At 44.9% G+C, this 114,725-nt stretch overlaps 1 protein-coding gene across 1 annotated transcript; it reads left to right on the forward strand.

Annotated features, from left to right (window-relative positions):
- The first annotated feature begins 42,183 nt into the window (after window positions 1-42,183).
- On the forward strand, window positions 42,184-111,894 carry LUZP1 (leucine zipper protein 1). The gene is made up of 4 exons (XM_080800927.1): window positions 42,184-42,402; window positions 87,171-87,276; window positions 105,567-108,751; window positions 110,279-111,894. The coding sequence occupies exons 3-4, from the start codon at window positions 105,686-105,688 to the stop codon at window positions 110,432-110,434; spliced, it is 3,222 nt and encodes a 1,073-aa protein (XP_080657053.1). The 5' UTR covers window positions 42,184-42,402; window positions 87,171-87,276; window positions 105,567-105,685; the 3' UTR covers window positions 110,435-111,894.
- The last annotated feature ends 2,831 nt before the right edge of the window (window positions 111,895-114,725 follow it).

Genomic DNA, 114,725 nt, shown 5'->3' on the forward strand with positions numbered 1-114,725 from the left:
GCCATTCTTGACCATCTAGAAAAAAAGTCAATAAACCTTCTAAAAGATGGCTTTATAGGGATGCCTGAGTGGCTCAGTCAGTTCAACCTCTGCCTTCACCTCAAGTCATGATCCCAGGGTCCTGGAATTGAGTCCTGCATCAGGCTCCTTGCTCAGCGGGGAGCCTGCTTCTCCCTCTACCTGCTGCTCCCCCTGTTTGTGTGTGTGTGTGTCTCTCTCTCTGACAAATAAAATCTTTTTTTTTAAGATTTTATTTATTCATTTATTTGACAGACAGAGATCACAAGTAGGCAGAGAGGCAGGCAGAGAGAGAGGAGGAAGCAGGCTCCCTGCCGAGCAGAGAGCCCGACGTGGGGCTCGATCCCAGGACCCCGGGATCACGACCTGCGCCGAAGGCAGAGGCTTTAACCCACTGAGCCACACAGGCGCCCCGACAAATAAAATCTTTAAGAAGAAAACATAGCTTTATTGGGACATAAGTCATACACCGAATAATTCACCCACTGAAAGTATACAGTTCAGTGCATTTTAGAATATTCACAGAGTTGTATAACCATCACCACAATGAATTCATCACCCCAAAAGAAACTTTACACCCTTAGCCAACACTCACCAGCCTCGATGACCCTAGGCATCACAGATCTATTGTCTGTCTCTATAGACTGCCTATTCCGGACATGTCACACAAATGGAATCAAACAATCTACTCTCTTGTGGCTGGCTTCTTTCATTTAGCATAATGTTTTCACAGCTCATCCATATGATTTATTTTAGATTGTATTTATTTATTTGAGAGAGAGAGGGAGCACAAGCCGGCGGGGGCGGGGGGGAGTCAAGCAGAGAGAGAAGCAGAATTCCCACTTATCAGGGAGCCTGATGCAGGGTTCAATCCCAGGACCCTGGGATCATGACCTGAGCTGCAGGCAGACACTTAGCTGACTGAGCCACCCAGGTGCCCCCACAGCTCAACTGTATTAGAATATACACACTATTACATTTCTTTCTATTGCCTGCTAATATTCAGTTGTATGTCTAGACCCCATTTTACTTAATCATTCATCCATCGATGGACATAGTCCACTTTTTCCTATTTTAATAATGCTGCTGTGAACATTCTTGTACAAATTTCTGTGTGGACACATGTTTTTATTTCTGTTGGGCATACACCCAGGGATGGGGTGGCTGGGTCATACAGTAATTCTATGTTTACCCTCTGAGGAACTGCCAGACTGTTCTCTAAAACAGCTGCTCCATTTTACGTTCCAGTTAGCAGTGCATGAGGGCTCCAATGGGTCTACATCCTCATTGGTTTTTGATGATGTTCCTCATTTGTCTTTGATGATAGCCATTCTAGTGGGTGTGAAGTGGTATCTCATTGGGAAGGCAGACTGTTTTTTAAGGGCTGGATAGTATTTTCATTTTTGTAGATTCTATCATCTCTGTTATGATGACTCATCTCTGCCATTGTGGCACAAAAGCAACCATAGACAATATGTAAATAAATGAGCTTGGCTCTATTCCAATAAAATTTTATTTACTAAAATAGGTGCCAGTTTGAGTGGCTCAGTCGATTGGGCATCTGCCTTCTGCTCAGGTCATTATCCCAGGGTTCTGGGATCAAGCCCCCGTGTGGGGCTCTCTGCTTGGTGGACAGCCCGCTTCTTCCTCTCCCTCTGCTGCTCCCCCTGCTTGTGCTCTCTCTCTGCTGTTTCTCCTCTGTCAAATAAATAAAAAATAAAAATCTTAAAAAAAAAAAAAAGCAAATACCTCTCCCTGTATCTACCTAGTCATTCTCTATCCCCTTTTCTGGCTTTATTTTTTTACTGTCCTTATTACTGATGATGATGTGTATGTGTTAGTTTTGCTTCTTGTCTCTCTGCCACCTCTAGAGTGTCAACTTGTTCAGGGAAGAGATCTTACTTGTCCTGTTCACTGTTCAATACCCAGTACACCCATATTATGTATTATAGCACATAATACATAGTAAATATTTGTTGGAATGAATGAATGTATGAATGAATGGAACATCATTTCCAGGTTTACAAATGATTTCTCAATAACTTCACCTTTAAAATTTTAAGACAAGGTGACAGGGCCTGGAGCTGGAACCTCTCAGATCATGAGATCTGTTGTCAGACTAGATCTAGGTCAGAGTGTAGCTGATGCAAAGGTGAGTGAAGAGGCTGGGTGACCTCCGTGTCTCCAAGGAGCCAGGGCTGGGGCTGACCTCTTAGCCTGCACTCAGCCCGACCCTTCGGTCCTTTTGTTCAGATGACCCCCTCCTCCCTAGTCTCCACACACTAACAGTCAAAGACAGCTTAGGAGAGAGATCAGCTGTTTTCTGATCTTTGTTATTACCTGAAAGCGGCCCTCTGGGATATCATTACTGCACAGTAATTAGGCCACATGAAGGTCAAATTAAAAATAAACTTGTTTCCCATGACCACAGAGGAATCCTGTATTTGAGGCCTTTCTCCTCCACGCCCCACTCCCCCAACATCCTTGTCATGCTCCTAATTCTTTCCCACTTAGTCACAAACACACGGTGTGATACTGGTGATGGTGGGGGAGAGTAGAGCCTTGGCTAGGAGGGGACTCTGCTCATTTCTGATTGGAGCAACCTGGGCACCCTGGCGGACAGGGCAGGGTGCCCACCTAACAGCCAGTCCCGCTTCCTTGCCCACGGAACCCCCAGATCAGCTCCAATGGCAACGTGGCCAACCCTCCAGGAGGTGAATTCTCATTGGTTTAAACCAGGTTTCCACACCCTTTGCCAGGGATTGGTCAAGGGATAGACACGTGAGCCAGCTCTGGCCAATGGGATGCAAGTAGGGAGACCGACCCGCCAGATTTGCCCAGGACTAAGGGGGTTCCCAGGACCTGCAAATTCCAGTACAAGCCAGGAAAGTACCAGGCAAACCAGAACAGGTTGGTCATGCAGCATATAAGGGGGAGCCGCCAGGGGGCTTTGGGAAAGATATTTCTTGCAGGAAAAGAGCGACAGGAAAGGGGGAAAAAGTTCTTCCTGTTTAAGAGAAGTCCCGTGAGGAGGGGGAGCTTTTGCAGCCGTGCTGTGATTCTGTAGGAAAACATCACGGATGCCCTGAGAATGGCGGAGGGCAAAGAACAGGCCCCAGGTCCTTGATCACATCCCCGAGGCACTGATGCCTCTTGGGAGCTACCTGTCTCAGAGTTCTTGCTCACTGAGCAGTAACAACTCTCATGGTTGAAACCCTGTTAGCTGGATTTTTCTGTTACTTGTTCCCGAACATATCCCAACAGACAGGGGAGGGCCCTCCTCTCTCTTGCTACCTCGTCCTTCCGTAGGGGGGAGGGAGGGCAGCGAGGCTGGGCGCCACGAGGCACTCTCGGGTTGGCACAGGCTTGACGCCTTGGGCAGGGAGGTAGAGACAGCCAGAGGATGTTCGGGGTGTGCCCGCAAGTGCGGTTAAGCAGCTTATGTGCAAGGGCTGCTTTGAGAGGTGACCCAGGGAGCCTGGGATTTCCAGTGTGGTGCAAGCACTCCGTGGGGTCCCCGGGACCATGTGGCAGCAGAGGAAATGAAGACTCAGGGAGGGTGACTCATCTGAGGCGGCACCAGTCAGTTTGAACCTCCCTCTGTCCCATCCAAAATGCATGCTCTTTCTCCTCACAGCACTGTCTTGGTTACACACCAAGAAGGGATACTTACTGGAACACTCCTGGTGATGGAGAGATCATTTTCCATGAAACACCCAGCCCATCACGGTCAGCACTGACGGTTCTTCCCAATGGGCCCAAATCTGGTTTTTTTAAAGATTTATTTATTTTGGAGAGGGGGTGGGCAGAGGGAAAGGGAGAGAGAATCTCAAGCAGACTCCTCGCTGAGTGCAGAGCTCAACACGGGACCTTGGATCATGACCTGAGCCAAAATCATGAGTCCCACACTTAACTGACTGAGTTACCCAGGTGCCCCCCCAAATCTGATTTTTTTTTCTTTTTTTAAAGATTTTATTTATTTATTTGACAGAGAGGCGGCGAGCGAGAGAGAAAACAAGCTGGGGGAGTAGGAGAGGGAGAAGCAGACTCCCCGCTGAGTAGGGAGCCCGATGTGGGACTCTATCCCAGGACCCTGGGATCATGACCTAAGCCGAAGGCAGACGCTTAACGACTGAGCCACTCAGGCGCCCCCCCAATCTGATTTCTAGTGACTTCTACATATATGGCTTAATCCTGCTCTTCCGAAACCTGGAGGCCAGGACTGTGCCTCCCCAGGCTGATCAGCCTCATCTCAGCCTTTCTTCTCTTAACATAACTGAGGAAGGAATTGCATATTGCACTTGCAGTCAAACTAAAAGCACTAAATTTTTTTTTTTTTAAGTAGGCTCCATGCCTAGTTTGGGGGTTGAACTCATGACCCTGAGATCAGGAATCTCATTCTCTACTGACTGAGTCAGCCAGACACCCCTAAAAGCATAAATCTTGTACCCACTTAGTGCTTTTAAGATTGCACCACTCTGGGAACCTGGGTGGCTCAGTGTGTTAAAGCCTCTGCTTTTGGCTCGGGTTGTGATCCCAGGGTCCTGGGATCGAGTCCCGCATCGGGCTCTCTGCTCGACAGGGAGCCTGCTTCCTCCTCTCTCTCTCTGCCTGCCTCTCTGCCTACGTGTGATCTCTGTCTGTCAAATAAATAAATAAATAATCTTTAAAAAAAAAAAAAAAAAAGCTTGCACCACTCTTCCGTCCCTGGCCCCTAGTTCTACACCTGTGTAATTGAAACCAAGGGCAGGATTTTTTGGTGATCCACATTGCATTTCTCCTTGCAGGTTCCTACATATTATTTTACAGACTAAGCAGTTTTTTAAAAAGATTTTATTTATTTATTCGACAGACAGAGAGAAGGAGAGAGAAGCAAGCAAGTGAAAGGAGCGGCAGAGGGAGAAGCAGACTCCCTGCTGGGCAGGGGTGCCCCCCCCACCGCTGCCATGCAGGGCTGGATCTCAGGAGTCCAAGATCATGACCTGAGCCGAAGGCAGAAGCTTAACTGGCTGAGCCACCCAGTTGCCCCAGATTAAGCAGTTTTTGAATCCTGATTCTATCAGCCTCTATACGTGTTATCTCCCAACTTTGTAGGATCCTCGTAGAAAATGCATCCCAGTCACTGAAGAACTGTTACATCCACTGAGGACAGGGCAGAGCCCTTGGACCACTTCCTCCAAGCCAGCATCGCCAAACATGATAAGGAGGCCTGCTCTACCAGAGGTACTGATACTACCCCCCACCCTGTGTTAAAGTTCTTTGGAGCGACAAAATATGATGTGCATACATACAGGAAGAGATTTATTTCAAGGAATTGGCTCACATAATTGCAGAGGCTTGATGAAGCTGATGGGCGGGAGGTTCAGAAAACAAGTTACCCTCTGAGTCGAAGGCAAACTGCTATAAAACCAGAAAAAGCCAGGGTTGCAGATAAAGTCTCAAGGCCATCTTCTGGAGAATACCCTCTTGTTCAGGGGAGGTTAGCCTTTTGTTCTATTCATGCTTTCACCTGATTGGATGAGGCCCACCTACATTGTGGAGGGCAATCTGGTCTATTCAAAGTCCATCGAATTAAATGTACATTCATCCAAAAACACCCTCGAAGAAACATCCAGAATCATGTTTGACCAAATATCTGGGCATTGTGGCCCAGACAAGTTGACACATACAATTAATCATCACCCCCCTTCCTGTTCTCACAGCCAGACTTCTTTTTTTTTTTTTTTTTTTTTAAGATTCTATTCATTTGACAGACGGAGATCACAAGTAGGCAGAGAGGCAGGCAGAGAGAGGGGAGGAAGCAGGCTGCCTGCTGAGCAGAGACCCCGATGTGGGACTCGATCCCAGGACCCCGGGATCATGACCTGAGCCAAAGGCAGAGACTTTAACCCACTGAGCCACCCAGGCGCCCCAACACAGCCAGACTTCTTAGAGCACATGTCACTCTGACCTGTGATCTCTCATTAGACCGTGAGCTCCACAGGGACTCTCCTTGATCTCTGTATTCTTAGTACCTGGCACACAGCCAGTACTCAATTAATAATAATAGCATTTATCAAGTTCCTACTGTGTACCCAGGTACTGCCCTAAGCCTTTTATGAACATTAACTCATTTAACCCGCATAAAATTGGTCCTTTTATTATCCTCCAGATAAAGAACTGGAAGTCCCGAGAAATTAAATAATGTGCCCAATATCATGCTTCTGGTAAGCAGCAGAGCCAAAATTCAAGCCATATAGTTATAGCCTAGAATCCACCATGTTAACCCTAGGGGATGAGGCCAGGGTCAAAACAGCATGGGCTGAGAGGGGCAGCATAAAGCAATGAAAAAAACACAGATTTATGAATCAGATAGATGGGGCTACCTATCTCAGCTCTTCCATTAACTTGCTTTCTGTCTCTGTGCTTCACTGTGCTCTTCTCTACCATGTGGTAACAGTAACGTCAGCCTCCTAGGGTGGTTGCACCTGGCACTGTGCCCAGCACTGTAGCACGCAAAACCAGAGGATGTTCTTTTTTTTTTTTAAGGTTTTTTTTTTTAATTTATTTGACAGACAGAGATTATAAGTAGGCAGAGAGGCAGGCAGAGAGAGAGGGGGAAGCAGGCTCCCTGCTGAGCAGAGAGCCTGATACGGGGCTCAATCCCAGGACCCTGGGATCATGACCTGAGCTCAATCCCAGGACCCTGGGATCATGACCTGAGCTGAAGGCAGAGGCTTAACCCACTGGGCCACCCAGGCGCCCCCAGGGGATATTCTTGAAAAGACCGGGCCACAGCTCACACAGGAGGAATTTTGCTGAGCATCGATGATGTTCTAATACTTTATAGACATTTTCTTTTTTTTTTTTTAAAGATTTTTTATTTATTTATTTGACAGAGATTACAAGTAGGCAGAGAGGCAGGCAGAGAGGGAGGGGAAAACAGGCTCCCTGCTGAGCAAAGAGCCCGACGCGGGGCTTGATCCCAGGACCCTGAGATCACGACCCGAGCTGAAGGCAGAGGCTTAACCCACTGAGCCACCCAGGCGCCCCTATAGACATTTTCTTTAATTTAATCTTCAGATCAGCCCTGGGAGGAGTCTGAGTCCTGATCCCCTTTTCACAGATGGGCAAAGGAAGTTTGGAGCACTTATGAGTCATTTAACTAGGCTGGCACAGCCCACTGTCCCGACACATTGCAAAGCTGGTGCTCTCGCCTCTATCCCTGGAATCATCAGCTCAGGGGGTGTGGGGGCCATTCATAAGCAGACCGGCTGTGACGCAAGGGAGAGATATGAGGACTCTGGTGACCTGGAGCTCACATGCCTTATCTTAAGGTGGCGGTCACTACTCATCTCCCATGGACTCATGTTGTTCAGACATGTGCTAGTGCTGTGGATTTTTTAACAGAGTGAGGAATTTGGATTTTTCTACCCAGTCCCCTTACTTTGAATGTTGACAACTAATTAAAGAACAGACAAACCACCGCGCTACTATGCCAACCACAAAACAAACCTGTGAGCCAGATTTGGCCCCTGGGCCACCAGTTGGCAACCTCTGATCCTCCCCACACTGCTGGCTCATTTTTGTGCCCTGTATGGCGGTTGGTTTCCTTGAAGAGCTCACCGTTTATCGGGAGACCAAAGTGCACGATCAGATTAGAAAGCCAGACAGTTCATCCTCCAATGCACCTATCCTGCACTCTGTCCTGTGCCCCGCCCCCACAGCTACCATTCCAGGCACTTCCCTGTCACGGGGTTGACTGGCGTGGGGGGAAGGGGAGGGACAATGCCCCCAGGTCACACTGCAACGCACAGGGAGCAGAGGCTCGCAGTCCTTTGCATCTGGGAGTGTTAGAACAGTGGAGTTACCTGTTTTACAAGGGCCCCCCAGGGATTCTAGACCGGGAGGCTATCAGAGGGAAGAGGACATTCAAGGTCATCCAGGACAACGCCAATCAGATCACTAGTGTCAGAGCAGTAGCTCACACATTTTGATTGCTTTACTTCTTTGATTTCCCCCAACAAGCAGGTTAAATAGGAACCACTATTATCCCCATTTTTCAGATGGGGAGACTGAGGTTGGGAGGGTTAAGTAATTGTCCCGAGGTATCACAGCAAATAAAGAGCAAAGCCAAGACTCACATCTAGTCAGTGTGACCCACCCAAGAGCCAGTACCACTAGCTATCAGCCCACACTGCCATCCTGAGCCACACTCCACTGCTTGCTTGATTCCTCGCCACTCCTACCGAGTTTCCTCAAGTCTCAGCTCACACATCCAGTGACGGGGCTCACTACATTTCTATTTTATTAATCATTGCTACACTCACCCAGCACTAACCAGGTGCTAGGCCTTGCACTAGGCATTTTTTAATGATTTTTGTTTGTTTGTTTGTTTATTTATTTGTGAGAGAGACAGAGTGAGTGAGTGGGGGAGGGGCAGAGGGAGAGGAAGAGAATCTGAAGCAGACCCCCTGCTGAGTGCAGAGCCTGCGACTCAAAGACTTGGGGCTCGGTCTCAGGACCTTGAGATCAGGACCTGGGCCGAAACCAAAAATTTCAACCAACTGAGCCACCCAGGTTTCTCTGCACTAGGCATTTAAAAAATATTTTATATCATTCCATCCTCATCGGTCCTGCATGCTCCATAGTATACCCATTTTACATATGAGAAAACCAAGTTTTAATGTGATGAAGGAACTTGTCCAAGGTTACAAAATTAGGGACGGACTGAGATTCAAATGCAGCTCTGTTCTTCATCTCAGACTGAAAGGCTCTCTTGATTTGGGGGGGGGAGAAAATTCTGTCCCTTGAAGTAGTAGCCCATAATTCCTAGTTCTCCCAGCCTTCTTCCCCAGATGTTCTCTTCAGACTTTTGAGCGTAGACATTTGTACCCTTTGAGTCTTATTGTATAACGGAGTCAGTGTTCTGGATCCTTCCACTGCTCCCCATAAAATGTGGTTTTGTGGTCCTCCCTCAGCCATTATTTTGTTCATTCTTCTATGGATAAATGACAATTTCCCCATGTCCCATTCAGAGTTCTAATCCCAAATGGAACACAGGACTCCCAACATGGGCAGAAGGACTATCACCTCCCTCACGAAACATACAGTGCTTCCATGAATGCAGCCCCAAACCCCATGAAATATCTTCCATGTATAAAGCACTTGGTATAGAGAGTGAATAAGTCGGTGACTTCCCAGCCCTCTGGGAATTTACATCTACCCACTGAGCAGTGGAAGGAGGCAGAGTCGCGGGTCACTTGATGAACTTTATAAAGATTTTATTTATAAATTTTAGAGGGCGGGGAGGGGCAGAAGGGGAGGAAGAGAGACAAGCAGATTCCGTGCTAGGTGTGTAGCCTGATGTGGGGCTCAGTCTCACGACCCTGAGATCAAGACCTGAGACAAAACCAAGAGTCAGACACTGAACCAGCTGGGCCACCCAGGCGCCCCAACTTGGTGAACTTTAGATATAGATCCTAAAATACTGGAGCTGGTAGGGCCCAGTCCCCTCCTGCTCTTATTTTTACTGATGAGGAAACAGCCCAGAGAGGGGCAGCGGACAGACCCAAGATTCCACAGTGAGACAGAATCAGCTTCTGCCTTTCTCAGAACCTCAGGTGCAGGTGAGCCCTAGGGAGAGGCTTGATGTAGACTGGGATGAAAATACCACCCTTTGAAATGTTGCTGTTAAGTGGACCCACACGAGGCTTCCTTCTTCAGAGCTTTGGTCAGAAATCCTGGTCTAGGGGCTCCTGGCTGGCTCAGTCAGTTAAGAGGCTGCCTTCGGCCCAGGTCATGATCCCAGGGTCTTGGAATCGAGCCCCGCATCAGGCTCCCTGCTCAGCGGAGAGCCTGCTTCTGCCTCTCCCTCTGCCTGCTGCTCTGACTACTTGGGCTCTCTCATCTCTCTCATAAATAAATAAAATCTTAAAAAAAAAAAAAAAATCCTGGTCTATTCCAGGTATAACCACCAGGTGGCGGAGGGACACCAGAGAGGGGCGCGGGAATCAAAGGTGGGTGGGTCCCTTTCTCATTCAGAGCAATTTTCCTTTGCTTGTGGGAATGGTGAGGTGAGAAAAGCTCTGGGCGAGCACTCAGGCAACAGTATACATTGAAAACATGCAACGGGGAGCGCCTGGGTGTCTCAGTGGGTTGACCCTCTGCCTTTGGCTCAGGTCATGATCTCAGGGTCTTGGGATCGAGTCCTGCATCGGGCTCTCTGCTCAGCAGGGTGCCTGCTTCCTCCTCTCTCCTCTCTGCCTACTTGTGATCTGTCAAATAAATAAATACAATCTTTAGAAAAGAAAAGAAATAAAAAAAAAAAACGTACGCAGTGGTAAATTCTGCCTCAAGCTTAGGGCAGTTGTTAAAAACTTGGACATCGGTATCCCACAGACTTGTAGGAAACCTAGCTGCTCTTTGCCGCTTGATCATGTCACCTCTGACATCTGGCCTCTGACACATAGAGTAGTCTCTTCCTGATTGCTCCCTTTCCTAGGTGGATGGTGGGCAATTCCCCCCTCCCCAGCAGGGAAGCCTTCGTCAAATGGCAGGAAGTCTTTGCTGCCACCTGGAGAAGAAGGTGAAGGTGAGGCTAATGTCACCTGACAGCCTCACAGCCCAGCTTAGGCCTGGCCGCTCATCCACACATCGGTCCATCTCGTATCACACCGGAAGCTACTGAGAAGGCTCTGAGGCTGGCAACCAGGAATGTTCGGGGCCATGGGGGGCCAAGGATGCCTGAGAGGAAAGAGAGGGTTGGAGGAGCAGGCTGGGCCTTGGGAGCTAAACCAAACTATTGACTTTGAACTTTAAACTGGTAACAACCGGAACTTTTGAAGATGATTCATCAGGGGTATGACTTGGGTGGATAAGCGTAGAGAGCAATCACTCCGGCTGTGTATGAACGGAGGAATGGAAGTGGGGGAGCCTGGAGGCAGAGAGACCAACCATGAAGCTGAGCAAATAAGATCTTTAGGCTCAGGGGCGCCTAGGTGGCTCAGTGGGTTGACCCGCTGCCTTCGGCTCAGGTCATGATCTCAGGGTCCTGGGATCGAGCCCCTCGTCGGGCTCTCTGCTCAGTGGGGAGCCTGCTTCCCCCCCCCCTTCTCTCTCTGCCTGCCTCTCTGCCTACTTGTGATCTCTCTGTGTGTGTCAAATAAATAAATAAAATCTTTTTTTTTTTTTTAAAGAGCTGCAGGCTGAACTCAGGTGACAGTGATGGTGGCCGATATTTCACCCCCTCGGAGCTTCTGATCAGCTCGAAGCACCCCAGGGAAACTTGTCTGTCTTGCCCATGAGCTAGTTCCCCCAGGGTAAGGGGCTGCCCTGATGCCAGGCAGGAGGAAGAGGGAGTCCCAGCAGCAGTATCTCCTAGATCCTTGATGAAAACATCCTGGCAAGAGAGAGGTTGGCTGAAAAGAGAGACAAGATCCTAGGTCTGGGTGGAGGGGACGGGCAGTGTAGACTAATGGTTAGGAACATGTGATAGAGTCAGACACATCTCTTATATCCCAGCTCTGCCAGTTCTTAGCTGTGTGACCAGAGACAGGTCATTTTGCTTCTCTGATCCTCAGTTTCCTTATCTGTAAAGTGTGATTCTGAATAGGGCTCCCTCCGTGAAGCTGTTTGGGGGAGGGGGCTGGACAGAGTAATGTGTTTAGTAAGGCTTGGCACAGTGCTTGCTACCCATCACGTGGAAGCCTAAAGTGGGAGCTTCAGGTCCTCAATCTCACTAGAAAACAGAGTCTGTTGCTGTGACATGAGCGTCATTCTGGCTCTGTGGCACCTTTCCAGGCCAGGATGGCTCCAAAAATGGGCCAGCCTGGGCTGCACACACCATGCTGAATTAAGCCAAGAGCATAGAGCAATGATGATTTGATCAGCCTGGGGCTACATTCTGGGGAAATGTACCATTTCTGTTCTACTTTTTGAAGCATTGAAGTTATTCTCCTTCCTCTAGGGGTCTCAGGCAACATTGCTTGTTTTGTTTTCTCAGGTTCTTCCTTATTTTGTGGGTGCTCATGCCCTACAGTCTTCTTTTTGTACCAGGTATTACGGCAAGTGCTTTGTAGAATTATTTCATGTAATCTGTATGGCAACTTTCTTAGGTAGGTCCTGTTGGCTATTGTGTCCACTGTGCAAATGAAGGAATTGGCTTAAAGAGTTAATCAATGTACCTGGGTCTGTTTAACACCAACTCCTTTGCTCCTTGTGTCTGACTCCATCACTTACCTATCCTGTAGACAGGTCAGCAGAAAGAAACCAGGTTACCTTCAAGCAACCTGCCCCCAGATATCTCCCATGAGTAGGATGCCAAAGCTTGTCTGGTCCAAAAGCTAGTAAGACAGATAACCATGTGACTCATGGCCCAGCAGATGTCATAAAACAGCTCACCTTATTAGTTGAGTTAAGGGTGTCTCTTGTACAATACATTCCTCTGAGAGTTTAGTGTAGAGAAAAAGTTCTCTCTCAAATCAATTCCCATCAGACTATAGTAATAGCTAATTTGTACACAGAATTTACTACACGACAGGTCTATTATAAGAACTGAATATGCTTTGACTCATTTAATCCTCCCAATGACCCAAAGAGAGGGGTTATTCTATTATCCCCATTTTTCAGATGAAGAAACAGAAGCACAGAGAATTTAAACAACTGCCTAAGGTCACATGGCTAGTATGTGGTAGATTTGTACTTCAAAACAACAGTCAGTCTGGCCCCAGGTTTTGTGTGCTTGACTGCGTGTCTGCTACTTCCCATGTAATCTGTAACTCATCTTGTTTCCCTTTTTGCCTTGACTGCCAGGAAACTCAGCCACGATTCCCCCCCCCCCCCCAGGAAACTCAGCCATGGTTTTTTGTTTGTTTGTTTGTTTTTAAGATTTTATTTATTTACTTGTGTGTGTGTGAGAGAGAGAGAGCACAAGCTGGGGGAGCAGCAGGCAGAGGGAGAAGCAGGCTCCCCACTGAGCAAGAAGCCCAATATGGGACTGGATCCCAGGACTCTGGGATCATGACCTGAGCCAAAGACAAACACTTAACTGACTGAGCCACCCAGGCATCCCTGTTTTGGTTTTTGTTTTGGTGTATCACGATGCTATCCTTAGAAAAGTCAATTTTTCATCTTTCTTCCCTCCTTCCCCACTGGCCTTTGGTCCAGGCCTTCATTACTCATTGATTCTTGCTTTTTAATTGCCCATCAGTTAGGCTTGAGGCTGCAGTGGAAACTACCTCAAAACGCTTTGGGGAATAGGCAGGACAGAATAAATCAATTACATGAACAGAGACAATTTCTGATCAGCTGAGCCTACCAGACACAGTCGGTTACTAGGAGGTTGTCTTTTGAACATCTTCTGTGTGACCAACGCCATGCCCCATGATGTGGCATATATAACAATGAACCCAAGTTAGTCCCAGTGTTAAATTATGCTAACTGCTCTCATAGAGAAATCCTGAAATTTCAATGCCTTAATACAGCGGAAGTTGTTTCACTGTGTGCCCCATTCAGTCAAGTGATTGAGGGAGACCCAGGCTGACCAAGGCTCTGGCACATTCTGTATGTGTCTTCTGAGGCCACCCTAGCGTAGGCATCCAGTTGGCAGGTGATAGAGAAAAGGTAGAGCTCTGAGAAAGCATACATACTTCTTAACTTGGATTTGGCCTGGATATGGCCCACATTGTCTCTGCCCACATCCCATGGGGAAAACTAGTCACATACTTAATGACAAGCGGTGTTAGAAAATGTAGTCTGGGCTGCTTTTCTCTGAAACAACTCTACCCATGGGAGGTGCCCATCTTTGGTGAACAGCTGACGTTGTTCCAGTTCACAAGGAACTGAACATTTTTGAACCATCAGTCCTTATAAAATGGCCAAGAATACCACGCAATGTATATTGCGGGCACGAGGAGGGAAATGATCTTCCATTACTTAGAGGGAGCCAGGAGCAAAATACAGTATTTACATTTTGGACCAAACATATTTGTCCAACAGGAGAAAGGACTACTATGGGAGAGAGAGAATTCATCATGATGAAAGTATGCAAACGGAAGCAGAATTTTCTCTTGGCTGAAGTTTCTTCTCAGAAGGAGTCAAGCTAGATGCCTCCTACCAGACCTTCCAACTTCAAGCTTCCATGCTGGGCTCCATAGTCATCTCTGAGCACCTATTTTATGCCAAGCTCTAGGTGGGGTTTTGGGGAGCCAAAAACAAATGAGACAAGGTTCTGGCCCCCAGGTTACTCGGCTGTAATGTGTTGAAGCAGGATAGCTGGGAAAAAGGATAGAGGAAAGGTCTGAGCTTTGGAAAACGGAGACTGGAGTTTAATTTCTTTCTTTCTTTTTTCTCCCTAAGATTTTATTTATTCACTTGCTTGCGAGAGAGATAGTGAGAGAGGGCAGGAGCAGAGAGGAGAGGGAGAAGCAGGCTCCCCGCTGAGCAGGGAGCCCAACATGGGACTCCATCTCAGGACCCTGGGATCATGACCTGAGCTGAAAGCAGCCGCTTAAGGGACTGAAGCCCCTGGGGTGCCCCTGGAGTTTAATTTCTAACTCTGTTGATTTTAGCTGTGTGACTTGGAGAAGCCACTTGGCCTCTCTGGTTCTCAGTTTTCTCGTTTCTAAAATAGGGATAATGTTTTCTTCATAGCTTCTGAGGACTTAAATGGCACATTTTATTTATTTATTTATTTATTTATTTATTTATTTATTTATTTATTTATAAAGATTTTATTAACAGAGAGAAACACAGCGAGAGAGGGAACACAGCAAAGGGAGTAGGAGAGGGAGAAGCAGGCTCCCCACGGAGCAGGGAGCCCCATGCGGTGCTGGATCCCAGGACTCTGGGATCAGGACCTGAGCCAAAGGCAGACGCTTACCACTGAGCCCCCAGGCGCCCCGGCACACTTATATTTAGAGGATTTACAGCCCAGTGAAATGCAGTAAGCACTTCATTTTATTCCAAGCAGTATGTTAATGACGACCTTGCGTAGGTCATTTCAATTTTGTAAGCCCCGGCTTTCCCATCCGTCGGATGGAGTTAATGCACTCCCACCGCAGGGCTGGAATCTTGCTGTGTTGCGGGGTCTGCGGTCTGCCGTTTCATCTCTCGGCTTCCTCCCGGGGTAAGTGGGTCACATCACACCCAGTTCCTAAGGACTGAAAGCTTGTGGATGGCAGTCGGCACCTTCCGGCGGAGAGGAGGAACCTGAGTTAACAAGGACGCGATTTCCTGGCCGCGCTCCCCGGGAAGGAGGTCTGTGCTGGGTCCCATCCCCCGGCGGTCCCGCTCAGGAAACGGGGAGAGAAAGCCAGGAACCAGGCCTGCCAGGCCCCGGGCCCCTCAGCGCCTTCCCTCCTCCCCGGCCCTCGACTGCAGGAAGCCGGCTGGCGGGCACGCCCTGCCCGGTGGGTGGGAAAGGCCGCGAGCGCGCCCCGCACTGCCGGCGTCCCAGGCCCGCCGCGGCGCGGAGCTGTCACTGCGGCAGGCGCGCCGCCTCCCCCGCCGCCCGCACTCCCGGCGCAGCGTGCCCGCAGGTTCCCATTCACCGAGGCTGAGTACCCCAGGCGCCGCCGCCGCGCCGGGCTCGGAGCCCACGCCGGGGCTGGGCTGCGGAGGGAGAGGTCGCTGAGGCCTGAGGGTTTGTCGGTGAGTGGTCCAAGGTCACGGCTGGCAAACAGCGAGGCCGGGATTCGACCCGCGGTCTGCTGGACCCTGAAGTGTGCGCCTTCAGCCGGCGGTCCTGGTCCAGGTTCTTGAGGGGTTCCGGGGGGTTAGGTTCGAATGGAAGCTCAAGAACAGGAGGTCTGAATCCCGGGGCTCCCGGAGGTCTGTGAACTTCTTGATTTTGCGTGTCACATGTTGTGTACTGCATTTTTGCTCAGAGTTTTAAAGGCGTCAGTATCCAAAAAGGGTTAAGCACCGTGGCTTTCCAAGGTCACGGGTTCCTCAGTGGGGACCCCAGCTTCATGAGGACTTGAGATTCCTCAACTGCCTCTAGCACCTTGAAAATCTCACTGCAGGGTTTTGCTGCTACTCTGGTGGGATTGGGGTTCTCTGCAGGATCCCAGGATCTTCCGGCTGGGTCTTGAGAATCTTTCCATAGAGTTTCTGGGGTCTGTTTGGGGATTTGAGGTGCCCATGGAATCCTGGAGTCTCTTTTCAGAGGTTCCAGAATCTCTAAGATCCTATGGTCCTCCATGGTGTGAGTTCTCAACCTGGGCCTCAGGATGCCCTGAAATTGAAGGCAAGATATTGTGGGTGTGTCCTATACATGTAATTCCTGGGAGAGGTTTCACAGATGTCACCAGATTCTCAATGGGGTGTCTGCTCCCCAAAGCTGGGAAAAACCTTGCACCAGTGTTAAACAGACCCGACTCCTCTTTCACTAATAAAAGCCAGGGAAGAGTAAGATGGAGGAGACGGAAGGCAGAATTCTCCAGAAGGTACAACATGGGCTTTGGAGTCCGGAGTTCCTAGGTTAAAATCCCAGCTTTTGTACTTAGCCGCTGTGTGCCCATGAAGAAATTCCTTAGTCTTTCTGAGCCTCAAACCCACCTCCTCCAGGAAGGCTTCCCTGCGTCCTGGATTCAGTTAGGTTCCCACTCCACATCCCCCAAACCTGATGCTCCCTGGTGCTTAATACAATTGTTTTTAAGTAACAAGTTGTGTTTAATGTTATTTTGTCTCTCTACCCCAACAGCCATGCTCCAAGAAGGCAGGGCCCTTTGCTGTCTTCTAGTCTGTGCAGTGCCTGGGGCATCTTAGGCCCTTAGCCATTTATTATGAAATAAATAAAAGAGGGAGGGAGTGGAGGGCTGCATGCCAGATGCTGCATTGGGGGCAGAAAGGGATCAGAAATGACTAAGTGTCCTTTCTGTCCTGGAGGAGGTCCCAGGCTGGTGGGAGTAATGATAGAGTTCGGTAAGGAAACATAAATGTGTTAATGGGGATAAATGTTAATAGGGAAGGCACCAAGAGATCTTAAGATGAGTGAGAGTCCCTCAAGAGCTGGTGGAACCCCTTCCTTTTGTATTATGTGTCATGACTTAAAAAAGAGCATAACTTACATAAAATATCTGGGCAAATCCTTATCTTGCAGGGATGGGGACACTGGTGCTGAGAAGAATTCAGTGACTTGGCCAAGGCCACCCACGCAATAATGGCTGCCCAAGGACATAAGTCAATCGCTTTGGAATTCAGCCCACATCCTTCAGGAAATGGGCTTTGATGTTGTGAAGGTCTTGGTTTAGATCCCACTAGATGTGAGACTTTGGGCAAGTTGCTTTACTTCCCTTGAGCCTTGTTTTCCTAATCTGCAAGGTGGGAATAATGACCTCTATAACCTATATGAGATAGTATCTGTAAAGTGCCTAGTATGATGCTTGGTTTACAGTAAAGGATCCATAAGTGTTTGTTGAATGAATGGATAAAATATAGGTCTTGGTGGGTGGTCCGCTACATGAAGGGACTGGAAATCATGCCACTGGGGGGGGGGGGACAGTGGGAGAAATTGAGGGTGATTTTTATTCCTTCCCACTCTCATTTCTATGATTCCTATGAAACTTAGCACTGGCCTCAACCACATTGTTATAATTTATTGTTTGCAATCAACAAAAGTGGACCAACACAAGCTTGGTCAGCTTTCCTTTTATACCTATTTTTACTGCATTTTTTCTGATGACCACATAATGTAAGCTCCTTGTAAAAAATTTAATTTGCAGGAGAGATATGGGGAAAAACGAAAGTGCAAGTTTAGGCACAGTAGACAAAAGATGCTGACATATTGTTATTCTTTGGGAGCGGCACAGGTCAGACAGCAAAAAAATTCTTCTTACTTTAAAGTCTTTTCCTACTGGCCTTGCCATGGCTTCTGGAAATTTTGTTAGGAGTCTTGCCTTTGGCTGTAGCATTGAAAGTTCAAGTGTAGTGAAGGGCTAGAGAGTGGGGTGAGGGAGAATTGTCTGGGTAGGGGCTTTCCCTGGAATGAAATGGAAACTGTGGAACTTTCTATGGGAGTATGCACAGATGGTTCAGATGCCCACTGCTGATTGCCTTGTAGCTGTTTTCATCCCCTTTCCTCTCTTAGAATTTAGCAGAGTCTTTCTGAAATTTCCTGTTATACACACACACCACAGAGAAAAGCAAATCAGAAAGAAAAAAAGGTCTATTTCATTCTCTATATTCTCCACTTTTATGCATGTACTGAGTGCATACCTTGAAACCATGAGATCCCACTGCACCTCTAATTCCGAACCTTACTCTTACTTTTTCCTTTTTTATAAAGTTTATTTATCTAAGTAATCTCTACCCCCAATGTGGGGCTTAAACTCAAGAGTCATGTGCCTGTCCTACTGAGCCAGCCAGATGCCCCAGACTTTTCCTTTTTTCACTAAAATTTCTTCCTTCCTTAAGAGAGGTATCAGTCTCCAAACACTAGATTGCATATTTGTAACTGAGCTTTCTATTGTATTGTGGAAGCCTTCTACACTGTTGTCTGGTTTGGGCATATTGTCACATGTCCCTTGCTCGCCATTCCAAAGTGTTCTGGAAAGTGTGAATTCAAAGCTCTGTACCACTGTACTGACCATTCTGAGGGCTACAATTTATATAATATAAAAATAGGAGTACTAAGTCAATGGAGAAATGAAACCAACTTATCTACCAGTTTGATGAAACCAAATGATCAAACCAAACTGTCAACCAGTTATTTTGATCTTTTATGGCAAAACTGCCCGAGGGACAATGGGTTATGTGGTGAAAACATTTGCAGCAGAATTGCTTCGCAGCCGCAGTGCCTAGAACCAAAAATCTACCCCATTCCTTTTACTGAGTGAGATTCTAGAGGCCAAGACTCCCTGTTCCCCCTACATCCGGCCTGGAGGCCAGCACAGGACAGGCCTTACTGGGAGGATGTGTTGGAAGAGAACAGCAGCCACCATATTGGGGCATGAACCAGGTGCTAGGCTCCGAACTAAGCTCTTCCACATGTTATTTCATTTAATCCTCTGTAAAGCCACTGTATGAGATAGGTACTATTATTATTCCCATTTTTCAGATGACAGACTGAGGTGCAGAGACTTGAAAGCCCAAGGTCTCGAGATTTGCATCCTGAGCTTTTCTGTGGCAAAACCTTTGCTGTGAATGAATGAACACATGATTGATGGGCTCGTGGGTCTTGGAGAGAAGGTTCTGTCTTCAGAACCTCCCCTGTAGGGTTCTCTCTGCTATTGGTTTGCAATGCCTGGAATCGGCATCCCCACACAGGAGGAACTCAGTAAAGGCCTTTTCTTTGCCTGCAGCAATCCTGTGGCCATGCCTCCTTTTCATGGGAAGTGGCATTTTTGAATCTCTTCTTCTAAAAATAAGCTGCACTTTGTTAAGGGCCCTTGAGAACCAGCCCAGGCATTTCAGGACAGCCATTTGCCTGTCTGCAGCTCAGGAAATTAATCAGAACCCCGAAGCCCTTTCCCTCTTCCCACAGGCCAGCACTCTGGAAACGCCCAGCGCCTTACTGCAGCTCTCCTCGAGGACTGCAGAGATGCCAAGCGCTGTTGAACACAGATCTATCTCTTTGTCAGGGAAGCTAGAGCGGAAAGGCATGAGGGAGAAATGGGTCAGCTCTGCTGCAAATCACTTGCAGAGAGAACTCGAAGCTGTCCCCCACTTAGGCGGGTGCTAAGTGACACAGATGCCCTGGGGTGTCAGATATGACTCCGCAGAATCCCCCTGCGGTCTAGAAACTGGAGCATTGGTTTCTGTTCCGATGGCAGTGTTCTGAGCCTCTTCTCTTGGGACCTCCAAGTCTAACCCTATGAAATGACTGGGAGGAGTATCACTAGGGGTGCTACGTGCTATTAGGAGCTGGAAATAATATTGGTGATAATGATGAAAATAAGAACGACAACCACATCATTTCTGGAACACTGTGCCCGGTGCTTTCCACACAGTGTTTTATGTAATTTCAGAACAAACACTGCAAGGACTATATTCATAGCCCCATTTTACACATGAGAAGAATGAAGCTCAAAGACAGGTAGCATGGGCCAGAACAAAGGTGTATAATTCCAGGGTTTTCTGACACCATGTGTGGTTTATGACCTCAAGGAGGTGAGGAAGTGCTAAGAAACAAACAGGAGGTCAATTTGACACAAGTTACAATGTGTTCATGCCCACATGAGAGTTAAACACTGTTCGTAGGTATTCGGGTATGGAGAGCGGGGAGAGTGGAATCCTGGTTGGGGGAAAGTAGGAGGAGTTGTAAGTTGAGATGAGACAGCAGGGGAAGAGCATGAGCCATGGGGCAGATGTGGGAAAGCAGTGGGTGTGCGAGTGGAAGTTTGGATAAACTTTACAGTGTGTGTATGTCTGTGTGTGTGTATAAAGGTAGGAAGAGAGCAGACCAGGCCAGGGTTTTGGCCCTTATTCCGCAGGCAATAAGGAGCTTACACAAGAGATGTCTCAAGAGACCAGCTATGCTGCTGTAGTCAGAGAAGTAGCAGCCCTCAGTGCATCTGTGTCCTGGCTTGTGAGCGCAGCTCTGTGCCAGCACGTGGGAGGGCATCTATGGGGAGAGTGTATCTGTGGTTGGGTGTAGGATTTGAGCTCCCTTCAAAGGCCCCCTCCCCACTTCTCTGAGCCCTAAGTCCCTTGCACGTAGTAGCTTCACTGGAAATGTGTCATAGGATTATTGGAGGGACTTTTGAGATGATCTGGTCATCACTCCTTCCCATTTTAAAGAAGGTAAAAGTGAGAAACATAGATGGAAAAAGACTGGTCTAGGGCCACACAATGAATTAATAGCAGAGCTGGGGACTGGAACCCATGCCTCCACACTGAGTGCCTTTTCCACTTGTGTTGAGTAATAGAAATAGTATTCTTTGAGTGATTACTCCATACCAGGCCCTGGGCTAAACACCTTTACATGGATTATCTCATTTAATCCTCAAACCCTCCCGAGACTGCCCCTCTTGAAAGCAGGACATCTTCCTCGTCTGCCATTTCGATTTCGCACGGCACCTAGCACAGGCCCGGGGCACCTAGCTCGTCAAGCTATAAAAACTTGGCAAAGTCTAAGTCCAAGAAGAGGGTTGAAGAACGGAGGGGGCGGGACTTCCTACCAGCCCCGCCCCTCGCAAGAGGCCCCGCCTTCCAGAACTCTGACGTCACCCAGGCCCCGCCCCTCATTGTCAGTCCCGCGGAGCCGGAGGAGGCGCCGGCTGCCGGGAGCGGAGCGCCGGACCCCTTGGCGGGCGGGAGCGCGGGCCGGAGTCGCCGAGGTGAGGGGCTCGCGGGGAGGCGGCAAGCGCGCGGCGCGGGAGGCTGGGGCGGGCGGCCGGGGTCGGAGGAGGGCGGCCGGAGGGGGCGGCTTGCCCGGGCAAGGGGTCGGGGCACCCAGGAGCGACAGGGCAGAACCGGTGGGCGCACTCGGGGGAGGGCTGGGGGGTACGGAGTTGGGGCGGAGGGCGGTTGGAGCGGAATTTTGGAGAAAGTGCTCGGAAGGGGAGATTTTTTTGGGGGGCGAGACCTTGAGAAATTTTTTGGAGTTGGAAATTTTTCTGTTGGAGGGGGAGGGAAGGTTCTGAGAGACTTTTGGTGGGAGCGAGAATCTGAGGAGAAATGTTTGGGTCAGAGAGCCGAGGGGACGTTTTCGGGGGCGGAGGAGAGTTTCGAGTCGAGTTTGGGCTCCAGCGGGAGGGAGCGCGGGGCGCGGTGGGGGCGGGGAGCGGCTGGCCAGGCGGGGGGCCGGGACCGCCGGGGAGGGGGCTGCGCGGGGCCCGCGGGCACCCGGGAGGAAGGAAGTGATCTTACAGGAAGAGCCCGGGAGCTCCCGAGGTGGAGGAGGAGGACGAGGAGGAGGAGGAGGAGGAGGGAGGTTTGGGAGCGCTCGGGCTGGGCTGCTGGACCGGGCATTGGGGGCGCGGGCCGGCTGGGGAGGGGTCCCGCCGCCGCTGTCGGCCCGCCGCGCCGGCCCGCGTCCCGGCCGATGCTGGCCTCGCAGCCAGACCGCTGGGCCGGGAAGGAATTCGAGGCATTCGCTTTGTTTAAGTTGCCAGTAGACAGTCCTTAGGACTAATTAATGGTGGAATCTGCAGGGGGACGCGGGCTAGCCCGGCCGGGGCCGCCCCCCGCCCGCCGCCGCGGCGGCGGTGAACTTTCCGCAGCGCGCGTGGCCCGCCTCCCTGCGCACCCCCGCCCCTGCCCGGGCCGGGAAGGAGCCATGGCTTCCCGAAGCGCAGGAATGAAGTGCGGTTTCTGGGGCCCGTGGCCTCTGGCTGCGGAGGCTGCCTGCGGGGAAGCCGGCGTCCCGGCGCGGCCGGGCTAGGGGTTCGCAGCCCGCGTGAGAGCTCTCAGAGGTGCCTGCGGTTTCTCTTAATAACCTTGGAGGAGGCTCTGCGAGCCGAGAAAGACCATCTTGCTTTGGAGCATCTGTTTCTTCGTCGCGTCAGCCCCTTTCCTAACACTGCAGAGCTTGTTGTGGCTTGTTTCGGAAATGCCGAGACCAGTGCTCACACTTAAGGGTGGGAGAAGGAAAGAGACTTAGCGCCCCCCCCCCCCCCCAACCAACAAAAAACCAACCCTGCAGTATAATCTCCAGAAAGCCAGAGATAGCTTGAAGATTCTCCCGTCACACCTTCACGGACTTGAATGACCTTGGGAAGGGGATTGTGCTTCTGAGCTTCTGGTGCCTTATCTTTTGATCGAGGAGAAAATACCCTCTGGACCTCCCTGCCTTTTGGGGATATTTTCAGAGGTGGGGTTAGTTCAGGGCATTTCACGGACTGCTGCAGTTCTGGCCTAAGGAGCTGGACTAGAGTCTGAGTTGGGGGAATTCAGATCCCCTAGTAAGATTTTATTGGCTCAGATTAGGTAGGTAGGGAGGGACAGCTTTGGATTTTAGGAGGATAGTTCCCTTTGGAGAATCTGTACAGTATGTTCCAGATTGGATTCTGTCACTTTGTGTGCAGCTTTGGCGGCATTCGTGTGGTTAAATTAGGTAACTCCCATAGATAGTTCTTCTGTCAGAAATAATTATTTTGCTCAGGATTCCCCTTGGGGCAGATTAAGGTTTTGCTCGATTTACTCAGAAGAATTTTCCAGGTTTCTAAAATTAAATCACTTTTCTAAACATAGTAACCAAAGTTTGAAAAACTGGAAATAGTGGGATGGGGAGGGAGTTGATTAGAATATGAACAAGGTAGCATGTACAGGTTCATTGTTGTTCTGTGATTACTAACAGGGATTGTGAATTAGCCTTGATTAACAGGTATTTTCTTACTCCTAAATAATTTAAGAGCAAGAGAGGGAGCTTATTTTTTGAGTTGCCTAATTTGTGCCGAGGAATTGTGCTAGGTGGTATAGATCTCATACAATTTTCACAACAATGCTGTGAGGTGGTATTTGGCTACCCTGCTTCACAGATGGACAAACTGAAGGTCAGAAGGTAAAATGACTTCCCCAGGTTTACACATACAATTGGTAAGAAGTGGAGCTGGAATTCAAACCCAAGTGTGTTTCTGAGGTCCATGGTTATCTCCATTATGCACAGTGCATTAGTTCCTAGGCCTCAGACTCAGCCACTGGGTCACCTTGGACTGTAGAATAAGTCCATTAAGTTTATTCCCCAGTAGTGTTGCTTTTTCTTCCATCAAAGTTGTCTGTATGCTTTTGAGATATTTTTGGTTTTCAAAGAAGTTGTGCTAGTGGTTTGTTCTATATGCAGTAGGTGCCTAATAAATATATATATATTTTTTATGATGGAAGCATTTGTATTGAAATGCCGATACCTGGGTGATCATAGATTTCATTTATATAAATGGAAGATGATGGATAGCTAGTGGTCCTTCTACTGTAGAGGCCATCATTTGGGTGACATTCATGATCAGAAGCAGAACCATTTTTCATGTAATACAGCTTTTTGGGACAGGGTCAGCTTCTGAAAACTTCATTACTTGCAGGTAAGACCCAGATAGTCAAGCTGAAAGATTTGGTATAAACTTTGAAGCACATAATAGATGCTCAGTAAATATTTGCTGAGGAAATACATGCATTTTTAAAAAAATCAACTTTATCCAGGTGTAATTTACATACAGTACAATTCATCAATTTGAAGTGTGCAGTTTGATGACCTTTCACAAATGTATGCAGTTCTGTAATCCCCAGGACTGCCATCATTTGTTTAAACTGTGTGTTGTTTTTAAGGTATTGGTTTGCTAAGTGATCCCTGGGAATGTTGTCAAGTTTCTGTGTTCCTAGGTTCAAACTGGTGAGATCAGAGTGAGTACTAGAGAGTCAGTTTGCCAACTTTGTAGGAAAGAGGGAAATCGTAGATATTTATTGGTGAGGTGCATGCGAAGAATAAGACAGGTAGAGATAGGGATACTTGGCAGATCAGGGGAGAGAAATTCATGAGGAATCAGGTTTTCATTTTAGGACAAGGATACATGTTGTGGGGGAAAAATACCCAAAGATTTATTCAGGAGTCGAACTTGTATTATTGTTTCCTTTTTGATAGAGTACCTTCTGCAGTATAAAAATTCAACATCTTTGGCTGTTCTTAGGAAGTGTATAGGAAGTATACTTACACCTTATAGTTCAAATAATTCTTACGGGTGGGGATGCTATAAAATAATTGAAGGCCTTGCCCTCCCACCTATAGCAGAATATCCTTAGTGTTTAACTTATTTTAGCTAATATTCTGCAAAGGGAATACATCAGGTAGAAATTGTCTTTCTTGGAAGACTTAAGATTATTTTTTCCTTGTCATAATTTTTTTTAAGGTTATTTGAGGGGGAGAGAGACAGAAAACGGGGGTCGGAGGGGGAGTAAAGGGGAGAGGAAGAGGGAGAGAAGCAGACTCTGTGCTGGACGCGACATGGGGCTTGATCTCACCACCGAGAGAACATGGACCTGAGTGGAAATCTAGAGTCAGATGCTTAACTGACTGAGCTACCTGGGCACTCCTCCTCCTCATAATTTCTTAGGTTACTGAACCTGTCCCAATCTGCTAAAGCCCAAGTCTTTCTTGGAAAACGTTTGAAGCCTCTATTTCCAAGCTTTTAAGAGCAGCCCCATTAAAAATTTGTTTTATTTATTTAGAGAGCAAGCGTGAGCGAGTGAGTGTGAGTGGAGGTGGGAGGAAAAGATGTCTCAGGCAGATCCGGTACTCGTCGAGGGGCTTGACCCTGAGGTCATGACCTGAGCTGAAACCAAGAGTCCCATGCTTAACCTACTGAGCCATCTAGGTGCTCCTAGAAGCAGCCCCATTTTTATCTCTTATTACTTGTTTCTCTTTATCCATTCTGTTTCTACATATTGACTACTTTACAGCCCTTCTCTCCCACCTGTCAGTCTTGAGAATGGAAACTCATCAGCCATAAGCCCTCCGTATAACATTAGGAAATAATAATTAAATTAAAATACCGGTCTACCAACTCAATATTTTGGGTGATGGTAGAGAGAAAATAATAACTCTGTGCGGTAGTTATTATCCTCTTTATACATGAGGAAGCTGAGCTCAGAGCAGTTACTGGCAGAGCTAGTGAGGGGAAGAGACCAATGATTTGAGCTCAGAGTGATTGGTACTCACGTTTGGGATCCGTTTCGTTACACTCTGTGTATTAGGGTTGAGGGAGCAAGGGAAGAACTTGGAAATACCATATTGAAATATAAGGCAAAGCATAGCAAGCATTGCAGATCTTTTGGGCATTGCTGTGGGTTTTTTTGTTTTGTTTTGAAGATTTTATTCATTTATTTGAGAAACAGCACAAGCCAGGAAGAGGGTCAGAGGGAGAGGGAGAAGCACACTCTTTGCAGGGCAGGGAGCCAGACTTGAGGCTTGACCCCGGCATCCTGAGATCACCACCTGAGCTGAGGGCAGAGGCCCAACCCACCAAGCCACCTAGGCATCCCTCCCATTTTTTTTTTAAATAAAGATTTTATTGGGATGCCTGGGTGTCTCAGTCCATTAAGCGTCTGCTGTTGGCTCAGGTCATGATCCCAGGGTCCTGGGATGGAGGCCCACATCAGGCTCCTTGCTCAGCGGGAGCCTGCTTCTCCCTTTGTCTGCGGCTCCTCCTGCTTGTGCGGTCTCTCTCTCTGACAAAATCTTTAAACAACAACAACAAAAAGGTTTTATTTATTTATTTGAGAGAGAGAACACATGTGTGTGCATATATATAGAGAGAGAGAGAGAGAGAGAGAACAATTTGATTTTTTCTTTCTTTCTTTTTTTTTTTTTTTACAAATTGAATCTATCTGTGGAACCAGCACCTAGATCAAGAAACAGTATTACTTGTACACAGAAGCCCCCACCGAGCTCCTTTCCAGTTCCTGTCTCCCGTCCATCTCCCTGCATGACTTCTAACAGCATATATTAATTCTGCCTGTTTTGTACTTTTGTAAAAATGGAATCACATAGTAGATATTCTTTTGGGTCTGATTCCTTTTATTCAACAGTATGTTTGTGAGTATGCAGAAACTTTTAAGGGTTTTCTTTAGGGCTTGGAATAAAATCGAAATTCAAACTCTTTATCTTGGCTAATGAGGTCTTATATAACCTGGTCCCGCCTACCTTTCCAGCTTCACCTTATACCAGTCTTGTTGGCCGTTATGCTTCAGTCACAACAGATTCTTACTTACCCTTAACAAGCTTTTTCCTACCACAGGGCCTTTATACGTATAAGCTGTGGCTCTCTTTTTCTTGAACACCCTTTCCCCTGTTCTTTGCCTGGCTGCGTCCTTCAAGCCTCAGCATATGTATCAGAGATATCCTCCCTCATCATTTTATCTTGCCTAGTCCTGTTCCGTTATTCCCTGTTACTGGAGTCTGTTGCCTCCCTTCATAGCACCTATTACAGTTTATAATGATATATCTGCTTGCATGATTATTATCTGCCTTCCCCACTAGACTTCACAAGAGCAGGGAACTCCTCTGTTTTGTTCATCAGTGTATCCCTAGTACCTGACACAGTGACTGACGTGTAGTCGGTATTTAATAAATATTTAATGACCACTTTCCCAATTCAGCATCTTTGTTCCCATTATCTTTTGTCCTTTTCTTCTCTTGTGCTGTTTAACTGTTTAAACTTTTCCATCCTTCAAGGCTCAGCTCAGTTCCCTTCTATGAAGTCTGTGCTGACTTTGCCATAGTAAATCTTTCTTCTCTCAGATTTTGACATTTATTGCTGATACCCCTCATGTTCTTGGTAAGTCACACTAGCATGTATCTTATCTACCTAATTGGATCCAAGGCTCCCCTCCTCCAAATCTTGTAGCTTGTAATGCCAGTACTCCTTATATTCTTGGTCAATTTCACTAGTTTGTATCTTTACCTAATTTGATCAGAAGCTGCTTCATCAGAAGCTAAGTTGTTTTAGCTGGTAACTCCCCTCATTTCTTTTAACTGGGCTTTGACATGGTAGGCCCTCAGTAGAATTTTTGATGATTGATCATAATGATGCTTATGTATAGGTAGCAATTTTAATTTCTTAGGCTTATTAACATGGACTCTTTTTTGCTTCTCCCTCTTTCTCTGCATGCTTCCCCTGCCTGTGCTCTCTGTCAAATAAATAAAATCTTAAAACAACAGGGGCTCCTGGGTGGCTCAGTGCGTTAAAGCCTCTGCCTTCAGCTCAGGTCATGATCCCAGGGTCCTGGGATTGAGCCCCACATCGGGCTCTCTGCTCAGCAGGGGGCCTGCTTCCTCCTCTCTCTGCCTGCCTCTCTGCCTACTTGTGATCTCTGTCAAATAAATAAATAAAATCTTAAAAAAAAAGAAAATAAAAAAAAATCTTAAAACAACAAAACAACCACGGACTCTTTATTAGAATTCTTAGTGTTTTTTCTAACTGAAGCTGCTTCAGGTTGGTTGGCAGTTATCAGGTAAAAGTACAGAGGTCCAGTCCTGGTACCACAAAGCAGATACTCCTTTGGAATCTGTCACCGGCAAAGAATTAATTATGCACAGTTTTTTCTTAGATGCTTAATCAGTGCTTGTCTAATGCTCTCAGACTGGAGTTATTAACTGAAACGAGAGACAGGGTAATACCTCACTTGAGCTATTTTGTTGAATAACATTTTATTTTGACGTCAAGGGTGAAGACTCCGAGACAATTAACAGTACCTTCTCTGACTTGTCAGTGGGCTCTCAGTAGTAATTCCTCCTCTTTTATTAAAGGCAGAGGAATGTAGGTACTAATATTGTGCATACTTTAAGGCGATTTAAATGCAAATTTAAATTCCTGGTAACTGGGATGATTTAACTTAATATACATGTGGCAAAATGGAGTGATACATGTGAAACCTTTTTAAGAGGAGCCTAATACGTATTTTAAAGCAATGATAATTGTGACTTTTTTTTAATTTTTTTTTTATTTTTTTAAAAGACTTTATTTATCTGACAGACAGAGATCACAAGCAGGCAGAGAGGCAGGCAGAGAGAGAAAGGGAAGCAGGCTCCCTGCTGAGCAGAGAGCCCGATGCGGGCTCTATCCCAGGACTCTGGGATCATGACCTGAGCAGAAGGCAGAGGCTTAACCCACTGAGCCACCCAGGCGCCCAGTGACTTTTTTTTTTTTTTTTTTAAAGATTTTATTTATTTATTTGACAGACAGATCACAAGTAGGCAGAGAGGCAGGCAGAGAGAGAAGGGAGGAAGCAGGCTCCCTGCTGAGCAGAGAGCCCGATGCGGGGCTCGATCCCAGGACGCTGGGATCATGACCTGAGCCGAAGGCAGCGGCTTTAACCACTGAGCCACCCAGGCGCCCCGTGACTTTTTTTTTTTTAAGTTAAAATTTTAAGTAAGCTCTGCACTCAACATGGGGCTCAAACTCATGACCTGGGGATCAAGAGTTGCATACTCTTCTGACTGAGCCAGCCAGGTACCCCATTTTGACTTTTCTGATGGAATTATATCAGAAGATTGTGGGGTGATTTAGTAGTTGTTTTCATGGAAACATTGGAGCAGAGGTACTTAAGGAAGTTTCTGAGAGAAGTTGTTGGAGTAATTTTGTTCACAATCGTTCCTAATCTCTCACTGTTATTTTTTTCCACTGACAACTTAGAAATAATCTTATGAAACCAGCCTCTTCACTTTTTACCCCAACTAGGTCAAAATAAAAAGTATAAGTAAAATGCATTTATATATACCCATACTTCATACTACCACTGGACTGTAATAACTGAACTTTTCTTTTGAAATGTGAGGAGACAAATGATAAACTATGGGGAATTCATTGTAAAAAGTGACTTTAAGCATCTGCCTTTGGCTCAGGTCATGAGATCTAGTCCCACATCAGGCTCCTTGCTCAGAAGGGAGTCTGCTTCTTTCTCTGCACGCTGCTCCCCCTGCTTGTGCGCTCACACGCTTTCTTTCTCTCTCTCTGACAAATAAATAAATAAGATTTTGCAAAAAGTGAGGATTCAGAGTGGATTACAAAGTTGGTATGTACTCAACCCAGTCTCCTGCACTTTTCATATTCACACTTGTTCATAACATTGGTTTCTAGGCATCAGGAGATCTTGGAGTGTGTTCCTGAATCATTTAGTTTTATTCAAGTAGACTTTTATTAAGTGTAATTTATTATATTCTGATTCTTTGGCGTTTGGTTATCTACTTGTGTCTTATTCTCATTCTTTGACCATTTTGGTTAAATAGCACTTTACCTTATAAGGTCATTTAAAACTATACAGTTTAAACTGCCTGCTGATCTTCCTGCTTGTGCTCTCTCTTCCGTAGCCTCAGAAAGCCTCAATTTTTCTGTCTTTCCGATGGGAAGAGTGGTTGTGAGGATTAAATAATTTAATGTACAGGAGCATTTAGTTCATAATACCTGGTACATAGCAAATATTGGCCATTATTTCAGTTCTACATTTTTGTTTACCCAAAGAATAGAAGAAAAGTTGTCTGTTCTTATTAGGTTTAAAATTAATATGATTTAGTCTAAAGTCAGATAACATCTTTGTATATTGGGCAGACTAGAAAAAACTCAAGAATATGTACGTATGTATGTATGTATTTATTACTTTATTTATTTGAGAGAGAGAGCTCAAGTAGGCAGAGCGACAGGGAGAGGTAGAAGCAGGCTCCCCGCTGAGCAGAGAGCCCAGTGTTGCTCAATTCCAGGTCCCCTGGATCATGACCGAGCGAAAGACAGAGGCTGAACCAACTGAGCCACCCTAGTGGCCCAATAATTTTTTAAGGCTTAATTTTAACTTTACTAATTTCTAATGAAGCTAGGGACTTTCTCAGTGACTAGTTTAATTTCATTTACTAATCTGTTTTTCTTTTTTCTTTTTAAAGATTTTATTTATTTATTTAACAGACAGAGATCACAAGCAGGCAGAGGCAGGCAGAGAGAGAGGAGGAAGCAGGCTCCTTGCTGAGCAGAGAGCCCGATGGGGCTTGATCCCAGGACCCTGGGATCATGACCTGAGCCGAAGGCAGAGGCTTTAACCCACTGAGCCACCCAGGCGCCCCGTAATCTGTTTTTCTTGAATCACTCAACCTTAGCCCCAGGTGTTGGCTGTGTGATTGTAATTGGTACAAGTGAGAGAGAATTTCTGGATGTTCTAGCCAGCCCTTCATCACTTAAAAGAGAGACCCTGCAACTGGGAATTGAGACTACTGTTTGTAAGATAATACATGAGACTATTTCAGACCATTGTAATACTTGAACATTATTTGCCTACTTGAAAATCACTGAAAAATATTAAGTCTGGCTATAGAATTTTGGGCTGGGGATATTAATATTGTTAGCCATTTACTTTTGCTTTTTCTAGGTAAAGATCTCAAGTGATTTTACAACATTAGGTATATTTGTTAGGTACTATCTTAAGCATTTTGTGTGCGGTATTTCATTTACTCGTTCGTTTAACAAATATTTATTGAGTACCTGCCATGTGTCAGGCACATAATCTCATTTAATCCTCACCACACCCGTGTAATAGATATATTGTTTATTATTTTAGCCCCATTTCACAGATTAGGAACTGGGACACAGAGAAACTGTGTATCTTACCCATTGTCACAAAGCTGTCAAGGGTCAAATTTGGGATTTTTAGAAAATTTTGATTGACAGTTGCTGAAATACTGGCATAAATTACCTCTATGCCAGATTTTTTTTTTTCTTTAGGAGAAAGATATTAACCAAATTTTGAAGTGTATGCTAAGTAGATTACAGTCCAGGTACTTGGAGCAGGATGTGTCAGGTTTAGGTGAACTAAGCTGGGATGATTTCTTCTCTTACTCCAAATCCAGCTCTCTCTTTTTTTAAAAAAGATTTATTTGTTTGACAGAGTGTTCACAAATAGGCAAAGAGGCAGGCAGAGAGAGAGGGGGAAGCAGGCTCCCTGCTGAGCAAAGGGCCCAATGTGGGACTTGATCCCAGAATCCTGAGATCATGACCCGAGCCAAAGACATTGGCTTAACCAACTGAGCCACCCAGGTGTCTCAAACCCTGTTTCTTCAGAGGCACTCTGGGAGCCAGTGTTACGGAAGCAGCATAGTTTAATTGTTTCAATTAAACAACTTCAGTTGTTACCCACAGTATCATTTTGTTGCTTTTGCGTAGATCTGGTATGATATTTCAGACTTCCATTTTCATTAACTCTGGTTTTATGGTCATCTCTGAGGGGTGCTATAGGGTAATATGACTGCTTTTTTAAAAAAACAAATACCAGGGGCGCCTGGGTGGGTCAGCTGGTTAAGCGGCTGCCTTCGGCTCAGGTCATGGTCCCAGGGTCCTGGGATCGAGCCCCACATCGGGCTTCCTGCTCAGTGGAGAGCCTGCTTCTCCCTTTCCCTCTGCCTGTCTTTCTGCCCACTTGTGATCTCTCTCTCTCTGTCAAATAAATAAATAAAATCTTAAAAAAATAAAAATAGAAACAAATACCAGACTTTCCAAAATGGGAAATAAATATATATTTACTTTAATGAGATTTCCAAGCTGTGCTATACTTCTTTTGAATTTGCCTTTAGAGCATATTGCACATTCTTAATCCTGGTAAGTCTTCATTTCAGGGGAGTTATATTTAACTTTTGGAGATAAGCAAGTCTGGTGAATGAAGTGAGTAATCCGTATGGTTTTTGGTCATAAAGGAGATGTAATTCTAAGAGGTGGAGACTAGGAATTTTGTGTGTGAGGTTCATCTTTGAGAATCTGCAAATAGAATTTCAAAAAGGTTTTGAGCCTTGGTGGCATTCCTGGAAGAGATTCTTGTTTCCCAACATGACTTGAGTTAACAGCACTTATTTTGAACCTGCCAATAAAAATCATTGCTTGAATATAACTTGTTTAACTTGTACTCTCGATTGAGTTGAAAGTCTAATGAGAACATTATCTTGTATTAATAACAGTATCTTATTTGTAAATTTTAATAGTCTCTTTTTTTCTGTCTAAAAGACAGTTTTTTTAAAGGGGAAAGAATATTTTTAGTCTGCTGAGAGGCAAATATATATATAGGAACAGATTTGAACTCATTATAATTAAAAGGTGAAATATATTTTGCTGACCCACTTACCCAGGCATTATGTGTGTGGCCTTTCTGTGGAGGCAGAAGAGTTCAGATAGGAAATTGGTACCATCGCCTGGGTCTGACAACATAGCCTGTTTTATTTTTTTTTAAGATTTTATTTATTTGACAAAGAGAGAGAGATCACAAGTAGGCAGAGAGAGAGAGAGAGAGAGAGAGAGAGAGAAGCAGGATCCTGGAACCATGACCTGAGCCGAAGGCAGAAGCTTTAACTCACTGAGCCACCCAGGCGCCCCCATATCCTGTTTCTAAAAGTAAAGAAATATCTGGTTTTATCCAGTTTCAAGTTAACTGGGTAGGTTAAATGCTGAGCAAGATAAATGTAGTTAATTTTTGGCTCTTTAAAACCGTGGAACAGCTTTATCACAAATGTATGTCCTCCTGATTACCTGGGGGTGTTTATCTCATTTAGGTCATGTTGGTGATTTGTATCTAGTATCAGTGAATAAGTAGAATGAGAGTTGAAAATTTTCTACGGATTCTGTGTCATTGAGGATGAACAATAAATAATAAAATCTAACATTATCAACTATATGCCAGCTGCTATATTCAAGTGCGTTTTATATCTTTATTTAATCTTCCTCTCAATAGTTCCTTGGGGTAGATACTATTATTATCCCCATTTAATAGATAAAAATTCCTTAAGAAAGGAGATCAGGATGCCTACAGTCAACACAGCTGATGAATGCCAAGGTGGAATTTGACGCCTGAGCTTGCAATTGAATGTTACAATGAGCACAAGCTTTTACGAACTATGTGCATTTCAGATCATTCTTCCCTAAGTAAATGAGGTCAGTTGGCTTATGTTTCCTAGGAGAGGAAGAATATAATTTTTAGATCTTGATTAGCCTAAAGATGTATTAAATGTCTTTAAAATGGAAGACTGGGGGTACCTGGGGTACCTGGGTACCTGGGTGGCTCAGTGGGTTAAAGCCTCTGCCTTTGGCCAGGTCATGATCCCAGAGTCCTGGGATGGAGATCCGCATCAGGCTCTCTGCTCAGCAGAGAGCCTGCTTCCTCCTCTCTCTCTCTGCCTGCCTCTCTGCCTATTTGTGATCTCTGCCTGTCAAATAAATACATAAATAAATAAATCTTAAAAAAAAAAAAAAAAACTGTTCCAGAGTATACAAAAGCTGACTGAATAGGTAAGATACTGTGGAGGTAGTTTAGGCTGTTTGTGTAACAAAGTAGTAGTTGTCAGTAGGTTTGTATTGGGAATACCAGTTGTTGTATTTTAAAGGTTTACTTGGGAGACAGAAACAGCAAAGGGGAGGGGGAGAGGGGAGAGAGAGGGAAGCTTAAAGCAGACTCCTTGTGGAGTGTTCGGAACCTCAGGTGGGGCTCTGTCCCAGGACCCCTGAGACCTTGACCTGAGCCAAAACCAAGAGTGGGGGGCACCTGGGTGGCTCAGTGGGTTAAGCCTCTGCCTCTGGTTCAGGTCATGATCTCAGGGTCCTGGGAGTGAGGCCCACATCGAGCTCTCTGTTCAGCAGGCAGCCTGCTTCCCCCTCTCTGCCTGCCTCTCTGCCTACTTGTGATCTCTCTGTGTCAAATAAATTAATAAAATCTTTAAAAAAAAAAAAAACCAAAAAACCAAAAAACCAAAAAACCAAAAACCAGGAGTGGGGCCCTCAACCAACTGAGCCGCTCAGGCCCTCAGGAATACCAGTTCTTATACTTTCTGCCACAGCTGTACTGGAGTACGATGTGAGATATTCTTAATATAATTTGATAAAATTAGATACTTTCCAGCATATGCTGAATTTTTTTTTTTTTGCAGGGAACTTGAAGACTGATGATTATGTTAGACTCGTTTTAAAACTGAATTCCACCATGACTTGAAAGAGACTCTCAGGATCATAAAGCAGTATGATGAAAAAATAGATGGCTTAGTAGTGAGGTGGTTAATGGAGGAGGGAGGAAAATAATAAGGTAAGGGGGGGGATAAAATTTCTGATCATAAAAGGCAAGAGGAGTGGATTAGGGCAGAAATAGGAGAAGCAGATGGCTGTTAAGTGGGTTAGTTGAGAGGAGTGCAGAGAATCTAGGGAAAAGAGGTAGAGAGGAGACAAGGAACACTGGCTTCATTTACGTATTTGGTCAGTTTCACATCAAATTTAAAGGCCAGTAATTGGGGCGCCTGGGTGGCTCAGTGGGTTAAAGCCTCTGCCTTCGGCTCAGGTCGTGATCCCAGGGTCATGGGATCGAGCCCCGCATTGGGCTCTCCGCTCAGCAGGGAGCCTGCTTCCCCCTCTCTCTCTGCCTGCCTCTCTGCCTACTTGTGATCTCTGTCTGTCAAATAAATAAACAGAACCTTAAAAAAAAAAAAAGGCCAGTAATTTAGTCAATTCAATTTAATTTATAGTACCTGTTATGTATTTAACCCAGGGCTAATTAATGTGGACAAAACAATAAGACAAAAGAAGTGCCATATATAGCCCTTGTTCTAAGGAATTTAACGTTCTAACTGGGGAGATAGTACCTGGTTTTTGCAAAGGTTCCATGACAATATTGGATTATATGTTAATGCCAAAAGGGGTGATACTGGCTGGTGATTCTGGAGTTTTTATTTGATAAACCATTCATATTTCAGAAGAACTTCTTGTTTTCCAAGTAAGGGCACAACAAAGAAAAACAACCTTTTCATCTGATACAATTGTATCAGAAAAAATGGAACATTTTATTTATTTTTAATTTTTTTTTAAAGATTTTATTTATTTATTTGAGAGAGAGAGCAAGAGAATGAGACAGAGAGGGTGAGTGGAGAAAGGTCAGCGGGAGAAGCAGACTCCCTTTTGAGCAGGGAGCCCTGTGTGGGACTTGATCCCAGGACTCCAGGATCATGACTTGAGCCGAAGGCAGTCACTCAACCAACTGAGCCACCCAGGTGCCCCAAGATGGAACATTTTAAAACAGAAGGGAAAGGGCATCCTCTCAGATGAAAGTCTTTGTATTGAATAATTTAGCCTTATGGAAAATTTAGTATTCTTTGGTGAAAATGCCACCAAATCTATGGTACGGTGAGTGGTAACTGCTCTAGGAGGTCTGTTAAGCTACAGGGAAGAATTTACTGAGATTAGTCTGGGCTGAAGAGGTCTGTGAGGTCTCCGTGGAGGCAGTTAGACTAGAGTTTGACGATGATGGGTAGATGCCACGTGGAGAGACAAAGGAGGGAATGGTTTTCTAGGCCAGAGCAACAAAACAACGAAGATACTGAGATTGGGATAAACATGGGTTATTGATCAGACCTAAGAATACTTGTCTGCTCTACCCTTGAGGATCACTGTTGGGGCTGCCATGAGCTGGCAACTTTGTTTCCCTGCCTCAGACATCTGTAGTTGCTGGTAGCCCCCCACTTCCTCTCTACCAGGCATGCCGACCCCACAGCCAGACTAGAATCTGAAGTAGTGGCACTGGGCATGGGGCCTCTGACTCTCCTTGGATAGTGCCAGTCTCTCTGCTGGCCCGTGTTGCCCCCAAAGTAGCTTGGGGCCCTGCCTGCCCTGCCTGCCCTGCCTGTAACACCTAACAAGTAAACACACCTGTACAGGTCGTCATCTACCAGAGAGATGCCTGTGAGGGAATGGGGCGTCTCACCTCCTGCTCTCCTACGAAACAACTACTTTGGCCCCAGGCGAGATCACTGGGGGAGGGGAGGGTGTCCAAAAGTGGGGACTTCTGTTGTGGAAGGGGCATCTGAGGCCACTTGAGGAGGGTCACCATTTTTCCCTGCCTGGATCGGCTTGGGTGCCAGCCAGGCCGCTCCGTCCATCCTCTGAGAGCTGTGTCTCCTGCATAGGGTCCCACACAGGATTGTGAGGCGAGGAGTGGTAAGGAGCCGTGAGTGGGTGGTGAAGGGGGAGCATCGCCGGCCTCAGGGCCAGGAGGTCAGGCCTGACACTCAGTACATTGGGTGCGAGCGCAAGCCCCGCTTCTAAGCCCTTTGCTGGATCTAATCGGACTCCTCTGGCTCCACAATCTTGCTGGTAGGAAGCTCTCTGTGCTGAGTGCCTGCTTCATCAGCTGACAAAATAATGCTTTAGAAAAGTTTTCAGCCTTTTTGTTCTAAAAGTTCTAACAGTTTTTCACTAATGAGAGTTGTGAAAGCATCGTATTTTGTTCTAAAAACAATAAACCACTTTCTGTGGAACTGTGAAGAAAGCAAAAAGAATACTTGTCTGCTCCAGTAATAAGAGTTTAGGTTATGGACAAGGAGGAGATAAGATTAGTGAGGTAAAGCTTGAATTATGAACAGTCTTGAAGACTGTACTGGGGATTTGGACTTGATCTTGCTACCATTTAGGAACCACTGAAGGTTTATAAAGGTAAGGCACTGATCCATACAGAATTATAGGCTGATTAATCAAGAGGTGTTATTGGAAAGGAGGCCAGTTAAAGATTTTTGTAGAAATTCAGATGTGTGTACTATCAGGACCTGCATTTAGGAACTTAAAAAAAAAAAAGTATATTAAAAGTTTTGAAGAAGGAAGAGATACGAGTTAATGATGTGGATAAAGAAAGGTAACTGTCAGATTATGAGTTTGGTAAAACTGGGGGGCATTTGTGATAACTAGTTAACTGAAGTTGGAGAAGGGGACAAAGGGGGCAGCCTTTCTGCCTCAAATTCTCTGCTAAATATTACTCTCTATACACATGCTTTTATGACCCCATTTGTTTATTAAAGATTTTATTTATTTTAGAGGGTGTGAACAGGGGAGGGGCAGAGGGAGAGGGTGAAAATCTCAAGCAAACTCCCTGCTGAGCCCTGAGCCAGACATGGCCTCCTTCTCATGACCCTGAGATTGTGACCTGAGCCAAAACCAAGAATCGGGTGCTTAACTGACTGAGCGACCCAGGGATGCCATGACACCATTTATTTGAGATATGTTGAGAGTCTCTAAAATTAACTTGGGATTGAAGTGGGAGTTAAAAGGTTTCTTTTATTTTGGAAACATTCATTTAGGGGGGAACATATATATATATATATATTTATGTGTGTGTATATATTATATATGTGTGTGTGTGTATATATGTATACACACACATATATAATATATACACATATATGTGTATACATATTATATATAATATATATATTATACATATGTGTATACGTATTATATATATGTGTGTGTATATATATGTATATAGTATGTATATGGTACATTTCAAACCATTAAATGTTTTTCACAAGTTATTAGTTACAGAAATTGTATCCTAATAAATAATATTGTTGTTAGTTCGATGACCTGTCCAGTATGGAGGAGTTTTTGGGATGCACTGGTGACTTTAGAATGTTTTCATTTAGGGGAATTTGTCCTGCATACATTGACAACACAGTGTGGCAATACACTGGTTCACCTTGGATGGTTTAATTTATCATGATATAGTTAAAATAGTCCTTCAGTTTTTGTCATTGTGGGATGTTATAGTAGAATATATTATCTATCGTTTCATTAGCATCTGTACCTGATGTCTGCTAACTCTTCAGGGTTTCAAACTGCCTCGTGAAATAGGTATTGTTACTCCTACTTTACAGATGAGGAAACTGAAGCTCATAGGGGTTTGAGAAATGTCCCTCAGGGAGCAGTAGAATTAGGATTCTCCATTAAGTGACATAAAGTCCGTGTTCTTTTTTCTTCTCTGTTCTTGGATTAGAGGTCATAAGGAGAGGGGAAGAAATAATTGATTAGGTGGTAATTTGAATCAGTGAAGTGCTACCCACATATTAACTGGTGTTATCTAGCCTTTTCCATCCTGTGTGTGCAAGAGTAGTGGGAGGAGGGCTTCAAAGGCCAAATGTGGGGCTCAGTCATTAAGTGTCTGCCTTCAGCTCAGGTCATGATCCTGAGGTCCTGGGATTCAGCCCCGCGTCAGGCTCCCTGCTCGGGAGGAAACCTACTTCTCCCTCTCCCACTCCCCCTGCTTGTGTTCCCTCTCTTGCTGTGTGTGTGTGTCTCTCTTTCTCTCTCTGTCAAATAAATAAATAAATAAATCTTCAAAAAACGAAGACCAAATATGATCTAGCCCTAGTTCTAGTCAAGGACAGTCACTTATCTTTTGGATAATGTCTCTCATATCCTTTCGTAGAGCTTTCAACAAATCCTTCCTAAAAATAAATGTCCAGTTCAGAAAACAAACCACCCTGCTGATACAATTCGGCAAAGTGCTAGTCTGGCAAATGACATCCAAGGAAGTTTCAGGGTCCAGCTTCTGGGAAAGTGGGATTTGAAGGTCAGTCTGCTTGAAAGCGTAGTTAGTGCTGAAGACTAGTGGTCATTGATACCTAGCACTTTCTTGGGGGGGGGGTATCTGCCTTTCTTAATTCTCCCCATTATCCACAGCCATAAAAGTTTTAGCTTTTATTCATGTGTGCTGTTGATAATTTATTTCTTCAATGTTCTCTCTTCTCCGTATTCTAAAGCTCAGCCCCACCCTTCTCCACCTCATTCCTGCTGTTTCTTTACCAGCTGCTTGTATTTGGTCTAGTAGAACCTGTGCGCAAATGTGATTAAAGTCCTAGGTTCTTAATCTTTTCTCCCAACATTTCCTTCATCTCTTAACACACAAGTGAAAACAAGTTTTTTTTTTTCTCTAATGAGTGCTATTATTTGTATTTTTGCTGATTGACTATTTTGTCATTCCTTGGACTGCGGAGCAATTAATATAGCCTTTCACTGTTGCTTCTAGACCATTTTTTGCCATTTTTGCATGGCTTCTGATTTTTCAAAGTCCCTAGCATTCGCTGTCCACTGTTCTCATTGTGTTTGGTGACTTTCAGGATCCACGAGGATCACTTTTCTTCACCATCCCATTCCCTAGTACGCACTTTGTCTGCGACTTCACTCTTACTAATTCCTGTCTGTCTGACATCTGTCGATGGCTTTCCTTGCACTCTTTATTGAGTCCTTCCTTTGAGATTAGGAACACACTGAGGTCTTTTCTATCCTAAGTAAGTAAAATCCCCCTGCCCTTCTGGCTCCTAGAGTTATTGCCATATTTTTTTCCTTTTACTCTCAGACATCTAAAAACAGAGCATTCTCTATACAGCCTTTTCTTTCATATTCCTTGTTCTTTAACACCCTTATTGTCTTGTTTCTGTCTCCAACACTTTACTGTAAATGCCATTTCAAAAGTCCCAGTGTCCGTATATCCAGTCATTTTCATAGCCTTTGTCTTCCTTAATCTCTTGTCAATATTTAAGGTATTGATCATGTTCTTCCTTGAACCTCTGTTCTTTGACTTGGAGTTAAAAATATGCGTGTCTGGCCCCATTGAGCCTGGTAAGGCCATTTTATCTGCAACTTGGCTGGTTGTTGGACTCTGGTGTTCATCTCGGGGCCTGTACTGACTAGCAGAAAAGGGGTGGAGCAGGTTGGCACTGTGCATCTCATAGTGCTCTGTACCCTGTGGACTTTTAAGTAAATAATTGATTTGACTTGCTAGTCTTCCTGTTCTTTCTCTTCCTCTCTCCCTAATCCTGCTGTGGCTTGTTTGTAAAATGGATTGCCCACTTCTGCTCTTGACTCTGCTTAAACACTATAGTACATAAAGGCAGACATTTCTTTTTTAGAGCAGACTTTTGGGAAAGAGTGTTATGAATTAAGTTCTTTGGTAAACTCATGTGAGATTTGAAATCCAAAAAATATGGGAAAGTTTAATGAATATCAGGTAAGTGGCCTTCATAAGAAAACTCTGATGTCTTCTCTCTTATTTTAGTATTTTTATGGAAGGTTATTTCTGGAAAAAAAAAAACCCACATCAGATTCTATCACAGCAAAAAATAATTACACTGAGAATCTCAGAATAATAGAATTTCTAAGCCCCACTTATTTTCAGGAGTATTTGCTATAATAACACGGGACGGTGACAGTTCCCTGGAGTTTGTTATTAGGATTTTGACTTGAATTTGCCAGGACAGTTTCAGAAAGTTGCAGAGATAGCTGGGAAGTAGTGGTGTTAGCAAATGTGGGTTAGGATAACACAGATGTAGGAGAGCGAAGGTTTGAGATGACATGATTTTTTGAGTAGGAAACAATATTGAGTAATGCCACTTTTTGTTGCTCTTTTGCTCTGTTAAATGGTCATGGAAGCCTTGTATCCCAAACATTTTTTTGGCCTTAGAGATTTGAGTCATTCTCTGTTCTCAGATGTTTATCACCTTCCTGTACAGGAAATGGAATTACTCAGCCCAGAGAGATGATAAAGAGTTCTGGACTAAGTGAGTTTGGAGGTTCTGGTTCAGTTTTTGTCTTTATTTAGCTACATAGACTTGAGCGAGTCGTTTTATGCTTTGGGCTTCAGATTTGTCAAATGAGGTGAAGTCAGTAACTTTGGAAAAGATACTACTATTTTAATTTGAGGTGTTTTGATAAAATGCCATTCACAGTGAGTCTCAAAGTCAGTTTACAGGTTAGTCAGAAATGTGATAATTCGTATTGAGATAAGTCTGACAATTTTTGTTAAGAGATAAGAGTTTGCGGTATGTCGTTTGACATGTAAGAAGTACTGCAGCTAAAAAAAAAAAAAAGAAATACTGCAGCTATGTCTTTAAAATGGTAGAATAGTTGCTACATCACTAGCGTGTTCCCTGGATTATAAATGTACTAGAAAATATTATTGAACTATGGAGATACTGAAATGTGAAAGCCAGTACAGATTGCCTATTTCAAAATGATGTGATGGCTTTGAAGCACATTTTTTAAAAAGTGTTTATTTATATGAAGAATAGGTAAAATGGCAGAGTGAAATGATATTAACAATAGTAGCTAATGATACTCGGTTGGCACTTCCTATAATGCCAGCTGCTATCCTCAGATGATTTTATAATGCATTTAGTCCTTCTTTAAATAATTCTACGTGGTAGCTATTATCCCTGTTTTACCAGTGAGGACACTGAAACACAGTTGAGTAACTTGCCCATACTGCTAGCGACATGCTGTCACATATGTGACTAGGTCTGTTTGACTCCAGAGCCTCTGTGCCACATACATATATCTGTTACATGCTGAGTTCAGAGTTGTACAGAATAAGGTATATGATGGTGACAACAAAGTAGAATTTGGATATCAATGCTTGACTAGGTTATTGTGTTTGCTTCTTTAAGCTATGTGCTATCCTGTTCTAACATAATTTTCATTATACAGTACAATTATTTTAGTTTAGTGATACCACTCACATTTACTGACCATTGTGACCTGGGTTTGAATTCCAGCTCTACCATGTGATTTTTGTGTAAACTCAGGAAACTCTATCTCTTTGTGCCTCAGTTTACTCATCTGAAAAATGGGGTTAATAGTATCTGCCTCCTAGTGTTGTGAGAAGTAAAGGAGTTGATGCAGAGGGCTTAGAATGACACGAAGTAAACACAGAATAAATGTTGGCTATTGTTATGTTATGTTTTTAACTTTTCCAAGTACCTTCAATACCATTTCCTTCAAATAACATTCCTGCGTGAGAGGTAGAGTCTAGAATTTTGCATATTTAGTCCCATTTTACAAATGAGAAATCCATGAAGCAGCTTGTCTGAAGGACACAAGGGCAAAATTAAACGGAATTAAATTTAAAAGGTTAGTTAACCCTGGTCTGAAAGAGGAAAATAAGGTTTGGGATGAGTGTCATGGCATAGTCACTTCTCTTGCTTGTAAAAGTAGGACAAGCCTGTGGTGTTTGGACCGGGAAGGAAGATCATTCCCAGCTACTCATTTCTTTTTCTAGTCCCTGATTCCCTTCCTGCTGTTAGAGGGGGTTGTTGCTGCGTCATTCCTATGTCCTGGTGTAGCCATCTAGCAGACTGCGAAACAACATTTGAAGGGTATCCGATTCTCTGGGAACTGAGAAAACAGCTTACCTTTTCTATGTGGAAAAAAGGTAAACCGAGTGGGAGGCGTGAGCTGCCCGTTGGAGTTGTGCTGTCATGTGAGTCGTTCTATGGATTTAACTCTTAAACTGCTTTAACTGGATCCCACTCTTTTGTACTGTGGCAGTTTCCTGCAGTTGTTTAGAGGCATGTTTAGGATTTAACTGCTTCTGGGTTTTTGTTGTTGTTGTTTGTTTTTTTTTAAAACAGCTTCATGCGGTCTGATCTAGCTCAGCTGTCAGCACCGGATTTTGCTGCAGTGTGAACTGCATGGTTTCTGCATTGCTGTAACCAGATCCTGGGAAGACTTGCCTTTCTATCTCTTTGATGAAAAGATTTCTTTGCATCTCTCCCTAGGGCTAGTCTGCTGTAGCATTGGAGGCTCTCCCCTACTCTTTGGAAAAACCTAAAAAGAGTTCTTGAGAAGTGACCTTGTGTTGGGTTTCTTTTGGCCAGGATTTCTCCAGCTAACGGCTGTTAGCTTTCCCTTAGCTCTGACACACAGGAACAGCATCTTCAGCAAATGTATATCGGAGCTGCCATGCAAGAGACTACCACTGCTAGTCACTGGGAATGCAGAATATAAAAACTGAAGCAAGTTGAATTAGACTCAATAATGATTAAGGTTAGATAAAATGATATATCCAGGAGAAGACATCATGGAGACTTGGATTGATTTCCCAGTTCTGCCTTTTATTCCCAGTGTGAGTCTGGGCAAATTTGTTTAACTTTCCTGAATCTCAGTTTTCTCATCTATAGACTAGAAGTACTACTAATAATTAGTTTTTAGGATTGTTTTAAGGATTAATTGAGACACTGAACAGAATGCAAGAAACAGTACTGTGAAATGTTACTAACCTTCCTGCAGTTGATTGCGTTCCTTGTTAAAACTGGGATATTAGTACTTAGCTCAGGTTGTTGTAAAGATGAGGTGAGAATAGAGCGAGCTCGCTAGCTAGCTGGCACACAGATGTTACATGTGCAGAAAAGAACCAGAGCAACGGAAATGCTAGAGGCAATATTTCTTTGGAAGAGACAAATGAAAATAGTACCTAAGTCGTACCAACACCGGCAACCCGTGAATTTCAACAGTCTGTGTTACTCTTGCTGTGCTAAGCTAAATATGTGCATTTCCAATTGTATTTTGCCCGTGATTCAGTCCTTTCTTTTTTACACATAATCATGTTCTACTCATTCTCAAAGATTAGCTTGAATTTTACCGTGAAGCTCTTGTAGATCAGTTCAGAGAAATGATTTGTCCTACTTCTAAATGCCGTTGTGATGCTTAGCATGGACTGATTCATAGTGGTTTTGCCCTCATGATCTGCCTGGAGAGATTCTATTCCTTCTTAAAGTCTCATTTGGGTCTCTTCTGTGAAACTTTTCCTAACTCTCACTATCAATCCATTCCTTCTGTGTTTTTGTTATTGTACATCTTGTGAAACACTTGCTGCTTTTACCACGTTGTTATAATTATTTGCTTACTTTTGTCTGCTTATAATGAACTATGAATATCATAGAACAGAGTATTTTCTCATATTCCTATTTTATAGTACATGCCTGGTTCAGTAAGTAATGAATTGAGACTTCGGTGCATTAATCTTGTGTTGGTGTTTTCTTTTTCCAACACAAAAAGGCATGAGTGAGAAGTTCACTTTGGTGTCTCTGTGTGTTTTAAAATAAAACCAACAGGGGTGCCTGGGTGGCTTAGTTCATTAAACGACTGACTCTTGATTTCAGCTCAGGTCACGATCTCAGGGTTTTGAGATGAAGCCCTGTATGGCGCTCTGTGCTCAGGAGTCATCTGCTTGAGATTCTCTCCCTCTCCTTTTGCCCCTCCTCTGCCCCAGCTTGTGCGTACTCTCGCTAAAATAAATAAATATTTATTTTATGGATAAAATTTATTTATGGATAAATAAAATCCATTTGTTTATGGATAAAATTTACTTATGGATAAAATCTTTTTTTTCCTGCTTGTGTTCTAAAAAATAAATCTTTAGATTTTTTTTTTTATAAAAAAAAGATTTCGGGGTGCCTGGGTGGCTCAGTGGGTTAACCCTCTGCCTTCGGCTCAGGTCATGATCTCAGGGTCCTGGAATCAAGTGCCACATTGGGCTCTCTGCTCGGTGGGGAGCCTGCTTTCCCCTCTCTGCCGCCTCTCTGCCTACTTGTGATCTCTCTCTCTCTGTGTCAAATTAAATAAATAAAATCTTAAAAAAAAAAAAAGATTTCATGTGCTTTTCATGTGCTTATTATAAGGCCATTGGTATATTTCTTTGGAGAAATGCCTATGCAAATCCTTTGCCATTTTAAAAATTGTCTTTTTATTGTTGAATTGTAAGAGTTTCTGTATATTTTGGATACTAGTCTCATCAGGTAAGTGATTTGCAGATATTTACTCTATAGTTTTTGGATTTTTTTTTATTATTTTTTTTAAGATTTTATTTATTTATTTTAGACAGACAGACAGAGAGAGAGCGAGCGAGCGAGCATGAGTGGGGGAGAGGAGCAGAAGAGAGAACTAAGCTCCCAGCTGAGCAGGGAACCCAATGAGGGGCTCGATCTCAGGGCCTGAGAGGAAGGCAGACACTTAACCCACTGAGCTCACCAAAGATGCCCCTCTTTTTTTTTTTTTTTTTTTTTTAAGATTATTTATTTATTTGACAGAGAGAGAGAGTGAGCACAAGTAGGCTGAGTGGCAGGCAGAACGAGAGGGAGTAGCAGGCTCCCCGCTGAGCAGAGAGCCTGATTCCAGGCTGGATCCCAGGACCCTTGGATCATGACCTTGAGCCAAAGGCGATGCTTAACTGACTGAGCCCCTCAGGCACCCCTGAATTTTTGGATCTGTTTGCCTAAAATTCATTGCCTACCTCCTGTGTCTACATGATATAGGAGAACTAGAAGTCCTAAAAAAGCATATGTTGAGTGAAGGAATTGCTGTACTACAGGTAGCACTGGATTTATGCATTGTAGAAGCCTTGGGTTATAAGAAAGATAGCATTTGACTGGGAATTAGGGATATTTGGGTTTTAGTCCTAGCATTGCTATAGCCAGATAGTTTGACCTTGGGCATATAATGTAATTCTCAGTTTCCTCACCTGTAAAGTGAACGATTTGGACTAGGTAGTCTTAAAGTCATCACTAAAGTTGTTTGAGTTGATAAGGTCCTTGAGGACACGTGTTATAGGTCAGATTATACTGTCTCATTTGTTCTTAATACAGAACTCTCATGCATGCTGTTACTTTTGCTAGAAAATTTATTTTCTTCTCTTCAATCAAGAACCCTGTCTTTCAGGGCACCTGGGTGGCTCAGTGGGTTGGGCCTCTGCCTTTGACTCAGGTCATGATCCCAGGGTCCTGGGATTGAGCCCCGCATCAGGCTCTCTGCTCACAGGGAGCCTGCTTCCCCTGCTCTCTCTCTACCTGCCTCTCTGCCTACTTGTGATCTCTCTCTATCAAATAAATAAATAAAATCTCTGATTTTAGAGGTTTAAAAAAAAAAAAAAAGAACCCTGTCTTTCTTTAAAACTTGTCATAGTAAATTCTGACCAGCTCCAGTCATATAAATAAACCTGGATTTTTATTAAAGAATTTATAGCTAAAAGAGGCCCTTAAAATTCTTTTAACCCAGTATTCTCTATTACAAGTGATGAATTAGAGGCATGAAATAGTTAGGGCCGTTGATTTAATATCACATTTGCTGAGTGTCTTCTACGAACCTGGTTCATGCTGTGTAACTAGTTGGTGGCAGAATCGAGATGAGAACAGAGATCTCCTGGACTCTCAGTTTGGTATTTCTAGTATACCACTTTGCCATGGATTACTAAATTACAGTCTGGTTAAGAGTAGTATCAGGAGGGGCGCCTGGGTGGCTCAGTGGGTTAAAGCCTCTGCCTTCAGCTCAGGTCATGATCTCAGGGTCCTGGGATCGAGCCCCACATCGGGCTCTCTGCTCAGCGGGGAGTCTGCTCCCCCCCCACCTCTCTCTGCCTGCCTCTCTGCCTACTTGTGATCTCTGTCAAATAAATAAATAAAATCTTTTTTTTTTTTTTAAGATTTTATTTATTTCACAGACAGAGATCACGAGCAGGCAGAGAAGCAGGCAGAGAGAGAGAGAGAGGAGGAAGCAGGCTCCCTGCTGAGCAGAGAGCCCGACGCGAGGCTCGATCCCAGGACCCTGGGATCATGACCTGAGCCGAAGGCAGAGGCTTTAACCCACTGAGCCACCCAGGGCGCCCCATAAATAAATAAAATCTTTAAAAAAAAAAAAAAAAGAGTAGTATCAGGAATTTGCCAGCGTTTCAGCTAAGGGTTATAATAATTTGCCTCCAAATTCTGATCTTTAATTAATTTGTAGCATTAAGTGGGATTGACATATATATTTTACATATTTTAGGTATAAGTTGATGGATAGTTTTAATTTTTAATTATTTTTTTGTTCAAGGACCTATTTTCAGCCTTAGAGAATTATATGTAGCTCTAAGGTCCCCCATTGGCTGTCTGTGATTTTATTATAACAATTCCAGTCCAACACTATTGGTGTTATACTGTCCCTACCCATGGTCTCTCTGGTCACTGACTCTTGATGAAAATGAATGATTGATTGATTTTTAAGATTATTTATTTGTTTGTTTATTTGAGAGAGAATGAGAGAGAGAAAGCATGAGATGGGGGAAGGGTCAGAGGGAGAAGCAAATGAGCAGGAAGCCTGATGTGGTACTTGATCGTGGACATGACCTGAGCTGAAAGGCAGTCGCTTAACCAACTGAGCCACCCAGGCGCCCCTGATGAAAATGATTTATATTGGCATTATGCCTGTTCCTAACCACCTGTTCCTGTTAATGTGGGTTTTCCAGTTCTTCAATGGAATATGCAACTTCATTGGAATTACAAATAAATACAGTTCTCTTGAAAAATCTCAAGTCTCTACCTAACCTTGCCCCAGAAATAGGTGCTAGCATGGGCTGATGGAATTATTTGAGTGGGAGCATAGCGTATTCCCAAGGAGCCTGCAGTTAGTTATGTGCAGTGTCAAAACTAAGAAAGCGCTTACATGAAAAACATGATTCAGTTGATAGCAAAATCTGACCTCAACTAAAGTGAGGCTTTTTTAAAAAATTTTTTTAAATTTTTTATTTTTTTTAAAAAATTATTTATTTATTTATATATTTATTTATTTAAGATTTTATTTACTTATTTGACAGACAGAGATCACAAGTAGGCAGAGAGGCAGGCAGAAAGAGGAAGGGAAGCAGGCTCCCTACTGAGCAGAGAGCCCGATGCGGGGCTCCATCCCAGGACCCTGGGATCATGACCTGAGCCGAAGGCAGAGGCTTTAACCCACTGAGCCACCCAGGTGCCCCCCCCCTTTTTTAAAAGATTTTATTTATTTGACAGAGACACAATGAGAAAAGGAACATCAGCAGGGTAAGTGGGAGAGGGAGAAGCATGCTTCCCCGCTGAGCAGGGAGCCCGATGTGGGGCTTGATCCCAGGACCCTTGGGTTCATGACCTGAGCTGAAGGCAGACACTTAATGACTGATCCACACCCAGGTGCCCCTAAAGTGAGGCTATTTATGATGTTTATTTATCCCACTTAGTATGAGTATTCATATATATGTGAATACACACAAACACACATTGTTTTTTTTTTAAATAAACTCTACCCCCAGTGTGGGGTCTCAAACTCACAACCCCGATATCAAGAGTGTCATGCTCTACTGACTGAGCCAGCCAGGCGCCTGAGGATTATTCATATGTTAAAGCTGTGGAAATATTGATGTGTTTGCCTGTAGCATATTGCCCTGGTCCCTATTACATTATCTTTCCAAAATCTAAAAAATCCTGAATTCCAAAATATATTTAGCCCAAAACAAGGGACTGTAGATCTGTATTTGTTTTGTTGTTGGTAGTTCCTTGTTACATGGATTCTTACTCTTCTTCTTTTTTTTAAAGACTTTATTTATTTATTCGACAGAGATCCCAAGTAGGCAGAGAGAGAGAGGAAGGGAAGCAGGCTTCCCGCTTCTCTGCCACCCAGGAGGAAACTGTGCCTTTCGGAGCTGCGGAAAACCCTCAGAGCGAGAGGAACCTTCATGCCCCCACTGAGGCTATCCCCAAATTCCACGCCACGCCGGCCAAAAAGTCGGAGGCTGATGCCCAGCCACAACCCCTCCCTCAACTCTGCTCCGGGAAAGCGTAGTCTCGGCCCTTTTTCCTAATGGCTGTGACATGCACCGAGCGAGAAATCGCTCTAGCCCACAGGGGACAGTGCGGTCCGAATCGCTGCCCAGCGCTGGCCAGTTCTCATGAGCGTTCTGCCCAAATCGATATGGATTTGGGAGATTTGAGGGAGGGGTTGTGGCTGGGAGTCAGGCTCCGAGGTTTCCGCCCAGTGTGGCACTGATGGGGGGGATGTCCTCGTGGCGGGGGCATGCAGGTGTCTCCTGCGCTGAAGGTTTTCTGCAGTTCCGAAAGGCACGGTTTCCACTTAGGTGGCAGGAGGACTCATGGGGTATGTTTCAGGGTTCCCCCAGTTGAAGGCTCGAGGGACAGGGCCCTGGGAAAGGAAGACTGAAAAACCAAGCAAGGGTTAGGGCCTGGGGTTAAGGGCACAGCAGGTCCCATCTGCCAGCGCCAGGGAGGTCACCCCAGGAGGCTGAGTAGCAGGAGGCGTTGACCTCGCATGCGCCTGACTATCACTGAGGGCTTTCTGGCAGGATTGGAGCCAGGACAACTTGGGATCCCAGGCCAGGCCCAGGAGACCCTGCAGATGTGTGTTGCAGGAAGCGAGTTCGCCGGGGGTTTTCCGGCCAATTCTCACGAGTGTTCTGCCCAAATAGTTATCGATTTCGAGCAGAACGCTCGAAATGATCAGGGTATGATTTTTTTTTTAAAGATTTTATTTATTTATTTGACAGAGATCACAAGTAGGCAGAGAGGCAGGCGGAGAGAGAGAGGAGGAAGCAGGCTCCCCACTGAGCAGAGAGCCTGATGTGGGGCTGGATCCCAGGATGCTGGGATCATGACCTGAGCTGAAGGCAGAGGCTTTAACCCACTAAGCCACCCAGGCGCCCCAAGGTATGATTTTATTAAAAGATCCATTTGAAGTGCAAGAAAGACCAATGGATTTTAATGTAACAGCATATGAAAATTCCTATGAATATTACTTCAGGTTCCATCTTACAACTAACCTGCGAGAAACTACTGCTTGTCAAGTTATGGTGTAGTATTATAGAAGAATGTCTCTCTCATCAGCTGCAAAGGCTGTCAAAGCACTCTTTTTTCAAGTACATGGTATGTGAAGTTATTTTCTTCTCATACAACAAAATGCCATATTATAAGCATGATGTAGAAACAGGTGTGATACTGCAACAGAGGTGAAAGAGATTTGCAGAAGTGCAAAACCAATGCCACTTTTCTTACTAATTTTTTTGATTTTGGAAAATTACTTTTCATAAAAATGTTACTTATGGTAATATATAATGAGTTTATTGTAATTTGAAAATTAATACCTGTTTTAAAATTTTCTCAGTTTTAATTTTTTATATGGCAAATCTAGATTCATATAAACAAAAGCCCTTTGGGGTCTTCAGTAATTTTTAAGAGTGCAAAGGAGTCCTGAGATAAAAACTTTGAGAACTGGGGCGCCTAGGTGGCTCAGTGGGTTAAAGCCTCTGCCTTTGGCTCAGGTCATGATCCCAGGGTCCTGGGATCGAGCCCCACGTCGGGCTCACTGCTCAGCAGGGAGCCTGCTTCCTCCTCTCTCTCTCTCTCTGCCTGCCTCTCTGCCTACTTGTGATCTCTGTCTGTTAAATAAATAAATAAAATCTTTAAAAAAAAAAAAAAACTTTGAGAACTACTAATCTAGATTCATGATTGTTACTTTTTAGTCATAATTGCTTTTTTGTTTGTCTATTTCTTTCTGAAACATTTGAAAGCAAGTTGCATACATCATAGCCTGTAACCACTAAATAATTCTGCATTCAGTTTTGATACAATATTGTCTAATGTTCATATTCAGATATCCCAGTTGTTCCATGAATGTTTTTTATTGCTTCCCCTCCCCTTTAGACTCCAAGGATTTCTTTTTTTTTCTTTTTCTCTTTTTTTAAAATAAATTATTTTTATTAACATATAATGTATTATTTGCCCCAGGGGTACAGGTCTGTGAATTTTAAGGCTTACACATTTCATAGCACTCACCATATCAGATACCCTCCCCAGTGTCCATAACCCAGCCACCCTCTCCATACCCCTCCACCCCGCAACAGCCCTCAGTCTGTTTTGTGAGATTAAGAGTCTCTTATGGTTTGTCTCCCTCCTGATCCCATCTTGTTTTATTTTTTCCTTCTCTACCCACCCTGCTTCTCAAATTCCTCATATCAGAGAGATCATATGATAATTGTCTTTCTCTGATTGACTTATTTTGCTCAGCATAATACCGTCTAGTTCCATCCATGTCGTTGGAAATAGCAAGATTTCATTTCTTCTGATGGCTGCATAGTATTCTATTGTGTATATATACCACATCTTTATCCATTCATCTGCTGATGGACTTCTAGGTTCTTCCCATAGTTTGGCTATTATGGACATTGCTGCTATAAACATTTGGGTACACGTGCCCCTTTGGATCACTACATTTGTATCTTTAGGGTAAATACCCAGTAGTGCGATTGATGGGTCGTAGGGTAGCTCTGTTTTCAACTTTTTGAGGAACCTCCATGCTGTTTTCCAGAGTGGCTGCACCAGCTTGCATTCCCACCAACAGTGTAGGAGGGTTCCCCTTTCTCCACATCCTCGCCAACATCTGTCATTTCCTGACTTGTTAATTTTAGCCCTTCTGACTGGTGTGTTATCTCATTGTGGTTTTGATTTGTATTTCCCTGATGCCGAGTGATGTGGAGCACTTTTTCATGTGTCTGTTGGCCATCTGGATGTCGTCTTTGCAGAAATGTCTGTTCCTGTCCTCTGCCCATTTCTTGATTGGATTATTTGTTCTTTGGGTGTTGAGTTTGGTAAGTTCTTTATAGATTTTGGATACTAGCCCTTTATCTGATGTATCATTTGCAAATATCTTCTCCCATTCTGTCAGTTGTCTTTTGGTTTTGTTGACTGTTCCCTTTGCTGTGCAGAAGCTTTTGATCTTGATGAAGTCCCAATAGTTCATTTTTGCCCTTGCTTCCCTTGCCTTTGGTGATGTTTCTAGGAAGAAGTTGCTGCGGCTGAGGTGGAAGAGGTTGTTGCTGCCTGTGTTCTCAAGGATTTTAATGGATTCTTGTCTCACATTGAGGTCTTTCATCCATTTTGAGTCTATTTTTGTGTGTGGTATAAAGAAATGGTCCAGTTTCATTTTTCTGCATGTGGCTGTCCAGTTTTCCCAACACCATTTGCTGAAGAGACTGTCTTTTTACCATTGGACATTCTTTCCTGCTTTGTCAAAGATTAGTTGACCATAGGGGTGCCTGGGTGGCTCAGTGGTTTAAAGCCTCTGCCTTCAGTGCAGGTCGTGATCCCAGGGTCCTGGGATCAAGCCCCACATCGGGCTCTCTGCTCCGCGGGGAGCCTGCTTCCTCCTCTCTCTCTGCCTGTTTCTCTGCCTACTTGTGATTTCTGCCTGTCAAATAAATGAATAAAATCTTAAAAAAAAAAAAAAAAGATTAGTTGACCATAGAGTTGAGGGTCTATTTCTGGGCTCTCTATTCTGTTCCATTGATCTGGTGTCTGTTTTTGTGCCAGGACCATACTGTCTTGATGATTACAGCTTTGTAATAGAGCTTGAAGTCTGAAATTGTGATGCCACCAACTTTTGGCTTACAGTTTTCAACATTCCTCTGACTATTTGGGGTCTTTTCTGTTCCATATAAATTTTAGGATTATTTGTTCCATTTCTTTGGAAAAAATGGATGGTATTTTGATGGGGATTGCATTAAATATGTAGATTGCTTTCAGTATCATAGATATTTTCACAATATTTGTTCTTCCAATCCATGAGCATGGGACGTTTTTTCATTTCTTTGTGTCTTCCTCAATTTCTTTCATGAGTACTTTATAGTTTTCTGAGTACAGATTCTTTGCCTCTTAAACCTTAAACCTTACCTAGGTTTATTCCTAGGTATCTTATGGTTTTGGGTGCAATTGTAAATGGGATTGACTCCTTAATTTCTCTTTCTTTTGCTTTGCTGTTGGTGTACAGAAATGCAACTGATTTCTGTGCATTGATTTTATATCCTGACAACTTTACTGAATTCCTGTAGGAGTTCTAGCAGTTTTGGAGTGGAGTCTTTTGGGTTTTCTACATAAAGTATCGTATCATCTGCAAAGAGTGAGAGTTTGACTTATTCTTTGCTGATTTGGATGCCTTTTATTTCTTTTTGTTGTCTGATTGCTGATGCTGGGACTTCTAGTACTATGTTGAATAGCAGTGGTGATAGTGGGCATCCCTGCCATGTTCCTGACCTTAGGGGTAAAGCTCTCAGGTTTTCCCTATTGAGAATGATATTCACTGTGGGTTTTTCATAGATGACTTTGATGATATTGAGGTACATACCCTCTATCCCTACACTTTTAAGAGTTTTGATCAAGAAAGGATGCTGTACTTTGTCAAATGCTTTTTCAGCATCTACTGAGAGTATCATATGACTCTTGTTGTTTCTTTTCTTTTCTTTTTTTGTTCTTTCTTTTATTAATGTATTGTATCACATTGATTGATTTGCAGATGTTAAACCAACCTTGCAGCTCAGGAATAAATCCCCCTTGTTCATGGTGAATAATCCTTTTAATGTACTGTTGGATCCTGTTGGCTAGTATTTTGGTGAGAATTTTCGTGTCTGTGTTCATCAAGGTTATTGGTCTGTAATTCTCCTTTTTGATGGGGTCTTTGTCAGGTTTTGGGATCAAGGTAATGCTGGCCTCATGAAATGAGTTTGGAAGTTTTCCTTCCATTTCTATTTTTTGGAACAGTTTCAGGAGACTGGGTATTAATTCTTTTTTAAACATTTGGTAGAATTCCCCTGGGAAGCTGTCTGGCCCTGGGCTCTTGTTTGTTGGGAGATTTTTGATGACTGTTTCAATCTCCTTACTAGTTATGGGTCTGTTCAGGTTTTCTATTTCTTCTTGGTTCAGTTTTGGTAGTTTATATGTCTCTAGAAATGCATCCATTTCTTCCAGATTGTCAAATTTGCTGGTATATAGTTGCTCATAATATGTTCTTATAGTTGTTTGTGTTTCTTTGGTGTAGGTTGTGATCTCTCCTCTTTCCTCCATGATTTTATTTATTTGGGTCCTTTCTCTTTTCTTTTTGATAAGTCTGGCCAGGGGTTTATCAATTTTATTCATTCTTTCAAAGAACCAGCTCTTTTGTTGATTTGTTCTACCGTTCTTTTGGTTTCTGTTTCATTGATTTCTGCTCTGTTCTTTATTATTTCTCTTCTCCTGCTGGGTTCGGCTTTCTTTGCTGTTCTTTCTCCAGCTCCTTTAGGTTTAGGGTTAGGTTGTGTACTTGAGACCTTTCTTGTTTTTTGAGAAAGGCTTGTATCGCTGTGTACTTTCCTCTCAGGACCACCTTTGCTGTGTCCCACAGATTTTGAACAGTTGTGTTTTCATTTTCATGAATTTTTAAAATTCTTCTTTAATTTCCTGGTTGACCCATTCATTCTTTAGTAGGTTGCTCTTTAGCCTACATATATTTGGGTTCTTTCCAACTTTCCTCTTGTGATTGAGTTCTAGCTTCAGAGCATTATGGTCTGAAAATACGCAGGGAATGATCCCAGTCTTTTGTTATGGGTTGAGACCTGATTTGTGACCCAGGATGTGATCTGTTCTGGAGAATATTCCATGTGCACCAGAGAAGAATGTGTATTCTGTTGCTTTGGGATGGAATGTTCGGAATATATCTGTGATGTCCATCTGGTCCAGTGTGTGTCATTTAAGGCGTTTATTTCCTTGTTGATCTTTTGCTTGGATGATCTGTCCATTTTAGTGAGGGGGTGTTAAAATCCCCTACTATTATTGTATTATTGTTGATATCTTTTATTTTATCATTAATTAGTTTATATAGTTGGCTGTTCCCGTGTTAGGGGCAGAGATACTTAAAATTGTTAGATCTTCTTGTTGGACAGACTTTAAGTATGATATAGTGTCCTTCCTCATCTCTTATTATAGTCTTCGGCTTAAAATCTAATTTATCTGATATAAGGATTGTCACCCCAGTTCTCTTTTGATGTCCATTAACATGGTAAATTGTTTTCCACCCCCTCACTTTATTTTTATTTATTTATTTTTTTAAAGATTTTATTTATTTGACAGACAGAGATCACAAGTAGGCAGAGAGGCAGGCAGAGAGAGAGAGAGGGGGAAACAGGCTCCCCGCTGAGCAGACAGCCCGATGCGGGGCTCGATCCCAGGACCCTGGGACTGTGACCTGAGCTGAAGGCAGAGGCTTTAACCCACTGAGCCACCCAGGTGCCCCTCACCCCCTCACTTTAAATCTGGAGGTGTCTTTGGGTCTAAAATGAGTTTCTTGTATACAGCATATTGATGGGTCTTGTTTTTTAATCCATTCTGATACCCTGTGTCTTTTGATTGTTGCATTTAGCCCATTTACATTCAGGCTGACTATTGAAAGATACGAATTTAGTGTCATTGTATTGCCTGTAAGGTGGCTGTTACTGTATATTTTCTCTGTACCTTCCTGGTCTACTACTTTAGACTCTCTCTTTGCTTAGAGGACCCCTCTCAATATTTCCTATAGGGCTGGTTTGGTGTTTGCAAATTCTTTTAATTTTTGTTTGTCCTGGAAGCTTTTTATCTCTCCTTCCATTTTCAATGATAGCCTAGCTGGATATAGTATTCTTGACTGCATATTTTTCCATTTGGTGTTCTGAATATATCATGCCAGTTCTTTCTGGTCTGCCAGGTCTTTGTGGATAAGTCTGCTGCCAGTCTAATATTTCTACCATTGTATGTTACAGATTTCTTCTCCCGAGCTATTTTCATGATTTTCTCTTTGTCATTAAGACTTGTAAGTTTTTACTATTAGATGATGGGGTGTGGACCTATTTTTATTGATTTTGAGGGGAGTTCTCTGTGCCTCATGCATTTTGATGCTTGTTCCCTTTGCCATATTAGGGAAATTCTCTACTATAATTTGCTCCAATATACCTTTTGTCCCCCTCTCTCTTTCTTCTTTCTGGAATCCTGATTATTCTAATATTGTTTCGTCTTATGGTATCACTTATCTCTCATTCTCCCCTCATGGTCCAGTAACTGTTTGTCTGTCTTTTGCTCAGCTGCTTTATTCTCCGTCATTTGGTCTTCTATATCACTCATTCTCTCTTCTGCCTCATTTATCCTAGCAGTAAGAGCCTCCATTTTTTATTGCACCTCATTAATAGCTTTTTTTATTTCAATTTCATTAGATTTTAATTCTTTTATTTCTCCAAAAAGGGCTTTTATTTCTCCAGTGTTTCTCTAATATCTTCCATGCCTTTTTTGAGCCCAGCTAGCACCTTGAGAATCGTTGTTCTCTAGATCTGACATAGATCTGACATATTACCAATGTCAGTATTGATTAGGTCCCTAGCCATTGGTACTGCCTTTTGTTCCTTTTTTTGTGGTGCGTTTTTCCACCTTGTCATTTTATCCTAGCTCTGGAGTTCCACTGTTCTCCTTGATTGGTGATCTTGATCTTGGCTGGATGTTCTTGCTGATCTTCTGGGGGAGGGGCCTGTGGCAGTGATTCTCAAGTGTCTTTGCCTGAGGTAGAATTGCACCACCCTTGCCAGGGGCCAGGCCAAGTAATCTGCTTGGGTTTTCTCTAGGCAGCTTTTGTTCCCTGAACACTTTCCATAGAGCTTTGGAGGACGGAAATGAAGATGGTGGCGTCCCAATCTCCAGCCTGGAGGAGCTGAGAGCTCAGGACCCCGCTCCTCAGTGCACCTTCAGAAAAAAGCAGTCAATCCCTCCCGTCTCTCTTGCCTCTGGCCGCGCTCTGTGCTCACCTGGACTGCGAGCAAGCATTTCTGTCTCTGGCGCACAGCCCCATTGAAAGTCTCTAAGCCCAGCAGATTCCTGCTGCATGTTCCTGCGCCACTCCTCCTGGAGGAGGAAGGAGGGGACCTGTCAGAATCTGCCGCCGTGGGGTCCCTGCTCGAAGAGCAGTGGTATGACTGTGCCTTGGATCACGGGTTAAGGTAACCCTGATCTGAAAGTTCACTCCTCGGCTCTGTCTCTGCTGCTGGCTTCCCCACTCCAATACCTGGCAGCTCTGTCACCCTCAGACACCCCTGATCTTTCTGTGACCCCACAGGACCTGAGACCACACTGTTCCCGTGAAGGCTCCACCCCCACTTAGCCTCTGGAGCGATGCCCCTCAGTGGAGCAGACTTCTAAAAGTTCTGATTTTGTGCTCTGCTGCTCTACCGCTTGCCAGGAGCCAGCACCGCCCCCCCCCCCGCCCCCCGCCCCGGGGTCGATCTTCCCGTCACTTCAGATTCACTTCTCCGCACGTCCTAACTTTGAGAAAGTGGTCAATTTTCTGTTCCTACAATTGCTGTTCTTCTCTTCTATCTCCTGTTGAGTTTGTAGGTGTTCGGAATGGTTTGATAACTATCTAGCTGAACTCCTGGGACCTGACGTCATTTCAGTCTGCTACTTCTCCGCCCTCTTGACCCCCCCTCCTCCACTTCAAGGATTTCTTGTTACATTTGGTCCTCCTGTCCATTTCAATCTAGAGTGGGGGTTGGCTAACTTTTTCTGTGAAGGATCAGATAGTAAATCTTTTTGGCTTTGTGGGCCATACTATCTCTTGAAGAGAAAAGGACCCATAGACAATATGTAAATGAGTAGGCATGGCTGTACTCCGGTAAAAGTTTAGTTTGAAGACCCTGATCCAGAAAATCTCCACTCTTAACTTTTGTGTGTGTCTTTAATAACACTTTCTCTTTTGAAGAGTCCAGGCCAGTTAAAATGTCCCATAAGTTGGATTTGTCTAATTGTTTTCTCATGCTGAGATGCAGGGTGCACATTTTGGTAAGAAATAGTACATAGACGATGCTGTGAGGTTCCCTTTGTATCATATTGGGAGGCACATAATGTTACTCTGCTTCATTATTGTTGATGGTGAATTTGACCTCTTCATTAAAAGGTACTTACCTTCCCTTTGTAAGTAATCAGGGGGGTGACTTTGAGACATTGTGAATATCTTTTTCTCCTACCCAATGGTTTTAGCTTTCACTGATGGTCCTTTTCTGAGTCGGTTATTACATTGGTGGTTGTGATTATAGTTCTTAACATCTGCTTAAGTAACAATAGCAATAAAAAACAAATTGTATTTTCAGAATAGTACTCATGAGCTTATTTAGAAAGCCCTATTAATATATGTATATTGTTACTGTGATTCTGTGGTTTCGTTTCCCATCACAGACTGTTTCCCCAGGAGGGTGAGGCTGAAGGGTCTGCACATGTTGTACTGAATAGCTGCTTTCTAGAAGCAGGGTTCTAAAATATAGTATCTTCTTCTGAGCCCAAGGCTGCTTAAGAAGGACCTGGCCTAGTCTGCACTGCAAGTTGTCTTTGCCATAGCTAGTTTTTCTGCTTCCTTACCTCTTGTCAGTATTTCATGTGTTTAGTAGTTATGTTTGTGGATCCTATAGTACTGTCTTGATCAATTTTTGTCTAGTTATACGTTAAAGCTTGTGCCAAAACCCAAGTAGTTACAACTTAGAAAAAAAAATTTTTAAGAGGAATATTTTTCTTCACTACCTTTTTGTTTTTTTTTTTAAGATTTTATGTATTTATTTGACAGAGGGAGATCACAAGTAGGCAGAGAAGCAGGCAGAGAAAGAGGAGGAAGCAGACTCCCCGCTGAGCAGAGAGCCCGATGCAGGGCTTGATCCCAGGACCCTGGGATCATGACCTGAGCCTAAAGCAGAGGCTTTAACCCACTGAGCCACCCAGACGCCCCTCCTCACTACCTTCTTATGAAAAATTTTGAATTTATAGAAAAAGCTAATAATCTAAAAAATACTTATACTTTTTAGCTGGATTCAATAATTGTTAACTGTTTGCCTTATCATACTTATGTAATACATGTTTATATATACAAATTTTTTTTAACTATTTGATAACTGCAGATGTTTAACTCCCTAGAATAAGGATACTCTACTACATAACCACTATGCCGTCATCACACCTGACAAAAGTATGTTTCTAATATATAACATCAGTTCATATTCTGATGTTTCCAGATATCTCAAGGTTGTCTTTCATAGTTGTTGTTTGAGAAATATTCTCTTGAAGAACAGTAATTGATGGGAGATTGACCTATAATTGAGCAGTGAAGTGCTCTGTGTAGTCTCTGACAGAAAAATGACCACAGGTTTGTGTGGTGCCCTGCAGGTAGCTGCAATTAGTTGGATTTCATTGGTCAATAAAATGAGGTCATCTGATTGCAGGGGAGGAGGTTCAGGGCTTCTTTAGCTTATTATGGTCAAGTGTTGGACCTTTTAGCATGTCCGTGAACATGATAAGTTGAAAATGAGAATGATGTCTAGCCTAGTGCGTGGCTCATAGTAGGTACTTAATGAGTGTTTGTTGACTTAATTGAAGATGTAATTGGTGGCATGTGCCAGAAGACTATAATTGAGCATTTATTTCAGTGATTTAGTGTCCATTAGGTCTTTGCAGGAGATAAAGAAGTAGAAAAATGGTATTCATGCTCTTGTGGGGAACTTCACAGTATTAGATGAGAGGAAATACTCTTTTTCCTTAAAGGGATCTTTACTGAATAACTATTACATTTGTAATATCGTGCTAGTGGGAGTATAAAGGAATGACAAGTGTATACTAACCTGGAGGACTTTTGCATAATAGTTGGAGTGATGTGGTATAAACACACAAAAAGGGGCACCTGGGTGGCCCAGATGGTTAAGCGTCTGCTTTCAGCTCAGTCTGTGATCCTAGGGTCTTGGGATTGAGCCTTGTGTGGGGCACCCTGCTCATAGGGGAGTCTGCTTCTCCTTCTCCCTCTGCCTGCCCCCACTCATGCTCCCTCTCTCTCTCAAATAAATAAAATCTTTAAACACACACACACACACACACACACACACGTGAGTGTATTATAAGAGAATAATACCTCTGTCATGGTAGTATATGCTTATATGCTAGATGGCAGTAGGTGCTCAAAAAGGGAAGAATTAATGAGTAGCATATGGGAGAGTTCCACCGAGGAGGACATGGCATTGAATTGTTTCTTGGACAGATTTGATGAGATGGAGGAGGAGATGACGGCCATTCTGGGCAGGGGAGATGTCTAGGCAAAGGTATAACACGAAGGAATTTGTCCTCAGGAAATAATGAGTAGATCAGTCTGTCCAGGGAAGAGGAAAAGATAATGACTGGCATGCCAGGGCCTCAAGTGACAGAGAGGAATTTAGGCTTCAGTTTTCAGCTGTAATGGGTGCTCCTCAGAAATCTTATTTGTACATTAGTGCCTTGTGTTCTGAATCTGTTAATCAACTAATACTTATTGCTATGATGTGCATTGTATTCTTTGAAATTCTAACAGCTTTGATCACTCGCAGATGTAAAATTGTGATTCTGGCACATGGTTTGTATGTAGATATAGAAACAGATGCAGAAAATCAATGAGCTAGGGAATAAAATTCTTTTAAGTGGTCTTACTTCCTTGGGACAGTTTGATGGGGTGGGATTTGTATCCCTAGTAGGTGCTGAGTAGTTGGAGGATTTTGTTGTTGAGAGATGGATTGGGGGAAGTGTTGAAACTGTGAGAAAGGCTATGCCGATGTTAAAATTGCAAGTTTGCAAGATTCCAAATCTCATTGTCATCTTTATAATTTAGATTTTGATAAGGCAGTGGTTACTTTTTTTTTTTTTTAAAGATTTATTTATTTATTTATTTGTCAGAGAGAGAGAGAGAGAGAGAGAGAGAGAGGAGTGAGAGTGAGCACAAGCAGACAGAGTGGCAGGCAGAGGGAGAAGCAGGCTCCCTGCCGAGCAAGGAGCCTGATGTGGGACTCGATCCCAGGACTCTGGGATCATGACCTGAGCCGAAGGCAGCTGCTTAACCAACTGAGCCACCCAGGCATCCCGGCAGTGGTTACTTTTATGTTTGAGGGCCAAGAATAAGAGAATGTGAGCCCAAGGGTGAGATTTTCTTATCTTGATCATTATTTAAAATACAGCCGTCTGGGGGTCTCTGGGGGGGACAGTTGGTTAAGCTTCTGACTCTTGGTTCTGGCTCAGGTCCTGATCTCAGGGTCTTGATACTGAGCCCCCTTTGGGCTGTGCATCTGCTTGAGACTCTCTTTTTCCCTCTGCCCCTCCCCCACCTCTAAAAGAAAGAAATATTTAAAAAAAAAAATACAACCACAAACAATCCAGATAGCTCCTTAACTAATTAACTAACTCACTCTCTGTCTCACCTACCAAACCCCACTGGTTTAAGAAGGATTTTATAATTTCTTACCAATCTCAGCCATGTCGTTGATAAATGCACTTTATGACATTAACTAGGACTAAAGCTATATAGTCTTTTATTTAAGATTAAGATATTTAAGATTATTGAAAAATTTTTCTGTATTCTGCTTATTTTCTCTTTAGCTAATGGAGGACTAAGCCAGTATATAGACTTATGCTGTGATAGTGTTTATTGGCTGTCCCTAAGAGTCATCACTTTTATAAGCTGGAAGAAATCATCTAGACTCTTGTTTTAATCACTCTGGTTTATAGATCTGATTTATCTGAATAGATAAGTGCCTTAGCATGAAAGGAAGGAATTATTTGGATGTAGAGGAACCCAGGCTCCCCATCCCTCTCCCCTCTGTACATTATGGTGAGATCATTCATGGTCCTTCTCAAAACAAAACAATGTATTGATGTTTATGTCCCAGTTCTTTGCCATTGAGAGACTTAATGGTACAGCTGGAGAAGTAGGACTTCACATCCTTTCCTTTTTTTTTTTTTTCTTTTTTACTATATTTCCTATGCTGTACTTTTTATCCCTGTGATTTATTTTATAACTGGAAATTTACTTATTTTATAAATTCACCTATTTCTCCACCCCGTCCCCTCTGGCAATCACTAGTTTATTGTTTGTATTTATGAGTTAGTTTCTCTTTCTGTTGTTTGTTCGTTTGTTTTTTAGATTCCATATGTAAGTGAAATCACATGGTATTTGTCTTTATCTGACCTATTTCATTTAACATAGTACTCTCTAGGTCACATCCTTTCTTTAGGAAAGTTTCGGACTAGTTGGAGTTTAGGACATTTACCTCTTACATTGCTTCCACATGTGGTAGAACTTTAATGCTAGCCTTATAGGTTCAGTCATATCAGATTTTTATTCTGCTGTCAAGGTTCACATCACAGTAATAATTATCTCTGTGTAACGCCTTATAGTTTATGAAGTGTTTTTAGAAACATTTATCACACTTAAATGTTAGGGCACTACTGTTGGGTGGGGAGGCAAGAGGATTTATCACTATTTTATAGCTGAAACAACTGAAACTTGAACTCGGATTTTACTTCATGTCTGCCTCCGAATGTACTAAACAACATCACTTTTATGATTTCACTTGCTTTATATCCAGATTTCCATAGTAATAAATTATGTTTTGATAGGTTCCATTTTGGAATAACTGAAAAAACTATGTTTTCTATTACTTATTCAAAGGGAGTTGAATGAACATGATTTTTTTTTAACCAAAGTTGGACTGAAGAATTTGATCTTAGGCAGATTCTTGACTTTGAGTTAAAATGTCCTATTTAACTCTCAAGAATTCAACAAACTTTTATCAAATGTGTTCTATGTGCCAGGCTTAGTGCAGGGCATGGGAGACAGTGGGGGGATCCTGAGGGATGAAAGTGTTAAAATGAAAAAAGCAAGAATTTAAAGTCAAGTAGACTTGAATTCAGAACCTAACCTGCTACTGTTTTATTTTATTATTTTAAATACTTTATTTATTTGGTGGTGGGAAAGAGTGAATGAGCAAGTAAGAGAGCATGAATGGGGGGGCAGAGAGAGCGAGAGAGAGAGAGAGAGAAGCAGACTCTCTGCTAAGCAGTGAACCAGACACAGGGCTTGATCCTAGGACCCTGGACTCATGACCTGAGCCAAAGACAAGACACTTAACCCACTGAGCCACCCAGGCCCCCCCCTGCTACTTTTTCATTACTTTTAAATTATTTAACTCCTTGGAACTTCAAGTTCCTAATGTATAAAATGGGGATAATAATACCTATTTTGTAGGATTGTTCTGAGGATTACGGTAATATGTATGAACTACTTGGTATAGTCTGTCTTTAATAAGTCATTATTGCCCTTAAACAAATGAAGAGGCAAATGTGTGTGGTGAGAGATAGCTGCGTCTTGACAGCAAGTGTTTGGCTGACCTAATGCAGAATCGGGTGAAGTATGTTTGGCTGCCAACATACCATGTTCTGCTTTTGTTGAAACATGCATCTCTTACGCTGGTGTTTGCCAACATTGCATTTGACTTCTCACATAGTAGAAGCCAAGTCATTCCTATGGAATATAAGTCATTTGGAAACATCTATAGGCTGGACCTTTAAACCTCGGTTGCAGTTTGGTTGGGGGGGGAATCTCACATTACCATAGGGCGGTGAAAGTCCTGTGGCAGGATGCCATTCTGGGCTGGCACCAGATTCAGCTTCTTGAGCGAGGTATCCATCTAAAGGGTGACACTGCTGGTAGTGCTTATGGAAGGCAAACTGAATGGTTTGAAAGACCAGTAACTTATTTTGATTTCTGAAATGGTGTTTTATTCATTTGTAAACATTCATCGAGCATCTACTCTAGGTCAGGTACCATTCTGGGTGCTGGGAATACAGTGGTGGTCATGGGAAAGCCCTTTTTCTAGTTGAGCTTATGATTTAGTAAGGGAGAGTGTAAATAAATGTAAAATACAACGAATAAATTTACATTTATTTACAATAAATGTAAAATACAACTTAATGCTAAGTCCACGAAGAGAAATAAAGCAGAAGAAGCAAGGACCAAGTTAGAGAAGGGATGCTTATTTTTAGAGAGGATCTCACTTTAGATAGGATGGAATGGAAGACTTTTCTGAGAAGTAACACACAGTCGAGAATGAAGCCAGTGAGTGACCATTCAAGAAAAGGAGGCCACATGGTGTGTCTCAGTAACCCTTTAGAAGGGTCTTTGGTATGAGGAGTGGAGGTGGCACTGGCTTCGGAAGTTGCTTTAGGAGGTGGAAGGGGGATTACCTTATTAAAGTGCTTAAAATCAGCCCATATTGATTCTCAGTATGGGAGGGAGTAGGTCTGGTACTGTTGAAAATTACTTGGGTGTCCTCGGAACACACAGTGTAGGTTACACCTCCCAGAAAAAGTACATTTAGGTGTCCAGGAGAGCTAACAATGTCGTTCTTCCTCACAGTATTTGAAAAAGCATAGTCTTTGGACCTTCTGTATCAGAATACAAATGCTAATCTATGGGCTTTACAACAGATCCAATTAGTGAGAATATTGGAGAATGGTCCCAGGGCATCTGCATTTTTAACAAGTAATTCTGTATCCATACTGAGGTTTGAAAATTACCGTTTGTAATCTTGTTGATAGAAATCGTCTTTATCCAAGGCTAAGTGGGTGGGCAGGCAAATACTTGTTTATTTAAGATTCGTTACTTTTCATAATTTACATTGAGCTTGCATTTCCTTTCGCATTGATTCAGTTGTTGGCTTTAATCTCTGATACACTGTAGCCTCTGTATTAAGAAGTTTTGTTGATGAGCCAGCAGAAAACCGAGCTGGTCCTCTTTGCTTACATTATTTGGCGTTTTCAGCACCATCCCTATCCCTGGGAAGGCGAGGTCTCTGAAAGGGGAATGCTGGCTTGGCTGTGTGACGGAGATGCTGTAGGAAAAAGCCTGCTGACGTGCAGACGTTTTGTCTTGTTTTGTTTTCCGTTAATTGAAATTTCTAGTTATTTACTTGTGATTAAGTGTTTTACGTTTTTTCATAGGTCTTTAACATGTAACTGCTAAATCAAAGGGAACATAGAGAATGAGGATATTGGGAAAGTATTTAATATATTTAGTGGTAGACACTCAATAAATACTCAGTTTGATTTCACTGGAGGGGCTGGAAGCAATCAGCAGGGGCAAATTTAAACCATCTGTAGATGGTCAAACCAGATCCTTAAAGGCGTCACAGCCAACATTCTAGTGGGCACACTGTTGAAGAAAGTATGCAGTGTTCCGCCATGTTGAATTTTAGTGGCGCCCTTGATGTTTACTGTCAGGTTGTGGGAAGGCTAGCTTCGAAGCCTCTGCAGGGCCCATCTCCAGGCTGATGGCCCAGCTTAAGACTTTTGTACCTTGCCTCCTGGGTACTATTGTGGTTACAGTCTTTCTTTGACAGGGGCCTCTTGGACAGAGGTGGAGCCTTCTAGAACTTGAAAGGGCCTTCGAATGAAAGTCTGTATTTTTTTTATCTTACTGTTAAAGAAACCAGGATTCAGAGAATCAAAATTTCTCCAAGGCCTCGAGACTGGGTACTAGAATATGAAGTCTGGTAATGTAGTTCCCCTTCAGTAGGGTCACCCAGTTGAGTCATCTTTTTAAATGTGTCCCTTCCCTCAAGGGCTGTTCCCGTTCTGCTTCGGGGTTCTTGTAGCCCTTCCATTGTAGCGGTTGGTTGTTTTTGACTTTGCCTGGCCAGTGATTGGGAAGGTGTAGGTGGGAATTTGTATCTTGCTTCTTAGTAAAGATTACGTAATTTTTAAGAGACAAGCTCTTGAAATTAAGGTGTGTGGAGGAGCAGAAACTGGCCCTGAATCTCACCACAAAGCAGCAGAAGAGAGGAGAGTTCACGGAGCTGTTCTCTTTGATTAGAGCCATAGATTTGCTTGCTTTTCCCTCCCTTTCCTTAGCCACTTGACTCCCATAAACTCCGTCTTAGGAAGAGGTATGGGGGTGGCTTAAGGGGTTTAAGCTGGGATGCTGGACACCTAGCTTTTAGGTCCGGTTTTGCTCCAAGCCTCCATTTTCCTCTCTTTGCACCTTATTTCCCCCGTCTTTAAAATGAGAGGCTGGGTAATTGATCCTCAAAGATCTTTTTAGCGCTGATATTCTTTGATTTCATGAATCCTGGAAGGTTCTGACGCCGGTCTATGAAGGGCCACAACTTACAGTTTGCTCTGACACACGGCATAGATTCTGTATAGGAGCTTTACTGTAGTGTATTGGCGGAGGGGTGTCTCAAGCTAAATTATTCACCCCCCCCCCGCTCCGCCCAGTAGGAATGTTTCTGAGAGTGTGGGTTTTATAGATAAGCCAGTTTTGTTTTTGTTTTTTTGTTTTTGTAGAGAATGTAAAAGGTTAAACCAGGAGTGAAATAAGACTTCGAAGTTGGATCCGGGGGAGTATATTAATGTTTATCCCAAGTAACTGTTCTTCACTAGCCAATGCTTTGTTCAGACCATGCAGGGTGGCATAGTACTGTGGCATTCTTCTGATGCTGTTGCAGAGAACAAGGGGCTATAAGGAAGTTCAAAGTCCACAGTTAGTTTCCACCTTTGGAAGAGGCATGCCAGCTTACCTCCGGGCGCAGCGGGAGGGAGAGCTACTGAGGACAGGATTTCTAGCTTCTGTCTGAGCTCCCGCTTCCTAGTGAAATGATTTGAGCCCCTCCCTCGGCTCTAGAAAATCTGTGGCTTAAGCTTGGCTTGTTCAGTTTAAATTATAGAGTTTGTTCCCCCTTGTTCAGCTTAAATTACAGAGTTTGTTCCCCCTAAAAATGTCACGTCAACCCGAGGACAGCTTAATGATTCTTGTAGGGTACTCAGAGCTCCTTGGGGATGAGTCTGTCCCCAGAGCAGGCTTGATGGTTGTGTTGTAAGGACCTCAAGCCAGATACAGTCTGGCTCCATACTGGAAACCATTCACCTCGTGCTTTCTCCTTCCCAGTGGGTGGGGTTCCCTCCAGTCCTGCTTGAATGAAAAGCGTTTAGCTGACTTCCTGCTCATGCCCTGTCTTGTCCTTCATTTTTTCTTTGCTTTTCATTATTTGCTGCAGCGGAGCCCATCTGGTTGGGGCTTAACACAAGGCAGTAGCCTTCAAGCTTTGTACATGCTTGTAACTGGAAACAATCTTTAAAAACTTGAGTTCAGGTGAAGGAGTTTAGGTCTCTTGCTCTGTGCAGGGGATTAGGGTGAGGAGTGGGGCAGGTGGAGAGGCGGGCAGATGGGGCTCCGAGAAAACACTCTCGGTGAGGGATTTGAGGACATGGAGCTTTGCGTGGGTGACAGGGCAAAAGCACTTGAGGAATGCTCCTGTCTGATACATAAGCTGTTTTTAGTTTGCAGAATAAGAGTAGTTTCACCAGCATAGTGGAATCTTTGGTCATGTTTATAACTTCAATTAATCAGTTTAGGCTGTGCCAGAGAAGTGTCAGGTGGCATGCTAATTTCCTCCCGTGTTTAGCGCTGCGCTGCCCGGCTTAACTCTCTAGTCCTGTGGCTGGGCCTCAGGGCATGTGAGTGGGGAGTAACTGGGGGGAGGGGGAGAGCTGTTGCTGGTTGAGATGCTCCTCTAGGTGAGAGAACCTATATGCTAGCCGCTGGCACCCCTACCCCCCCACCTTCACGCACTGGGGCTGTAGGGTCTCTGTGAAGATGTAACGTGGTGCTTAAATTTAGAGTGATCCCTTGTGGGACCCCAAGCATGACCTTGGGTGGAACTGCCTTAGAATCTGATTTGCTATTTTTCCAGTTAACTTGGCGTTCTGTGCCCATCTTTCTTGGTGCTTTCTTATTTTATTCTGTCTTAAGTGATTTTTAATGGGCTTTAAGTTATCATTTATTTAGCATAGTTTTATTCAGTCCCTCTAAAATTTGTGCCTGGCATTATTGTAGTGCTAAGTGTCCTTTGATCTTTGCTTCTTTGAGAATCTAGATTCTATATGTGTTGTTCTGTTGAAAAATGTCAGCCTGTTAATTACTTAAAGTAGTTTAATTTTTAATTTTGGGAAAGGCAGTTTATGTCAATTACTGGGACACAAAAACATGTTTAGTGGTCTGATTTGGGGTACTATTTGCTCATTTAGAGAAGCGGGACCTTCCTAACTGGAAGACATGACCTTTGATCTGTGAGAATTCTCAGTGGTATGGAGAAAACGTAACAGTCCGAGTTAGTGAGAAAATACTGGAGCAAGTACAGACTGAATCAGCTGTGCATGGCTGGCGGATACCCTCAGTGTGGCAGGGCTCTCGGGTCAGCAGGGTTTGGAGCTTCCCATTGGAGCTAATTTTGCTCTGATTTCTTTAGCTTTATACACAGGGAGGTTAGCCAGCAGCCTTGGACAAAGTGTGGCTATTTGTAGTCTTGGAATTTTTCTCCCTGGGCTGGCCTTATTTTTTTGCTTAAAACATAATAAAAGTAATCTGTCGGGGCCCCTGGGTTACTCAGTCGATGAGGTATCTGGTTCTTGATTTCTGTTCAGGTCATGACATCAGGGTTGTAAGATCAAATTCCTTGTGGGGCTCCATACTGGTGGTGGAGACTGCTTAAGATTCTTTCCCACTGTCCCTCCCTCCCTCTCCCTCTCTCTCTCTCTCAAACATAAAAAAAATCTGTATAACTGATTCTCATGCGATAAGGAAAACTTAAGAGGTGGTTAGCTTAATAAAACAAAGCTGATAGTAGACTGACTGATCTGTCGGGGAGGCTGGGGAAGCGGCATTGGCGATGTTCCTGTCTCTCATTCTGGGCACTGAAGACAGGGGCTGCCTCAGAAGGCCTTCCTTTAGAAGCTTTCAGCTTGCCCTAGGTTAGCAAATTATTTAAAATATGAACCTGTTTGCTCACGTATAAAATGGGTTTGATAATACCGCCTCATAGAGTTGTGAGAATTACTTGGGTATATGGGAATGAAAGTGCTTTGAACTATGAAATAAGGTACAAGATTAGGTATTCGTGTTAGCAGACATATTTTTTAGGGAGGAAGAAGCATGGGCTTTTGAGGCCTCTGGCAGGACATCTCAGGGGAGCCTTTCTGATGATTCTGGGCATCCTAGAATCTGGACTTCCTTTAGTTGGTGTTAATAAAGAAAGTAATGTTATTCAATGTTATTACTCAGTGTTACATGTGGGAGATAAATTGTTCTTCCTTATGTAAGTACACCTGTGCTTGTAAGAAAATAAATATAGGCACTTCTCGTAGTGTTCAATTATTTAGCCATTGAGTAGTTCCTGAACTACTCCTATGTGCCAAGTTCTATGCATGTGCTTGGATTAGGAGATGAAATACTATAATCTTGGCCTTTTAAGAGCTCACAGTTTGGTGGGGGGAGATAAATGAGTAGATAATTACAATATAGGATGGTAAGTGCTATCTACATTAGAGGCAATCCTACCGTCTTCCAAAGGGGCCTGTTCTTACTTGATTCCTCTCACCCTCCTCTCCAGACTTTGTTTAAAAGCTGTACGAAATCATAGGGAGGCCCGGAGAGATGAAGCAGTTTGCCTAAGGTCATACCCATAGCCAGCTGGTATTCTAAAATAGGAATTGTGAAATTTATTCTCCTACAGCTTTGTTCTTAGTTCCATTCGCACTGACCTCCATTTTTCCTCCCTTGCCCTAGATCCCTCCTCTTCTCAAAGAAGTAACTCTGTCCGTCCTCTCTGCTCCACCATCTTTTCAAGCTTCTGTTCTTACTACCTTGTCTCACAGTTCTACTGAAATGAAAAGAGGAAGCCTTGGGAGCCTTAAGTTTGAGTTTGCTGAGGTAGAAGAATGGTCCTTACTTTGGCAGCGCATTAGAATTGGTTACAGAGCTTTTATAAAATACTGATACCTGGGATTCCGATTTTTTTACTCCCATATTTGTTTGCTCATTATTGAGATAATTTTGGCTTAATGCCCCATAAAGGGAATAAATACACGAGTTAGAAATTATCTCTTTCAGGTGCCTGGGTGGCTCAGTGGGTTAAAGCCTCTGCCTTCAGCTCAGGTCATGATCCCAGGGTCCTGGAATTGAGTCCCGCATCAGGCGGGCTCTCTGCTCAGGGAGCCTGCTTCCTCCTCTCTCTCTGCCTGCCTCTCTGCCTACTTGCGATCTCTGTCAAATAAATAAATAAAATCTTTAAAAAAAAAAAAAAGAAATTATCTCTTTCTCAGAAGACATAAGATTATTTTTTCCTTCTCATAATTTCTCAGGTCACTGAACTTGTCCCAATCTGCAGTAGCTCAAGAAAGTTTGAAACCTCTGTTGTTGCCAAGCTTCTAGAAGCAGACTCATTTAAAAAAGGTTTTTAAAGATTTTATTTATTTAAAGAGAGAGTGTATGCATGAGTGGGGCGAGGGGGAGAGGGAGAGAATCTTTTTTTTTTTTTTTAAAGGATTTTATTTATTTGGCAGAGAGAGGTCACAAGTAGGCAGAGAGGCAGGCAGAGAGAGAGCGGGAAGCAGGCTCCCTGCTGAGCAGAGAGCCCGATGCGGGACTCGATTCCAGGACCCTGAGATCATGACCTGAGCCGAAGGCAGAGGCTTTAACCCACTGAGCCACCCAGGCGCCCTGAGAGAGAGAATCTTAAGCAGGCTCCACGCCCAGCAGCTCCCGAGATCATGACCTGGGCCAAAATCAGGAGTCAGATGCTTAACTGACTGAACCACCCAGGTGTCCCAATACTCAATGAATTTTTATATATGGATACTGTCATGGAAAGGCTGCTCACATCAAGATATGCATCAGGTCAAGATAGAGAATATTTTCAAAACTTCAGAAACTTTCCTTGTGTTTCTTCCTCATGGGTACTGGCTGCCCAAGTAACCACTTATTGTGATTCTATCTCCATTGATTAGTTCTGTGTATTCTTGAGTTTCGTGTAATAAAATATAAATAGATCAGTATGCACTCTTTGGGGTTTTTTTGCTCAACATTGTGTCTGGGTATTGGATATTCATCCATGTTGTATGTAGGAGTATGTAATGTTTTATTGTTTGGATGTGCCACAATTATTATTCTACTGTTGGTGGACATTTGGGATCTTTTCTTTTTTAAGATTTTATTTATTTGAGATAGAGTGAGAGTGATCGAGAGAGAACAGGAGCTGAGGGGAGGGGTAGAGGGAGAGGGAGAAGCAGGCTCTCTGCTGAGCCCAACCTGGAGTTCAATCCCAGGACCCGGGGATCACACCTGAGCTGAAAGCAGATGCTTAACTGACTGAGCCATCCAGGTGCCCCAGACATTTGGGGTCTTAACAGTTTGGGCTCTATGACAAAGCTGCTATGGATACTCGAAGTCTTTTGGTGGATGTGTGCACTTACCTCTCTTGGGTGTATACCTAGGAATAAAGTTCTGGGTCATATGTCAACTCTGGTAGATATTGCTAAAGAGTTTGATTGTACTAGGTGTTAGCATTCAATTTTTTTTTTTTTTTTTGAAAGTAGGCTCCATGCCCAGTATGGAGCTCAGTGTAGAACTTGAACTCACAACCCTGAGTTCAAGCCCCTGGCCAAGATCCAGACTTGAGCTGAGATCAAGAGTCAAATGGTTAACAGACTGAGCCACCCAGGTGCACCTCGATTTAATTAATTAACTAGTTAGTTAATTAAAACTTTTAAAAATTATTTATTTATTTATTTGACACAGAGAGAGAGAGAGAGTGCGAGAGGGAATACAAGCAGGGGAAGCGGGAGAGGGAGAAGCAGGCTTCCCTCGGAGCAGGGAGCCCGATGTGGGGCTCGATCCCAGGATGATGGGATCATGACCTGAGCCAAAGGCAGATTCTTAATGACTGAGCCACCCAGGAGCCCCCAATTTTTTTTTTATTATGAGAAATTTCAAACATTCATAAAAGGAGGGAGGCTAATATAGTGAACCTACATAAATCTGTATTCAGTAATTTTCAAGATTTTGTTACATTTGCTTCATTTCTGTTCTTTTTAATGTGTTGAAGAATTTTAAAGCAAATCCCAGAAATCATGTCATTTTACCCCTACACACTTTAAAAAAAAAAAGATTTTATTAGAGAGAACGCATGTATGGGGAGGGGGCAGAAGAGGGAGGGAGAGGGACAGGCAGTCAGCGGGGACACAGGGCTTGGTCTCACAACCCTGATATCATGATTTGAGCAGAAGAGTTGGGACACTTAACCAGTTGAGCCACCCAGGTGCCTCACCTCTACACACTTTTATATACATCTTTAAAGAGTTTTATTTATTTATTTGACAGACAGAGATCACAAGTAGGCAGAGAGGCAGGCAGAGAAAGAGAGGGCTAAGCAGGCTCCCCGCTGAGCAGAGAGCCCAATGCGGGGCTCGATCGCAGGACCCTGGGATCATGACCTGAGCCGAAGGCAGAGGCTTTAACCCATTGAGCCACCCAGGTGCCCCTATGTACATCTTTAAATATGGACATTTTCTTACATAACCGTAATGCCATTATCACATTTAATGAAATTAACAGGTGCTTAATAATATCTAGATAAGATCATAATCAGATTTCCTTGATAGTCTCGAAAACGTCTTTGCAGTTAGTTAGGGAAAGGCTCTGACCAGCCACACAGTATTAAGTTTCCTAAGTTTCTTTGTTTGTAGATTTCTTCTTCTTCTGATCCCCCTTTTTCATATCATTGCCTCATTGTAGAAATTGAGTCGGTTGCCAGACAGTAATGATATTTTAAAAAGCTCCTAGGTTTTTCTAATAATTAGCCAAGGTTGGAAACCCGTCGGAGTATAAATCTCAGGACTGTTCTTTTAGGGAGAAGTGAAGGCTAGGGGCTAGAATATAGTCATGAAGTTCTCATTTCTCTGTTCTGATTTTACTTTGTGCTGTGAATCTTCTTGTTGAGTAGGAACTTCAAAGGTTGATTCTCTAACCTAAGAATCAGAGACTCTGACATGAAAAAGAAGAAATTATGTCTTCCCTGTTGAAGTTCTTTTTTGTAGAACTGTTGATCATGAGGGTTTTTTTTTTTGTTGTTGTTGTTCTTTTTTAATTAGCTGAACACAATTGGAAGTTGGAAAATAGGTCATTCATGGCAATTGAAAGAAAACTTTAAGGGATTAAGAAATTAAGTCTGTACATAGCATGTGGGGAAATGTTAAAACACCCGCGTAGGTGGGAGGCTGGAGTGTCCCAAGGCAGGTCACAGTGAATCACAGCAGGGTGGTTTCCCATACCAGGAAGACCTAGGGTGATTCCTTCTAGTTTGTGCCAAGCATCTTCTAGCAATTAGCCACTGTATCATTCCATCCTCTTTACCTACCTGGGCCAAATTGTGCTAATAATCTTAAGTAATTCATCAGCTCTAAGTGCTCAACAGGGTTTTTGTGGGAAAGTTGTTAATGTTGGTCACTGGCATGGACTGGTATATCCAGTGTAGGAAACCTGCGGAACGTCAGAGTGGCTGTATTGAAGGCTTTGAGATACTTTGGAATTAGTACCTAATCCTAGATTGTCATAACTAGAAGGTCCTTGGGCTCTTGGATTCTGCCCAACACCTCCCCTTTCTTAGGTTTTTCTGTTAGAGAAAATTTCAAATTTATACAAAAAGAGACTTCATAATGGGACTTCCATGGACCCACCCCCCAGTTTCAACAGTGAGGAGCTCATGCCCAATCTTGTTTCATCCATACCCTTATCCACTTAACCCCATTATGTATTGTTTTGAAGCAGATTCTAGACATTGTATCATTTTATCTATAAGCGTTTCATTACATATCTTTAGAAGTTAAGGGCTTCTTATAATAATAATAATAACCTACAATTTTAATAATCACATAAAAAAACTTAAGAATTCTTTAATATCATCAAATACCCATTCAGATTTTTGTTTTCTCATCAGTGATTCTCATTTCTTTTTTATGGTTGGTCTGAATCAGGACTCAGTTAAGATCCATACATTGTGATTGGTCTGTATGTCTTTTTTTTTTTTTTTAGATTTTTTTTTTTAAATTTATTCATGCGACAGACAGAGATCACAAGCAGGCAGAGAGGTAGGCAGAGAGTGAGAGTGAGAGTGAGAGGGGGAAGCAGGCTCCCCGCTGAGCAGAGAGCCTGATGCGGGGCTCGATCGCAGGACCCCGGGATCATGACCTGAGCCGAAGGCAGAGGCTTTAACCCACTGAGCCACCCAGGCGCCCCAGGTCTGTATGTCTTTTTAAAGAATAAAGATTCTTTTTAAAGAATCTTTAAATCCATAGGTTCTCTCTCCACATCCCTTCTCTTTTTTATTAAAAAAAAAATCTTTTTATAGATTTTAGTTATTTATTTTAAAGAGAGAAAGTGCTAGCTGGGGTGCCTGGGTGGCTCAGTTGGTTAATCGACTGCCTTCAGCTCAGGTCATGATCCCGGAGTCCCAGGATCCAGTCCTGCATCAGGCTCCCTGCTCAGCAGGGAGTCTGCTTCTCCCTCTGACTTTCCCCCTCTTGTGCTCTCTCTCTCTCTCATTCTCTCCCACTCAAGCCCTCTCAAATAAATAAATAAAATCTTTAAAAAAAAAAAAAAAAGTGCTAGCTGGAGGAGGGGCGGAGAGAGAGGGAAAGAATTTCAAGCACACTCCATGCCCAGCGCAGAGCTTGATGCAGGGCTAGATCCTGCAACCTGGAGACCATGACCTAAGATGAAACCAAGAGTTGGATCTTAATATACTCCCAGGTGCCCCCCCACTTAATATACAGGGTATGTTAGTTATATGTCACAGCATAAAACAATACACATTTATTATATCAGTTTCTGTAGGTTAGGAAGGCAGGCATGGTTTTGGCTGGATCGCCTGCTTTAAGGTCTCACACAGGCTATGATCAGGATGTCAGCCTTCAGGGTGTGACTGAGGAAGGGCCAGTTTCAAGTTCACTCAGAGATGGTTGGCAGGATTCGGGTCCTTGTGGTTGGATTGAGGGCCTCAAACTCTTGCTGTTTGATAGATGGAGGCCACCTTCAGTTCCTTGCCATAGGGGCCTCTCCACAGCAGCTGGTTTCATCAAAGTGAGAGATGGTGAAAGAGAGAAAGTACCAGCAAGAAGGAATTCAGTCTTTTATAATCTAATCTTGGAAATGACATCTTATAATTCTTGCCATGTTCTTGTCATTAGAAGTCAGTCATGAGGCCTAGATCAAACTCAAGGGGAAGGAGCCCACATAGAACATGGACACTAGCAGGTGGAGATCATTGGGAGCCATTTTAGGAGACTGCCCGTCTGGGCACCTGGGTGGCTCAGGTGGTAAAGCGACTGCCTTTGTCTCAGGTCATGATCCTGGAGTCCCAGGATCAAGTCCCGAATCAGGCTCCCTGCTCAGCCAGGAGTCTGCTTCTCCCTCTGAACCTGCCCCCTCTCATGCTCTCAAATAAATAAATAAAAGCTAACTTAAAAAGGGGGGGGGCGCCTGGGTGGCTTAGTGGGTTAAGCCTCTGCCTTCGGCTCAGATCATGATCCCAAGGTCCTGGGATCGAGCCCCATATCGGGCTCTCTGCTCGGCAGGGAGCCTGCTTCCTCCTCTCTCCCTCTGCCTGCCTCTCTGCCTACTTGTGATCTCTGTCTGTCAAATAGATAAATAAAGTCTTTAAATAAAAAAGACTGCCCATCTTCTAAAGATAAACTCTGGAGTCTAGGTCTGCTGATTATCAATATATTTGCCTTTTTACCATTTTTTTTTAAAAGATTTAAAGAGAGAGGAAGGGAAACAGGCTCCCCGCTGAGCAGAGAGCCTGATGTGGGGCTTGATCCCACCACCCTGGGATCATGACCTGAACTGAAGACAGAGGCTTAACCCACTGAGCCACCTAGGCACCCCTTTACCATATTTTTGATGCCACTGGGAAGAACAAGGCCCCTCAACCTGTGGATTTCATTTGCTTCTATCTGTGTAATAACTCTGTGCATAACTCTGTTATGCAGTTTCCTTCTGTGACAGTGATAAATGTCATGTTCATATTTGTCAGTAACCAGAGCAAGTTGTTAAAAATTGTAGGTAGGATAGGTTGATAGGGCTTTTTCACCTTAGCCAAGAAATAAACCAGTCACCAGTCTTTAAAAAAATATTGACAACGTGTTTCACACTGTGCCAGGCCTGTAGAGGTACCAAAAAAGCATAAAAGAATAAGAAGGTAGTCTATAATTATTGTTTGGTATGGACAATAAGCACAAAAAATTAGAAATTAGCATTGAGTCAATCAGCCAATATTTTTGGAACTCAGAGCTCTGTCTACAAAGTTCCATGTTAAGTACTATAGGAAACATAAAACTCAGACAACCTTCTGCTCTCTCCTTAGGAGATGGGGACTTTGCTATAATGCAAAGTAGACTGGAAATTGTGCAAGTAGAGAGATGGACAAAGTACTCTGGGAGCAAAGGATGGAGAGGCTTAGAATGTTAGAGCCACAAAGGGCCCTTAGCATCAAGGCCAGTGGTCTTTACCATTCTGGGGACATGGAGCCATTTAGTCAGAGAAGTTAAAAGAATCCTTGCTAAGAAAAGAGAATCAAGTGAAATTAGAAAGAATATAAATTTTTCAGCTGCCAGGGATGGGAAAACTTGAAGTAGAGGCAGGTAGCCATAGATCATGAAACAGACTACTCCAGAACTTAGGACTTTCCTTCCTTCTTTCTTTCTTTTTCTTCTTCTTCTTTTTTTTTTTTTTTTGACATTTATTTATTTGTCAGAGAGGGTACAAGCAGGGGGAGGGGCAGCCAGAGGGAGAAGTAGGCTCCCCGCTGAGCAAGGATCCCTATGTGGGGCTTGATCCCAGGACTCTGGGATCGTGACCCGAGCTGAAGACAGGTGCTTAACCAACTGAGCCACCCAGGTGTCCCAGGACTGAGGACTTTCTTAGTAACACACCTAAACTGGCCAAAGGTAGACTGTGCAGCTGTGTACCTAGACTGTGTACCTGTAATATAACAATAACCATGTTTTATACCGGCCAAAGTACTTTGACGTATGTTATTTCATTTCATCCTTACAATCTTATATAGTCCAGATATATTGGTCATTTCTGTTTTACAAATGAGGAAACTTTTACTCAGAGAATTATAATAATCCACAAGGGTCACAGAGCCAGTAAATGGGACGGTTGGTTCTCAGGATTTCATTGCCCAGCATGCTGCCCAGTACACGGGTGCTCTCGGTGTGCATGCTCTTTGTTTGGGGTATAATACTGAAGATGCTGACTTGAGACTTGCTGGCAGGGAGGACTTATGGAGAGGACAAGATATAGAGACACATGCAGGGCTACAAGAAGGAAACTTGGACCAGGGGTTGTGGGGAGACGCAGAGAACCAGGCAGGGGGGCGGCTGAGGTCTTCTGACGGGGGCGTCCTCCCTGTCCTTTCAGATGCTGCACGGTGACACCTCTGGTCCTACCCGCCTCTCTTCGTACTTCTTTAAAATTATTTCTGCTGGAACTGGGCTAATGAATTTCTCAAGGTTCCTTTCCTTAGGGCTTCATGGTACACTTGGAGAGAAAGAGAAACTAAATAAAAAATGTGCAGGGGATGTAACGCTTTATCAGAATGTGATGAGAAGAAAATCGGATTCACATTTGTAGAATACGCTTTCTGCCAGGCCTCGTGTGTGTACACTCAAGGTGTATTTTCCTAAAATCCCGACATCAGCCCCGTGAAGTTTAGATATTATAATTTCTGTGTACACTCGAGGAACCTGAGATCGGGAAGTGGAATCACCTCAAGTGCTGTGTGACTGGATTGTAGGGGGACCGAGGTGGCCTGGCTTCCGAGACCATGTGGACTCTTTCCATTATAGTGTGTTGCCTGGGCGGCAGGCAAGGCAGAGGAGGAGTGTGCAATAGAGACAAAGGGAAGCTCTCTAGAGACTATCTATCTATCTATCTGTATATGGAAAGAAACTTCTTGCTGGGGGTAGAAATAATGATGACTCCCCCAAAATGTTCCTTGAAATTAAAAGGGCAGAGCGAACCTAAACCCAGGCCCTCCAGTAATAAACAGCCACGTCATCTGTTCCTGACACACCAAGGGAGAGTGTAGAGAAGGGCATTTTTATCTCCTGGTGTAGTGAGGAAGATGAGATGTACGTGCGAAAAAGGGCTTCCGGATTGTTACTCTGCACATTTGGGAATCAGTCCAAGGTGAGTGGAATTCTAAGCTGAGGAAAAAGGCTCGAAGCCTTTGGGTGACTTGCAGCCACCAGGACTTACTTGGCTCTCGTACATGAGGCAAGTGCCCCCTTTAAGCAGAAACAGATGAAACCAGGTGTCCTCCACCCTGCATTCTCTCGAATCCGTCATCGTCACTTGAAGTAGCCACACCTCTCTGAATAGCTGTCTGAATTCACTGCCTCCCTCCACCTAGCCTGTCCCAGGCAGGTTTCTGTCACTTCATTGTACACCTCTCAGTAAGGTCACTCATGTCCTTCGTGAGGCCGAATTCCACATATTTTTTTTGTTTTTTTTTTTTTTTGGTCATTTTCTCAGTGAAGTTGATGCTGTTGACCACGCCTTCCTTCCAGAAACACTCTCTTGTCTTGGCTCCGGTGACGTAACACTGTCCTATTCTCCCTCCTACTTCTGTGCTGTGTTTGTAGGCTCATCCATTCTGCAGCTATGAAGTATTCTACTGTCCCAGGCCTCTGCTCACAGTAGACGCTCTCCCTCGGTGATCTCATCTGTCCCGTCGGCTTTAGTAACCACACCTCTGGACGTGACTCATAAATTTATGTATTGGAGTCTGGATTGCTCCGCTGTGCTCCAGACCCATCTAGTTATTGTCAGCCAGGCCCTGTTCTAGGATGGAAAACCCGGGGGATATAGTGATGAGATAGAAGGTGAGAGTAGGGGTGGGGAGGAAGAGATGAACAATAAGAGAGTAAACAAAATACCAGATAAGGCTAAGTGCTACAGGTGCACATGAACCCATGTGATATGTTACAGGTGGAGAGCTACCTTACATTGTCTGGTCAAGTCTTCACAGAGGTGGTAGAGTTTAAGCTGACCCTTCAATGACCAAAAGGGGCCAGCTGTACAGAGGGAAGAGGGAACAGCTCGTGCAAAGTCCCCAAGGCTGGAATGAACACTGGGTGCAAGAAGTGGGAAGTGGGGAGGGGACCTGGTAGGAGATGAGGTCAGAGAGGTAGGTAAGGGCCATGTCCCACAGGGCCTAGTAGACTCTGGAGAGGATTTTAGATTCTAAGTGAAAGGGAAAACTGTGAGAGGTGTTTTGTTATGTTATGTTTAAGCAGAATAGAGTCTTGACTATATCAGATATAGTCTATATCAGATCAAGACTCTGATTAAATGTTTATAAATTTAATTTGCCGCTATCTGGAGAGTGCCGTGTATATAGGGGAGAGTTGGTAGCAGGGAGAGTTCACGAGGCTGTTGCGGTAGGTAGGGTGAAAGTCCAGTAGCTTGGACCAGGGTGCCTAATAGGGGATGTAGAGAGCAGGGGGATAGGTTCGAGAAGATTTGGAAGTGGACTTGATAGGACCTGCTGTTGGATTTGCAGGTGGGGTGTTAGGAAAAGAGACACCTGGCATGATGGGGTGTTTGGCCTGGGCAGCTGGGTGAATGGTGGTGTTGTGAATTGGGGGAAGATGTGAAGAGGAATGAGTTTGGGGAAAGGAGGGTGGGGCCATCCAGAGTCTGAGAAGATATGGATATGGGATATCGGTTACACATCCAGGTAGAGAAGTCAGGAAGGCTGTCCGATATGTTTCTGGAATTCAGGGAGGTCATTGCTGGAGATAAAAATTTGGAGGTCATTGATATTAAAAATCATGGGATTGGAGGAGATTGCCCCAAGAAGGGAGGGTACAGGTAAAGAAGAGAGACCCCGGGACTATCTCTGGCCAAGTACAGGAGAAGGCAGGGCGGACTGAGGCTGACCCGTGGACTAGGAAGATCAAGAAAGTGTGATATCCTGGAACCAAGGAAGGAAGAAAGGGTTTTGATGGAGAAAGAGTGGTTATTTGTGTTAAATGCCATTTGGTGGGTAAGGAATAGACCACATAGAATTTGGTAGTGTTGAGGCCTTTGGTCCTGATGAACAGTTTTTGAGGAGCGTTTGAGGACAGGAGGCTGATTGGCGTGAACTGAGATTGAGGGGTGCGGAAGTGGAGAGCAGAGACCACTTGGTTTTGTTGTGAGGAGAAGCAGAGACACTGGGGCTGGACCAGCTGGAAGGAGGTATGAGATCAAGGGAGAGTTTATTGTTTCTGGTTTTTTTTTTTTTTTTTTTTTGAAGATCTTATTTATTTATTTGACAGAGATCACAAGTAGGCAGAGAGACAGGCGGGGTGGGGGGGGAGAAGCAAGCTCCCCGCTGAGCAGAGAGCTCGATGCAGGGCTCGATCCCATGATCCTGGGATCATGACCTGAGCTGAAGGCAGAGGCTTTAACCTTACACTGAGCCATCCAGGCACCCCAGTTTTTTTTTTTTAATTATTTTTATTAACATATAATGTATTATTTGCCCCGGGATACAGGTCTGTGAATCATCAGGCTTACATACTTCCCAGCACTCACCATAGCACATACCCTCCCCGGTGTCCATCACCTAGCCACCTTCTCGACACCCTCCCTCCCCCCAGCAACCCTCAGTTTGTTTTGTGAGATTAAGAGTGTCTTATGGTTTGTCTCCCTCCCGATCCCATCTTGTATCATTTAAGATGAGAAATTCTAGAATCTCGCTTTCCAAATGTGGCCTCTGGATTAATCTGGGAACCTGTTAGAAATACGGACCCTCGGGCCCCACCCCAGACCTACAGAGTCCTTGTCTGCACTTCAGGGCAACCCCCAGCTGATTTGGGTGCACTTTCAAGTTTGAGAAGCACTGTTCTAGAGTGTGGCTTCTCAAGCTGTAGGTGCTGCAGGGCCAGTTAATTTTTTCCAATCTGGGACCTACATGTGGGACCACTGTGTGCATTTTGTCTGTAACTCACTTCCTGTGCAATACACTGTGTGAGTTGATGAGACCCTCACTGGTCCAGACCCTGTGTGAGAGGTCCTCGGCGCCTGTGCTTGGATGTCACTGCCAGGTCAGCTTGCTTTCCAGATGCCCAGGTACCTGTCTCAGTTCCATACTCCCACTGGTAGGACTCTGTGAGCCAGGGCTGGCCTGTGCGCCGCATGCTTGTTGGGTTAGGGGCATTTGAGAGCCTGCATGGGAGAAAAATGATGTAAGCTAGTGGAGGACATTGCTTCTGAAGATAAGAGGGAATCCGATCCATCGTACACATGAAAAGTTGTATGTCATGTATCAGCAAAGCCTTTTCATTGTCACAATAGGGAAACCAGAATGCTGGTATATAGTTAGACCTGGAGTTAGGAGATGACTGGTCTGAGTGTTGCCTCTTGGGGACAAAGTTATTTAGCTGATAGGGGCTGGAGGTTTATTGAGAAAGAAAAAGATGTGCAAGAGTTATTTTGGGGGAGTCGCAGAGTGAACCTAGCAAGGGAAATGTCGTAGGATTGCTGGCAGCGTGGGGGGTTGTGTTTGAGATTTGTGGTGATAAATTTAAAATGCGGGCACCTGGCTGGCTCAGATGGTAGAGAATGCGACTCTTGATCTTAGGGTCATGGGTTCAAGCCCCACGATGGGCATGGAGCCTACTTAAATTTTTTTTAAGATGATGCCAATCAGTAGTTGGCATTTTCTCTAGAGACACAGCTTAGTTGGTAAATTAGCTGCTTTGGTGTGGGCCTAGAGAAGCGGTTAGTTTGGTTTAGTGAGAAGAAGTTTAATTAGTTGAATACTACGGTGGGGGCAAGCAAATGAAAGATGTTTGCAAGGGACTGATTATGAGGGAAGTGAGCACACGAAGGGCGCATGTAATACCCTTAAATTACTCAACTTCTCTTTTATAAGATGGGGATAATAGTAAGTTTCATAGAGCTGTTGTAAGGATTTAGTGAATTCCTACAAAGTGCCCAGAATGGGGCCTGCTGGCCCAGGAGCTGGCCTCCCTCTGCATCTTGGCATCATTCTTCTCTCCTTCCATCTGTGGTCCATACTGAAGCTGAAATGACCTTTTTGGAATGTACACACTTTACCCCTACTTAGCACTTAAATGACTTTCTATAGCTCTGGATCAGGACCCAAATCCGTGATTTGGTCTCCAAGTGCCTTGTGTGGCTCTCCATGTGTGTCCATCCTCGTCTCCGGTCATGCGTCTGCTTGTCCCCCCTTCGTTGTCATCCAGATAGCTCCTCGGGTTCCCTGTGCTCCCTCTTCTACTTAGAAACGTCCTGACAACTTGTGGCAGCCTCTTAGACCTCTCTGTGAATGGGTCAGCTTCTGTTAATTTACTCGTGTGATTCTTTAATCAGCGTTTCCCCACTGCACTGTACAGTAAACGGCGTGAAGACAGTTCTCTTCCTACTCCCTGTTTTATCCCCGGTGCTCACCTCAGAGCCTGATGCCCGGTAGGCAGTCAGCATCTGTGTGAGTACATGACTGAGTGAAAGAATGCACAAGCTACCCATCAGCCTCTTGTCCGTTTGTGATATTCGGGATGTGGATCAGGACTGGCTTTCTTGAGGGTCAGAGCTCAAAGAGTCCCTGGGGAGGTGGTTTAATGCAGAGAAGAAAGCAAATTGTGGGTCAGAAATACCTAGGTGAGAGTCCACATACCAGCTACATGACTTCGACTCTTTATTTCTTCCTCATTTATAAAATAATCATGGTGGTATTTACCTGAGGGGGCTCCTGTGAAGATTAAATTGGGTAATAAAAGCACTTTCTCGGTTTCTTACTCCTTAGGCTGGGGTTGTGACTTGCTGTTTACATTTGCCATTACCTGCCCTAATCCTTGTGGCCCCTTGATAGCCTAATTAAAGACTCCTAGGAGTGAAAAGGAGCCAGCGTGTTCTTCTAATTCAGCCAGCTTTCTAAAGCAGGTCTAAACCCAACAATTTTAGACATGTGGTTCTATTGCTAAGCCCCACAGACACGGGCTAATTGCAAGGAAGCCTAGTCTCAATTATAGCCTACTTGTTGGAAAGGAAACGGCGGGCAGGTGGCGGTCCTTGAGGGCCCGCTTCTAAATAGATGCCCTAATCACAAGCTAGTCTTATCAATTGTTTATTAATAAGTGGTTCCAAAGTGTTTGAAAGTTCTTAAATCCTTTCTTTCTAATTTTAATCTCGTTTATACTCTTGGTTCTTTGTTAGGTAAAGTTTCTTTGGTAAGCTTTCTTTGGTTTCTTTGGTGAAGCTCAGAGATGGGATTACTGGATTCTAGTCCTGTCTCTCTTACAATAAAAGAGTCACAGGTCTTAATCTGTTTGCTCATCTGTCATGTGGGGGTAAGAGTATCTGCCTTCTTGTCCCAAGAGTTACATGGATAAAAGAGTTATTCTGGGAGAGTCAGACATTGTTATTATTCTAAACGTTTATTTATTTATTTGAGAAATATGTGAGTGGTAGAGGAGGGGCAGAGGGAGATGGAGAGAGAAAGTCGAGCAGACCGTGCTGAGCGTGGAGCCTCACACAGGGCTCGATCTCATGACCCTGAGATAATGTACCTGAGCCGAAACCAGGAGTCGGACGCTTGACCGACTGCACCACCCAGGGGGCCCAAACTGAACATTATTTTAGCAGACCTCTATCATAGATAGGTATTAATATCTGTTATTAATGTAAAATTTAAGAATTAATAACAAGACTGTTAATTTATTCTTTAAAAATGAATAATCGTATAACCCTGAGGTATTCTAGTAAGTCATGTGACTTGGAATGTCACCACTTTTGCCTTTGGGACCTGTTATTGCTAATTTCTTCAAGGACACACGGAGATAGCATGTTAAGGATTCATAGAAAGTCCCTTAAATATCTGTTCAAGAAAGGCCCTTAAATATCATTTTTGTCTTGAGTGTTTTGTTCGGCTAATCAAATGGAGACCCAGATGAGTATAAAAGACTTGGGTGAACTTGACAGTGTGTCAGGTGGCTGTGAACTCCCTATTCCAGGCTCCTCGCCCTTTCCCCAGTTTCCCACTTGGCTCCGGATTCTGCCCCCTCGTGGGCAGGTGGGATGGGGCGGGAGGGGGCATTGAGAAAAAAGCAGGGCTTTCAGACCTGTCTTCTGCAGCCTGTGTTTTTCCCCTATCTTGAACTCCAGCTTGAAGTGACTTGAGTGTGGGAAGCTGGTCAGGGATGGCGTTCAGGCTGAGCTGCTTCTACCAACGTGGGTGGCGCTAGGTTGGCTCTCCCCAAGCTGCTGCCACTCTTCCGCCCCAGACCCAGTGCCGGGGCTCACTCCGTCCTGCCGTCAGCCTGTTTGCGGGTTGGCTCTTTGGTGAAGAGATTGCCAAGGGCAGAAGAAACAGAAAAATCCCTCCTCGCTTTTTTTCTTGAACACTCCTGAGAGTGCTCCCTCAACAATTCTAGCGGAACAAATGATTGTCTCCTCGCTTTCTGCTTCTCAGCAGACACAGCGGGCCACCAGATTGGACTCCTAGGACTTGGGGTAGTGTGGCTCTCTCAGGTTTAAATTTTTATCCCGCCCTCTCATTTTCCACCTTCAGCTCGGTTCCTGGCTCACATTTGGAAAACCTCAAAACGTTAATGAATTGGTAAGAGGGTGACCTGCTGCAGCAGAGTTGCAGGGTCGTAGTGTCTGCGTGATCCTTAGTTAGTCTGGTTCTCTCTGATGACAGAAAGTCAAGGTGTCACTGTGTACACGCCAGTGAAGGGCTGAGGAGTGTTTCTTCTAGAGACTGTGGATAACCCAGAGTTCTTCAATTTGGATAATTTCTCTTGATCTGCAGATATCATGGACTCTTTTCTCTGCCATCACCAACCTGTTCTTAAGCCCATTCAGAGGATTTTGTGTGGCTGTTTCAGGTACTACATTTCTGTTCTGAAATTGCCACATTTCAAATAAAAATGTTTTCACTTCCTCTGCTTAGCTATAATTGCTGCTTTAATATCCTTATCTGGTAATTCCCGTATTTGGATCATCTTGGAGTTGCCCTCTGCTAATGATCTTTTTCCTTGTGAATGGATGTAGTTTCTCTAGTTCTTCATGTGATCTGGGACTGTAGCCCGAACAGGAATGCGTGTGGATGTTATGCTGGGGAGACCCTGATTTCTGGTGATGTTTTTATTTTAGCAGACGGTATGTCTGCAGGGTCTGTCTCCCCTGTGGGGGGGAGGTGTGCGCTCAAACCTTAGTCCAATGCTTCTGCCCTTGGCTGAAGTGCTGGGGTTCTGCCCTGCGCGGGCACGGTTCCGGGCTCAGCTAGAGGTTTGGATGGAGTTCACACAGAGCGCCTGGGACTTTGCTTCTCTGGCCCTCTTCTTTGTTATTTCCTCTTACCTGTGGCTGCTCTGGACTCTTGTCTGTGGTTCCTCCAGAGAGAAAGCCTGGGGTTTGTTTTTTGATTGGCTCTGCTGCGGGTCAGCCCTCTGATGAAAGCTCCGAACCTGGGGAACTGTCCCATCCCAGCCCCTTCTCCCCGTTTTTGACTCCTCTCCTAGATCTGCCAGCCTTTGTTCACTTCAGATAGTTTTTTTTAACATTTTATCCAGAGTTTATCGTTGTTATCTGTTGGAGGATCATACTGGAGCCAGAATTATCTAATAGCATTTTTATCCATTATCAAAGTGTTTTGGGAGCAAACTTGATACATATTTAAGAGACTTTCAGTCTGCAGCATTCAGATAAGGGTGATCGGTGGCGTTTTGTTCAGTGCAGCGTATGAGCTCAGGTGAACTCAGCCGTGTCCATTTTAACTTGCTTCGCAACCTTGGCCCAGTCTCTTCTCACTTAGAGAAGCGGGACTCACTTTCTCCTCTGGCACATGAGGTGGCTGGACTCCCCACGAACTGTAAGGGCCCTTTCATCTCTGCTTCTAGACAGACAGACACACAGACAGACACTACCCACACACACAGACTGCCACCACCGTCTCCAGCAAAAGTGAACGACGAGAAACAGCAGAAGGGGTACCAGAGGGAAGTGGTATGGGCGGGTCTCGCGGGGTGGGAAGAGCTCTGAATTTGCAGCACCGCAGAGTCTGAGGAGTCTACAGTCTTCGTCTTGTTCTGGGGACAGAAGGCCAGTACGCCAAGGATGCAAGAAATAAATGACATTCAGAAGCAAAGGAAAGAACTTGTTTGCTGCTTGCTTTCATCCCTTAGAAATAAGGAGAGAATGTAGACAGTTGAAAATAAATCCAGATCATCGGGAGTTCCTGTTTGATTCTGGGCAGCGCATTCTATCCTGTTTTGAAAGGAATAGCCCCCTGGGCCTTAGTAGCTTGCCGGGAAATGTGGCAGGAGGCGGTGGGGACAGCAGCTCTCAGCAGCGGTGCTGCTGTCATTGTTGGGCCGCGTGGAGACAAAGCAGATTGAAATAGCAATTATACATGGTGTACTTAGACTGACTTTTTAAAAAGTGTGGGAGGGGGTGGGGGAGGCTAAAACTTAATCCACATCCACTCAGGCCATCCCTTGGGTGCTGACTCTGGTGTAGATCCTTTTTCCTACTTTTCTATTTTTATTGCCTGTCACTCATTCTTTTTTGTTCTGGTCTTACTGGCTTGAGGCTTCAGGCTCTCATCTTTCTTTCAAAGATTTACTTTTTTATTTATTTGAGAGAGCGAGCATGTGCAAGGGTGGGGAGGGGCAGAGGGAGAGAAAGGATCAATGAGGAGCCTGATGGGGGACTCGATCTCACAACCCTGAGCCGAAACCAAGACTTGGATGCTCAACCAACTGGGCCACCCGGGCGGCCCCCTCATGTTTCTTTTAAAGCCATTTGAAAAAGCTATTACTCAGTTATCTATTTTCAGCCTTCTCACTCTCTAGGAGCACAGAGGCAGGGATGAACTCTGCCGTGTGTTATGGGGTTGGTAGTGGAGGTGTGGGAGTCAGACTAAAGGAACCAGCAGCCTCGGAAAGAGGTCACAAGGTAGTCTGTGGGATGTGCAGTCCTGATGAAAGAAGGGGGTTAGTTTGTGTTTAAGATCCAAGTATAAAAGCTTTACTTCCAGTGCAGGAGGTATCTTTCCTTTCTTTGGCAAGACAAGGATAGACAGAAGTTTGCCCCAGATCTTCTACCTCCAGTAATTCTTCTGAATCTTTAGGGGTAATACTCAGTGGGTTAGTAGATCTTTCGGGTCTCTGGCAGAATGCTCGTTTTAAAACCAGAGGGTTAATTTGCAGACAGAGAAGCTCTACTTGGTTCTAATTGATACTGGGTGGCTCAAGGGCCTTTTGAAGGACCACATCTAGAAGGCAGCCCGACGAGAGTCAGCCTGGTGAAGGGGCTTTTTTGTCAGACAGGCATCAGTTTAAATCCTGACGGCCGTTTATTAGCAAGTTGTAAGACCTTGGACAAATCACTGACTTCTTGAAATTTAGGTTCTTTCTTAGGGGGTGATATTACTGTATTATTGTCTTGTATAAAATATAAAACATATTGCTTAGGGTGTGGTAGGTACTCCACAGATGTTTGGGTTTTTTTCCTTACCCATCTACTAGAACATCGTATTTTTAGTGGAATCCTGGCTTTAGCTCTAAGCAGTTGTGTGACTCACCCTTTCCAAATTTCAGTTTTTTCCCTTAAATTGAGGGTATTTAACTAGTTGATTTCTGAGTTCCCTCCCAAGCTGTAAGATGTCGTGAGTTTTAGACTTTTGGGGACTGTGGAGGCAGTCCACTTAAGTCACTTAAGAATGTGCGGTCTGCCTTGAGACCATCTGAAAGGAAAGGGGAAATCACCTCTCCCTTTGGCTCAGTCTTGGTACAGTTCCCGCTTTACCAATATCTTGCTTTCTGTTTATATTCTCCCCAGGTCAAGAGGCAGCTGCGATTGAAAGATAGTGAGTGCCTGTTTCCAAGACAGCAAACACCAGGAGAGCCACCAGAGGCATTAACAGAAAGCTTAAATTACCTAAATGGTAAGTATATGGTACAGTGAAGCCTGGCCATCCCGATGGAATCCCATGGTGTCTGAAGTCTCCGTACTTCCTGCACCGCTGCAGGAGACGGAGGAAAGTTAATACTCGTTGATGAACCAAACACTGTACTAAGTACTTAATTTTTTTTTTTTTAAAGATTTTATTTGTTCATTTGAGGGAGAGAGAGCCCAAGTTGGGGGGAGGCACAAAGGGAGAGGGACAAGCAGACTCTGTGCTGAGCAGGGAGCCTGACGTGGGGCTCCATCCCAGGACCCCGAGATCATGACCTGAGCTGGAGGCAGACACTTTAGCTGAACTGAGCCACCCAGGCGGCCCCCTTCATGTGTTTTCTAATGTAATCAGCCAGCCCGCCAACCTACCCAAGGTAAAAAACTCCTTGGATTCAGTCAACAACTTTCAGAAATAGGCCTGGCTGGCACTTTCTGAATACTTATTGTGCGCCAGGCACAGTCCTGTTGGACTTGCATTATCTACCTTAGTATCTACACCGATGCTACAGGTAAGAGGTTTTCTTTAAATTTCACACAGGGAGTGAAGGGGAGGACTGGGTTTCACCCTGGGTTCTTTTCATTGTACTGGAATGTTTCTCTTTTGAGAAAGTTACTTTTTTTTGGTTGAGACAATGACTGACTTAATCTTTATTTAAAAAAAAAAAAAAAGGCAAAGCAAAATAAACAAACACCCCTTGTGGTTGACAGCTAGCTCCTTCTCCTGGCCCTTCTGGGCTCTGCACGCCAGCTGTTTAATTGGTTATTTATTTATTTATTTATTTTTATTTTATTGGTGTGTGCTGCCCAAGGCAGAGTGCAGTGTGGAAATAGAAGGAGCTCACGCTTGCGCGGCCAAAGGAGGGGTCTAGGTCGTCAGTGGTAGCTGGAGAATGGCTAGAAGAAGGTTCTCTGGAAAGGGAAAGCCATGGGGAGGCCGCAGACTGAGTCTGGGATCTGGTTCTAGACAGAGCAGTGACAGGACAGGATGTAGGAAAGGAATCTCAGCAAGACCTCTCACTCTCAGGGTGACCCCTCCCAGGAAAGGGGGTACATCACACATAGCTCAGGCTCTTATTAAGGGGGTGGGAAACTTCAAGGCAAACTCTTGCCCTGTTACTTGGCTCACGATTCTTGGCGTGCCTGGGTGGCTCAGTTAAGCAAGCGTCTGCCTTTGGCTCAGGTCATGATCTCCGGGTCCTGGGATTGAGTCCGGTGTCAGGGTCCGTGCTCAGCGGGGAGCCTGCTTCTCCCTCTCGCTCTGACTCTCCCCTCTGCTTGTTCTCTCTCCCAAATAAATAAATAAAAATGTTTCAAAAAATTGGTTCAGGATTCTTGTTTTGTTCCTTTTCCCTAGAGCATTTTTCCTACCTCAGGGGACTGGGTTAGGAAACTCATTCTGGTTGGGTGATGTGGCAGCCGGCATTCATTGTTCATTGATCTTTCTGATGGTATCATAGTCTCTTTTTATTGGAGCACCAGTGTCTTGTGGTTTTGTTTGTACGTGTGTTTTTATGTTTCAAGTTTTTAGGTAAATTCTACTTTGTTAATATATAGTGTAATATTTGTTTCAGGGGTAGAATTTAGTGATTCATCACTTACATACAACACCCAGTGCTCACCACAAGTGCCCTCCTTACTGCTCATCCCCCGCCCACCTCCCCTCCAGCAGTAGTTTGTTCTTTGTAGTTAAGAAGCACCAGTGGTTTTTAATCTACTTGCTGAATTTGACAGGGCAGGTAATCATTTTCTTTCACAAAACTTACTCCACCTACCTGTTGTTCATAGAGTATTTTGTTATGTCCTGGGCTTATGTTCTAGTGATACACAATGACCACTTACTCCATGCCTAGCACAATTCTTGGAGCTAAACAGCTCTAAACAAAACAATAGTGTAGCACTAAACAAACCAGGAAAAGTCCTTGCTCTCAAGGATTCTATACTAAAGGGTAGAAACATAAAAAGAGAAAATAAATAACTAGATAGAAACAAACAGGTGAGTAGAGAAATAATGTCCACTACGTGATATGTGCTCAGAAGGACAAAAGCGGGGTAAGGTGGCCAAGGGATAAGGGAGCCTGGGGGCTGCTCCTTGACGTAAGGAGATCAGGGAAGGCCCCTGATGAGGTGATAGTTTCAGCCAAGGTCTGAAAGAGGTGAGGGATCCAGCCAGGGATATCTGGGAGAAAAGCGTGCTAGGCAGAGGAACAGCAGGTTTAAGAGCCCTGAGGTATGAGTGTAACTTGGCCTTGACAAGGAGGCCTGTGTGGCTGGAGTGGAGTGGGAGGAAAGGAGTAGTCGGAGGAAGAGCAGGGAAGCAGTGGGGCCCAGGTCGGGGAGATGCTCAGAGCCCGGGTAGGACCCCTGGAGAGTGTTTTATTCTGAGTGAGATGGGGGAGGCACCGGAGAGTCCGAGCAGAGGGGTGAATGAGCTGACTTCTGTTTTGAAAGGCTTCGTCTAGTTGCTGTGGGAGAATAGACTGGCGGTGGGTGGGTTGGGGGGCGGACGGGCGGCAAGGCAGGCAGTGTGAAGACAGACAGACCGGTTAGGAAGGTCTTGCCCGGATTAGTACAGTCTAGGGGAGGGATGATGGCTTGGATTAGGGTCCTAGGGTGTGTAGCCAGAGAGCAGTGGATTCTGGACATATTTTGAAGGTAGAGTCAAATTCTGATTCTCCCTATAGAAATGTTTGATTTCTCTGGACTTAACCTTTAGGTCACATGAGTTTGAGGGCATCAGTGGACACGTGACAGTAATCCCTGGTGAAATTCTAAAACTGAGCAGGGGATGAGAATACAGTGTCCCCTAGAAGCCACTTGTGTTCCCTAAGTAAGTCATGCTAACTGATAACAGTTCTCTGTTTTCTTTAAGCTCTGCCTTGTCTTTTTTTTTTTTTTAAGATTTTATTTATTTATTTGGGAGAGAGAGAGATTGAGAGAATGAGCTGGGGAGGGGCAGAGGGAGAATCAGACGCCCCTCGGAGCAGGGAACCCGACATGGGACTTGATCCTAGGACACTGGGATCATGACCTGAGCTGAAGGTGGTTGCTTAACCAACTGAGCCACCCAGGCGCCCATGCTGTGCCTTGTTTTTATTTAAACTATAGCATCACTACAAGTTATAGAAATATAGAAAATAAAGATAAATAATGGGGAAAAAAATCAAACCATCCATAGATGGTTACTACACATAACGTTTTGATGTATATCAGGACAATTCATTTTTGCAAGGATTCTAGGCTAGGTGGTCCGGAATATGCTACGGAGATACTGTGATGTTAGTACTACAGTTAGGTATTTTAACACTTTCTCATGTGATCCCAAGACAAAATTTTGGGCTGGCTTACCTAGTAGGTATTATATAAGTATTAATAATGGATCAGTGTTTACCAAGAGGTGCTGTTTTCAGTGGCGTTCTGGATGGCTGTTCTTCGTTACATTTTAACAGTTTGGAATAAGCGTCAGATAGAGAAAAGATATGCCTGTCATATTTGTAGTGAATATTTGCAAGCCGGAATGTGTAGAAGTATTTAGAGAATTGAAACTATTGATTGAAGCTAACTTTCAAGTGGTTGAAATGTGAAAAATGGTTAATAATTTAAGCTATAACTGATATGGTACTTAAGATGGACAGGTACTAGTCTAAGCACGTCATGTATTAACTCAGTCACACTTACAGTAACCCTCAAAGGTAGGTATTGAAGCACAGAGAAGTCAAGTAACTTATCTGAGATCACACAGCCAGTAAGTGGCAAAATTAGAGTTTGATTTTAGGCTGTCTAGTTCCAGTGTCTGTAATCTTTAATCCTTGTACCATACTGCCTATAAAAGATACAAGAAATAAGTCCTATATTTAGGTTATTAAAATTAATTAGACTTAATAGCAGTTTATTTTTTTTTTAAATTCAGTAAGGGGGCACCTGGGTGGCTCAGTGGGTTAAAGCCTCTGCCTTCGGCTCAGGTCATGATCCCAGGGTCCTGGATCGAGCCCCGAATTGGGCTCTCTGCTCAGCGGGGAGCCTGCTTCCCTCTCTTTCTCTGCCTGCCTCTCTGCCTACTTGTGATCTCTGTCTGTCAGATAAATAAAATCTTTAAAAAAAAAAGTTCAGTATGAACCTACAAACTGGTAGTGTGGCTGCCAGATTAGCTCATGCAGTCTTAGGTTCATTATTAAAACTGGATTAACCAGGTCATCTTTCAAATCCTCCCCCACCCCTTTACTCCATTGGTACTGCCTTAGTTCAGGCCTTATTCTGTCTCTTGCCTTGACTATTACAATAGCTGCCTGGTTTATCCTGTCAGACTGATCTTTTACAAATGCAGCTCTTTTTTTTGGTTTTGTTTTACATTTATTTATTTATTAGAGAGAGAGAGAGAGAATGAGCTCGTGCTGTGGGGGAGGAGCAGAGGCAGAGGGAGAGAGAAACTGCATGGAGTCCAGTGTGGGGCTCAGTCTCATGACGGTGAGATCATGAACTGAGACAAAACCAAGAGTCGGATGCTTAAGGGACTTGCCCCCAGGCCCCCCACAAATGCAGCTCTCATCGTGTGGCTCCCTTGTTGAAATCCTTTTGTCCTAAGCATCGAAGTGTGAATCATGGTAGCTGTGTTGGGGGAAAGGGCAGGGCAGGTTTGATTATGTTGTATTTCAGAAGGTCCAGGTCCAGGAGGACAGGAAGAAGAGCCAGCCTCCGAGGTGCTGGATAGAGCCATTGGAAACTGGGTTCAAGAGCTTTGGCAGAAAGGAACCCTGAGTGAGAGGGAATTGGTGCTGGATCCTTCTAGTGTGAACTGGAGCTGAGTTAGACGCTGGTGGGGGGCATGTTGGCATTAAAGGATGGGACTACCCTTCCCTCTCTTCACTTTCCTGTGATCCCTGAGGTTTACTGTCAATCATTTCCTTCCCAGAACCCACCCTTGGGCACAATCGGTCAGTTCTTCTGGCTTCCAGTGCAGCATGTATCAAGTGGTAAACTGTGCACAGGAGGAGGACAGGAAGCAGGAGGATCGGCACTGTGTGGTTGGTCTAGGACTGTCCGGGAGGCTGCTTTGTTTTTGTTTTATGATTGGTTCTCTTTTGCCGAAGGGCCAGGCAAGGGTCAGGTCGTGATAATCTGTCTAGCACTTGGCAAAATCCTAGGTGCATCACAGATGTTCCATAGATGTCCGCTTAAGTAAATGAATTTTACCTGGATGAACTAGGGCATGGGGGAGGCACTGGGAAGAGAGGCACCTACCGCTTCCTTTTGGATGGTGTTGGAGGTAGCAAAGCATTTCTAACTCCGGTTATGCTTAGGGCCAAAAGAGCAGAGACAAGTGACACTCTGACTCCATTTTCAGTCAATATTCTTGTTTTCCCTGGGTGAAGAAGGGCTGATTTTGGTGAGAGGCTATTTCTAGGAGGATTTTCCGGATGAAACTTAACCTTAGGTCTGCACGGGACTTTTCAGGGTTCTTTAGCTGACTGTTTTTTGTATTTTGCTGTGAGGTAGGTCAGGTTGGTATTTTATTTGCTCAGAGGAAGGTTGGGGCATAGAGATCACTGATTTGGCCAACAGGGTAACATTCTTAAAAGAATACGGATTATGGAAGTAGACTTGGGTTCATCATCTGGCTGTCCTCCTTGCCAGCTGTGTGACCTTTGGAGGTCAAAGGTCCCAATCCCATAATGTTATTGTGAAGGCTGAGTAGAATAGTAGTGATAGCTACTGTTGGTTGTGACTTATGCGCAGGGCTTTCTGTTAATAAGCCCCTTATATCTCCTGGGATTACCATAGTTTATGGAAGAGAAAGCCTCAGAGAGGTAATTTGTTTTAAGAAAAAGTAAGTGGTAGATCTGGGATTCTTAGAGAAAGCATGTATGTTATATATATATTATTAATTATTTAATATATTGTCTGTAGTACAGTAATGCTCCACTGGGGTTGTTACTGGTCTGTGTATAATCAGAACTCCTCACTTTGTAAAAATGCTTAAGAGTTTCCGGGAAGGTGATTCTACACAATGGGAAGAATCCTGAACAGACAGTCAGGAGACTCAAGTCCTTACCTTTACTGAGTTGCTAGAGAAACCACAGTATTTACCTCTGAGTCTCAGTTTGCTCATTTTTAAAATAAGGGGATTGGGCCAAATGGGTGGTTTTATTATAAATCAAAGCAGTGGAACTCTTTATTGTCATATGGGGGAACCCAGTATGTTAAGAAACTAATAGGAGTTGCTTTGGTTGATGAAGTGAATGAAGGAGCCTGAAGCTTGGCCTGCTCAGATCGTCTCCCTTGTTGTCTTTGCCCTGGATGACCTCTGAGGGGATTCCCTGAGCCTAGTTGGAAAACCAGTGGACTAAATGATCTCTGAACTATATTTTGGCTCTGAAATCCCATTCTGAGGAGTGGAAGAAGATCCAGATTTTCTTTTTCCCCTTCTTTCCAACACGTGGTCCAATAACTAGAGCTCGAAAGCCTATGAATGATGTGGGTTTTTTGGTATTAGGCCCCATTTCCATGCATAGACCTGAAAGCCAGAAGGGGCAGAGTTCGAGCAGGGAAAAGCGCCCAGAGGGAGACACTGCAGGTGGCCCCGGGCTTGGGATGAGGTCATTCAGAGCATCACCGCAGGACCTGATACCCCTGCGGCTGTATCTGCTCTTGGCAATTGTTTTTGCCTTTGTAGTCCGGGAGTAGCCTGTTGACATCATTTTTATTATTTTGTGTTAATGGTTAGTGGCAAAGGGCTAAGTCATTTAATAATTGGGGGGCTCCTTCAGCCATTCATTCATCAAATTTTAAGCATTAATTATGTGCTAGGCTTCCTGCTGGGTACTCAGGATACCGTTTGAATAAGGAACAAGTTGGAGAGACAGAAGGGGTCGATACCACTTGAATACCGCATTGTGTGCTGTGATGGGACCAGTACAGCACACTCGCTGGAAGAGCGAGGAGAGGCCCCGATCCAGGCCTGCGATTTGCAGAGGGAGGTGCTCCAGGAGCTTCCAGGAGGAGGTGTTGTTTAAGGTGGGATTTGGAGACACGGGAGAGATGACCAGTCAAGCTAGTAAAGGCCCGAAGGGGAGGGAGGGCGAGGTTTGTGGGCTGCAGGAGTCACACGACCTTTGGAGAGGAGGCGCAGGGCCAGATCCTTCGGGGCTTCCCAGGCTTCCTTTGGGGACTTTGGTCTTTATCCCCAGAGCAGCAAGGACCTTGAAAGGGTTTTGAGTAGCGACGTGTAAGAGCTCCTTCTCTTCGCGTCACCAGCAAGTATTTTCTGGGTAGTTATTGGGCTTATCTTTTTCAGTTCTTGTGCTGTGCTGGCTAGTTCCTGTCCGAGTTTTGACCAGAACATGTAAAACTGGAACTAAAAGCAAAACGAATAAACAAGCACTAGGATTCCTGGATTCTGCTAATTCAAAATTAGAATTTGTAGATGGGCTGTACTAAAAGTAACATTTCTCTCTTCTGGAAAAGGAAATTTGTTTATGAAAACGATAGTGTAAGTGAGAGTTGCTGAGGGAGATGTTTCAGTTTGGGGTAAGCTGTTTTTCTGTTTTGTTTTTTAAACAGCTTTATTGAGATCTAATTTACATATCAAAGTTCATCTCTTTAAAGTGTACAATTTAATGGCTTTCTAGCATATTTATGAGGATGAGCTGATTCAACGTACTTAGTAGAAACATCATGTATCATTTGTTTTCTAGTAAGTTATGCCAGTACAGAACCTTTTAAAAATTAGTATGGCCCATATTTATTCAGCTCCCATTTCCTTCACCCTGTGTGTACACTGGTCAGGTGTTTTGTTTTGTGTTTTTACTGGACTTCTAGGCAAAAGGCCAAAAACGAGTGGCACTTGAAGTAGGAAAAGTAGATGGGAAGAAGGGAAAAGGTTTTTTTTTTATAAAAATATATAAATAAAAATATAAAAATATATAAAAAAATAAAAAATATATTAAAAAATAAAAAGTTCTTTAAAAATATATATATAAATATATAAATTTTTTTAAAAAGTTCCATTTTTGAGAGTGAGAAAGCACATAATCTGGAAAGAGAAAGGAGACCAAAAGAAGCAGAGAGAAGCAACAGCAGAGAGATGGACCCAGGAAGCAGAGTGTTGGAGAGGGAGGGTCAGCCAGGGGGAGGGCAGTGTCCCGGAGGCAGGGAGGCCCCGTACCTCTAGCACCTTCGCTGCCTTGCCAGCTTTTTTTAGGACTGTGCATGGGCTCCATCTGGTGGCTGGTCGCTTACGGTGTGGCCAGGGAGCAGGGTCTTGGGGTGGGATACGAGTGGCTTTTGGCATTCCCTCAAGTCTTTCTCTTTGGTCCTGGGTTTTCTTGTGGGATCACTGTTGAGTCAGTCCTTCGCTTCTGAGTGGTAGCTGCTTTTCTGTTATGGCTCAGACCGTGTTCCCTCACTCCTTCTGCCTAGTTTTAAATCTAATCTCATCAGACCATCACCCCACACACACCCTTAGTGCTGCTGTCGCCTTCTGACGCCCCAACCCCCGAAGTGCCTCTGAGTTCTCAGTGACTTTAGCTTCTTCTTTAATGTCACTCTTTCTAGCTCTGGTCCTGTTAATTTGTGATGCTTTCAAGGTACAGTTCTGTGGTCTTTGCAGTGCCTTTGCCTCTCGGTTATTTCTCTCTTCCAGGGATCTTCCTAGCCCGTCCCTGTTCCCAGCAGTCCCATGATCATGGTCATCTATGACCAAGAACTTTAGGATTTTTATTTTTGTTTTTTTATTAAGACTCTCTTGGGTGGTGCCTGGGTGGCTCAGCTGGTTAAGCATCTGCTTTCAGCGCAGGTCTGGGATCGAGCCCCCGTCAGGTGCTTCTCCCTTTCCCCCTGCCTGCCACTTCCCCTTGCTTGTGTGTGCTTTTTCTCAAATAAATAAGATCTTAAAAAAGAAAAGGCTATCTTGGGGGGCACCTGGCCGGCTCAGTCGGTGAAGCATGCAACTCTTGACCTTGAGGTTGCAAGTTGGAGCCCCATGTGGCATAGAGATGACTTACAAAACCAAAATATTTTTAAAAAGGAAAAAGGCTATTTTAGAGTATTTTTTGGTTCACAGAAGAATTGACGGGAAGAGATTTCCCATATGCTTCTGGCCATCTGCCTTCCCCGTTACCAGTATTCCTCACCAGAGCGGTGTATGTTATGACCCACAAACCTACACTCACACGCTGTAATCGCCCCAAGTCTGGTTATGTTACAGTTCGCTCTTGCTGGAGCACATCCAGTGGGTTCGGACACATGCCTAATATGTGTCTACCGTTACCGTGTCCGGTAGAGTAGTGTCACTGCCCTAAACATCCTCTGCCACCTAGTCCTACCTTGGTTTTTGGCGTTCTCCATTACTGCAGCCCCTCGGTGATTTCAGCTCCTAGAGAGAGATCCCTCTCTAATGACCATCTCCTGTCTTTCAAGGTCACTGCTGCTAGTACCCCGACTCCAGTGGTCCTTCCATCCTTTGTTGGTACGTTCATTTCATCTGGTCCGATGGCATTTTCACTGTTCGTCACGTGTTCTCGTCCCTCTTTACTGAACGAGCGTGCGTTCTCTTGCCCGCACCTGCAATTCTCTGGCCTTCTCTTGCTTTGTTATATTCATGGAGCTCCAGCAGGGTTCCATCCAGCTCGGCCTCCTCTGTGCCTTCCTCTGGTCGGCTGAGTAAGAAACGGAAATACAGCCTTGCCAATGGGATTCACTTTAAATCCTAACCATGAATTTAAGTGGGCCCTTAATGCTGCCTGGCCGTCGCGCACTGTTTCCCGCTCCCCTGGCTCACCAGATCTGAAACTGGTGATACTTCTTCCCCCATTGCCACTTTGAGATGATGACCTTGCTTTCTTCATCAGTGAAGAGAACCTGGCTGGACTCCTACCACCACACCTGCCTTCCCACCTGCGCATGAGCACACGCACGCGTCCCCTGCCTTCCTGCCTGTCAGCACGCATGCGCTGTTCTCCAGCGGAGCTGCTGGTACCTAATGCCGCGGCCCCGTTTGCTCTCTCCTACCCAAGAACGATGCTCTAGAACGTTTCCGCCTGTCTTTCAGAACTTGTTCAACTTTCTCTTTTTTCCTGGATCATACTCTTTATCAATTTGCCAGCATACTTTTTGTTCCATCTTAAAACAAAAGAAATCCAAAAAAGCCTAAATACCACTTTTTCTGTCAGTGGCCTCCCTGCCTATTTGCTCTGCTTATTTATTTACATATTCAATTTTATTTTTACTTGCTCTGCTTTTAACAGAATTCAGAAATCATCTAATATTTGTTTTCTCCAATTCATCACCTTATTGTGTCTCTTAACCTCGTTCTGATAGAACTTTCACTTTCATCGCTTCACAGTGCTGCTCTTGGCAGGGGGACTTCCAAGTTGGGAAATTCTGGTCTGGTCGTGGCTTCATTTCACTTGAGCCATTAGCTTCGCTCAACAGAACTGAGCACCCTTCTTCCTTGAAAGGCTTCCTTTGCTGGGTCTCCGTGGTCCTGTACTCTCTCCAGCGTTCCTTCACCTCACAGCTTTGTCCTGGGTCTTTGCTGCTTTCTCTGCATTTCCACCCGTAAAAAATATTGGCCACCTTGGGGCTAAGACTTCTGACTTCTTGATTTCTCTGTGTTCACTCATTCCTTGACAGTCTCACCAGCTCACGGCTTTCTCAGCCATCCATTCGTTGCTGACTCACAGATGGATACAGTCACCCCACTCTCTCCTGAAATCCAGCCCCGTATATTCCGACAGCCTTTGAATGTCCCCATTTGGATGACTAATTCATATTTCATAAATAATATGTCCCAAACCAAATTCCTCATCTTCCTTCTCAGACTGCTCCATCCAGTCATCCCTGTTTGAATTGATAACAACTCAGTCCTACAAAATTAGACTAAAACCCTTGGAGTCTCATTCTTTTTTTTCTTTTTAAGAGCTTTTATTTTATTTTTAAGACTTAATTATTTATTTAGAGAGAGCATGAGCAGGAGGGGCTGAGCGCGGAGACTGGCGCGAGGCTTGATCTCACAACCCTGAGGTCATGACCTGAATGGACTGATACCTAGAGTTGGATGCTCAACTGACTGCACACTTCCCCCCACCCCGCCCCAAGCGCGGGCCCTCAGAGTCATTCTTAATCCCCTTGTCTCACACCTCACATGCAGCCTAAGAGCAGGTGCTGAGATTCTCCTTTCCTTTAAAGTGACCGGAGTTGGACCACTTCTTACCATGTGTGTGGCTGCCGTCCTGGGCCAGGCCACAGCTGCCTTTTGCCTGGATTACTGTTCTCACCCTTAACCGCTGTGGTCTGTTTTGAGCACAGCAGTCATGTCGATCTGTATCTTGTTTCACAGGTCATCTATCTCTGTTTTTTGTTATTGAGGTGTAACATAGGATATACGAACCTTAAGTTATATAGCTTGATGGCAGGAATCTGCCATCCCTAATAACCCTTCTAGTCATGGTCTCCCCAGAGGTAGCCACGATCACCATGGATTAGTTTTTGCCTGCTTTTCAACTACGTGTAAGTGAAATGATATAGTCCAGTTTAATCCCTTTAAAGCCACGTCAGAATATGTTACTCTTCTGCTCAGAAGATGGACGGGTCTCCATTTCATAGATGAGAAATCAGAGTCCTCCCTGGGGGCCTACAAGGTATATGGTCGTATTCATATGATCTGTTTCCTTCTTGTGTGAATTCTGGGATATTACATCTTTCAAGAAATTGGTCCATTTCATCTAGGTTATAACATTTGTGGGTATACAGTTATTAATAATCCTTTATTATCCTTTTACTATCCATGGGATCTGTAGTGCTGTCCCCTCTTTAACTGCTGGTATTAATAATTTATGGTGGTTTTTTTTTTTCCCTTCATTAGCCTGGCTAGAGGCTTACTGATTTTGTTGATCTCTTCAAAGAACCAGTTGATTACTGCTTCAATTTGACTTTTCTTTAGTTTACTTTTTTTTTTTTTTAAAGATTTTATTTATTTACTTGTCAGAGAGAAAGCGGCATGCACAGGCAGGGGAAGTGGCAGGCAGAGCAGGCAGAGGGAGAAGCAGGCTCCCAGCTGAGCAAGGAGCCCGATGTGGGACTTGATCCCAGGATCCTGGGATCATGACCTGAGCTGAAGGCAGACACTCAACAGACTGAGCCACCCAGGCGTTCCTACTTTTTTTTTTTTTTTTAATAGATTTTATTTATTTGACAGAGAGAGACAGTGAGAGAGGGAATACAAGCAGGGGGAATAGGAGAAGGAGAAGCAGACTTCTCACTGAGCAGGGAGCCCGACGTTTGGCTTGATCCCAGGACCCCGGAATCATGATCTGAGCCAAAGGCAGGTGCTTAACTGACCGAGCCACCCAGGCGCCCCACTCTTCCGTTTACTTTGGTTTTAATTTGCTTTTCTTTTTCTGTTTGCTGAGGATGGAAGCTTAGCTTATTGCTTGTAGATCTTTTTTCTTTCCTGATATGTGCATGCCTCAAAACATTGCTTTTGGTATACCCCACAAATCTTGGTAAAAGTTGTATTTTCATTCAGTTCAAAATATTTAAAATTTCTCAAGATTTCTTCTTTGACCCATGTATTATTTAGAAATGTATTGTTTAATCTGCAAATATTTGGGTATTTTTCAGCTGGCTTTCTGGTACTGATTTCTAGCTTAATTCCACGGTGGTCTGATAGTACACAGGATATCATTTCTGTTCTGCTCAAGTTGTTAATTGTGTTTTATGGCCCAGAATGTGGTCTCTCTTGGTGAATGTTCCATCTGAACTTAAGAATGTGTACTCTGCTGTTGTTGGAGGAAATAGTCTACACATGTTTATCATAGCCAGTTGATTGATGGTGGTGTTGACTTCAGCTATGTCCCTGCTTATCTTCTGCCTGCTGGGTCTGTCTATTTCTGACAGGGGAGTGCCGAAGGCTCCAGCTGTAGTAGTGGATTCATCTGTTTCTCTTTGCAATTCTGTAAGTTCATGCCTCACCTATTTTGATGCTCCGTTGTTAGGTGCATATACATTAAGGATTGTTATGGCTTCTTGGAAAATTTAGACTCCTTTATCATGGTGTTTTTACCCCTGATAAATTCACTAGCTCTAAAATCTGCTCTCTGAAATTAATGAAGCCACTCCAACTGCCTTTGGATTAGTTAGCATGGCAGATCCTTCTCCATCCCTTTACTTTTAATCATTAATCAATTACAATCAATACTTTAATCATGATTTTTTTAAAAAGATTAGTTTATTTTAGAGACCCTGAGATTATGAACTGAGCTGAAATCAAGAGTCACATGCTTAACCTACTGAGCAACCCAGCAGCCCCTAGTCATTATGTATCTTTATTAAAATTTTAAGTGGATAAGCGGGGCGCCTGGGTGGCTCAGTGGGTTAAAGCCGCTGCCTTCGGCTCAGGTCATGATCTCGGGGTCCTGGGATCGAGCCCAACATTGGGCTCTCTGCTCAGCGGGGAGCCTGCTTCCCCCTCTCTCTCTTCCTGCCTCTCTGCCTACTTGTGATCTCTCTGTCAAATGAATGAATAAAATCTTAAAAAAAAAAAAATTTAAGTGGGTAAGCACTAAGTAGGGCATATATTGTTGAATCACTGTATCATACACTTGAAACTAATATAATGCTGTACACTAATTATACTGGAATTAAAAGAAATTGTTGGGGCACCTGGGTGGCTCAGTCGGTGGAGTGTATGACTATTGCTGATCTTGGGGTTGTGAGTTAGAGTCCCACCTTAGGTGCTGAGATTACTTAAAGATAAAATCTTTAAAAAAATTTTAAAGTAGTTTTTTGTAAATGTACAGTTGGGTCCTGATTTTTTTTATCCACTCTGACCAATTCTTTTTTATAATTGGTATATTTTGACTGTTGATGTTTAAAGTGATTATATGCTCTTTGTTTTTGTTCCCTTTTGTCTTTTTTCCTGCCTTTTGTGGCTTTAGTTGAGCATTTTTATGGATCCAGATTCTGTCCTTAGCATATCAATTAAACATTTTTTTTAAGTGTTTGACCTTCAGTTTGCAATGTGCATTTATAAGTAGTACGAGTATCTTATAATTATTTCTACTTCCTCTTGGGTCCCTTTCGCTGCTTTATTAATTTTATTTATACATAAGCTGTAACCATTGAATACATTGTTGCTGTTATTTTTTTTTTAAGATTTTATTTATTTTTGAGAGAGACAGCAAAAGAGCACACAAGCAGGGGGAACAGCAGAGGGAGAGGGAGAAGCAGGGAGCCCCATGTGGGGCTTGATCCCAGGACCCTGGGATCATAACCTAAGCCGAAGGCAGGTGCCTAACTGACTGAGCCACCCAGGTGCCCTCATGGTTGCTCTTATTTTCTACAAACTGTTACCTGTTAGATCAATTAAGAGTAGGAAAAATTAAAAGTGCTATTTTACTTTCACTTTAATGTTCTCTCCCTTTCTTTATGTGATCTGAATTTTTAATTTAACTGAAGAACTCTTTTAACATTTCTGGCAAGGCAGGTCTACTGGCAGCGGATCTCAGTTTTTATTTGTGTGAGGTCTTTATTTTTTTCTTCATCTTTGAAGTGGTATAAAAATTTTTTTTTCCACATTTGTAGGGTACAGAATTGTAGATTGGTGGTGGTCTTTTTCTCTCTCAACATTGTGAGAATTTTATTCCACTCTCCTCTGGCTTGCATGACTTCTGGGAAGTCAGATGTAATGCTTGTCTTTATTCCTCTATAGATAAGGTGGTTTTTTCCCCCTTGGCTTCTTTCAGGATTTTTCTTTGTCTTTGATATTATGCAGTGTGAATTTGCTATGTCCAGGTGTTGATTTTTGTTTTTCTTTTTGACATTTATCCTGCTTGGTGTTATTTGGAAATTCTCAGTCATTATTGCCTCAAATTTTTTCTTCTTCTGTTATTCCCATTTAATGTTATAAATTTTGTAGTTGTCCTACACTTATTGGATGTTCTGGGTTTTTGTTGTTGTTGTTAAGTAATTTTTCTCTTTACTTTACAGGTTTGGAAGTTTCTATTGACATACCCTCAAGCCCAGAGGTTCTTTACCCAGCTATGTTAGTGTACTAATGAGATAATCAAAGGCATTCTTCGTTCGTTACAGTGTTTTTGATTTCTAATATTTGATTCCTAGAATTTCCATTTCTGTTCTTATATGAGGTCTACTTTTTCCATTAGAGCCCTTAGTGTATTAATCATTGTTTTAAGTTTTTGGGAATTCCAAAATCTCTGCCATATCTGAGTCTGGTTCTGATGCTTGCTGTGTTTCTTCAAACTGTGTTTTTTGCCTTTTAGTATGCCTTGTAATTTTTTGATGAAAGCAGGACATGATGTCCTGGATAAAAATGACTGAGGTAAGTAGGCCTTTACTGATGGTCCTCTCCCCTTCTCCCCTCAAACTCTCATGCCCCTTAGGTGGTATAGGATGGCTAGAAGGAGCCGGAGTTGGGTATTTCCTTTCCCCCAGGCTCTGGTTTCAAAATACTTGTTTTAATCCTCCCCTGCTGGGTGCACAAGGGAGTTTCCTCTCATCCTCACTGCGAGAGCCTTGTACGGCTTCTGGAGGTAAAGCTCATAAAGTGGGCTGTGCTGCGTTCCCCTCAAGACTGAGACTCCCTCTCGCTCTTAGCTTGCGGAGCTGTCTTCACTGAGCTTCCAGCAAGTTGTCAGTTGTAGTTTAGGTTTGCCAGCTCTTGTGCCAGTTCCCGTGGGCACTCGTGAATTTCTGTTGTGTTAAATTATGACTCCCTGCGTCCACTTGTCTAAGTTTTGGATCAGTGGTTTTTGTGACCTCATTTCTCTCATGGATCTAAGAAGAGTTGTGAATTTTCAGTCTGTTCTGCTTTTTATATGTTAAGACACAGTGATGACTTCCTTACATGCTGGGCTAGAAACCGGAGGTCTGCCCTACCTTCTCTATGCTTTTTACTGCCTTAAGATTTTTTTTTTTTATTGTGGCAAAAATGTGTAACATAAAATCTATCATATTCACCATTTATAGTTCAGTAGTGTTAAGTATATATTCACATTGTTGTACAGACCAATCTCTGGAACATTTTTTATCTTGCATGACTGAAATTCCGTACTTGTTAAATAACAGTCCCATTTCCACCTCCCCCAGCCTATGGCAATTACCATTCTGCTGCGTTTATGTGAACTGGAATATTCTAGATACGTCATGAGTGAAATCATACAGTATTTGTCTTTTGTGATTGAATTGTTTCACTTAGCACAGTGTCCTCAAGCTTGATCCTGGTTGTACCAGGTAACAGAATCGCCTTTTTTAAGACGAATATTTCACTGTAGCATGTGCTACATTTTGTGTTTCCATCCATCCTCTGAGGGACACTTTGGGTTGCCTCCACTTCTTTGCCATTGTAAATAGTGCTTTCATGAACACAGGCATTCAGATAGCTCTTCAAGATCCTGTTTTGAATTTTTTTATACTTCTACCCGGAAGTGAAATTGCTGGGCCATATGGTAATTCTTTCTTTAATCTTTTGAGGAGCTGCCATGCTGTTTTCCAAGAAGTTTTACCATTTTATTTTTGCACCAGTAGTGTACAAGGATTCCAGTTTCTCCATATTCTCACCAACACTGGTTTGGGGTAGCAGCCGTCCTGATGGGTATGAAGGCACCTCCCATTGTGATTTTGATTTGCATTTCCCTAATGTCAGTGATGTTGAGTATCTTTTCATATGCTTGTAGGCCATATTATCTTTGGAGCAATGTCTTTTCAAGCCTTTTGCCCATCTTTAAATCATGTTACTTGTTTTTTGTTAAGTTGTAGGAGTTCTTTATATTCTGCTTACTAATGCCTTATCAGACATATGATTAATAGTTACTCTTAACAAGTTCTAAAGTTAGTTATAATTACTCTGTCCTCTTCCCTCAAACTACAACTTTTTAAGAACACTTGAATCCTGATTTCTTTTCTTGTGAGTTACATGTTACTACCCAGCTTTTTAGTTCAGTTCCACTTTGGTTTTATCCTGCCCTACCCCCTCCTATCCCCAGTTAATTTTTGTTTATTGTTTAACTGAACCAGTACTTGTGTGGGTTAATTTCTTTGCTTTCTGGGAGCGCCTGGGTGGCTCATTTGGTTAAGTGTCTGTCATCAGCCCAGGTCACGATCTCAGGGTCCTGGGATCCAGCCCTGAGTCGGACTCCCTGCTCAGCGGGGAGTCTGCTTCTTCCTCTCTGATTCCCCCACCCCCTACTGCTCACTCTCATGTGCTGTCTCTCTCAAATAAAATCTTAAAAAAAAAAACAAACTCTTTGCTTTCTGTTCCTTCTTGCATGTCATGCCTGCCTTAAGTGATCAATTTCTATATTCACTTTTTTTAAAGATTTTTTTTGAGAGGACATGTCCAAGAGCAGGGGGAGGGGCTGAGGGAGAGGGAGAAGCAGACTCCCTGTTTGAGCGTGGCACCCAAAGTGGGGCTTGATCCCCACGACCCTGAGATCACGACCTGAGCCAAAATAAAGAGTCCGACATGACACTTAATTGACTGAGCCGCCCAGGTGCCCCAGTTTCTATACTCTGAGTACATCCATAAATAGCTTTTTCAGTGAAGGTCTATTAATAATAAACACTTAGGTTTTTATTTTCCTTTTTTTTTGGTTCTGAAAGGGTTTCTTTTTTTTTTCTCTTTTTTAAAAAATATTTTATTTATTTGACAGACAGAGATCACAAGTAGGCAGAGAGGCAGGCAGAGAGAGAGGGGGAAGCAGGCTCCCTGCTGAGCAGAGAGCCCGATGTGGGGCTCGATCCCTGAGATCATGACCTGAGCCGAAGGCAGAGGTTTAACCCACTGAGCCACCCAGGTGCCCCATTCACTAATCTATTTGTTCCCTGAAGCTGTCATAGTTCTTAATAATCTTATGATTATTTACTGCTTTATTACCAAGAGGTTTCTACACATTATCTGGGAACAATAATGGGGAGAGATATGGTAAGGATCATTATACCCATTTTACAACTCAGTAAAACTGAAGCTGTTTACTTAGTGATTTGCAGAAACGTAAGGACAGTCCTGGGATTATGTAGGTGGCACACGGTAAAGATGAGAAATAAGGCATCCCTCTGTATGTTTGCCATGTGGCCACTGGCAGCATTCTTCATTAAGATTAAACTAGACAGTCACCTCAGTATTAGTCATTCCTGCAGGATTATTAAAATTCATTCAACACATTTGAGCACCTGCTATGTTCTAGGCACAAGAATTAAAACAACGGGGGGCTGAAGTACAGATGTTAGATCTGCTGCCTGACATGCTTTCTGCTTTTCCTTCTGTAGACTGATAATGGTCTCCAGCTGCCAAAGAAGGCTGTGGACACCAAGAGAAAGGTAACCATTTCTCGTCCCCTCGAGTGGAACTGGATGCCTCTCGGAGCGCACAGCAGCTGGCAGCAGGCATGGCTGAACTTACAAGCTACAAGGATACCGCCTCCAGCCGCCACCTGCGGTTTAAGTTACAGAGTCTAAGCCGCCGTCTCGATGAGCTGGAGGAAGCCACCAAAAACCTCCAGAAAGCAGAGGATGAGCTCCTGGACCTCCAGGACAAGGTGATTCAGGCAGAAGGCAGCAACTCCAGCATGTTGGCGGAGATCGAAGTGCTGCGCCAGCGAGTGCTGAGAATCGAGGGCAAAGATGAGGAAATCAAGAGAGCGGAGGACCTGTGTCGGCTGATGAAGGAGAAGCTGGAAGAGGAAGAAAACCTCACCCGGGAGCTGAAGTCTGAGATCGAGCGGCTTCAGAAACGAATGGCCGAGCTGGAGAAGCTGGAGGAGGCCTTCGGCAGGAGCAAGAATGACTGCACCCAGCTCTGTCTGAGTCTGAATGAGGAGAGGAACCTGACGAAGAAGATCTCCTCCGAGCTGGAAATGCTCAGGGTCAAAGTGAAAGAACTGGAATGTTCCGAGGACCGCCTGGATAAAACGGAGCAGAACTTAGTGTCAGAGTTAGAAAAGCTGAAGTCGTTGACTCTGAGCTTTGTGAGTGAGAGAAAATACTTGAATGAAAAGGAGAAAGAAAATGAGAAGCTGATTAGAGAGCTCACCCAGAAACTGGAGCAGAACAAAAAAATGAACCGAGATTATACCAGGAACGCGTCTAATCTTCTGGAAAGGAACGACCTGCGGATTGAGGACGGGATCTGCTCCACGCTGGCGTGCAAAGAATCGAGGAGGAAGGGCGCTCTGGACTATCTAAAGCAGGTAGAGAACGAAACCAGAAACAAATCCGAAAACGAGAAGAACCGAAATCAGGAAGACAACAAAGTGAAAGACCTTAACCAAGAGATTGAGAAACTCAAGACACAAATCAAACATTTTGAATTTTTGGAAGAAGAGCTTAAGAAAATGAGGGCCAAAAATAACGATCTTCAGGATAATTACCTAAGTGAACAAAATAAGAACAAACTCTTAGCCAGCCAGCTGGAGGAGATAAAGCTACAAATCAAGAAACAGAAAGAGTTAGAGAACGGGGAGCTGGAAGGGGACGAGGCTTTCCTGTCCAGCAAAGGCAGGCACGAGAGGACTAAGTTGAGAGGCCACGGGACTGAGGCACCTGCGTCCAAGCACACGGCCCGGGAACTGTCCCCTCAGCACAAGCGGGAGAGGCATCGCAACAGGGAGTTTGCTCTCAACAATGACAACTATTCTCTGGGCAACAGGCAGGTCTCCTCTCCTAGTTTCACCAACAGGAGGGCCGCCAAAGCTTCCAACGTGGGGGCGGCTGCAGACAGTGGGACTCAGGAGACGCGGAGGACGGAGGAGCGATACGCGTCGGGCTCTTCTCAGAGTGAAGGCAGGAAGGCCAGGGAGCAGCCGTCGGTGCTGAGCCGCTACCCGCCCGCGGCGCAGGAGCACAGCAAGGTTTGGAAGGGCGCTCCCAAGCCAGGAACGGAGAGTGGGTTGAAGGGAAAAGTGGAGAAGACAACACGAACGTTTAGTGACAATACCGCCCATGGGTCTGTTCCCAGTGACGTACTGGGTAGAGGTGACAAGGCTTCTGACACCTCCGCGGAGGCCCCCTTTGGCAAGAGGGGGCAGGTACCCGGCAACGGAAGTCCGTTAAATCAGGCTGCAGACTGCGGCAGTCCTAAGGGGATTGGATCCCTGGCCTCATCTCGGAGATCTTCCTCAGAAGGGCTCTGCAAGGGCAAAAAGGCTGCCAGTGGCCCAGAGGCTGATAGCATTTCCCCAAATTCTAAGCCTCCACTCTTATCAAAATATCCCTATAGTTCCAGAAGCCAAGAAAATATCCTTCAGGGCTTTTCAACCCCAAATAAAGAAGGCATCGATCAACCCGTGGCCGTTGTGATGGAAGACAGCAGTCAGCACGAGGCCCTGAGGTGCCGAATCATCAAATCCGGTGGCAGAGAGAAGGCGGACTCCGATGATGATGGGGATGCGGCCTCTCTGGTTACTGCCAAGTTGGTAAACACAACCATCACTCCGGAGCCAGAGCCCAAACACCAACCCAGCTCGAGGGAAAAAGCCAAATCGCGAGGACTTAGAACCTCCCTGTTTGAGAATGATAAAGATGTCGGGACAGAAAATGAATCCGTGAAGCCTGTCAGAGCCTCCACCAATGCTGTCGAGTTCCCAGATGCCAACGGTGCCGGGGTCAAAAGCCAACGACCCTTCAGCCCCAGGGAGGCCTTGCGGTCCAGAGCCATCATCAAACCTGTCATCATTGATAAGGATGTGAAAAAAATTATGGGAGGATCTGGAACCGAGGCCGCCACGGAGAAGCAGAAATCCACCTCCAAACCAGGCCCCAACAAGGTGACGAGCAGCATAACCATTTACCCCTCTGACAGCAGCAGCCCTCGATCCAGCCCGGGCGAGGCCCCCCGGGAGAGGCACACGTCCACCAGCAACATCCAGGTTGGGCCGGCAGAGCTCACGGCGGTCAGCAACCACGTCAGCTCCCCCTTCGAGCTCTCCATTCACAAACACGACATCGCCCTGCAGTTCACGGAAGCCGAAAGGACGGCAGATGGGCCCCCGAAGAACAGGCCAGAAACCGTGGTCTCGCGGAGCAGCATCATAATCAAGCCATCGGATCCGTCGGAGAGAAACAGCCATGCACCCCCAGCGGAGACAATCAGGTGGAAAAGCCATAGCGCCCCTTCCGAAGCGGGCTCTGCGGACGCCAGACACGTCACGGTGCGCAACGCCTGGAGGAGCAGGCGGGACTTGAACCCCTCAGAGGACCCCCCAGCCCGAGTAGGGAGAAACGTGGAAGCTGCCAATGCCTACACCCAGAGGGCCGCCACGGACTGCTCGGACCTCGGACAGCCCGGGTTGTACGTCTGTGAGCAGGGCGCTCAAAGGGCAGGAAATTCAGGGGACGCCCCCGAGCTCACCTCCAGAAGGACCCAGAGTAGCCTCACCGTGTCTGAGGTGCTCAGTCGTCGGAACCGGGTGGGAGATGCTGCCGCCGCGGCAGCCTGGAACCACGCGGCAGGCACGGTGAGCCCCCCCCACCCCCCACCCCCGCTTTGCCTCCCCCCTCCCCGGCCCGTGCCGTTCTCCCTCCCCTCCTTGCACTTTCCTTTTCTCTGGCCAGTGTGACTCGGGATTATGGGGCTGGGAGATACGGGCGAGAGCTGGGTTGCTCGGAGAACTGCTGAGCACCGGGTGGGTTTGGCCTTGAAGAAGGAGTAAGTACGTTGAAGAAGGTATTTCGGCAGGGAGCAGCCTCCGTTTCCCAAACCCTTTTCCCAGTTTGTCTCTTCTGTACATGAAGGCCGCACAAAAGGAAAAGATCTGGCCTCCGTCCCCCGGGTTGGCCAGAGGAGCCACAGGAACTCCCCTTAAAGCCCCACAGAGCGGCACCTAGAAGCACAGGAAGCCGCGGCCGGAGAGGAGAGCCGGGGAGAGGGTCTCCCCGGCGGAGCTCGGCCGGCTGCTGGCTCGTGGGGCCCGAGAGCGCGGGCTTTTCCGGGTGCCCACGGGTCACTCTCTTTTGCCCCAGACACGCGTCTAAGTCATCGTGTCCTCCGTCTGGAGGGCAGGGCTGGTACGGTAGGCTCATTCCAGGAGCGAGAAATCACAACCGCCGCCTCATGTGAGGGTCAGAGCGTCGGGGCAGTGAAGGGGCAGCGTCTGCGAGGGTCTTGATACGGAGCCTGCGAGGATGCAGGACGTTTTGGACGCAGATGTTTCCTTTTTAGAAGGCAGGTGATGGTGCGTTAACTCGAAATGCCCTGTAAGTCCTCCCAGGGCACTCAGCGTCTGACATGGCACCTCCCCACCGTCTCAGTCTCTCCAGGAGCCCTGTGGGCAGGTATTAGCCCCATTTTTTAGATCTAGAAATGGAGGGTCAGAGACCCAAAGTGCCTCACCTCAGGCCACCCGAGTGAATTACTGTTAGAGCTAAGATGTGAATCGAAGATTCCTGATTCTGCATCCCGCACTTTCTACCCTGCCAACTTGAAACTTGCTCACTCAACTTGAGTTCTTTGATCTGCATTTGCTCGAAGGACCAATGAGAACATGAAAAGGCAGAATTTTGGTGCAAGAGGAGTGAAGGGGAGGGCGGGGAGTCTGTTTAGATCCCCGAAGCTTTGGATATCTGAGAGAGACTGAGGGATATGTACAGGACCCGAGAGGGAAGGGACCTGGCTTTTTGGTAGTTTATAGGTGGGAAGTAGGAGGAGCCTGACCTGGCTTCCTTTTCAGTGTACTTCTTTGCTCCCCAAGCAGGGAAATGGCTCACCCCAAGAAGCACGCAGCCTGTACATGCAGAACGCAAGGAGTGCGGGGCCCTGCTTATGGGGCTGGCCCCGTGCCCCCATCCCAGGCCCTGTCCTACCCTACAAGCCCCAGCAGCCTGGGGGTGTGGTCTCTCCTTGTTTCCAAGGAATGTTTAAATTGGCCTGTCCTGTGGTCTGTCTACACCCTGCTGGGCTGGAGAGGACCCCTGGGGTAGGGAATGAGCGTGTCTTGTCACTTGCTGTTGTCCTCCACAGCTCACTTCTGTCCTTCTTGGCACAGGACGACAGGGACGACTGCACACCCAGTGTCCACAGGCGACCGCACAACCCCCTGGAGCGGTGTGAGCTGCCTGCGAAGCCGGGGCCATCAGAATCGGGGCGAGCCCGGGCCGAGGAGCGGTTACGGCCAGCCCGGCCGTGCGCCGAGGACAACTGAGCCGGCTGGGTGAGGTCTGCTGTCTCCTCTGCTCCCGCTTCACTCTCCTGCCTTCCTGCCCTACGAAGGACGTGAGGCCCGTTAACCCGGCTAGACGTCAGGCCTTGGCTGGGAGATGACGGCAGACCAGGCTGTGGCTCAGGTCGTTTTGCCAACTGGCCAGAGGGGCTCAGAGACTACAAGCTGGACATAAGTCACGCAGGCCCAGCCTTCCCCGATGCATGAGTCCTCTCTCCTCGTCCCCGTCCCCAGGTCGCGTAGGCCCCGCTGGCCCCCAGATGGGGAAAGCTATAGAAAGCCCTCGTGTCCTCACCGCACAACAGCAGCCCAAGGCCCTTCTCTGCTCCTCGGTGGGGCAGAGGGCGCCCCTTCAGCGCGGCTAGTTTCTTAGTCTCCTCACCGCACCCCGTTCACTCCTTGTCTGCTCTAGGGGGCCCGAGTACCCGCTGAGACTCAGCAGCCATCGGCTCCACCGGGGGGCACCCACTCCTCTCCCCTTTGGCGTTCCTCAGACTTGGACAGCAGCAGAGGTCTGTGCTGCCTCTAAGGGACTGTGGGAGCAACCTTCAGGCTGGCGCTTCTCGGACACGGCCCCCTGGCTGACGATGGCCCCCTGGGGCGGAACACACGGGTACCCACCTCTTGGAATGATGTCATCCCTCCCCCTCCCCTGGCTCTTTGCTCACCTTCCACAGGCACCTGGAAGCACACAAGCCTCACGCATCTCCTTTCCTGGGCACCAATAATGCTGCTGGCACTGCCCGCCCCTCTCCCTCGGCTGGAGACTTCAGGCCAACTCTTTCATTTCCACCCTTCGGAATATTCCGGAACTAAACTGGGCCTGACCCAGTGTACTCTGCCTTCTAGGAAGTGCCCAGCAAGGGGGAAAGTGGGCAGGGAGAAGCGTCTCCCGTCACTCCACAAAGCAATATTTCCGTGAGAGGCATGGACTCGTTCCTCTTCCTTCGCGCCCCGGGGCGGAGGCGTTGCACTTTACCAGGCTGAGGCATTCCTACAGAAGCGGGCCCTTGGCTTCTGCAAACTGTCATTAGGACTTCACTGGAGGACAGGTCATACGAAATGCCTATCGAGGGCCCCAGGTTTGTACAATGCAAAATGCAGCAAAGCTTTCAGGAAGCCACACAAATAAACAATTGATTAGTTTTCTTATACCAGTCACGGGGCAGGGGGTGGGCGGGAGCGCGGCAGTTACAAAGAACCATATATTCTTGGCACGGCTTTTTGTGTAACACTCAGTTCGAAGAAGGGATCCCTTTTCAAAGGCTACTTGTAATGACGCAGACACTGTTCCTTCCTAGGGAAAGAGCATAACTAGGAGTCAGGAAAGCTTGAGTTTTCTTCACGGCTTTGTACTGTGTTGCTGTGTGACTTTGGGCAAGTCACTGTCCTCTTGGGGCCTCAGTTTCCTTATCTGTAAAATGAATTCTTTGAAATGGTCTCTAGGAGTCCTAAGTCTGGCATTCTGAGATTGTTCTGTTTACACTGTCCTGTGGGGGCTCATTCTGCTTCTGGAAGATAGCATCCAGATGAGTTCAGGGAAGGTGTCCTCCCTCCTGCCGTGTTTTCGTGGGCCTTGTCCTTTCCGCATCACGCGGATGGACTGCGCGAAGCTCGGCTGGCCTCGTTCTTCTGGTCTGTGAGAGGAGGGATTGGACCAGATGGGGATCAGATGGCTTCTGTGGCCCTTCTGGCGCCAGCCTTGCCCACGCGGCTCACAGCATCACTGGCTTTCGGGACCCCAGTCGGCCATCTCGTGTCGACTCGGCCTGCACTCGGTGGGAACCAGCGCTCATCACGCCCATGTCTGCCATCAGACCTGGCGACCCAGGAGACGGCGTGGGGCACACCTAGCTTCCTTTCGGGGGCAGGAAAGTTGTGCGCCGACTTCCATTTTCTGGAGTGTTGCCAGTCTAAGGGCATTGCCGTGTAGCTTCTCTCTCCACTATGCTGCCTCACGCTCAGTTCAAGACGCTCTTTTCAGAATCTCTTCCTGCTGCTGCTCCTGGGTCACTGGCTAGAAACTAGCTTACCCGAGGTTGCAACCTCTCCCCTGCAGCCTCCCTGCCATTCTTCTTCACTGGCTGGCAACCTTGAGTGTCCGAAGGAAATGGGCCTCTGCGGTGGTCAGCTGAGGTTACAGGAAATGAATTCTGCGGCTCTTCTCTGCTGGTGGAAACAAAAGGGTGCCAAGCCGTGCCTACAGAGATTTCGCCAATAATTCTCGTCTTTGGGCGTTGGAGCCCTGGATTCTGGTGCTGTAGCTCCTGGTGCCAAAGTCTGGATCTTTCCACATTGCAGCAGCATCAACACCTGCCACTCCCCAGAATGCTCTGTGGAAGAGGGACAGCTGTGGTGCCCTCTTGCTGGGGGCTGCTGTCTTAAAAATCTGAGTGCAATAGGGTTTGATTGTAACAATTATTTCAGGATAAATATTGTGTTTCCTTACTCTGCATACTTTCTAGAACCGTTATAAAATAGATTTTATTTTTAAGTGTCCTCAGCATTGCAGACGATGCCATTTATAATAGCAAACGAAGGCTGGAGGCTCAGTTCCTCTGGGTTTCAAGTGGCTGGCAAGGCTGGCTCTCAAATTCCAAAGTTCGAAGGCCCCTTTCTGGAAAGCAACCTGTGTGTGACCATCTGGACCTCACGGTCAGGGGTCCTGGAGGAAACTTTCACCAAATAGGGGAGACCTAGTAATTAAATAGCTGTCCGATCAACCAAACATCCCTGCTGTCCCAGCTGACAGACCCACTTTCAGGACAAGCCGCCGCCGCAGTGCGCCTCTAGCTCCAGCTCTTACTGGCCGGCGGCTAGCTGCGGGAGGGTTCCCGGGGCGCCTGTGCTCAGAGCTGCGTGGTTGGAGAAAGTATGTGAGGTGGCTGAACGCCAGAGGCCGCGCTCTCACCTCTCTGGCACTGAAACCACCCGAGGAAGCTGTAGGGGTGGCAGGCGAGGAAGCCGTGGCTGTTTCTCCTTTTGCCGGACAGTGAGCCAGCGCGGGCTGAAGGGGATCTGCAGTGGGGCCCGCCACTCCGGCCTCGGTCACTGGCAAGTCCGCACATAAATCCTCCCCCTCCTCTGTTGTCTAGGACCTGGGATCCTGGGGCAGCTTTAGTGCTGTACATGTGGTGGGTCAGTGGCAAGTGCTGCCCCTGCCCAGTAAGTAACAGGGACCCAGAGCCTCTGTGGATGTGGGATTTGTTACTCTGACAGGACTGCTTGGGAAGAGCTGCTTTTAGGGATTATCTTTTGACAACCCTGGGTGGGGCCCAGGGTTCTCCTCGAAGCCTCACAGCCAAGATCATAGGAAAGGGGCCCTATTTTCCTGCTGCTTCACAGCTCAGAACATGTACTGAAAGGAATGTATTTTTAAGAGAATAAAGTCTATTTTTTTGTATTTTAAAGATAGATTGGGAGGGCTGGGAGAGTAGCCCTCACAAAACTGTCGATGCATCAGAGACCCCCTCTGCTGGGGGGGCCTCGGTCTCTCAGTCCATATCTGCTCGTTCCGGCAGGCGCTCTGGCCTCAGCCCTGCCCCTTGGAGTCTAGGTGCAGCAGCTTCTACATTCCTGCTCCAAGCCTGGGACCAAGGAGGCCGGACCCTGTTGCTGGAAACCAGGGCAAAGCCATGAGCAGGGACTCAGGGCGCCTTGGGTGCATGTGTATAGCGGAAGCTGCCTGTCTGCACGTATCCTCGGGCTCGAATGCTGGCTGCTGGCTCTGCTGTTGGCTCTGTGGCACAATATGTAACCAATAAAGCTCCCTAGTTTCCATGTGCTCGTGTGTGAGTCCCTGGTGCCATTTTTGTCGTCACCTGAGTACAAGTGTTGTCTGGGCATTGGCACAGCTAGTGTATCTCACTGTATTTGATAAACCAACTAATCAGTGATGCTGCAAGGACAGGCGACATGCTGGGGCTTGGAAGAGGACACACCTAGCACCCACATAACTGGCCTGGCACACAGCAAACAGCTGCTGGGATTCTTAGTTTTAGGCTTGTCTGTCTCCACATGGAACAGTCCTCTATCTCGAGGTGCCTATGCCATTTATTTATAAAACATGTTTTAAAGCACCGAACGCTGGACCACCCACCTGAGGTAACAGTATGAGTGGCAGAGCTGTGCCTTGTTTTATTTTAAACACGGGTCGTAGTTCAAAGTCTGTATACTTTCCACCACTCGCCCTGGTCCTGGGGTACAGATTCCCCCGCCGCTGTTACTAGAAGACTAGGCTGGGAAAGCCCCCCTTATCTCCATCTTTATCCTT

This window comes from Martes martes (assembly GCF_963455335.1).
Source record: "Martes martes genome assembly, chromosome: 4".
In the NCBI taxonomy this organism is placed as follows: Eukaryota; Metazoa; Chordata; class Mammalia; order Carnivora; family Mustelidae; genus Martes; species Martes martes.

Coding starts and splice junctions, on each gene's coding strand:
- LUZP1 (XM_080800927.1), top strand. CDS start 105,686: ATGGCTGAACTTACAAGCTACAAGGATACCGCCTCCAGCCGCCACCTG. Junction 108,752..110,278: donor GGAACCACGCGGCAGGCACG/GTGAGCCCCCCC, acceptor TTCTTGGCACAG/GACGACAGGGACGACTGCAC.